This window comes from Pinus tabuliformis, chromosome J (assembly GCF_031772625.1).
Source record: "Pinus tabuliformis cultivar Carrire ecotype Pingquan chromosome J, CPIR1, whole genome shotgun sequence".
Taxonomy (NCBI): domain Eukaryota; kingdom Viridiplantae; phylum Streptophyta; class Pinopsida; order Pinales; family Pinaceae; genus Pinus; species Pinus tabuliformis.
The window spans coordinates 1,049,591,866-1,049,736,044 of NC_142295.1; the positions used below are offsets into that span (position 1 = coordinate 1,049,591,866).

The window sequence follows — 144,179 nt, forward strand, 5'->3', positions numbered from 1 at the left end:
TTCAGTTTCTCAAATTGACATCTGAAAGTATGGAGCTTGGCCTCCTTCACCTTTTTGTCTCCTCATATATAATTTGAAGCTTGTCCCAAACATCTTTTGCAGATGTGCAATGCATAACTTTTACATATATTGATTTTGTTACGCCATTCAAAATAGCATTTCTAGCTGTAGCATTATTGTCATAGAGTTTCTTACTTGCATCATTTTTTGGCAGAGTGGAGAGTTCTTTGCATCCAGTCATTACAAATTACCATACACCATATATTTTTGCTTTCACATATTCTTTCATCCTTCCACTCCAAAGTGCATAGTTTTGTCCATTAAATATTGGAACTCCGATCTTTGTGCACTCCATGATCTCCCTTCCATTGGTTAAATTGATTGTGAAGGAACCCGCTCTGATTCCAATTGTTGGAAATACTGAAAGGGGGGTGAACCAATATTTATCTTCAATTAGTTAATTTTAACTTCACAGAGCATTAAATTCACATTAACATTAAATGAGCATCACATCACATATGATTCCTCATAGGGGGAAGATGGCAGAGGTCTTTGCGGCCACATACGCGAAGCCTCTGTAATCACAACCATGTTTGCCTCTGACAAAGCCTGATAGGTTCATCGTTAGGATGATATGACATATGCATATCTCTTCCTCCGAAGGTTTCCTCGATATTAATGCCCTCTGTCACACAATACTTTCACCTCTTGGTTTTTACTTGGCATCTCTAGCTTAGTGCCTGTTTTTCCCAATTTTTTCTCTGCCAGCATTATGGAAGGAAGGTTTGGTATGTCGAAAGGGTTGGTCGATCTCAATCCCATCCCTCGGGATGTTCTTGCGGCGTGTGAGATAGAACCAACCAAGCACAACTTGGTAAAGGCGGGGAGTATAGTTGGAGGTCTGGAGGGTTTTTCGCGGTCCAAACCTATGTCAGTCGAGGTGGTTAGGGATGGAGTCCCTCATAATTTTCTTCATCCAGAACATTCCCTGAATCCTCAGTGAAACTCTCTAGGAGAAAGTAACCCTGTTGAGGTGCCATTTGATGGTTTCATCATTGGATTTCAAAAGTAATCACAAAACCCTAACTTGGATGTGGGCATTACCTCCATTTTCGAGCAATCCAATAATGTAACACAATGGTATGAATTATAGCCATCAAAAGGGGAAGATAGAGTCTTACAAGCTTTGGGCTTCTACTCTTAGCCCCTCCCTCTGGAGGTAATTCGAAACCCTTTGAACCCTTTTGCTTTCTATTAGGGAGATTTTCACTCAATTCCTTTGCGTTTCATTTCAAAGAATAGCCAGACTTTTGAAGCATCGTCGCTAGGGCAACAAGCTGCTACTGTTGAGGGGGGGCTGCATTCTCTGGTTAAGGCAACAATTGGTTTGCAAGGAACTTTCTTTATGGGGCAAGGGAATTATAGAGGTTCCATCATCTTCCCCCCTGAAGACTTCAGATATAGATCTAGGCAAGGATGCAATAAATACGTCAAGTGTTGTTGGCCAAGGGGAGCAGAGCAACTCCAACCCCTTTAAATGATATGCCTCAAGCCCCCACATGGTAGAAAAAGTGGTTGGCCCGAAGGAGGGCACAAAAAACAAATTAGTTTCAATAAAAAAGAAGCGGAAACGCCCTAGGCTCAGGGAGGACAATAACAAATTAATCCTTGATGAAGAAATTAGAATGGATTATGTTATGGAAGCATCATACCTCATTCTGGTAGGAAGGGCAACAGGGTGAAGGTTCAAGGTGGAGGAAATATTTACTTGGGTCTGAAATACTTGGGCAGATTCCCTAGTTATGGCAGTCGAGCAACAATCCTGGCACAGGGTTAGTTTACCCTAAAATTTGTGTCCATAGAATGGGGCAATTGGGCCTTAGTAAGGAACTAGAGTATTTACAGCACACCGATTATGCTTAAACGATGGAACCCCCTCTTTGATGCAAAAAAGGGAACTAATGGAGGAAGCCCCAGTCTGGGTCAGGTTTCCATTCCTTCCTCATCTCTTATGGTCTCAAGATGTTTTCCAAGCCATTGGGAATAATTTGGGATCCTTCTTGGTCGCAGATATATATTTTCTCAAGACCAGAACCCGGACCATAGCTTGAATCTTGGTAAATATGGAGCAAAAAGGATTGATTCCATAACTAACTCTTCATGACCGAGGATGCAAGCATATCCAACAGATAGATTATGAAGACCTCCCCTTCAGGTGTAGGGGATGCCATACTCTTGGACACTTGGTCAGTGAGTTCCCATTGGCATCCAATGGTCACAACTTGTCTAGCTTAGATTCAAACATTCAAGGGAAAGTCCCCACATAGGTTCTCTCACCAATGCAAGAGCCTAGCCTATTTCAAGAAATCATAATGAACGATTAGATTTGTCACCATGAGGTGAGAGGTAGCAATCGAGAGAGCTTGCATGATATTCAAGGTCAGGCTTTAGAAATGGCGAGTAGGTCTTCCCAGGCACCCACTGTTCTTTCCCTCTTGGGTACATCTATGACTCCTCCCTATGTTTCTTTATGTTCTTCTTATGATTTAAATGCAATGGAGTTAGAGCCTAGTCCTTCTAGGCTAGATCTGTCATCAATTATTTCCCCCATCCCCTTGTCAAATCCAATGTCGATCGAGGATAACCCCCTCTTTACACAAGCCCATGCCTCCCCCAATCCCTTATCTTCTTTAGCTGAATTCCCTCCCTCGGTACCTACTATTCCCTACAACCTCAAGTCTATACCATCCAGTATCCCTAGATCTTAATGCCTTGGGGGCTTAGGTCCTTCCCTCTCCCACTCACAAGCTCGTAAGCTAAAGGGAAAAAAGTATCTCATTTCGAAGGGACAACTTAATCTCATATCGACATAGAGTAAGGCATGAAACAATCTTTGGTTAGGGCCCTTAGAGCATTGAAATCCCCCATCCAAGTTTCCCCATGATCATTCTCTCTTTCAACTGTCAAGGGCTGCTTAGTGCCCAAAATAAACTAGCCTTAAGGATATTGTTGTCGACTGTTGAGCCAAATATCATTTTATTACAAGAAACCCTGGGGGATGAGTTATTTGTTGAGAATGCTATGTCTAAAATCTATCTAGGTTGGGCTTTTATTTCTGTAGATGCAAAAAGGAAGGGCTAGTGGTTTGGCTCTGGGGGTAAAGTCTAGGTTTATACAAGTTTTGAACAATCCGGGAGACATGAATTTATTAGGAGCTCAAATCTTCATGGTTGATCTCAATAAAACAATATCTATTATAATTGTGTATGATCCTTGTCATGAGATTAAGGCCTTTTGGGAGCGTTTTATGGCCAAATCCTTTATTCATCATCAAAGTCTCATTATTGGAGGTGATTTAAATTTCTCCATAGGAGCTGCAAAATCATGGGGTCCTAAAGCACACCCAGACTCCTTGTCAGATTTTTTAAGTCGTCTGCTTCATGACAAGGGATTAATTGATGTAAACCCTATTAAATTAAAGAACACCTAGAGGGATAAGAGAATAGGGCAGGAGAGGGTTGCAAAATGGTTGGAAAAATTTCTACTATCTGAAGATCTGGTAAATGCCCTTCCCCTTTACAAACAATGGGTTGCTTCAGAAGGCCTATCAAATCATCACCTAATAATCTTAGAAGTTATAGGGGGTTCTCATAAGTTGGGCAGTCCTTTTAAATTCAATCTCTTTTGGATGGAAGATGAGAGTCACACTTAGTTATTCAAGGATACTCGGACTTCCTTTCTACAAGAACTGAACTCCATATCTGCCCCACATTTTTTTAATAATATTAAAAAAGTCAAGCACGCCACACTGGAATGGGAAGAGGCAAAGAAGGAAAGGGAGTAAGAATATTTGAAACAAATTGAAGTAGAACTAGATATTTTGGAATCTCCTTAAGGGGATGGGTACATCACACAAGTGTACAAATCCAAGATCATACAACTAGAAATGAGGAAAAAAAAGGTCCAAATGATAGAGATGAAGCTTGGAGACTCAAAAGTAAAGCTATATGGCTGAAAAGCGTGGATGATAACACACAGATATTTGACAATTTCACCACAGGAAGGATCTCAAATACAATATGGGAAATGTAGACGTTGGATGGAAGGAGGGCCAAAGCATTTAAATACCTAGATGGACTAGGGATCTCTTTCTTCCAAGATCACTTTAAAGCCCCCAATGTAGTGACTCTCGCTGAGATCCTTCAAATTTCCCAGTATTTCCCAAGATTTGTAGAAGAGGATGACATTCATATGCTTATAGCACCTATCTCGAAGGAAGAATTATAAGCAACCCTCAAAAGTATGCAGAAAGATAAAAGTCAGGGTCTTGATGGTTGGCCTATGGAGTTTTATCTGGGTTTCTTTGACCCTTTAGGATATGAGCTACTGCAATTTGTAGAGGAATCCAAACAAATAGGTTTTATCCATGACCCTCTCATTGCCACTTTTCTTTCCCTCATCCCAAAAGTTGAAAACCATAAATCCTTTGATGAATTTAAACCCATATCCTTATGCAACTGCATGTACAAATCCATAGCAAAAATCATTGCAATGTGCATAATGCCTATCTTGTTGCGCCATATGTCTCGACAGCAATTTGGTTTCCTAGCTGGCAGACAAATCTATGAATCCATATGTGTAGCCCAAGAAGGACTACACAACATGAAAACCTAGAAGCTTAAAGGGGTAGCAGTTAAAATAGATTTGTCAAAATCTTATGACAGGGTAAGCTGGGTTTTCATCAAAATGATCCTCACCCATTTAGGCTTTCCCATCCCCTTCATAAATTGGATTATGGGGTGCATATCAAATGCCTCCTTTGTTGTTCTTATAAATGGAGCAACCTCTCCCTTATTTCACAGTTAGAGGGGTTTTAGGCAAGGCTACCCTCTGTCTTCCCTCTTGTTCCTTCTTGCAGCCAAGGGTTTGAGCTAGCTTCTAAGAGTGGAAAAATCTTGTGGGGATTTAAAGGGCATAGAAGTAGCTAAAAACTTATATATTACACATCTTTTGTTCGTGGGTGATGTGCTCATATTTTGAAATGTTTCTCGACATGATATATGAGTAGTAAAATTGTTAAACACACACATGGTAGCAACAACATAGGAAAGATAAATAGGAGAGTGCATTTATTATTAACAAATGATATACATTTATAGTACATGGTGTGACCCTTGGATTCATATTCCAATTGGTCTCTTGGACTCTTTTGGTTGTTCATCTTCCACACTAATCCTTAGAGGATTAGGTGTCCAACATTCCCCCCCTTAATCCGAAGGGTTATGTATGAGTCCAAGAAGAGAGTTGTAATACAAAATGTGCAAAAAATGCATGGAATCACTAGGTTGAATGTGCTCTCTGAAATGTTGGTATAAAGGGTGGTGGTTTAAGGATGACCACCAACACTGGAACGCTTAGTGCAGTTCCCGGAACTCTTCCAATTCTGACATGAAGCTTAAGTTTTCTGCTAGAGGAAGTGTTCCTGATGTTTTGAAGAGGGAAACCTTCAACCATGAAAGGGAGGTCTCACCCTGCATAAAAGGGAGAATCTCAACCTGAAAAGGGAGGTCTCAACCTGTGATGGTTTAAGGATTACCACCAACTCTAGAATGCTTAATGCAATTCCTGGAACTCTTCCAAAACTAGCAAGAAGATGAAGTCTTATGCTAGAGGAAGTGTCCCCAATTCTATTCCTGGAACTCTTCTGAAACTGGCAAGAAGTTGAAGTCTTCTGCTAGAGGAAGTGTCCCAAATTACCAACTGAAGGCATGCTTAGGGGCATCTTTGTCTCTGGCTACAACTCTGAATCTGGTATGGCAGGTTGTGGCTCAGGCTCGCTTGATGTGGCTTTGAAGCTTGTAGATGACCATCATTTCCCCCCCTGTCAGATACAAGGTGAGATGATGGAGAAAAATCAACTGCAAGATTGTTCAATACTCTAGAATAAGTTTGGACATATGACTGGAATATCTTCTTGGTTGTTGATTCCCATTGCCAAGAAGCAATCCATCCAAGATGAATCTTTTTCCTTGCAGGAGGTTTGGTTTTGAAGCATCTGTTTGAAGAATGACAGGTTTTATGACAGTGCTTACATGGATGAAGATCAAAACAGTGATCTTTCATATGGCCAACTCGGTCACAATGTTGGCATTTCATAATCTGTTGTGGCTGTTGTGGAAGAGAATAGAATCTGAAACAGCTGAAGGTGAACTGTCATGAGGAGTAGGTGAAGATGAACCATCCTGAAAACAATCCAGTACTTTGAAATTGAATGGTCTTTGAATAGTCTGGAATGTGAAAGGACACGTCCTTGTCATATCCAAGACCAGTGTTGTGCTTGTTGTGGACAAGCTCTTCCCAAGTTCTGATGACCGACTTGGGAAGTGCAGGCTGAATTTCTGCTTTTACATGCAAATCTGTTGTTGCATTAGGCACTGAATCTGAATTTGCAACATTATTGGCTTATTGTTTATGGGAGTTTGTTTCATTGTTCTGAACAGAAACAGGTTCAAAATGACGACCCCATTGTTGTAATTCTACTTGTTGAAGCTGAGATTCCAGCTCCAAAAATTCTACCTTTTCTTGTGTATACTGCAAATAGGTTTTAATATCACAAAGAGTATTCTTGTTGATTTTCACTGTATCATTATCAGTAGAATGCATCAAAGTTTTCAAGAATTCTATTACTTCAGTAATTTGAGCCATATTTCAACAAATTAACCTCAAAATTTAGTAAAACAATGAGGACCTCAAGGCACTCCAAAAATACGATGCCAAGACAAAGAAGCTCTCAATAGTCTCCAATCTCCAAATTAGTTCAAATGTCAAAAACCCCACATGCTATAACTTTTCTGCTAAACTAAACATGACGTCCATAAATAAGAATTTCACCACACAAGATATTGGCTGCACCAATCCTTTCCCCGTCTAGCCCAATCATAGGATTTTAAGACACAAATATCTTAATATATAAAACATAATAAAAAGAGAAAGGGAACAATGCTTCTCAACGCTATTTCTGGTTGATGCAGTTGAGGCCTCCTGATAATAAGTACATATCTTTGGTTAACCTTCTAAATGAGTATTGTGGTGTGAAGTTTCCTGAGAAGGAACTAGTGTGGACTCAATAAAAAGAAGATTGAAATATTTGGAAGCAGATACCCTTAGCACATCTGATGCAAAAGTCAGCTGCAGATGATGTTCGCTATCTCCTTTACATTTATAAAAAAATGTTTGGAAAATTGGAACCTCCTTCTCGATGGCGACTTGCTGTGAGAGGATCGTGAATTAAATAGCCGCGGACAGTGAACCTCGAAGGGCCAAATACGTGAATCGACGGTTGGGCTTCGTCTGACGTGTCAATAGGATGACCGTGGTATTGTTCTAAGTCTCTATCACGGATTGAATCCAAGGTGAGTTGTTGTTCTCTTCATCTTGTGCGAGTCCAAAAATATACTTTTGATGGACCTCAGCATCCAAGCTCTTGCTTTCCTTGTTATAACCAGCAAAACGCTTGTCGCTGTGAGGAATATCTAATCCTTCATCCAAAGCACCCTTCAGAGCTCCGAAAACTCTATTTCTAGTGGTGGTCCTCACAAGACCTACATCCAACAAAGCTCTAAATGGTAATGTTCACTTTTACATTGCAGAAGAAAATCAGTAGATATAATAGCATTCAACACACAGAGGCAATGTCACATTTGAATACAGGGATTTGACGAGTTTCTTATCTATCGGTGGGCATACAGTTAAGAGCTTCATTAACGGAACATAACAGCACTTAGGATGTTTCTGGCATCTCAGGTCCGTATCAGTGAAATTACAGTATCGAATTTATTTGCAGTGATTCCGTCACAACACATTTGGATGTATAAACAACACACATATCATCTTAGGCTTCCATCTAAGTCAAGATCAAGCCCTGTGAAGATGGTCTTTAGCTCTTCTATTCGTTCCTCTGAGAGGCTTTTCTCGCAGCCCGTGGGGATTGGGACAAACAATCTAAATAGATATGTGTTTTTGACATGAGATACACAGTTATGATCAATGACATTGCTGGCACAATTTCATATTCTATAGAAACTTGCATTTGAAAGAAACAAACATTTAGTATCAGAATACTCTGATGCCATCGAAACTCTACTAGACAGCAAAAGCACCTGTACAAGTTGTGGCTGGTGAAGCATCTTGTCGTTTATTAGCTGAAGCATATTTCTTGGTAATGAATCTGAAGAAGTCCCTCCATAAAAGCTCAAATGTCAACCAATTTAATCCACCTTTGTTGGCATTATGGCACAGGTTTGGAGCTATGGCACAGGTGTTGTCCTTGATGGCAACTCTCTTTGGTAACAGATCTCAGTTCAGGCTTTCAGAATGAAGGAAAAGACATATACGCAGGTTCATCTAGGCGAAGTCGCGTATACACGCGGGTTAGACGTTTCAAAGGTGCGTGTGTGTATACACGCACTTTCATGCAAGGAAAAGCGCGTATATGTTGGAGAACTTACCTTTGGTCCATGGTAGTTAGTCCTTGGTACTTGAACCTGTGATTTTGGACCATGATACCTCGTCAGACGTGTTGATCCTAGGTATTGGGTCCTTGGTATTGGCTTATTATGGTTTTGGACCGTGGTATTGTGGAAGGCCTAAACTATAAAAGGGGAAGGAGATCATGTGGCAAAGTATCATCTGATTTATTGAATATCTGATATTGTGCTAGATCTGGAATACTGGTGATTGGGTTTTGGTGCAGATCTAGATCTGAATGAAGGAGGAACCTGAGCGCAAGAAGGATAAGGTCTATTGATGGATCAAAATCTCAAGGCTTGAACATTGATATTTCTATATGATTTTGATCTGTTATATGTGGCGCACTCTTGATCTATAAATCTGATAATCTGGGTTAACTAATGACTGAATGTTTAAAATAATGAATTATCCTTTATAGATTTGTACGCAGGTTCAATGAAGTGCAGGTAGAAGCCTGTGTACTAGTATCTCAAGCTAGTACAAGAACTAAGGGGGTTGGAGCTCCCTTCCAGGAAAGCTGGAGAACGAGAGAGTTTTGTAGCTCTCTGCAGGTTACAGCCTGCATACTGGTAAAGACTGCAACAGTACAAAACATTGTAAAGAGAAGTTTCTAATTAAAAAGAATATAGAGACGAATTGCAGCAGGGGGTTTTCACCCACATTGGGTTTCCTCCTTATATCTTGTGTTCTTATGTGTGACTGTCTTCTGCTCTGTTTCACTGTTTATGGTACTGTTTATTTACTTCTGATTCACAGATTAATAACTGACATCTGAAAGATAAATCTAATTATAAGTATGCTCTATATACGCAGGTTTCTTTATCTATAGTTGCGTATATACGCGGTTTTTATTAACTAAAGTAGCGTATATTATCTGGAGTTGAAAAAGGAAATATTTGACTTGATAATATTGATTCACCCCCCCTCTCAGTATTATTTCCAACAACCTTGACTAGAATCAGCACCAAAATTTTTCCCCAGAGAAGATGAAATAGATATTTTCTCGCTTTTCTTCAGTTCTTCAAACATGTAACGTGGTGAAAGACAACCCATGGCCAACCAAGGTGATATCTTACATGAGAAGTTTGCACCATACATACTTTCTCCAGAACCATGCTTACCAAGCTTGTTAGGTTGCTCTCTACATTCTACAGCAAACTTTTTAAGCCTTTGCAATGCTTCTGATTCACCTCCAGCAAGAGATGCATTAGCAGTAGTCTTGTTATCCCCATTTTTCTATATCGCAGGGTTTCACACCAGGGTTCATCCATGCTCTGTGCATCATATCACAGTTGGGCCATTCCAATGCATCAACAATCAACAGACATCAACGCACATTCCAACGTTCACTTCATTATAGCGCTAGAGCAACGTACGCACACACCAAACTATTCGATGCAGAAAGCAGAGAATAATGACAGGAAAATAGGAGTATGGCAGAGGTGTCAGGATGAAGGGGAAACAAAGGGCGTTACTGTGCATAAGATAGAACACGTGTTCTTGAATAATTGTTTCCTTGGTCTCCGTTTCTAGAATGACTATAACCAGATTTGGAATACGCAGAAAATGAGATCCAATAGAAAATTTAAAACTGACAAGCAGCGAATAGCACTGAAAAGAACTGTCTGGTAACCGGCGGGAGGCTTTAGATACAATAATTGATGCTTTCAACTGTGCTATGGCACATACCATTCAACTGAACCACAGTTATATTAACGGAATGTCAGCCGGGCGTTATTTATGACAACAGTGCGAGGGTTTTTTTTATGATGGCTACACAGAGAAGAATGAAAGATAATTATTTGTGAGGAATTTTTATGATAGCTACACAGAGAGCAGCGTATTGGGGCGTTATGCTGCAGATTTCAGAGAGCAACGTATTGGGGCGTTATGTAAACTGTAGAATGGGAGAAACTGTTCAGTGGAGCCACGATGGGTGGTATGGTGGTTTGATGCCACGATGCCAGAACAATGATGTTCTGATGCCAAAACAATGACGGTTTGATGCCAAAACATGAGATTTTCCAAACCACAGTCACGCCGACAATGTGTAATCCGTGCTCGTAGGAGGAGCGATATTACCTTATTTTGAGCCTTCGACAATCACTCCTGAGTGCACCAACGTTCAATCCTCCACAACTTTCAAACTATTCCACGTTCACTACTTGGTCTCCACGCTCACAGCAGCAACATTGGAAAGAGAATAATGGCAGAAGCATTTTTGCATAGGAGAATATACAGAGCGCATGGCTGACAAGCACTCAAGGCAACCTAAATGATATATGAGTATTCACAGGAAAATAATGGCTCAAAATGGAGCAGGGCCAGTAATCGCCCGCTCTGATACCATGTTAAACACACACATGGTAGCAACAACATAGGAAAGATAAACAGGAGAGTGCATTTATTATTAACAAATGATATACATTTATAGTACATGGTGTGACCCTTGGATTCATATTCCAAGTGGTCTCTTGGACTCTTTTGGTTGTTCAGCTTCCACACTAACCCTTAGAGGATTAGGTGTCCAACAAAAACATGCCCTCATTCTTTTTCAAAAAGCAATTGGAAAGATTATTAATTCCCTGAAATAATATCTCCATATCTCAAGACTGTCTCGACTAGAAAGGGACATGGTTACATCCTTTTCCCCTTCCAGGTAATCCCCTAGGAAGATAATCTTAGATATATGGGTTTTCTTCTTAAAACATCCTCTTATAAGAAGAGGGATTGGTCTTGGTTGGTGGAAAAGATTGGAAACAAATTGCAACATTGGAGTTTCAGATGGCTCTCTAGAGCTGGAATATTGGTTCTGATAAAATCAATCTTGGAAGAAACCCTGGTTTATTGGGTAGCTCTGTCATGGGTTCCAAAGGGCATTATGTATTCAATTCATAAATTATGCTACAAATTTCTTTGGGTGAGATCAAAGGAGGATGTTGTGTTTCCTTGGGTGGCATGGGATAAGATCGCCCTCCCAAAAGACCGAGGAGGTTAGCGTCTTAAAGATCTTCAATTATTTATAAAAACATTGTCTGCAAAGGTTAATTGGCGAATTTTGACCTCAAACCATCTATGGACAACAGTGACTTTCAGAAAATATATCCACCCACTCTCTTTGGATGAATGGATCAGGAAAGAGGATAAAAGAGTTCATTCCTCATCCATTATTTGGAAAGTAGTGGCCAACTCTTTCATATTATTGGAAGCGGTCTAGCCTGGAGAATAGGAAACGTGGAAAGGGTGAGGATTGGAACTGATCCTTGGGTAGGATGTTCAAAAGCCTTCAGACTTCTGGAAGTTGTGATGGATCTTATAAATGAGAATGGTGTTGTGTTTTTAAGTCAAATTGTAGAAGGAAATAGATCCACTTTTTGGTCTCAAGGATGGAAGTCAACAGACAACTAAATCTCCCATGCGAGTTTCATGAAAACTAGTCAGATTACTTATCAGATCTGAATAGATCCAATGTCCGTATTCAGGACTAGGAGGATTCATTATGGTGGGTTTTTAGTCAATTAGGGCTCTACACTATGAAAAAGGGATACATTTCGCAGATTGATCAACGATAGAGGATATGACCAAAGTGGTGGTGGAAGCCTTTGTGAAAACTCTCTTGTCCAACAAAATCAAAACTGATGATGTGGTGCATCCTTAGGGACAATATTCTAACATGGTACAACCTACAAAAAAAAAGAGAAAAAAGGACCAGGCTGGTGTGTCTTGCATAAAATGCTTTGGAATCTACAATTCATTTATTCTTGCAATGTCTATTTTCTCAAAATGTTTGGCAAAAGTGTAAACATATTCTAAATTCCCCTTTGGATTGAAGAGGGAATAGTGTGACGGAAGCCTAACATCATTGGTGGGATGGTTCTAGGGATGAGAATTTGCGCAATCTTCCTCTAATCATATTTTGGGGCATCTAGTTAGCTAGGAATAAAGCCATCTTTAGAAACACACCTTCAGTTCTTGATATCATTTCCTCCAAATATGTGGTTACTTTCTCCCTAATCCCAAGAGATGATCATCCTTTAATTCCCCGAGTCGTCGGGGAAGAAGAAATAAATTATACACTATCATGGGCATACTTTGACGGAGCCTCAAATGAAGAGAACAAATGTGGGGGAGGCTTCACCTTTCTCAACATCAGTTTTTATCCTCCAAAGCAGGCCTTGGTAGAGGCTCCAATAATTATGTAGAGTTATGGTCCTTAAAACTTCTTCTTTGCTAGGCATTGGAGCTTCAATGCAAGTCATTACAAGTTTTTGGAGACTCCATGAATGTTGTTAATTGGATCAATAAGTCACAAAGATGCCATAACCACACACTATCACCTATACTTGAGGACATACTTTCTATTAAACAATATTTTGATTATATATTTGTTTGCCATATCTATAGGGAAAGGAATTCTACAACAGATTCTATTTCCAAAGAGGGTACTCGAAAAATTATGGGGCGGTGGCATTCAAAAAATCAATGAATGAGCAGGAAAAGCACTCCCTGCCCCTTCTTTCATCTTAGCATAATAACCATCGGTGGAACCTCTGATCATATCAGAGTCCCTTCTTTTTCTTTTATGCTACAGTATGAAGCACAAAGTCTTAAGCTGACAGACTTTCAGATAGATTTTTCATGTTTTGTTCTCTTTTTTATTAGTTATTTGATGATGTATAATATATTAGGTGACGATGATGGGTTGGCTTTCTCAAGCAACCAATTTTTCTCTTTTTGGCCTTCTTAAAGGCAGATTTTGGAATATGCAACGAATATATACAGATGCAATCTTTTCTTTTTAATAAAAGATTACGAATTTTTCTTTGGAATATAACAAAAAAAATCACATCACATGAACAATAAACAACACCATGCAACAATGCACAAACATCAAGAAGGTAGAAAATACATTTTTATGGGGAAACCCTTCTAGGAGAAAAACCACTGAACGCTTCTTAATATTTGTCTTCAATGAATTACATCAATAGGAAGCTTCAACTTCCAAATTTATTAGCTCCATCTAAAAGGATGCTCCAACACTCTGTTTACAATCTCTAACTATAAGGACGCTCTAACACCATGGTTTACAGGCTCCAACTTGAAGGATGCTCCAACACCTTGTTTACCAATATTAATTGGAAGGACGCTCTAATGCCATGATTTACAGGCTCCAACCTAAAGGACACTCCAACACCTTGATTTACCAACTCCAACAGGAAATATGCTCCAACATCCTTGCTTTATCAGCTCCCACTGAAAGGATGCTAGAGCACCTTGCGCAAGCTCCAACCTCCTAGCATCACCCTTCCACCCTAAATTTGTTCTTATGCTCCAAACTAAAGGAGAGTCCACGCTTCTGCCTTGCACCACCCTCCCACCCTGATCAACAAGCTACCACTTGACCTGAAGTCTCAACCTTCAACTCACCATGACTGACCATGTTTCATATATTTTCAGACTCGATCCACCTATGCTCAAAATCAATACAAAAAAAACTGCAATACAATCTCTGCTTGATCAAATTTGCTTCCGTTGAATCTGTACATCAAACCATAAATTTAACTATGTCTACTTCTATTCAACATCAACACATCATCATGTCACCAAACATCCAGCCATATAATCCTGCTTCAAGCAAGCACTAAAACCCTGTTTTCATCATCTACCAACACTACTATCAATATTGTTGTTCTACCTCTGCTCAAAGAATAATAATTTAGTCAGTTGCCCTATCATAATAGATCTACTATATACTGGTAGAAAACATGCACTCAGAAATTATACCAAACCATACTCTCTTTTTTTTCTCAAGTCATAGTTGCAACAACAAATCTGCTCAAACACATCTTGATGTGCATATAGCAACAATGTTTCCAATAGCAACATACAAACCCTGAACCTCCTAGAAACAACATACCAAAAAAATTTATCATTTTTATTCAATAAGCAACATCCTCATTCTTTTATCTCAATTTTTGAATGGAATAACACAATGATGCTTTGATGATGTTCTTAGTGTCAGTTTGTTTTACTAATGAAGAAAATGCCACTGAAACTAGGATGCTCTCAAATCCCCGACAACTTTAGAACTACTTTGTACAAAAGTTACATAATATTATAGATCCTTAGGTATTTCTTCATATCAAAATGTCTCCAATTGTTAATTTTAGATAACAATGGTATGTTCTATGTTTGCAACAATTACTTCAATGTACTCTTAGTAGTCCAATGTCAATTCTAATTTAGTTTCCAATAACAATCACATACCATTAATTCACATCAATCACTGTAGATAGAACATAAACAATAAAATGCAAAAGACAAGCCAAGACAAGAGAACACCAAAATTTTGGCTAATGGCAGGGATAAACCCCACAAGGGGGAAACCCTTAATCCTTCTTCTTATATATTATCAATTGTTCAACAAAGAGAGAATCCAATAATGTACAATGATGAAGTCAAAGTCAATGTTGACTTGACAAAAGATGATCCAAAAGAATGTCCAAAACAACTTTTTCAAAACAACATTATTATGCTTCCAGTCAACAATATTCAAGCAACACTAACCAGAAAGTCAACAATGGTCAATGCAACAACAAACAATCCACTTGGAGCTTGGTCAAACCCAGTCAAATTTAGCCTTCCTTGTTGGTCAAAGTAAACCCAGAACAATCAAAAAATCAATAGTCAAACTCAGTCAACCCGAAGTCAACCCTACAACCAAACAACCTTGTGGTCAATGCAGGTCAAAGTGCCCAAAAATCCTCAGTTCCTATGCCAGTCAATGTGTCTTGCCCAAAAATAATTATTCCTCCAAAAATTGTAGTCAAATATGGTCAAGAAAGCCTCGGTTAATGATGGTCAAACTTATCTTAAACAAAAAGTCAACGATCAATCAAAGATGCCTCCTGAAATTTGCATGTGTGAGAGAAAGAGGCTACCTACGACTTGTATGACCCAATCAGATGAGGAGAGAGAATATTTGATAAGTTGTGATGCTGCCAAATGAGGTTTGAGGTCACTCTTATTTATATGAGTAAATTAGGGTCAAAAGACATGTCTCTTAGGCTTCATGAGCCTACATAATGGTGAGGTCGACCTTGACAAATTGCACATGTGTGGGCTTCCTTCCAAAAACATATTTTTCGTTGTCCGATTTCAGTGAACATTAGGTCAATTTTGGTCCTCTCAAAAAGAGGAATTCAATGCAATAATTATCTTCTTCAAATGAGTTACCCAAAGTGGAATTTGTCCCTAGTTTCATAATTTAACACTGCCTCTCAACTAGGGAGAATTCCACCCAATATCTTGGTCATTGATCAGCCATCCTATCACGATGTACCATCTCTGCATCTCGTCTCATCTCTCCGGAAGATTGATATAGATAATAAGAAGGATTTCGAGAGTGAATCACAAGACCTTGCCACTCCGCACTGACAAAAGTCAGGCTACATAATCAAGGGTAGAACCCCAATCGAAATTGATCCTGAATGATCAAGTTGTTGAACATCATGCATCCTAGACATAGGGAGTATGACAGTACACGACATGTCCATCTGTAATGATATGGTCCCTGACCACTTTTCCCAACTCAATGGCCAAATGAGAGGAACTTCCTAAGAGTCCCAAGCTACAAGGATGATTTGTTGTTGAATTTTATTTTTGTTGGGCTAATTTCAACTTCAAAATTAAAAAAAATTGCTCAACATTTGCTTTATGTGCATAGGTTTCCTTTATGGTGTTTGTGAATGTAACAAGTAAATTTGTCAAGTTTTATGTCAAATTCATGAGAAAAATAACATGTATATAAAGTGCTGAACAATAGCAATCAAATATACAACAAAGCATCAAAATTAACACTTAACACAATGTTTTGGTGAAGGAGTTCACCCCTCCTAGGCTACATCTCCTTGGTCCAACTTTCATGGCTTCGGCCTCTGTATTAGCTAAAAAAGGAAAAAAGTGTTGTTTACAATGCTCTGCTACTCCTGAAACCTACTTCATTGTGCTCTGAACATCAAAATCATCTAGGAATTACTTTTTCTGAGCCAAAATTGGTCGAAATGTGCCAAAGTTATGGCCTCTTCAGTTTCTCCTAGGAAATCTCCACTAAAACTGGAGAAACATGTTGACACCTAATCATAGGGATTGGGTGAACAACTGTAATTAATGTAAATAAATAATAGAGAAAACAGAGAGTCATTGGGAGATGAACTGAACAGTTACTCCCTCTTGTATATAATAATGAACAACCTGAATGAATAATACAATTACATTTGAGGAGTTACCTCCCGGTCCGACATGGTATCAGAGCCAGCGCCATTTTTGGCTTCCCTCTTCGCTTTGTAACTCCTCTCTCACAATTGTTGCCCCTCTCTGGCAACTGCTGCAAACATTCGACTGGTTATGTGAGGCAACTGCTCCACAAGCGCAGTAGAGGTATCACTCTCTTGGTTTCTAAGTGTTAAACATGGGTGCAATGAATGAAATTCTCTTATGACTGTGTATCGGCGTTTTGGACCCTAATGAGGTATTTTTCTCTGTTCATACATTTTATTTATAAATCACAGTCAATTAGTGTTAAGCATTAATATTGAGTTTAAAGTGCTAAACCTTTTCTTAAGCGTCTTTATTAAAATATGAATTAAGCACGTGGGTAGTATTCGCAAATTATAAGCGGTATCTTGCGTGCCCTAAAGGCTGGAAGTGGTATTCCGAAATTTCACGCGATTAACCTTAGCAAGTGACACGTAGCACGAGAAAACCACTTTTCTCACGCGCTCTCGATTTGTTATGCATTGTGCAAGATTTCACGCGAGATTACGTGATAGCCATTGGATCAAGCGAGATTGATCGATGGTGGAGATTGGCCAAGCTAGTTGGCGAGCGGGTGACGCGATAGCCGTTCAATTAAATGGGTCAGATTTGACGGTGATTGCGTTGGAAGATGCATGTGAGTTAATTTAAATTTTGGACGCGATGTGGTTATTAAAAAGAGTTTAAGGTTCAGAGTGATCGGACCGTCCGTTTAATGGGTGAACGGACACATATCGCTTCTGAAAGTGCATGCAGGTTAATGTTAGAAATCAACACAATAAGGATATGAAATCGGGTTATAGTTCCTTTTGGTTTCGTTATGAGATTGCGCGATATCCTTTCAATTGGATGAGTCCCATCGACGGTGGAGATCGTTCGGGCTATTGGTGAGCGGACGACTCAATATTCGTTGGATCTGGACAAGTGAGATCAACGGCGCAGATTGAAGCGCTTGATAAAAGGATAAGTCAACGAGGGACTGACAGTGATTGGTCATATAAGCGGGACCCTAAGCGCAGCTGATTGGTTACAAATTTAACCAATAGTCGAATTACAGACTACCACCTGCGTCATTTTTTACCAGCAGAAGAGCGATTTTGTTTACACAGTACATTTTTAAAATGCACTCATTGATATCTATTGTGGGAGTGGTTCTCACCAGGAAGGAGAACTATCCAAAATGGTCGCAGAAAATCAAACACACTCTCATTTATAATGAGCTGTGGAAAGGAGTGTGTGTTGGAGACGGAGACAAAGAGCCAGAACAGCCTACCTCAGACAAGAAATTTGCCATTTGGGAAAATAAGAATAGCAAGGCTTATGCATTGATTGCAGCATCAGTAAATGAAGAGGTGAGTCACCATATTTTTCCATTTTCAAATGCTTTTGAAGCCTTACAAAAACTGAAGGAACTCTATGACTCACACTCTGCACTTGAAGTTGTTCAACTCATGATTAAATTGTTCACCCTTGAATTACAAAATGATGATCCTCTTGCTCTTGCATCAGAAGTAAAATCTATTATGCATGATATCAAAGTCACTAATGTTGAACTGGACATTCCTCTAATATCTTTTCTCAAGGCACTTTATCCCACTTACTCAAATTATCTTGAGTCATTGCAAGCAAATGGAAACCTCAAAGATATTACCTTTGACTCCCTTGTGAAAAAAATTGTTGAAAGAGAGAAAGCTTTTGGGAAGAAGACAACTCCTCAGTCTTCTGAAGAGGCTGTGTGCCTTGCACATAGAGAGAAGAATATTGCTCAAGATTCTTCAACAGGAAGAAGTGGTCGAAGAGGAAGAGGAAGAAATTTCAGAGGCAGGGGGGGCAGACACTCTCAAGGAGAAAAGTCAAATTTGCACTACATACACTGTGAAAGAGATGGATCACATGATGCATCCACATGCGAGTTGCCTTGGGACAGAATTGAGCATGAAAGAAACCAACCCAAAGGTAAAACTAATGACAAAGAGAAAGGTAAAGCACATGAATCCGCTCACTATGTTGTGGCACACTGTAATATTGGAGTAAATGAAGACCTATTTAATGCTTCACTTGCTTCTTGGAAAAATGATTTGTTGCTTAATTCAGGAGCAACTTGCCACGTGACTTTTAGAAGAGATTTTTTTGAAGAATTTACTGACAATGTTGATGGAGCAGTATACTTTGCAGAAAAATCAAAACTCAAGCCATCGGAGCTTGGTACAATCAGGCTTAAATTGCCTGGTCATCCAAACTTTCTTCTGCATCATGTTTTATATCTACCACAGCTGAGGAGAAACTTGTTGTCCTTGGTCCACATCCGCCAGCAAGGACACTCCATTCATATGCTTGATGGCAAGCTTGAGGTAAGAAAAGCATCATATCCTCACTTGTCATGACAGGGATAGAAGAAGAAAGCATTCTCAAGCTGCAGGGTACCTCTGCTCATGCACAAAATTTCTCATACAATTCTCATTATGAAGAAAGTACATTTCCATCAAGTTTATTATGGAATGCTAAATTTGGACACTTGAACTATGACAACCTCTGCTTGTTGAAGAAAAATGGTGTTACTGGTTTGCCTACAATTCCTAAGAAACTTAAGCAATGTGATGCTTGCATTCTAGGAAAGCATAGCAAACAGACTTTTCAAGATTCATATTCCAGAGCACATAGAAAACTTGAACTCATTCATTCAGATCTATGTGGTCCAATTCCTGTTCCTTCTGCAAACAAAAATAAATATATGATGACATTTATTGATGACTACACCAGAATGTGTTGGGTTTATTTATTGAATAACAAATCTAATGCTTTTCAAACATCCAAGAACTTTCATACATGGATTGAAAATGATGCACAATCTCATATTGGCTCTATTCACACTGATAATGGAAAAGAATACACTTCAAATGAATTTGAAACTATCTTCACTAACATGGGATCAAACATCAAACAACTATGCCTTATAATCCCCAATAGAACGGAGTAGCTGAAAGAATGAATAGGAAAATCTTAAATATGGTGCACTCCATGATGTTTTTCAAAAATGTAAGAATGATGTTTTGGGTTGATGCAGTTCTATGTGTTGTATATATAAAGAATAGATGTCCATCTATTGCTATTAGAAACAAGACTCCTTATGAAATGTGGTATGGGCACATTCCTTCGATAAATCATCTCAGGGTCTTTGGTTCCACATGTTATGCCTTGATACCAAAGGTACATAGAAACAAACTTGGTGCAAGAAGTCATAAGTGTATATTCCTGGGGTATTCAAACGCCTCCAAAGCAGACCGTCTCTATGATGAAGTCAATAAAAAGTTTGTTGTCTCTAGAGATGTAATATTTCTTGAATCATCCAAAACTGACAATGTTGTTGAGTGGCAACTTGATCGCTTGGACAGATTCAAAAATGCAAAACCATTTCAAGAATTTGATAATCAGATTCCACATCTTGAAGGGGGGGTTCCTATACTAGATCAACCTATGGAATCTTCCTCTGAAGCACTCTCTCCCCGGCATGAAACTCCAACAACGGATGATATTTTGAGTGATGTGATTGACAGAATTGGGAGACTCAATCTTGATTCAGCCCCAACCCAATCAACGAAGCAGCCTGGACCATCTCAGAAATGTCCCCCAAAGTGGTTGATAAAGACACTTGAAAGTGTTCATCCTGATTGTTAAGAAATTTACCCGAGAACACAAATTAATTACGAAGAATTACTGAGAAAAACAAATATAAAAATAACCAGTAACAACCATAAACACATAAACACAAATGTTTATCCGGGAAAACCCCAAATCCGAGGAAAAACCCAACTTAATAAGATCTCATTAGCATTGGCCAAAACCCTAGCCAATCTGACCAAGTGAGCCTTCACCGCTCACCTCTAGGTCTTGCATTACAATGAAGTCCTTCCAGCCTTTTATAAGCTCCATTACATATAATACCACCGGCAGAATACCATGGGTGCACAATACCATGTGCCCCAAAACCATCACTGTTTAACCTGGTCAACTTTGACTCTATCCTGAGTCAAGTTTACCTAATAATAGTCCCCCCTTAAACTTGACTTGGGGTTCCTTGACTAACTCCAGCCAAACCTGTTAAGTGAGACAATCCCGCTCACTCTAGCTCTTACCCCCCTTGGAGTTTTTACCCGGGGTATTGTTAACCCGACATCCCCTCTATCACTTAGGTCTAACCTAGACTTTACCGGTGATCACCAAGGGGTACACCTGCCTTACCAAGTCTTACAATAGTATGCCCATTTACATGCAATAATTTTGACTTCATTAACCTTTTTTTTTTTAAATTGTTGCTGCGATTCTAAACCATCCTCTCTCTATTTGATTTTCTCAAAAACTTCTATCAAACCGCTCCAACTGCAAGCCCGACGAGAACCTCGTAGATTCCAGCACCAGTGGCCTCACGTAGCAGAAAGCGAACAATTTTCGAAGCCGCATGAACAATTTTCTTCTGCTAACCTTCTTTAAATAGCCGCATGAATCCCGAACAATTCGTCAGCATGTTCCAAACCGGTAAATATCGCAAATGCACTGTGATCCCTAGCAGTTACGGCACTATCTTCCGCACATTCTCCTCGAGGTTCTTCCACGTACGATTGTTCCACCATTATTTTCCAGACCCAGATTTGTAAAAAAGGCTGCATTGATCTCATCAGGCACTATAAACCCCTGGCATCAAAGAATCCCTTTGAAACCAATATCTGGCTCTGATACCAGTTGTTAAGAAATTTACTGCATAACATAAATAATTACTGAGAGGAATAAATATAAAAAATACCAGCAACAACCATAAACACAAATTTTTATCCAGGAAAAACCCAACCTAATAAGATCTTATTAGCATTGGCCAAAACCCTGGCCAATCCGACCAAGTGAGCCTTCACCGCTCACCTCCAGGTCTTACATTACAATGAAGTCCTTCCATCCTTTTATAAGCTCCATTACATATAATACCACCGGCAGAATACCATGGGTGCACAATACCATGTGCCCCAAAACCATCATTGTTTAACCTGGTCAACTTTGACTCTATCCTGATTCAAGTTTACCTAACAATATTTTTTTTTATGTGGTTCAAACAAAACTCCTTATGAAATGTGGTATGGGCACATTCCTTCGGTAAATCATCTCAGGGTCTTTGGTTCCACATGTTATGCCTTGATACCAAAGGTACATAGAAACAAACTTGGTGCAAGAAGTCATAAGTGTATCTTCCTGGGGTATTCAAACACCTCCAAAGCATACCGTCACTATGATGAAGTCAATAAAAAGTTTGTTGTCTCTAGAGATGTAATCTTTCTTGAATCATCCAAAACTGACAATGTTGTTGAGTGGCAACTTGATCGCTTGGACAAATTCAAAAATGCAAAATCATTTCAAGAATTTGATAATCAAATTCCACATCTTGAAGGGAGGGTTCCTATACTAGATCAACCTGTGGAATCTTCTTCTGAAGCACTCTCTCCCCCACATGAAACTCCAACAACGGATGATACTTTGAGTGATGTGATTGATAGAATTGGGAGACTCAATCTTGATTCAGTCCCAACCCAATCAACGGAGCAGCCTGGACCATCTCAGAAATGTCCCCCAAAGTGGCTGATAAAGACACTTGAAAGTGTTCATCCTGATGAGGTTGGAAACACAGGAACTAGAAATACAACCTAGCAAAATGGAGGTGATGTAGATGACTCTAATTCACCTATTGATATGGATGTTTCTTATGATTGTGAATTGAATTTGTCTACAGATTTTGAACCAACTTCCTTCAAAGAAGTTGCTTCTCATGATGACTGCAAAGAAGCGATGCAAAAGGAGTATGATGCCTTGATAAAGAATGGCACTTGGAAGCTGGTTGATCCTCCATTGGGAACCAAACCAATTGGCTGCAAGTGGGTCTACAAGAACAAGTATAAATTTGATGGCTCACTTGACAAGCACAAAGCCAGGCTTGTGGCAAAAGGCTTTGCATAGAAGGAAGGGGTCGATTATGAGGAGACTTTTGCCCCCATAGCAAAATGGGCTACCATCCGGACACTCTTTGCCCTAGCAGCTCAGAACGGTTGGAAAGTCCATCAAATGGATGTAAAAACTACTTTCTTGAATGGAGATCTAAAAGAGAATGTTTTTATGTCCCAACCTGAAGGATTTGTTGTAAAAGGACATGAACATAAAGTATGCAAACTTGTGAAATCCTTGTATGGCCTCAAACAAGCACCGCGAGCCTGGTATGAAAAACTAACTAAGCATCTTCTGAAACTCAATTTCAAACATTATGATCTTGATGATGCAACTTTGTTTGTCAAGAAGGTTGGAAAAACAATTGTATATCTTGTGGTATATGTAGATGATCTTTTGATGACAGGGAACAATGAGAGCTACATTGCATCCATAAAGAAGGAATTGAGGAAAGGTTTTGAAATGACTAATTTGGGCTATGTTCATTACTATCTTGGTATTGAAGTAACTCAACATCCGAAGTCCATATTCCTTTCTCAAAAGAAGTACATTAGAGATTTTTTGAACAGGTTTGGCACAACTGAATACAATCCTCTGACTACTCCAATGGAACAAAACTTAAAGCTCACATCCATTGAAGGAAAATAATTTGAGGATGCAACAAAGTATAGACAACTTGTAGGAAGTCTCAACTACCTAACTACTACCAGACCAGAAATTTCGTTTGTTGTTGGAATCGTCTCCAGGTTTATGCAAAAGCCTTGTGAGGGACATTGGTCTGCTACAAAAAGAGTTCTAAAGTACTTGAAGGGAACTCAAGACTTTGGAATCAAGTATACACAGGTGGGCGACTTCAGCTTGATTGGATACTCTGATTCAAACTTCGATGGAGACAAAGAAACTAGGGTATCTACTTCGGGTTATGCTATGAGTCTTGGATCAGGAGCTGTCTCCTAGAGATCACGCAAACAATCAGTTCCAGCAGATTCCACAACAGAGGCAGAATATGTGGCAACAGCTGAGGCAACAAAAGAAATTGTGTGGCTCAGGAAAATTCTGGAAGATTTGCAGGTAAAACAAGTACAATCAACTCCACTCATGATTGACAATACCTCGGCAATAAAGTTGGCCAAGAACCCAAAGTTCCATGATCGAACGAAGCACATCAATACAAAATATCATCTGATTCGACATCATGTTGAGGCCAAAACAATCCATCTTCGCCATTGTTCCACTAATGAGAAGATTGCAGACATCTTCACCAAATCGCTTGGAAGAGAAAAACTTGAAAGATTCAAAACGATTCTTGGAATCACCAACATCCCTTCAGATTAAGGGGGGGAATGTTGACACCTAATCATAGGGATTGGGTGAACAATTGTAATTAGTGTAAATAAATAATAGAGAAAATGGAGAGTCATCGGGAGATGAACTGAACAGTCACTCTCTCTTGTATATAATAATGAACAACCTGAATGAATAATACAATTACATTTGAGGAGTTACCTCCTGGTCTGACAAAAGTCCAGTTAATCCTGCCAAATTTGGAGAAAATCCTGAATCTATCGGACTGCCAAAAATACCGCCAAGTTAACTACGGTTTAATTAATGGATAAACATGATTTAATTAAGGGTTAATCTGCAGTTAGCACTTTAATCGCATAGTTATGGTTTACCGATGGCCTCCAATTTGTGGTAGTGGTCACATGCTCGCAGTTATCGCTAACGGTTTACCTCCAAACTCCAACGGCTAAAACCTCAAATACAAAGTGTGCTCGTAGATGGTTAAGACACATGGTCGTGGTATAATGGTGGAGCGTTGGATTTGTGCGGGTGAGGTCGCGGGTTTGACTCCACCGAACTGCCAATTATTTTCCATTGCACGTCGATGTCCAAGCCTTTGGGGAGGGACACGTGGCGGCCTCTAGACTTGCCACATGTCTCCTTCTCATTGGTCCTCATCTGTCCAATGAAATCACACCAACTCACCAAACTATCCACCAACCGAAATGCACCACTTGGCGTGACCTCACTGGTTGTTGACCAAACCTTTGACCTACACAGTCACCTGCCACGTCAGCAGTACGGACTGTTGACTGTGCAGTGACTATATTTTTTTTTTCAAAATTCCTCTGTTTGGCAAAGCAGACAGAATGCAATATATTTCTCATACGATCTTTGTTTTGAGTGAAACGACTTGCATTGGGATCATATCTCCAAGACAGACGCGGTCATTCAGGTTTTGAGCGCTTCTAAGCACTTTGATTTTTGAGCTAATTACTGATCACCTGATCATTCCTCCCCACTAGAAGCCTTTTGCACCCCAAAAGATACTATCAATTGTTCAGCAAGTGAGGGTACAACTCCCTCACCTTCTCAATCTGCATCCATTTGGCCTTAGAAGGATTTTGTTTCTTGAGTCCCACTCAAAGGTATTCAACATTCCCTCTCTTTGAACTTCTAGTTCTTCTGTCAAGTATGAGATCTTGCTGAAGTTCATCAAGATATTCTAGCAAGAAATCATCTATTGATGGCAACTGAACATGCTCTCCTTGATCATCAATCAAAGGAGGCTCAAACAATCTCAAATTCTCAACATTAACAACAAAATATATTTTCATATAAGGAAGCAAATCTAGCTTAAATGCATTGTTACCAATCTTTTCCAGAATTTTAAAAGGACCATAATGGATTGGCTTCAGCTTTTTACCTTCCCCTTGAAGTTTCTCTTTGCTAATATATAACCAAACTTCATCTCCAACTTGAAATTTATGATCAACACGGTGTTTGTCATGCCTTGCCTTGTAGCTGCTTTGACTCTTTTCAAGCTATTCTTGCACTGTGTGATGTATCAACCGAATTTGCTGAATGAAATTCCTTTCCTTATCGATGTCTCTATGACCATCAATAGCGACATCTTTCTCAAAGATGAAGTCCAATGGCAATCTTGGCAAATACCCAAAACATGCCTCAAATGGTGATGTGTTTGTGGAAGATTTCCCTGTTGTATGCATGATGTATGTAATGCAACTGTTCATCCCACAACTTGGGATGTTTGCTGCAATATCCTCTAAGAAGATGAATGACTGTCTTGTTGACCACCTCGGTTTTTCCATCTGTTTGCGGATGAAAGGTTGTACTCTTCTTCAACTTATTGTCCATCATGTCCCACAAATTTGACCAAAAATTCCCAACAAATCAAGAATCTCGATCACTTACAATGGAAGTAGGAAGACCAAAATGAACCCAAATATTTTGAAAGAAAAGATGAGATGTTTGTTCAACTGTAATTTTCTTTTTACATGGTGTTAGAATACACATCTTGCAATGCATGACCAATAACAATACCTTTGGAGATTCGCTATTGTCTTGCCTACACCAAAATGTCCAACAATCAATGAAGTGTGCACCTTCCTTATGATACTGTTTCTTTCTCCCTGTGGAATACATAACTTTCCCAAGTGATATAACAAACTATTATGTACATGGTAATCTAACTCTTCAATTTGGTTTCCTTACCTCAAGCTTGCATACACATCTTGAAAGTCATTATCATATGCATACTTGTCAATGTAACTTTCATGTAAAACAGAATTGTGCTTGAGTATAATAGATGAATTTACAATAGGCTTAGAAAGCATATCAACTACCTTATTGTAGATTCCCTTTTTGTATTTGATAACCAAATGAAACTGTTGTAGAAAATTCATCCATCTGAAGTGTCGTGATTGTTGCAACTTTGACTGTGACTATAAGTACTGCAATGGTTGATGGTCGGTATGGATAATGGTCTCCTTCCCCATCAAGTAGTGTTTCCATTTTCTAACACTTCGTACCAATGTGTAAAGTTATTTGTCATAAGAGGGATAGTTAGTTACAACACCATTAAAAATTTCAGAATGAAATGAAATGGGCTTACCATGCTACATGAGAACTGCTCCCATGGCGTAATCACTAGCATCCGTTTGAATCTCAAATGGTTGTCTAAGATCTGGAAGAGCCAATACCGGTGTTGAACTGATCTTTTGTTTTAATTCATCAAATGCTTTTTTTTGTACATCTCCCCAATGGAAGACTTTCTTGACACTTGTCAATGCATGTAGTGGCGCTGCAATGGAAGAAAAATTAGCAATAAATTTCCTCCAATATTGTGTTGCCCCTAGAAAGCTTCTTACCTTTGTAACTGTATTGGGCTTGGGACAATTCACAATGACCTCAACCTTAGAGGGGTCTATCTTCAGCTCACCTCCTCCAACAATGTATCCCAAATACACTAAAGAAGTCTTGCCAAATTCACACTTTGACATCTTTAAAAATAACTATTCTTTTCTCAAGACATCAAGTACTTTGTTCACATGCATGACATGTTCATCTCTGGATTTGTTGAATATGAGAATATCATCTAAGTAAAAAATGAAAAAATAATCTAGAAATGGTCTCAATACATCATTCATGACTCTCATGAAAGTAGTTGGAGCATTTGTAAGACCGAAAGGCATAACAAGCCACTCAAACGATCATTGTTTAGTTTTAAATGTGGTTTTCCATATGTCCTCTTCAGTTATTCTAACTTTTTGATAACCACTTCGTAAGTCTAACTTAGTGAAATATTTTGCATACCTCAATTGATCAAGAAAATCATCAATTATCGGGAGTGGATAACGATTCTTTGCTGTTATCTTATTCAGTGCACAGAAATCCACACACATGTGCCAAGTCCTGTCCTTCTTTGGCACCAAAACAATCAGTGAACCACATGGCGAAGTAGATGGCCGTATGATACCTTTGTTCAGCAATTCTTGAATTTGCTTCTTGATTTCCATGCTCTCCATGATTGACATGCAATACATGTCAATGTTTGGAAGTGGAACATCCTGTTGCAGCTATATCTCATGTTGAATTCCCCTCTTGGGAAGTAACCCCTTTGGTTCCTAAAACATCTCGCCATGCTTTCTTACCACATAAAACAATTTAGATTTTAACTTATCATCACAACCTTCAAAAGGTTCGTAATTTATATCATTCTTTTTCTTGATCATGAGAAGCATAAAATTTTTACTTGCATTTACTAGTCTCTTCATCTACCCTACATTAACCAAGGAAATGTTTAAATTTTTGCGATGGGCTCTCACAATATACTCCACTCCATCCTTGACCAATAGATATTTGTTCTCATGGCACTAAAATACCGCTTTCCTATGATACAAATATGGGCTCCCCAAAATAATTCTTGAGATGTCAAGTGGAACTACATCTAACTCAACTTCATCAATGAATTTTTCAGTAATGGCAAACCTGAATAAGCATTTCCTTGTAACCTGTAAATTTGCATTATTGACTATCCAACCCAAGGGATATGGCTTATGATGAGGTACAGTTTCAAGGTTAATCTTTTTGACCAATTCTTCTAAAATTAAGTTCGATTATGACCCACAATCAAATAATGCATCAATCTTTGTATGATTTGATATTACCCTTACATGGAACAACTCTATCCTTGATTCTTCATTTGGAGTGTTGTTGTGACTATGCGAGGAACTAGTGCTTTCTATGACTTCTTCTCTCTTTGTAACCATGGCTGAAATCTTGGTCTCATCACCAAAATCAGATCCAAGATCATGTTGTGTGGTAGCAGTCGTCTTTTGTTTCCCCTTATTGTTTGGTTTCTTAGGCCTTAGTTCGGGATGTAGTTTCCAACAATGGGTTTCATCATGCCCCACTTTGGAACAATGTTTGCATATATTTTTCTCCCCTTCTTTCTTTACACTTGCATTCTTCTTTCCTTTCCATTTTCCACCCTTCTCTTTCTCCTTACCCTTGAATAGATTCTTCTTACTACCCTCTTCCTGAATGTTCTTTCCTCTTGCTTCAAGGTGCGTGGCTTGCACACATACCTCATCTAAATTGCTTGGATTGAACATAAGGATAATGTGTTTTAAGTAGGAATGTAAACCCCCAATATATTTCAAGAGAGTATCTTGGGAATTCAAGTTTACTCCTAACAACAAAGCCCTTTTCCTTATAGTCTTGAACTGTTTGGCCCTTGAGTTGCCTAAAGTTTTGCCAACTCATAATGGTTGTTTGCATGTAGGAAAAAGGATAAAATTGTCTTTTAACTGAAGAAACAAATTCAACCCAAGAAATGGATATCTTACCATGAATTCGCATTTCCTTTTGAGTCTTTGCTTCCCACCAAACTAGTGTTGCTCATTCTAGCCTTAATGAAGCCAACTCGATCTTTATGTCACCTTCTTGAAGGTTCTGAATTCTGCAATAAACCTCCAATTGTCGAATCCAATTGTCTAACTTCTCTGCATTTACCTCACCATTGTACATGGGAAGTCCAAACTTAATGTCCAGTTTGAGTAAGGGAAATTTTTCTTTTGGGGTTTTTGAATGAGTATGAATAGTTTTTTCGATGGAAGTGAAACATGATGTTGTTTGTGATGATGAGGATGATGAAGATGATGAGGAAGATGATGAAGATGGTGGAGATGGAGAAGGCTTTCCTCCATTACCCTTTGAATCCTTCTTTTCATCCTTTTTATCTTCTGAGCTTCCCTCTCCATGTGGGGACTTAGAACTATCTCCAACCATTCTAGTATTCCTCTCTTCATAAAGGACTCTAACCATGTCAGTTAATTCATAGAAATATTTCTTGTATGCTTCCTCTTCTGAAAGACCTTCAGTCTCTCTTGCTCCAGACATGATGGCTTTAGATTCAAGCTCAGCTTCTGGTACTGCTTGTACCTCCTCAATCTCAACTGAAGGTAAAACTTGAGGTGCTTCAAGTGTAGATGGGATTGAAACTATGGGTGGAGATTGTGGCCTTGTGGCTCTCCTTTTTCTGGGCATTACCTTAGGATTTGCAACCAATAGTTTCCCTTCTCCTCTCTCCAACTTTAACCTTGTAAGCATCACAAATTTGCAACCATTAAAACCCTACTTGCACAAAACTCAAGTAATCAAGCAAATAACCTTGCTATGATACCAACTTGATCTGTTGTTGAATGTTAGTTTTGTTGTGCTAATTTCAACTTCAGAATTAAAAACATATGCTCATCATTTGCTTTATGTGCATAGGTTTCCTTTATGGCGTTTGTGAATGTAGCAGGTAAATTTGTCAAGTTTGATGTCAAATTCATGAGAAAAATAGCATGTAAATAAAGTGTTGAACATCGGCAATCAAATATACATCAAACCATCAAAATGAACACTTAACACAATGTTTTGATGAAGGAGTTCACCCCTCCTAGGCTACATCTCCTTGGTCCAGCTTCCATGGCTTGGGCTTCTATATTAGTTCAAAATAGCAAAAAGTGTTGTTTACAGTGCTCTACTGCTCCTGAAACCTGCTTCAATATGCTCAGAACATCAAAATCATCTAGGAATGACTTTTTCTGAGCCAAAATTGGTTGAAATTTGCCAAAGTTATGGCCTCTTTAGTTTCTCCTAAGAAATCTCCACTAAAACTAAAGAAACTCCAGTTAATCTCGCCAAATTTGGAGAAAATCCCAAATTTATCGGACCGCCAAACATACCGCCAAGTTAATTGCGCTTTAATTAATGAATAAACATGATTTAATTAAGGGTTAATATGCAGCTAGTGCGTTTAATTGTGCGGTTATGGTTTACCGCTAGCCTCTGGTCTTGTGGTAGTGGTCACATGCTAACGGTTTACCTCCAAACTCCAACAGCTAAAACTTCAAATACAAATTGCACCCGTAGATGGTTAAGACATATGGTCGTGGTATAATGGTGGAGCATTGGATTTGTGCGGGCGAGGTCGCAGGTTCGACTCCGCCGACCTACCAATAATTTTTCCATTGCACCTCCGGGCTTGCCACACGTCTCCTTCTCATTGGCCCTCATCTGTCCAATGAAATCACACCAACTCACCAAATTGTCGACCAACCGAAATGCGCCACTTAGCGTGACCTCACTAGCTGCTGACCAAACCTTTGACATGCATAGTCACCTACCACGTTAGTAGTACGGACTGCTGATTGTGCAGTGAATGTACTTTTTTTTCAAAATTCCTCTGTTTGGCAAAGTGGACAGAACGCGATATCTTTCTCATACGAGCTCCGTTTTGAGTGAAACAAGTTGCGTTGGGATCATATCGCCGAGACAGACACGGTCATTTAGGTTTTGAGTGATTTTGAGTACTTTGATTTTTGAGCTAAATACTGATCACCTGATGAGTAGGATGTATGTTAGGGAATCCACAGGAGAAGGTGAACCACTCATCCTGCTCATATGCCATAGGAGAAGGTGAACCACTCATCCTATGCATATATCATCAGCCATAGGGGAAGGTGAACCACTCACCCTATGCTCACATATATCATCATGGGGTATCACAGGGGAAGGTGAACCACTCACCTTGTACACATCGTACCTATAGGGGAAGGTGAACCACTCACCTTATGGTCGCACATAGATCTGAGAAGTTCCCCAAGCCCACAAGAGCTCCCAGAGCTCAATGTCCAACTCAAGTGGGACCCTCATGGGAGGGTCCTTCCACGACTCCAAGTCTCATACTGTCGAAAGGTTAAGAACTTGACCTTATCAAAGGGCTTCATGAGGATGTCAATAACTTGCTCATGAGTCTTGATGTGTTGGATCCTTATTGCTACCCATTGTACCATATCTTGGATAAAGTGGTACTTGATATCAATATGCTTGGAGCGGTCGTGGAACACATGATTCTCTGAAAGGAGAATCCCACTTTGAATGTTGCAACAGATAATGGTGGTATCCATTCACATGCTCAAACAGCTCACTAAAGAGCTTTTTCAATCAAACTTCACAAGAAGTCATACTATCTACAATATATTCGGCCTCGACGGTGCTTAGAGCAACCGATTTATGCTTTTTGCTCATCCAAGAAATTGAAGCATATCCCAACTAGAAACATCCTGACGTGATCTTTCTATCCACCACACTGCCAGCCCAGTCAACATCATAATATCCATGTAGCCTCAAATTTTCGATAGTGTATCTTAGTCCATAGTTGATAGTGCCACAGAGATATCTTAAGAGATTCTTAGCAGCGACCCAATGTATGTGATGAGTCTCAACCATAAATTGACTCAAATTATTTACTATAAATCATATGCCCAGTCGAGAGTTTAATAAGAACATCAGGGCCCCCACAAGTTGCCTATAGGCAGAAGGGTTTACCAATTTGGTCCCAACAACACTTCCACATAGCTTCGTGAAGTTTAGTTCCATTGGAGTAGACACATACTTGCATTCCACCATCCCATATCTTTCTAACAACTTCATAATGTATTTTCCTTGAGAAAGGAAAATCTTGCCCGACTTTTGCTATACCTCCAAGCCTAGGAAGTAATGCATTAGTCCTAGGTCCTTCATTCAAATTCAAAAGTCAACTCCCTCTTACATTGATAAATGAGAGGGTCTACACTAGTCAGAAATAGATCATCAACATAAAGGACCAAAATAAGTGGCATGTCCTTTTCAAACTTTAAGTATAGGTTTGGATTAGCATAATTCCTTGTAAATCCCAACTTCATAAGATAGTTATAAATCCTCTCATACCAAGCCCTAGGGGCTTGCTTTAACCCATAGAGGGATTCCTTCAACCTGCATACATGAGTCCTTTGATCTTGTACTTTAAACCCCTATTGTTGTTCCAATTAGACTTCCTCCTTAAGTGAGCCATGTAAGAACGCAGTCTTTACGTCCATTTGATGTAGGCTTCATCCTTGATTTGCAGTGAGAGCAATTATAGATCGGATAGTGGTATATCGAGCAATTGGTGCAAATATTTCATCATAGTCCACTCCTTCCTTTTGAGCGAAGCCACGACCTTTGAACCTGGACTTATATTTTTCAATACTTCCATCACCTCCATGTTTAATTTTGTAAAGCCATTTGGAGGTGACCACAAACTTCTCCTTAGATCGAGGAACCACGCCCCAGACATCATTCTTCATGGTCGATTCATATTCCTCATTCATCACATCTTTCCATACTTGGTGCTTTACGACTTCTTTGAACGTGCAAGGTTCAACTTCAACAGTAGTACTCATGGCAACCAAGCACCCTTGATACGTGTTAGGCTTCTTACTTTCGCGAAATGTTCCTCTTGGAGCAAAATGTTTTTCAGCATATTCAAGAGTGTCCTTGAGGTATAAGAATCACCAGGAGGTAGATCAAGAGGATCCATTAGACCATCAACATCAGGCATGGCCTCATCCATCAGAGGTTCTTCTTATTTTCCAGTAGCATCATCATCATCCTTGCTTGAGATGGGGAGATCTTTGGCTTTCTCGAGGGCAGTGTCTCCATCAAAGGTAACATCTCTACTTACTTCCACATCTCTTTGACCAGCTACATAAATTCTATATGCCTTTGAATTTCCACTGTAGCCGACGAATATACCTTTCTTCACGGAAGCTTCCAACCTATTCCTTTTCTCTTTAAGCACATGAAATTATATTGGACAACCAAAGATTCTAAAATGAGAAACATCAGGTTTCTTACCAGTGAAAACTTCCTTGGGTGTCTTGAAATCCAAATCTTGATGAGGGCTCCTATTTTGAACATATATAGCAGTGTTGGTAGCTTCTCCCCATAGGAATTTTAGTAGACCTTGATCAGAGATCATGGCACGGGTGGCTTCCATAATCGTTCAATTCTTTCTTTCAGCAACATCATTCTGTTGAGAATTGTATGGAACAATTGTCTCCCTCTTAATGCTAGGCTCTTTGCAAAAGTCATTGAATTGATTGGATTCATATTTGGTTCCATTGTTAGTCCTTAACGTCTTGATCTTCTTCCATGTTTGATTCTCCACCAATGCTTTGAAAGAAAAAAACCACTTTAACCCTTCATTCTTCCTCTTCAAGAAATAGATCCATGTTTTGCATGAGAATTCATCCACAAATATTGCATAGTATAAGTATCCTCCTCATGAAGTTACGAGCAAGATACCATACAGGGCAGAATGGATCAATTGAAGAATATTAGTTGTCTTGCTTTCACTAGAAGGAAATGGTTCCTTTGTATGTTTCCCATTTGCACATCCATAACATATTTCTTGACGGTTCATGTTAAACTCAAGCATCCCTATGACCATCTTCCTTACCCCATGTAAGGCTTTACAATGTAAGTGGGTAAATCTCTAGTGCCATAGTTCACTTTGAACAAAAGTATCACTTACTAAAGCTCCCAAAGGACTTCCACCAACTTGATAGAAACTATCAACCCTAAATCCAAGAGTAAAAGCATGTTTAGGTTTTCTATGTCATATATGTACCTTTCCATCATTGAATGCTACCTTGAAGCCTTTGTCTTCCATCACAAAAATAAACACCACGTTCCTCAAATTGAGCACATACAATACTTCTTGTAGATGTATGGTTTGACTATAATTCAAATGAAGTGTGATAGATTCTATCCCTTTCACGAGGTAGGTGGCATTATCTCCCAGTATAATCTTTAGATTAGATTTCTTCTCAACCAAATTTGAGAGGGCCTCCTTGTATCCTATGAAGTGCCTTGAAGCTTCACTATCAATCAACTAATGATCCAAAGTATCCGGAGGAGAGGAAGTAGAAAGAACAAAAATAAGATAGAACTCATCTTGTTTCTCTACAACATTACTTTCATCATACCTGATATTTCTTGTCCTCTTGGAGGTCAATTATTTCCTTCCTGAGCAGTGGGAGCATTCCTCTTTCCTTTTTTGTTGTACCCATTGTTCCTTTGATTTCCATTTCCCTTGAAATTGTTGTTGTTGTTATTGTCATTCCTTGGAGGATTTTTCTTGTGATGATACTCTAGCATAGTGGCTGAACCTGTTGCAATTGTAGCATCTTCCTTTGAATCCCTTCTTAGATCCTTGACCCTCTCTCCTTAGACCAACATCATTCTTCTTTGCATGTGTAGAAAAAGCAATAGGTTCATTTCCATTGCTAGATTTATCTCTCGCCATCATTATTGTCTCTTCTTGAGTGCATCTAGCCAATAACTCATCAAAACCAGGTATCATATCATTGTTGAGAATGGTAGTGGTAAATATATGCCAAGGTCTCGAAAGACCTCCAAGAGCAATGAGAGTGAGTTCCTTGTCAGCAATAACTTCTCCAATAGATAACAGGTCATTCTTGATTTGAGTTATTCTCATGAAGTAGAATTGCATAGACTCCCCTTTATTCATCTTGATACCCTTCAACTTGTTTTTGAGAAAGAGAATTTGACTTGCATTGTTCACTTTGAACATTCCAACCAACTTATCATATATTTCCTTAGAAGTTCCCAAATCAAAAATACAGGTAATCAAATGCTTTTGAATGAAGTCAATCAAACTTTTCTTTGCTTTGACCTCACCTTTTCTATACTACATTTTCGCAGCAGCAGGTGAATTTTAAGGAGGCTCCACCACTTTTCCCTACACATAGTCCAATACTTCATGCTCCTCCAAAATCATCTTCCGTGCATGATAGTCAAATTTGTCATTGAGTTGGTCCTCAACCTTCAAGTAAGATGTAGAGGCCATGGAGACTTGCCCAATAGTCTTTGTCCAACAAATATCTTAGTGATTTATTTTCTCTATTGTTTGGGTTTGTCCTCGCCCGGGCTCTAATACCATGTTAATTTTAGATAACAATGGTATGTTCTATGCTTGCAACAATTACTTCATTGTACTCTTATTAGCCCAATGTCAATTCAATTTAATTTCCAATAGCAATCACATAAACCATTAATTCACGTTGACAATAATTGTAGATAGAACATAAATAGTAAAATGCAAAAGACAAGTCAAGACAAGAGAACACCAAAATTTTGGTTAATGCCAGGGACAAAACCCACAAGATGAAAACCCTTAATCCTTAATCCTTCCTCTTATCTATTATCATTTGTTCAGCACAATCCAATAATGTACAATGATGATGTCAAATTCAAAGTTGACTTGACAAAAGATGATCCAAAACATTGTCCAAAACAACCTTGTCAAAAAAATAGTATTTTGCATCTAATCAACAATAGTCAAGCATCCCTAACTAGAAAGTCAATAGTGGTCAACACAACAACAAACAGTGAACAAATCAACAATCAAACTCAATCAACTTGAAGTCAACCCTGCAGTCAACATAGGTCAAAGTGCCCAAAAATCCTTGATTTCTGTGCTAGTCAATGCAGCCTGCCCAAACAAAATTATTCCTCCAAAAATCACAATCAAATCTGGTCAAGAGAGCCTCAGTCAACATTGGTCAAACTTAGTTGAAACAAGTCAACGCCCAATCAAAGATGCCTCCTAAAATCCACACGTGTGAGAGAAAGAGGCTGCCTACAACGTGTACGACCCAATCAGATGAGGAGAGAGAAGACTTGATGAGTTATGATGATGCCAAATGAAGTTTGAGGTCACTCTTATTTATATGAATCAATGAGGGTCAAAAGACATGTTTCTTGGGCTTCATGAGCCTACATGATGGTGAGGCCGACCTTGACAAATTGCACTTGTGTGGGTTTCACTTCAAAAACATATTTCTCTTTGTCCAATTTCAGTGAACCTTAAGTCAATTTTGGTCCTCTCGAAAAGATGAAATCAATGCAATAATTATCTTCTTCAAATGAGCTGCCCAAAGTGGAATTTGGCCCTAGTTGCATAATTTAACACCAATACGACAGGAGCAGACCTCAATTATGATGTAAATTGTCCACGAGATATTCAAAGGAAAACTGAGGTGCTAAGAAGATCAAACTTGAAATAATGTCAACCCTTAGCATATTTCACTTATGCTTCATAACTATTACTTCAGAATAGCCTCAGGTCTAAATAGGTTACATGACTTCTAAATATCAGAGCAAGATGTATTCCTATGAAATCTGAGTTTGCCTCATCCACAGTGGAATAATGAATATATTTAGCATGCTTTTGAGCCTGAATCTTCTGGCTGCAATACTGACCTCTGCTTATCATTTTGCCTTGAAGATATAGCAATATTGTCTTCAAATCAAATCTAAGACCATCTTGTGATGAAATCTCCTCACAAAAACGTATCAGTAATGTACCAAGGTTATTCTACTGACTGCTACAAATCAACTCCAATTTCTAAGGATGACTTGGGCTACATTACTGAGGTTGCCTTGCTTCAGATCAGATTAATGAAACTCAATTAAGATAGATCAGATTTAGGGCTTATAGAATTGATTCATGAACTCTGCAAGTGTTACAGTGCAATGTAGTGTGAATATATTCTATATCTATCATAACAGACAGCTGCAAAAAACAAGTTACCTCAGTTTGAAGACAAAGGTACTGTGCTAAGTGTCTCAAGAATTTCTGAATGTTGAGAGATCTCCAACAACACAGGATCAAGTTTCGATCACAACCAGTGCTCTGTCATAAATGATCAAAGCAAACCTTGAGTTTGATACCTTGTCCTAAAAACTTTGACTGCGTGCCCTCTCAATATCAAGAATCATGCCACAAAACGTTTCAACAATGGTCTGCAAAGGGGGATGAAAACTATGTTCGTAGATCTTAAATCAACTCGTACTAGTTCATAGATAGGTCTGAGAGAAACAAGTCAATGATTAGCTTCTGAAGATGAGTCCTTCAATCACAAACATTCGTTGTGCCACAGAACCGTCCAGCAATAGGACTCTAAGCGACAAAATCAGTGTGTTCCAAAACAGCGATAAACTATACCCAAGAATTTGAAAAATAGGCCTTCCAAGATTCGACCTTCTACACCAGATTCAAAACGAATCACAAGGGAAATCTGTGACAGGTTTGTAGTGATGAATTAAAGTTTCTGCTCTTGTGCAAAATATGCCATAAATTCTTTCCCTAAGAAAGCCGAAATCTCCTCAGAAGAGGGCTGCACCTCTGGATAAGATTACCTTAAACCCTCAAACTGTTCCTTTGAAATGTCACAGATTGATGCCAAAAGGAGGGCCGAGTAGGCCTCAAGAATCCATGAACCAGTTTCAATGATCTGGAAGTGTAACATTGTGTTTGCCTGCTTGGATCAGCTTGAAGAAGACAACAGAATGATCCCAGTAATGCTCAGATCCCAGCAAAACCCTTTTCAAAGATAAACAAGAAAGAAAAACCCCAGAAAGACTTCAAAAATTTCAACTCCTGCTCCATATATGTTTGTCAAACACGTGGAAAATCTCAGAGAAAAGTTCTAAAAGATCTACGTGGTATTGTGTCTTGTGAAGAATCCCAGCCTTTCTTCTATAGAGGTTGAGGAGGGGTTCCATGCAGACAACCTAAGGAGGGAAAATTAAAAAATAAAAAATAATTGGAGTTCTCCTTATGGAGCCAGCCATTTCACGACCAAATTAATGATAAGATTTTAGACCATAAAAATCTTCATTATTTGAACAAATTTCTTAATCAATGAGGAGTTTCCACATCATCTCATTTTGGGGATTCTGACCACAAATAGGGGTTTCAACCTTTAATCAATCATATCTCACAAACGGTGAGGAGCCTCGTGGTGTGCCACATATTGTTAGAATCAACATGACAAGGAGCATCAAGTGATGATGGTTTCCAAAACAAATTCATTGATCTGCATCCTCAAACACTTCAACAAGTGCAGGGCTTTCTAGGGATTCTTGCCGTCTAGAGTTTCCAATTGATGCAAACTAGACAAATATTAAGACCGGTCAAAGATGGATGTTGGCATCAATGACAACACCATTCAAAAGTAGGTAGATAACAATCCTTATCCACGTGTCACTGCCTCATAGGGTTACGTCCTCAACCATACCAGTTTTGCTTCCATATTAGCACTATTGTGCACTATGATCCATGTCATCTTGCTATGCCATCATGCCACATCGACACACCACATTAGTACCACATCATCATGCCATGTCATCCAAGACCTACCTTCATGCCACATCAACATGCCACATCACCCAATAGTTTCCATTGTGCCACACCAACATTCCACATCAACATGGCATATCAACATCATGTCAGCTTGCCACATCAGTGGATTATTGGGTGCTATTAGTATCAAGAGGAAAACCTGATAGCAGAGGTCCCAACCTCTTGACACCTGATACCTTGAAAAGCAATAGTCGATACCCAAACAACTGATATCCCAATCTCCCGATAATGTAATTATTTAATGAGAATTTTCTCTATCTGTCGACATATATTATCGAGACTGTTAGTATTGAGGGTTAGCTTGACTTCGTGCACATATGTTCACCCGACACCCAATAACTGATAACTTGATTTTGGTGTCGTGATGCACTATAGTTAAATGATAGGAAATTCTTTATTATTTGATGGACATTTTCAAGTTTTATTTGCATCGAGTGTTTGCTCTTGGTGGATAAATAAGGATACCTAATACCTAGTAGCCCAATCCCTCGAAACTGACCTCCTGACATCGATAGTGGAAAGGTTGATACACCACCATAACTAACAGGGAACTGTGCATTAGTCAATGGACATTTTGGGATCCGTCAGTGTCAGGGTTTACACTGGTAGTAGTTGTAGTCTTCCTGACACCTGATAGTTGATGGCCCGATACGTGATTGCCAAAACCCTGATATTTGTACTTTGATACCTAATCATTCACAAAGTGTTCATTTATTAGCCAACTGCCATTAGGAATTGGGAGAGGAAAATCTTTGATGAGGCTTATGCTATTTTTCTATGTATGAGATAGACAAGCACTCAATAACCATTACACATATTGTTGTATAGCAAGCAACCATTTTAGGTGGACTAGAAAAGTCCTATCTCAAAACCTATGTTTTTGAACGATCCGTTACATAGATTGCATTTTTTATGTTCTAGGTTGATTAAGAAAGCCACCCCAAAAATCCCCTAGTTCACATTTTTAGAGTGGTGAGATAACATTTTTGGTTTGGTGAGATAACAACTACCAAAACCATAAATCTATGAAAAAATCATTGCAAATCATTCTAATTAATTTTTAGCGTCCAGTGATAACAATTTGGTATCTCGCGTCACATAAACACTTGATTTATATAAGATTTCAATTGATTAGATAATTTATCATGCTAATGTTCACTTAAACCAACTTAAAATGTAAAACATGCATTAAGTCTCTTCCTTGATGAAGAGAAATTAAGTATTTACTTCAAGCAGGAAAACACCTTCCTTCTTTCACACATACAAAAGCTCTACAAATATTCTACACCCAAAATTGAAAAGTATACATAATTATTATATGAAGTAGTTTGCTTTTGACGTTGCATTAGTTTGTGTCTTCACTGAATATTTTGCAAAACATTTCAAAATTTTACATTAATAAATTACATCATTTATTTTATTATTGTTTTCAAATTCATTTATCTATTTTATGATTGGTTGATTAATTGGAGGTTTTATTGCATTTTCTTGGCATTTTCTTGTGTTCTTTTTCTATTTCCAACTCGTATAAAAATCAAATTTTAATATTTTTGAGGGTTGAAAGAAACTTTGACAAGGCAATCAATTGCTCAAAAAACTTCTAAAGTTACATGAATCTTCACCGACCACAGAGGCACCCAAATTCCTCCATTTCACAACCCTTTACCAAGCCTTCTTCCAAGAAGCCAAAGAGGCCAATGCTCACAATTTGTCCCTATTTGAATAAAATACTTTAACCTTTCTATTCCAACCAGGAAAACCTTTCAACATGTCAATAATCAAACAAGGATACAACATATACAACCTAGTTGTTTAGTCCTTCAATTGGCCTAGTAAAGGCCAAACACAATCACTTAAGGCCACACAAGCCCACATCAAGCCCATCAACAAATTTTCCATCAATTCAAGCGTTATTTAGTGAAATCTATAACACTTTGCCTCCGAAATTCTGTGAAAACTCTTTTCTTTGAGTCTTCACTTTGACATCAAGGCTTTTACTCTCATATCTAAGTCCATATCATTAAAAGATATTTTGATTAGAGAAACTATCATGGTCAGGGCCCACAGTTAGCCCCTATTTTATTGTGAATCATTTTAGTTGATGAGTGGGGGAGGGAGTTTGAACCTAAAACATCTAAAACAGATCTAAGATATGAAAAAATTAAGGATACCTACAAAAATGATCACCACAACATAGTCATAGCTTGTCTGGCCTATTTGCAATAGACCAAGCTCTCTCATTAAGGCTCACTAAGAGTCTGTCACAACCAAAATAGCCCCAACAACTAATTTACTAACTCCCTCACCACTAACCAATTAACCAACACAATGTCTAATAATTGATTCACTAACTCACAACCCCCTTAACCATTGATCAACCAACCAATTAATTAAATCCCCAACTACTATAGTTAAATGTAGTCAAACATGGTAAACTATGGTCTAATATAGTTATTCATTTTTTTTATTGATGCGATTGATCCACTAACTTACATATCCTTTAAGCATTGTCCAACTAACCCCTTAAGAAGTAGGTTCAAAACAACTTTGCTACATTGCAATTCATTGAATATGTTAAACAAAACAAAACTGAGATACAAAGGGAATGTTGCTAAGAAGCCCACGCCCAATGAAGTTTTTGTTGCACATTTTTAACAAAGTAAACACAAGTACAAGATCACTAAAATGCTAGCATTTTTCTAATACAATTTCCTTGCAACATATAAATTACTTTAATATTAATATTTATCAGTGAAATTTGAAAGGTTTGGTACTCCTACCCTTAAAATGTCAATTATAAAGAAACAACAATTGTGACTATAATTAGTTTTTTGAGTGTTGGTTTTGTAGACATCACATGTTATATTTAAATACCATGTATATATCTATTTCATTTACATGTGTTTTTCTATTGTAATTGCATTCTATTTGATATAAAACCATAAAAGTTAATGTATTAACTGTTATAATATTTCCGCTCACAATAAAATATATAAATTGATAAAATAGATGATAAATTTAATAACAAAATAAAACAAACTAATTCATTAACTTATTGTCTCTAAAGTTTAAAAAAAATGTAATACATTTATTTTTGTTTTGATGTGATTTTGTAGTATCATATAAAGACATATGACTCAAGGCATATATCATATTTCAGTATGAATGATTGATATACCACTTGACATCTTATACATCTTAGTTTTATTTTCGTATTTATGCAACAATGTATTTGTTTGATGTTGTTGCTGCTGTAGATGATTAAAATTTTGAGAAAAAAAAATGATTTTGTATTTTTTTAATTTCTCGATAATTTCTGATAGCTGTAGTCTACCTGTTACACATTTTGGAGCTTTTCCGAGCATATTTTCAGGTTGAATTTGCCAAAAATCCAGTAGGGATTTGTTGGAATCATAAGTTTGAACTGTGAAATTTCCCCATTTTGAGTGTTCTAGGGACTTTTTAAGGTGCTGAATCCATATATGCAGTCAAAAATGCATTTTAAAATACAAAGATCATGATTTGACTAAAAATTGTTTGGTCAGATTCCAACCAAAAACTCCAAAACATATAATAATTGGACAACGTCATTTCTGATATCATCCTCTATGTGGTCTTTTTTCCAAACCCCAGTGATAAATTCCTAACGATAATCATGAATATAACATTGATATATAATCCATATTTTTGACACCCAATCTTCTAATTCCCATGTCTCCTATAATTTCCTATTCACCTAGATACATGTAGGCAATAATAATCTATTATTTAATCACCTATAATTTCCTATTCACTTACATACATGTACATCATAGTCATTTATTATTTAATGATTTTGTGAACTCACAAGTCAAACACTACTCTATACATTATTAACAAATGTGACCATTACTTTAATGACCTAACAAACACCCCTTCATGATCATATTGGCCTACATACCAAACATATAGAACTATGTCCATTCTTCATTGTGTCAATGGGGTGTCGCTGGAAATTGAGTTCTTCACCAAGCTGCATCAATCCTATAGAGCCATGGGAATCACATACCTGTGCCCCTATATTCTTAACCTATGCCCTGTACATGTGGCCCACGTTTGCCAAGCATTCCACAAGATACAAACTTTGTACATTTACAATTAGCAATTAGCCATTTTCAAATCCATGCAGGCAGCAGAACATCTAAATTTGTTTAAAAACGGAAACAATGGCTAACCACTGTCCTGCATTTATGCATATTTTCTAATCAAACTTCATATACAAGATATAAGCAGTTCACAAAACAATACTACATACGTGTAAGAATTCCTCAAAAGGCAAAAGGCAAACTATAAACATTGCTGCACGTTATGTCCTTTTGTTTCTAAAACTCAACACTTGATGAAAACTGCTCCAGGTCTATCAAAATATCAGACAAAGGAAGCTGGCAATCCAATATTCATATTACAATTAACAATAGCAGTATCTGCAATATAACATGTTTGTACTTTTAGTTGAGCTGAGATGGGGAATTCTCTAATCAATACTACCCTGGCCTTCTTGTAACTAAGTAGTCGCACAGATTTTTATTCTGTATCCAGAAAGCATTATGATGTTTCATGAACATGTCCCTGAAGTAATCCATCTCTGATCTGCCCAGCAACATCTCGAACTGCACCAGGTCCATGTGGGATGAATACTGATGATGACTTTGAAGATGCTCCTATCTCTTTCATTGTGTCAAAATATTGTGTGACCAAGACCATGTCCATCACATCTTTTGCAGTTGTCCCAGGCACATTGCCTGAGAAAGCAAGTACACTTTCCCGAAGGCCATCAACGATTGCTTGCCGTTGACGAGCAATACCCAATCCAGACAAATACTTTGATTCTGCTTCAGCTTCCGCCCGTTTAATTTGTAATATTTTCTCTGCCTCAGCTTTGTCTTGTGTAGCAACCCTCATTCTTGCAGCTGAAATCAAAGTTCAATTGACTTATTGCATAAATAAGATAGCCAATTTTGTAAAAGAAATGTGAAATATAAAAGGACAAACTAAACCAAAATATGCATAGACTAGAGTAAAAATGTAGGTTCATGTGTTGTATTTGTAAGGTTGTTTTTTGAGAAGATATTACATTTTAAAACCAAAGCTACATTATTGAGGTTGAATGGTGATTAGTCTGCAGTGCACACCATCAGGTTATCCATAAAATTCAAAGGTATAACAAAGAATCTCTCAAAATAAAACAGGCATAGTTCCAAAACGAGCATCTATTCCTTTATTTAAATTTTAGATATTGTGCCTGGCAGAAATTAGTTAGGGCAGAGAATGCTTGCCTGCATTTATTTCATTCATTGCTTTCTTCACAGTTTCAGCAGGTACTATATCAATAATGAGAGTTTGCACTATTTCAAATCCATAGTTTGTCATAGCCTGTATCCAAAAAGAAGACAACATTGTGAAGTATGTTCAGAATATTTCTTAGCAAAACCTGAACCATTCACAAATTTATGACAAACAATGCTGTGATGATCCTTCAATACACAAAGAATTAGAGATATTTACTCCATTGAATATGAAGCAATAAATATGCAAGTATTTTTGAGTTTGTAGTTATCCCTGAAATAAAAACATAAGACCAAACATGAAATGATTTTCACTCTTACCTTTTCGAGTTCCACTTCAACAGCTTTAGCAACATCATTTTTTTGCTCAAAAACTGCATCCAAGTTCAACTTTGGGACACATGCCCGAATGACTGCACTTAAAAACGTGGACATGAGCTCAAACAGCAGTGCACGAGTTATGTAAAGCAGAAAAGAACACCTTACAACAAAGGAGAATGCATACTGTATATAAATACAGGCATTACAAAATAACTGGTGATTTATAGCCTAAATCAATGGCTCAACTAACAAGTTTTCTTCTTTCAATCAAACCTTAGAAAGCACCATTTATGTTTTCCAGTTGTCTAGGATCTATATACGCACAATACATGAACCATAACGATTGACTTCAAATACGTTATTGTCAATCCTTCTTAAAGATGGGGTCATCCCATTCCATTTGCTTTAGCAAATTAGAAAATGGTAGCATTTGATTATTTCAACTAATTCAACACATAGTGTTTACGCTTCACCAACTATGGATGTTCAAAACACACTAATTAGTAGATACAAATTGTCAAAATTTCATCATTAATGTAATCCTAGTACGATGGTCAGACATATATTGTTTTTTATCGACTCCACAAACAAACTAAAGTTATAATGTCAACAAAAACAAGTATATATGGATGTGAAATTGAAGTAGATTACAATTCATGGAAGGGATATAGAAGGAAAATCCATGGCTAAAATGCAGGTACCTCTTACAGAGGTCCAAGTTACTAAAAGGAAACTAAATAAGGTTAGTGCATCAACTGTCAACCAAAATGTACTTTGTAATTGTATGGAGAATAGCTCCTTTACAGACCAGAACAGAATTGCCAATCTCCAACTGATCTTAACACATATATTTGGTTGCACCATCATATATACTTGACAACACCAATGATTCTATTTGGACCCTTGTAACTCTCCAATGAAAGCACTTTTGCATAAATTTATCAGTATGTAATATTCTTGGAACAGATCATACTGGCAGCAGCATAAGTTTGTGACTATGTTAGTAGGGGTGGTTATGAAATCTACCATCAAAGACATAAGCTTGGATCTGCTCCTTTGTATTGCTGAGCTTATAAAAAGCATCCACTGATTTTTCTAAAAGGGCACGGTATTGCACAGATGCAACAACAGTCACAAATACATTATCCTGCCACAACAAAAATTATTAGTGCAAGATCATTTAAATAAATAGATAGACATATCAAGCTCATTGCAGACACTCAGAATGTCTTCGATGCCTATGAAATTTGCATTTCACTTTAGACTAATTTCAATTGTAAATACTTTCCAAAATGAAAATAAGCTCATTAAATAACATTTTTATTAATACCAAATACACATAGACGGTAAACTTTTGTTTAAAACACATATACATAAATGTAGGCTTTTGTTTTAAACTATAATCATGCCATACAATAGCACTAGGCTGCATACCTTTGTTTTTGTCTCGCATCGCACATCCAGCTTTTGTACCCGTAAGGAAAGATAGCCTCCAATTTTACTCCCAAAAATCCATGGCATACAGTGGAGGCCTGGCTCAAGAACTTTATCAAAGCGTCCAAAAGTCTCTTTCATAGCCACTGTTGCTTGTTCCACTTGTACACAGCAGAATAACTGTCCCATTTTCTTTATGACTGTACCTGCTAGACAGGACAATTAGAGTTGAAGGCTGTCTAAAGTCTAGAGGCACTAAAACCACTTAACTCTATAAGAAAACAATAAACTTGCAAATGGAATCATCACTACAGTCATAAGACCTTTACTGATCAACTAAAATACCTACTTGAAGCTGTACATATGTTGTTAAGAGAAGCTACATACTGTTCAGTTTTCACATTCTTATGATGCATTTGTTGAATGGATATATTTCAAGATAAATTTATACAAACAAGCATATCAATAAAAATGATTAGGAAAGTAAAATTTTTTCCTTTTTGGGAAAACATCATGTGTTTTTCTTGAAAGGAACAGCCAAGCGGAAGGTTTTTTTTCAAAGTCATCCATACAACCTCAACTTTATCATGAAATGCAGCAATAAAATAGTTGTTACATAAATTCATCCAACTTTCACTTTACCTCCACAAACCAGACACTATGAGTCAACTATTTTTATTTTATTGGAAACTGAACATGACCACTAGGTTTGATGAAGTTTGAACACAATCCCATATTGTATAGAAGTAATTGCTATGCTTAAATGAAACAGACAACAGGCCTTTCATAATTTACCTTATATCTGAATCTGACCAACTTGATAATAGTGGAAGCTTGCACCCAACTCTTACAGGGCAAACCCAAAAGTTATTCGAAAGGACACAGCCGTGAATAAACCCTGCTGAATAAATTGAAATTTGCGTCAACATTTCTCCTTTCTTTCTCTTGAATGTTGCAACTTGCATCCACACCAATATATGCACCCATGGACCTCATTAATTATGATGTCCAAACAAGAATATGGATTTCCATGCATAGAACCACAGAGGATGCAAATAAACCATGTGAATGTCTATAGACAACCTTTTGATGGCAACTGAAAATTTTATCCACAAGGAAGCACATCTTCGCATTAAATTTTCAGATCATGATATGCAGATTCTGCACTCAGAAAAATTAACCTAACAGCTTGGAAACAGAAATACTAAACTTCAATTAAAACCGAGGATTCTGAGTTCACTAAACTACAAAAAAGTCACTCTAGAATAAGTACAAACAGCCAATACACACAGGTCTGACATTTGAACCGTCAATACTGCATCACTGTTTTATTAATTAAAAAAACATGAAATACAATGCAATTAGCTCATCTCGGAAAAATCAACCTAACAGCTATGAAACAGAAATGCTAAACTTCAATCAAAACTGCAGATTCTGAGTATGAAAAAGTACACAAAGGTCTGAACTTTCAATACTGCATCACTGTTTTATTAATTAAAGACTAAGAAATACAATGCAATTAGCTCAACTCCTAAGCACACACACTCACAAAATGTTTAACAACATCCACCCTTCCTTTCTTTCATAGAGGAATATTGGCTGGGATTTACAAAATAAAGCAATCCCATGCACAGCACCTAACTTAGGTTACATAACCCTAGTCCTAAATCTGCCTAGAATATATTGCCTAACTTGCATGAGAGAAGCAGCCTGGAATAAAGTGCCTCCTAGGAAAGTGCACTGTGCTTTAATTATTGAAACTGTCTCTACTATGCACTTTCCGAAAAATATAGATCTGTGCCAGGAACAGAACTGATAAAAGCAATTCTACTTTTATAGAAGCCACCATCTATCTTAAACTAGAAAACACTCTCAACATGGCTCACGAAACATGGCTCTATCTAAGTCAGGAAAACACTCTCAACTTAAGGCAATCATGAATATATACATCAACCATAACATGCCTATAACTGATGTGCCTCTTTTAATATTGCTGCACCCTCACACACAAACTGCAATCTGTTTATGGATCCATACATTGTATGGATCTTCTGAAGTGCTGGCTGTATGGATCCGCTGAACTGAAGCACTGTTGAAGGATAAACACCTTCATGACAACAGGTGAACTCTACCATCACTACTGCACCATGCTGATGTTGCTCTTGAGTCTTGACTGTGCCTTCAACCTGCCTGTACACAGACCAAGGCTGCTGCTGGGTATGCTTCTTTGCTCAGAGGAAACTCTTAACACATTTAGAGCAACATTGGTATAACTCTTAACACTGCCTCTTTGGTAGGAAAGGGTTCCCCACCAAGCCAAGATACTATCACAACATCTTGAAGCTTCCCTCTACTAGGGGCATCATCATCATCACCTTCAATGTATAAATCCCCTGTACAGAGAAAACTTTATCACTGACCAACCAACCTCGAACTTCCTTCATGTCAACTTCACTAATCAAAAATACTCTTACACTAAAACATGAGTTGTTTAGCACTTATTGCCATGACAAATTCAACTAAATACAGGGCCAAGATAAATGGATCAGATTTATCAAATAAAGAATTAAAATCTGCACTAAACTTGGGGAAGCCCAACTTGAGTAAAAACTTATCAATCCTAAAATACCAAACTCTTAGTGCATGTATTGGCCCAGGCAGGCCCATCTTCAATCTGAATCCATAGGTAACTTGCCCATTCACCTCAGAACCTTTGGCAACTGAAGCAAAAACTTTGACAAGATCAACTCCTTCTCTTTGAGAAAATCCCTTGGTAATTGGAGCAAGAGTCAACTCCCTCTTCCTAAGAGAATCCTTGACAAGAAACCTATCCAAGTATTCTTCAAAACTCTCATTAGTTGCAAAAATGAATCAATCATAAAGTCCAGGGTAAGTTTCGAAATTGTCTCCACAAAGCTAGAAGGGCACTCCTCCATCATGGCATCCTGCCATACCTGCTCTACTAGATCAACAAGTAACTAGTAAAGGTTGCCATTTCAACTCCTCTAAGCCAGAACTCAACCAAGTTCCTTCTAGTGATCACCTACAAACCATCAAACTCAGTAATACACTGTAGATCTGTCATGCAAGAAACTGAAAGAAGACTCTTCGTTGAACCAGAAACATACAAGGCATCATCTAACTCAAGAATTTCACCTAAAGGCGTGCAGAAAGAGATACAGCCCAATCTAATAATTGGACGAGTCGCATCATTGCCCAATTCCACCTGCATGATATGCCCATGTTTTGGAACTCTGTTGAATGCATTCTTATTCAATGTGACGTGTTTATATGCTCCACTGTCCACATGCCAACATACACTACAGATTGTGTTGGTGGAAAGGCACGATACCATGGGGACAATGGTCTCAAGTTTGGATGTTAAATCAGCCAAGACCAATTGAAGTTGTTGCACTCATTGCAAACATGTGTTTTTGTTGGTTGGGTTTCTCCCCCCGAAGACACTGAGATGCAATTGGGTGATCTTGTGAGACTTCACATGAATCAAGTCTTTCTTCCCCTAGTCCAAAGAACCCAAATCTTCCCCCTTGTCCTTCTAACCCCTCCCAAGTCCTCCTTACCTTTTCTCCTCATCTTTCTAATGAGGGCTGAATTCTAACTCTCCTTGACACTTGCTAACATAATCTCCAATGTAGTCTCCACTTGGATGAAATCATCCCAAAGTTTCTCCAAAAAGGAAAGTTTCTCACAAGCTATGTTGCATGGGTTCGTGAACCCGGGGGTGGGGTTCTCGAACCTGTCCCAAGTTCTCGTCCCCAAGAACCGGGTTCAAGTATAGGTGCTTCTGAAACGAACCTATAAGAACCAGGTTCGGTTAGTAAGAACCGGGTTCTCCATAACAGAAATTTGGATTTGTTTGTCCTTTACGGTGCACCGAACCCCGATAACGGGTGTGTGGAACCCCAAAATCGGGTGCTTCAGGGTTAGCGAGTAGGTTCATTTCAGCAGATGTGGGAGCATTTTTTTATTAAAAGTAAATGAATGGTAGTATAAAAGTGAAGAGCGTCACAAAGATTCAGGTGCACGAGGGCTGAAAAATGAAGTAGAAAACTTATCTATATCCAACTTTGGGGCAACTTGGTGAGGGATTTGGATAAATTCTTCAGTGGTTTGCTATAATATAGTTTACGAGACATTTGAAATTTTGTATTTTGTTCGAGATGTGTTGCCTTTAAATTTCCATAATGTCCCAAGGCTTTGCAAAATCTATGTATCTTTTGTTTTTTAACCAAAGATTTGTCTGAGCGTCGATTTGCCAAGATTCGTAGAGCAACTTTGTCTGAGTGTCAATTTGTCGTGGCATTAATAGGTTCATAAATTTTTTTACTAGAGCACCAAAATCATGGGTTATACATCACATGATTTCATCTTAATCATGTTTTTTGAAATGCATTTTACATTTCTAGCCATAAAACTGTTGTGTATTCCTTTATTTTCGTATAATTAATTATCTTTTTGCAATGGGTCTTTATTTGGGTATGGGCTTCCACTGCACCTTTGAGAATTAAATTCAAATTTTGATTGGACTGTTGATATTCAAAGTTAATATCAATGGCTCTGACTTTCACTGCAAATTGTTATTGCAAACTGCCATAGGCTATTTTGTGTTGGGTGTTGAATTCACATTAGAACTCTCTAAATAGCAAAAACGCTTCATAAGGCTCAATATGTCTGAAATCTTTGCCAATCCTAAAGCAGGCAATAAAGTGCAAGTTCAAAAATTTATGTCTTTGCACTATTCTTGTCTCCAACATTAACATGCTTGGATGATTTTGTTTGTTAAAGGCTTTAAAGAATCATCACTCATGAGGAAAGACAACAGAGGATCTATGTCACTTCTACCATTTGTTTCGAAAATATTTTATTTTTCTTGTTTAAAGTTGGAAAGTATACAAGTTCATATATATATATATACCTCTGACGAACCCATGTACCCTATTTCAAAAAGTGACGTACCCATCCTGGTCCTCGAACCCACGTTTCCTAACAACATAGCTCACAAGCATTGACTTCCCAAACAAATAGATCCCAAGATGGAGAGAATCTATTTAAAGCAATGGGCACCAACTCCTCATTCTCCACCTTCACCCAATAGCAACAAGTTGATCTTGAAGTTGTGAAATCTACATAAGATAACTAGTCACTAAATCTGATTGCTCATGCATGTGACAGTAAGCTTGTTCTTCAACACCATCTTGAGGTTAATATTCACACTTCAATACACACTAACTAGGAGATCATACATCTCCTTAGTTGTCTTTTCAGTAAAGTGAGCGACCAAGTGGTTCTTCACTAAATCAAGGATGATTTGCTTTGTCTTGGCCTACTTTTCCATTCTAGGATAATAGTGCAACTTTCGTAGGCATTGTTACCTTATCCACATAACTCCAAAGATCAACCTCGTCCAGTAGTGTCTCAATATCCATTTTCATGGTCTAAAGTTGGAAGCGCCCTCTAGATGGTCACATTCTCTAAAGAGCAAGATTGGTCATACCTACAACATCTATATCATGATAAAACTTATGTTGCAGGCGCCCCCTTACCTTGCATGTTGGTACACAAATGCATTAAAACAACGAAATGGGTATGAAATAACATGAAAACACTATCAATTCTACTATACAACATTTCCCAATTTGGAAACATCATACAATATGACTAATAGCAACAAAGTCAAAAAGCACTTTTAATCCATTGCAAAATGGGGAAGAGAGAGCAACAAATTGGAATGAGGAAGCAGAAACAAAAGACTATCATCACCCACTTCAAGCATAAGCATATGTATTATGAAAACACTACTCAACAAATAGCCCCATGATAAAAACCAATAAACAAAACCATACAATGATGTCGAAAGATAGAGACAGTAGACATAAGATTTTTAGGTGGAAACCCCCTTCCGGATCAAAAACCACCAAATGCTTCTTAGTAATTGTCTTCTTCTCTTTGAAAGAAATAATCACATCTAGTTTTCAGCTCCAACTGAAGAGGCTCCAACCCCTTGGTTTACAGGAACCAACCTAAAGGAGCACCAATGCCCTGGTTTACAGACACCAACCTAAAGGACGCACTAACGACTAGTGTTTTATCAACACCCACTAAAAGGATGCACCAAGGTCTTATTGCAGGCTCTAACCTACCCTAGCACCACCTTGCCGCTCTAAAGTGTTCTTAGGCACCAACCTGAAGGTGACTCCAATCACCTGCCTTGCACCACCCTACCACCCTGAACAGTTGGCGAACCTCGTTTCAAAATTTTCAGACTGGATCCCTCTATGCTCTCAATCAATATAACAAAGTTGTAAAGAAGATCCTGTTTCGTTGCACAAAACTGCTCAAACTTACCACTACCCAATAAAGCCACTGGACAAGTTGCACATCAAATCATGTCTATCAACATTGTGACATCAACTGACATAGCTCAATCCGATCACTGCATACACTGTCATTGCATTGCACTGCTCACGAATGAATAAGCATTCAAGAGCTCACGAGGCAGTCAACCCAAATCACTGTACCAAGCTACTTATGTTGCTTCTAATACTGGGCATTGATGTGTGATGATGGCTCAAATCGAGATGCCTCAAGTCATCCCTATGACCTGCTTGCAATGCTCTTAGACACTGCCCAAGTAGGGCTACTAGCATATGTCTTATTACTACTATTGTTCACTAGTCATACATTGTTGTCCTTGTCTCATGTCAATAAGCAACAAAGTCAAAAAATATCATTGATATTGTTACATAAACATTGTCATACCAATGCATCGCATCAACATGTGTTGTTATCACATCAATGAGTAATCAATGCCACTGATATAGAAAGTTCCTCGCCTTAATGACATGCTAAAACATACTCAACAAGACAATAGTCACTTTGGAGTCTATAAAAGAGTCACACTATTTGTCCAATAATCAAGTCAAATCTACTGACCATTATCAAGTTTATTACATGAATCAACACTGCTACAGTTGTTTATAGGTCATAATGCACTATATGGATAATAGGTCATTGTCTCATATTACAAGAAATATTTATGGTTTTTACATCACTATCATTCACTGATAATCTATGGTTAATGCTCTTTAGTTGTGTAATGATAAGTATTCACCATCACTATACATGAATTTGTCATAGGCTTATTGATATATGTGTGCATGCTCACACTAAGTATTTCAATAAAATCAGAAATCAATCATTGGATTAATGCATTTGATCCTACCAAGGTGTTGAACATGAAATCAATGATTGGCTTAGTGCATTTCGTTCTTGAAGTTGTTCATCGATACACAATGAGATTGCAGTGAGAATCACCATCATATATTGACATATGAGTTATTGACGTACTATCAACAACATCATGCAATCCTATAGCCTTAAGGAGGTATACAATGTCATTGTTGAGGTGATACAATCACAAATACATAAAGGACTCACTGCCACTAATTGACTGTTAACTAGGTCACATATCAAAGGCTCACACTCAGGTTGACTTGCTAAGTGTACAAATATTCAAGGCAATGGTCCTATATAGTAGCAGTCATAATAACCAATTCTCGCTCTAGAGTAGCCTTATCACAATCCTTAAGTTAGGTTTGTCTTACAACAAATAAGTCACTAATCTTTGTAAACAAGACCGCAGGTTTAGGAGTGTTATTCTTATTGAACCATGGACTCTTATCCTCAAAGGTCTTGTATGTAATGAGATACTTTTAAGAAGTCACAGTCTTTACACTTTAACCACAAGTCTGGTACACTGATGAAGTCATTTTGAAACAGTTAAGGCCGCAAACCTTGCAATGATATTTTATTATTTAGAGATCTAAAAGCCTAGGTCGCTTGCTAGAGATGATACCTTGGAGGACACAAATGGTAGGTCGAATGGGCTTGTGATAAGCTTAAAGTGTATCAAAGATGGACTTGTTAATGCACAAAAGGTGGTTATAATGAGGGCCGAAGTACCATAACGCAAAAGATTATGTCACAAAAATTTTGATCTTCCAAAAAATAAACACCCAAATGATGGAACTTTTGAGATAGCTCGAACCTGCAATAAAAGCTACCCAAACGAATTCAAAGATACCAAAGTAAAACAAGAACCTAACCCTTACCTGAGTTGTTTTGTTGTTCTGTATAGATGCCAAAGTTCTATGGAAACCCTAGGCCACTACAAGTTTCACTTCTAAAGTACTTGTTGTCTTTTACAGAGGTCTAATTTCAAAGCAAGGATAATCAAGACGAATGTTGAAGGTATGGAAATTTAATTTTAATTAGTTTGGAACCTTTCACAAATAGTTCGTTTGCCTTATTTGTCATAAAGTATATTATTTTAATATTAGGTGAGAAAGCTTACATTATGATCTTTGTGTATGTGTTTTCAATGATGGATTTGGGAAGGGCTCATTGAAGGTGACCGTTGGAGGATTTTTATTATTATTTAAATATTTATATTAGTACCCAAGCATTAGCCCTTATAGAGAGAAAATTGACATTTAATAAAGGTCAAAGTCCCTTGTAAGTTGAAGATATTACATAAGGTCTTTTATGAAATATTTTAATCACACCTACAATGGAGAAACACTTCTTCCTTGAGTAAAATATGTGTTGGCCTATGGTAAGGTGCCATGTCACCATGCATGGGGTTTTAGCCCACGAACTAGGGTCTTTGACTTCAAATGTGAATATCTTTCAAACCAGGTGGCCTCTCGGGGCATACCACATATCACCGGAAACATCTCAACGAGGAGAATCCAATGACGTGGATCTCCAAGCCAAACTCAATGATTTGCCACTTCAAAAACCCTCAACAAAGTTGCAGTATGTCCTTAGTCCAAGGAACCCAAACCCTAGGACTAAGGTTTTCAACCATCCAACAGTGGTGCTTCCAACTTGATGTAATCCAGAGAACTATAAGAAGTGTTCATTATCAATTTGACATCAATGACTGGTGTTTTAGTCAAAGTCAAACCCAATCAAACTCCAGGGGTTGACATCAATGATAACACCATCTAACAATATCCCTCTTTGTCATTGATGGCAACACACGTACTCCTTCTACGAGTACTACTCCTAACTTCATGCTTCCACCTCCTTCTCATGATGTCTCTCCCCCTTTGACATCAATGGCAAAGGGTGACTCCCCCTGACAATCTGCCCAATTCCTGTGGATCTGAAACTTGCTTGTGCTCCCCCTAATGAGTAGCCTTCCTTTGTCTTCTAGAAAAGTGCTTGTCTACTTTGAAATGCCTTCCTCAATGCTTGCTACAACAACCTGTTTTCCCCTATCATGCTATGCTTTATATAGATTTCCCCTATTGAATGTGGATCAACTTGTAATGAGGTTCTACAGTTTTGTACTGCTAACCTGCTATCAATGTTGATGACTCCTTGAGTTCTTCTAATGATTGATTGTTGTGGACCTGTATTCCTTTGACTGTTCTTTTTCCCTTGAACTTGCTTTGGACTTGACATATCTTTTCTTGACGTTTTTATTTTGCACATAATGCTGCATATTTGTCAATCGTAGACCTGTCAATAGATAGACTTCAAACGTGCCACATACTGTTGCATGAACTCCCCTTATTCAAAATTCAAGGAGTCAACAAGCTAGCTTCTTCAATATAATGTATCACCCAACACTTCAACTGGACCATCTTGACTCGTGTCATTGTCCAATGTATTTGTTGATTCATCATAACCTTTTGTCTTTATGAGTGTTGAGACCTTTTTATCTACTTAATCTTCTTGTACCTGTTTTCTTCTCCAAACTTTCTCGTACCTGCAATCTCGAGCTATGTGTCCATAGTTATGACATTTATAACATTCAGTGTTGGGGTTGTACCTGCAACTCTCGAGCTATGTGCCCATAATTATGACATTTGAAGCATTCAATGTTATCCATAGAAGATTCCATCTGGTATTTGCAATCGCGAGTTATATGGCCATAGTTATGGCATTTGAAATATTCAATGCTTGACCCATCTGGAATGTACTTTTTGCTAACAAAAACATCGTGGAACCTGTCTCGTGATCCTGCAAACCTGCTTCTAGGGTTTTGATAATGCCCTTCATAATTGTACCTGTCAAAAACTTTACAATCCTTGATCGCTTCATCGTCATTCTTTGGTGCTGCAACATCCTTAATATTCTTTGGTCCTTCACTTCGATCAGTCTTCTGCTCATTCTGTTTTTGTGAAGTCTTGGAGCTTGTGCCTTTGTACCATGGGGCTTCACCTGCTACTTCTACCTACATCTTCAATTTAGCCAATTCTTGATCTTTCCTGTCAATAACCTGCAAGTGTTCTTTTTGCCAATCCTTAAACTTCTTGACTTCATTAAGAGTTGCATCAAGTTCTTGCTTTTCAGCAAGGTCTTCCTGAATCCATCTTTTCAAGATTTGTCTTCTTCTTTTTGCTTCTTCTATTTGTAGCTTTAGAAGAGTGACCTTTTTTGCTTCTCTATTGAGAACTTGTATCTATTCCTTCTACCTTTTGTTTTCCTTCACGAGCCTATCTATTTCTGTAACAGTTGTATCCAATTCCTTTTGTTTTTTATCAACTTCAGAGACATACCTATTACCAAATTCTTTTTGTAGGCTTATCAGGTCTTTCTCTTTCTTTTTTGTTGCCTACACCTGTAGTTTCAACAGAGAAACTTCTTTTTTAAGTGTGTGATTTTCCTTCTCTGTGCTCTTCCATTCTTTACTTTCTTCAAATTATCTTCTAAGTGACTCTTCAACCTTTTTGGCTTCTTCCAATTGCACTTTAAGGCTGCTGATGATTTTCTCGGATTCTTCATTCTTCTTATTAAGGCTTTTGGCATGCCCTTTTGCTATCTTTAGTTCGTCTTTCAGAAATTTAACGTTTTCTTTTTCAAACTTAAGATCTTTTACAACTTTGATCATCTCAAATTGAAATGTGATTTCGTCCATCTCTTTATCTTCTTCCTCAAGAGCTTCCTTCCTGTTATCAAGGATAATAGAATCTGGAATTATTTCATTACATGGAACTTCCTTTGAATGCTTGGCTACTTTCTTCTTTGATTTTCCCATCTCTGTATTCTGAGATCAACCTTCTCGCTATTAAGTTGCTACTGAAAAAATCCGCTATGATTCCAATTGTTGGAAATACTGAGAGGGGGATGAACCAATATTTCATAGCAATTATTGTTGTGAAATCTATGGCATCATGTATTTAACTTGATTTCTCTTCTTTTATGAAATTATCTTATGATGTTTCACTTGTTATATCTTCTTTCAATTTGTTATGTTCTTATCATTAAGACTAATGCCATTCCATGAAGATCACAAACAAAAAGGGAACACAAGAGGTAGGCACACAGCCAGGGCAAAACCCCTAAGTAGGGGAAAACCTAGTCAAGAACTCTTCCTTCAATAGATTCATATCACAGTGAGACAACCAAGACTCTTGACACCTAGACCAAGAAACAACCTTCCATCCATCAAGTCAGCCTAACTCACATTTGTTGGTCTATTTCTTCATGTGTAGTTGATCTTGACTTTCTTATACTTCGGTCTCACAATAGTAGTCATCTAGGTTGCACGAAACGGGGAAACGGGTACGAGTTTCCGAAACGGGAACCAATACGAAACACGACCTCCCCAAATTTTGGAAACGGGGAAACGCGAATATATATATATATATATATATATATATATATATATATATATATATATATATATATATATATATATATCTATTAGGACATTTAAAAAATATGTGCAATCATAAAACATATATGATACATTCTAATTTATTACATTATGATAAAATTGTCAATTGGCAATGCATAAACTACAAGTCTCTAAATTTACATCACATTTACTCATGAATGATCACATAATGAAAATAGAAATATCCAAAATCAGCCACGAGAAATTTCTAATTTCTTGTCTCGTGCTTGATTGGGAGTCTCCTCCTACATAGTCGAACGACCTTAGTGCTCTTGATTAAGTACAAGTTTCATACCCTAGTACCCTACATGCTCTTCATTATTGAGAGTCTCCCCTGCATAGAGGGCTTGGTTCTCTTGATTAAATACAAGTTCCATACCCTAGTACATGATAAAATCCAATGGAAACATTGCAATCCCCCCAATCCTGAAATCCTGAAAAACAGATAAGTCTGCTGGATTTTGAGTGAGATCTAAAATTCCACTTTCTCTATATGAAATCTAATGAGGGCGAACCACTCTCAAACATCCTGAGTCATTTCATGGTAATGTTAAAAATTTAAGTAAAAGGATGAAAATGAAAAATAAAGGAGAATATCACTTTTACATATGGACTGCATATCAACACTAGGGCAAAAGTTCACTTTTATAACTTTAGACAAGCATCTAGAAGCAACTAGAAGTCACTAGGATAACCTAAAAATAAATTAGAAAATAAATTTATAAAAATAAATAAAATAAAATAAAATAAAAATTAAAACACAAATAAAAAGCTGAAACGTGAGTCGTACGGCCCTGAAACGCATTTCAGGCCATACTGGCCACGTTTCAGTTTCGTGAAACGTGGCAGTACGGCCTGAAACGCATTTCAGGGTCGTACCACACGCGTTTCAGCATTTCGTACTCGTTTCCATACGGAAACGCCCCTTGCCCTACATTTCCTGCAACATAGGTAGTCATCTTAAACTTCAGTCCTGTAGTTGTATGAAGTCTTTGACCTTAGTCTTTGAACTATATAAAAATTCGGTCCTTTGTAATATGTATAAACTTTGGCCCTCTGTCATATATACTATGGTCCTCTGTATTATATATAAACTTCAGTTCTCTGTCATATATACTTCGGTCCTCTGTCATATATAATTCAGTCCTCTGTATTATATATAAACTTCAGTTCTCTGTCATGTATACTTCGGTCCTCTGTCATATATACTTTGGTCCTCTATATTATATATAAACTTCAGTTCTCTGCCTTATATACTTCGGTCCTTTGTCATATATACTTCAGTCCTCTATATTATATATAAACTTCAGTTGTCATATATACTTCAGTCCTTCTGTCATATATACAAACTTTGGTCCTCTGTCATGTTTCGGTCTTGAGATAGCTTATTGTTTCAGCCCAATCTTTTATCCAATACTTCGACCTTGTGAACTAACATTCCTTCTTTGTCCTGTAATACGACTTGCTCTGAAGTATATACTTGAACTGTTTTATGCTTATAATTTGGGTCGAGTTCATATATGTATATATAGTTGTTCTTGTCTATAATATGGAGCTGGCATAAGTAGTTTGATGAGCCAACTTGCAAAGAACTATCTTGGAGGCTGACTTGCAAGGAACTGACTTGATGGAGGAGAGGTAGGACTTAAATATTTTTTCTATCATGTCCCACGAAGGGTTTCTTACATCAAATTTTCACTTTGACTCGACAGAAAAATCCTAGAAGCCTACTACAGAAGCTTAACCTATGACCATTGACCCAAGAATAAAATCCATGCTTTAATAAGTCAATTTAATAATAATAATAAAATTATTTTGACAAATATATTACATCTTGACTCAAGTACAATTATGAACACCGACACTAGTGACATTTTTCAACAATTAGCACTTTATTTATCTTTTTCAGAGCATGGGTTAATCTTCAACAATATTATTATTATTATGCAGTATCAAATAGCAAAATCAGTAAACAACACCATACAACAATGCAGAAAGATAGAGACAGTAGACACAAAGATTTTTAGGTGGAAAACCCCCTCTGGGTCAAAAACCACTGAATGATTCTTAGTAATTGTCTTCTTCTCTTTAAAAGAAATAATTACATCAAGTTTTCAGCTCCAACTGAAGAAGGCTCCAACCCCGTGGTTTACAAGCACCAACCTGAAAGATGCACCTACACCCTGGTTTACAAGCACCAACCTGGAGGACACACCAACGCCCTGTGTTTTATCAACACCCGCTCAAAGGATGCACCAATGCCCTGTTGCAGGCTCTGACTTGCCCTAACATCACCTTGCCACCTTGAAGTGTTCTCAAGCACAAACTTGAAGGTGACTCCTATCACCTTCCTTGCACCACCCTACCATCCTGAAGAGCCTACGGACCTTGTTTCACAATTTTCAGACTGAATTCCCTTGTGCTCTGAATCCATATAAGAAAGTTGTGAAGAAGATATTGTTACGTTGCACAAAACTGCTCAAACTGACCACTGCCCAATCAAGCCACTAGACAAGTTGCACATCAAATCTTATTTATCAATGTTGTCACATCAACTGACAATTGCTCAATCTAACCACTACACATCACTGCTCAAACTGATCACTGCATACATTGTCATTACACTACACTGCTCACGTATGAATAAGCATTCAAGAGCTATGAGGCAGTCAACCCAAACCACTGCACCAAGTTGCTTATGTTGCTTCTAACACTGGGCACTGATGTGTGATGATGGCTCAAACTGAGATGCCTTAGGTCATCCCATGACCTGCTTGCAATGCTCTCGGACATTGCCCGAGTAGGGCTATCAACATATGTCTTATTACTGTTGTTGTTCACTAGTCATACATTGTTGTGCTTGTCTCATGTCAATAAGCTATTACAAACCATTGTGATATTGTTACATAAATACTGTCATACCAACGCATAACATCATCATGTGTTGTTGTCACATCAATGAGTAATCAATGCCACTGATACAGAAAGTTCCTTACTGTAATGAGCATGCTAAAACATACTCAACAGAACAATAATCACTTTTGAGTCTATAAAACAGTCACACTATTTGTCCAATCATCAAGTGAAATCTATTGACCATTGTCAAGTCTATTACATGAATCAACACTGCTACAACTATTTATAGGTCAGTATGCACTATATGGATAATAGGTCATTGTCTCATATTACAAGAAATATTTATGTTTTTTACATCACTATCATTCACTGATATTCTATAGTTAATGCTCTTTAGTTGTGTAATGATAAGTATTCACCATCACTATACATGAATTTGTCATAGGCTTATTAATACATGTGTGCAAACTCACACTAAGTATTTCAATAAAATTAGAAATCAATCATTGGATTAATGCATTTGATCCTACCGAGGTGCTGAACATGAAATCAATGATTGGCTTAGTGCATTTGGTTCTTGAAGTTGTTCACTGATATACAATGAGATTGCAATGAGAATCACTATCATATATTGACATATGAATTATTGACTTACTGTCAACAACATCATGCAATCATATAGCCTTAAGGAGGTATAAAATGTCATTGTTGAGGTGATACAATCACAAATACATAAAGGACTCACTGCCACTAATTGACTGTTAACTAGGTAACATATCAAAAGCTCACACTCGAGTCTGTTGGGTTATGTTATATTCTTTCCACGACTAGCCCGGGGGTTTAGAGGGGAGGGGGAAGCCCCCCCTTCGTTGCGCCGACTGCGCAGTAGGGGGTCACAAGGAGGGCAACAACCCCCCCTGTACAGGGGTTTGAGCGGGACAGTTAGTGCCACGAAGAAATTTTTTTTTGGACCCTATATTAGGTAGGCGGACCTACCTATGGTTTTGTGCATGGTTTTCGCACATGGTTTTGGGTGTGATGATTTTCGGTCCATGGTATTGGATGCTTCAGCATGTATTGAAAGGAACATAATGAAAAATCAATCTAGTAGTCCCAGTTTTGGGATCCAGGGGAAATCTCTATGTATATTTGTTTTATGTGTTATGCTCTCGCTATTGTTTATTTTCTGTTTTTAGAATTCGTATGCAATTAATTTTTGTATGGGGTTAAAACCTAGATTTGGTATCGGAATTGTTTTGGCTTCAAAGGGATGCCTTTGTTGCTGAGGGGTTTCGCTCGGGTTTGTGGTAGACCCTGTTCAGTGGAAGATCTACGGGATCGATTCTGGTGGTGAAAGAAGATGGTAAGCAGTGGAAAGATAGAGATCGAGAAATTTAATGGTCATAGTTTTGAGTTATGGAAACTCAAGATGGAGAATCTGTTGGTAGATAAAGATCAGTGGATCGCAGTAGATCCAGGTACCAAACCAACGAGAGTGTCCAATGAAGAATGGAAGAAGTTGGATTGGAAGGCAAAGAGCACAATACGATTGTGTGTCTCAGATTCAATATTGTTGAATGTATCAGGGGAAGCGATGGCTAAGGCTTTGTGGGACAAGTTAGGGACTTTGTACCAATTTAAGTCTCTGGTGAAAAAACTGTTCCTACGGAAAAAGTTGTATAACCTAAGGATGAAAGAGGGAGACTCGGTGACAGAGCATCTGAACACATTTAATATTGTGGTAAGTCAGCTATTATCTATTGATATTAAAATTTCAGATGAAGATAAGTGCATCAATTTGTTGTGTTCTCTACCAGATTTGTGGGATAGTCTAGTTATTGCAATAGGTAGCAATGCAACTGCCTTGCAGTTTGATGAAATAGTCTCATCCTTACTAACGGAGAAGATGAGACAAAAAAATATGGATAATCAGAATGGTGATGCCTTGTCTGTAAGAGGAAGATCCCAGAACAGAAACAAAAATAAGTCATCGAGTGAAAGATCTAAATCTAGAGGGAGATCTAAATCTCCAGGAAAACCTGTAAAGGTGTGCTAGAAATGCAGAAAGGAAGGGCACTACAAAAGGCACTGTAAATCTAAAGCTCCTAACAAAGGAAAGGGATATGATGATGCTCCTTCTGCAGAGGTGAAAACCACCTCAGATGAAGGTGGGGATGTGTGCTTGGCTTCTTCAAGCACACATGTAGATCATGAGGCATGGTTGATTGACTCAGGTGCATCCTTTCACTTCACTCCCCATAGAGAGTGGTTCTATGAGTATGAGAAATATGATGGTGGTGATGTCTTTTTGGGGGATGACAGGAAGACTAAAATCATTGGTCGCAAAAAAGTTAAGTTGAATTTGCAAGGTAGAAGGATTAGAACACTTCCGAGCGTTCTTCATATTCCTGCATTAGCCAGAAATCTAATTTTTGTAACCAAGTTGGATGATGCAGGTGTAAAAACAATGTTCGAGAAAGATACCTGCAAGATGGTTCAGGGAGCACTGGTATTGATGCGAGGAGTTCGGATTGGAACTCTGTACAAGCTACAAGGTAGCACTGTTTTTTATGGGTGCAAAAATTTTGTGATTCCTGAAAGTGGAGTAGAAAATCTAATGGTCTCTGGAGAAAAGACCATGCTATGGCATCAAAGGCTTGGACATATTGGAGAGAAGGGCCTTCGAATACTTCATGGTAAAGGTATGGTAGAAGGTATGAGTAATAACTCTCTGGATTTTGATTTCTATCAAAATTGTGTATATGGGAAGCAAAATCGGGTAAATTTCCCCTTTGGTGGTAAGAGGGCAAAACAAATATCAGAGCTTGTGAACAGTGATGTGTTTGGCCTGTGAAGGTTCCATCACTGGGTAAGTCTGTGTACTATGTATCATTTATAGATGACTTCTCAAGGAATACATGGATATATTTCCTTAAGAAGAAATCTGAAGTCTTTGACAAGTTTAAAGAATTTAAGGCTTTGGTGGAAAACCAGACAGAGAAAAAGATAAAGGTGCTGAGGACAGATAATGGTGGATAGTTTTGCAAGAAGGAATTTGAAGAATTATGTAAGAAGTGTGGTATAGCATGGCAAAAGACTACTCCATACACACCTAAACAAAATGGAGTTGCAGAAAGAATGAACAAGACGATGGAAAGGGCAAGAAGCATGCTCAGTGGTGTCAGGTTAAGACAGAAATTCTGGGCAAAGGCGATGGAGACTGCATGTTACCTGGTCAACAGATCACCTTCATCAACGTTGGAGGATAAGACTCCACAAGAGGTATGCACTGGTAAGAAACCCTCTCTTTCACATCTGAGGGTACTTCGACGCAATGCATATGTACATGTTCCAAAGGAGAAAAGAACAAAGTTGGATAGTAAATCTGAAAAGTGCATCTTTATTGGGTATAAGGATGGTTTAAAGAGTTATAAACTTTGGAACCTAGTAACAAGAAAGGTTGTGTACAGCCGAGATGTGGTGTTCAGAGAGGTGAAAGATGTTATTAAACATGAAGTCCAACCAAAGGAACCTGAGAAGATAGAGTTTGAGCTAAAGGAGGAAAAATCAGACTCTATAGCAAAAGAGGAGTCAGAAGATGAACATACACAAACTGTGATTGTGAGAAGATCAGTTCGAGAAAGAATCCAGCCAGAAAGGTATAATCCATCTGCTTTCTGTTCAAATTTTTTTTTATCTATTTCTGATGATGATCCCAAAACTGTGAAGGAAGCAGTAGATTCAGAGGATGGCAAACTCTCGAAAGAGGCCATGGTTGATGAAATGGCATCTTTGCACAAAAATGAGGCTTGGGATCTAGTGCAGTTGCCGACTGGAAGGAAACGCATTGGTAGCAAATGGGTGTTCAAGAAGAAGAAAATGCAGAAGGAAAGGTGGAGAAATACAAAGCTCGGTTGGTAGCAAAAGGTTATTCCCAGGTGTTGAGAATTGATTTTGGTGATATTTTTTCTCCTATTGCCAACGTAGCTTCTATTAGATTATTTTTATTTGTTGTTGCTGCTTTTGATTTTGAGGTAGAACAGATGGATGTGAAGACAGCATTTCTTCACGAGGATCTGGAAGAGGAGATCTACATGAAGCAACCTGAAGGCTTTGCAGTGAAGGGTAAGAAAAAATTGGTCTGCAAGTTAAAAAAGTCTTTGTATGGATTAAAACAGTCACCAAGGATGTGGTATCAGAAATTTGATACATTTATACGGGGACTTGGCTTCACCAAAAGCAAAGTAGATCATTGTGCGTATTTTAAATTAATTGGTGACCGTGTTATTTATCTGGTCTTGTATGTGGATGATATGTTGTTGGTTGGAAATGACAAAGAAATTATCCAGGATTTGAAGACCCAATTGTCCTCCAAATTCGACATGAAAGATCTTGGTGCTGCAGAGGTTTAATATGCAAGATAGTAAACGGTGAAGATTCCTATTCCTGTAGGTATAAAGTTATCTATTGAACAGTGTCCCAAGACACAAGAAGAGGAAGAGGACATGTCCCGTGTTCCATATGCAAGTGCAGTCGGTAGCCTAATGTATGCGGTGGTCTGTACTAGACCAAACATTGCACATGCAGTGGGAGTATTGAGCAGGTTTATGTCAAAATTAGGGAAGGAGCATTGGACAACAGTGAAGCAGGTTTTCAGGTATTTGCATGGCACTAGTGATTATGGTTTGTGCTACTAAGGAAGACCAGGATTGGACAGAGTTTTGGATATTCGTGGCTTTGTTGATGCAGACTAGGCTGGAGATCTAGATCAAAGAAGATCTACAAGTGGGCATGTGTTTAACCTATTTGGAGGTGAAGTCAGTTGGATGAGTAAGAAACAATCTGTAGTGGCACTATCAACTACAAAGGCAAAATACATGGCAACCACTCATGCAAGCAAGGAAGCAATTTGGTTGCAGAGATTGTGTTCAAGTATGGTGTTAGTACAGGGAGCTATAAGGATAGAATGCGATAGCCAAAGTGCAATTTTCTTGGCAAAGAACCCTGCTTACCATTCAAAGACAAAGCACATTGATGTTCAATATCACTTTGTGAGGGATATGATAGAAGAAAAAAGGTGTTGTTGGTAAAGGTGGACACTTTGAAGAATACTGCAGATGCATTGACACAATCTGTGACCTCTGAGAAGTTCTCTTGGTGTAGAGAAACAATGGGCATTGCAGGGCTGGATAAATGACTAAGCTCTCCTGTGGCCCCCTGTGGAAAGAAAACAACAAATAGGAGAATGTTGGGTTGTGTTATATTCTTTCCACGAGTAGCTTTCCTAGTTAACCGGGCGGTTAGAGGGGGGGAGGAGCCCCCCCTTCGTTGTGTCGATTGCGCAGAGGGGGGGTCATAGGGAATGTGGCAACCCCCCCTGTATGGGGGGTTTGACGGGGGTGGTTAGCGCCCTAGGGAATTTTTTTTTTGGACCCTATATTAGGTGGGCGGACCTACCTATGGTTTTCGCACATGGTTTTGGGCGTGATGGTTTTCGGTCCATGGTATTGGATGCTTCGGCATGTATATATCTGTATTGTAACATTGAAAGGAACATAATGAAAAATCAATCTGGTAGTCCCGGTTTTGGGATCTAGGGGAAAATCTCTCTGTATATTTGTTTTATGTTTTATGCTCTTACTATTGTTTATTTTTTGTTTTTATAATTCGTATGCCATTAATTTTTGTACAGGATTAAAACCTACATTTGGTATCAGAGCTTATTAATACATGTGTGCAAGCTCACACTAAGTATTTCACTAAAAATCAGAAATCAATCATTGGATTAATGCATTTGATCCTACCAAGGTGCTGAACATGAAATCAATGATTGGCTTAGTGCATTTGGTTCTTGAAGTTGTTCACTGATATACAATAAGATTGCAGTGAGAATCACTATCATATATTGACATATGAATTATTGACTTACTGTCAACAACATCATGCAATCCTATAGCCTTAAGGAGGTATAAAATGTCATTGTTGAGGTGATACAATCACAAATACATAAAGGACTCACTGCCACTAATTGACTGTTAACTAGGTCACATATCAAAATCTCACACTTGAGTCAACTTACTAAGTGTACAAATATTCAAGGTTATGGCACCATATAATAATAGACATAATAACCAATTCTCGCTCTAGAGTAGCCTTATCACAGTCCTTAAGTTAGGTCTGTCTTAGAGAAAATAAGTCACTACTCTTTGTAAACAGGACCGCAGGGTTAGCAGTGTTATTTTTATTGAACCATGGACTCTTATCCTCGAAGGTCTTGTATGTAATGAGATACTTTTAAGCTATCATGGTCTTTACACTTTAACCACAAGTTTGGTACACAAATGAAGCCTTTTCGAAATTGTTAAGGTCGCAAACCTTGCAATGATATTCAGAGGTCTAAAAGCCTAGGCCGCTTGCTCGAGATGATACCTTGGAGGACACAGATGGTAGGCTGAATGGTCTTGTGATAAGATTAAAGCATATCAAAGATGGACTTGTTAATGCACAGAAGGTGGTTCTAATGAGGGTCAAAGTACCATAACACAAAAGATTGTCACAAAAATTTTGATCTTCTTCCAAAAACAAAAATGCCTAAATGATGGAACTTCTGAGATAGTTCGGAGCTTCAATAAAAGGTGCCCAAACGAATTCAAAGATACCAAAGTAAAACAAGAACCTAACCCTTATCTGAGTTGTTTTGTTGTTCTGTATAGATGTCAAAGTTATGTGGAAACCCTAGGCCGTTACAAGTTTCACTTCTGAAGTACTCGTTGTCTTTTACAGAGGTCTAGTTTCAGAGCCAGTATAATCATTTAGTTCGATTGCCTTTGGAGAAGGATATTAATCCTTTATATAGTTTTAAGGGGGCCTCAAGATGAACGTTGGAGATTTGGAATTTTTATTTTAATTAATTTGGAACCTTTCACAAATAGTTTGTTTGCCCTATTTGTCATAAAGTATATTATTTTAATATTAGGTGATGAACCTTACATTATGATCTTTGTGTATGTGTTTTGAATGATGGATTTGGGAAGGGCTCCTTGAAGGTGACAGTTGGAGGATTTTTATTATTATTTAAATATTTAGATTTTAGTTCCTTAGGACCCAACCATTTGCCCTTGTAGAGAGAAAATTGACATTTAACAAATGTCAAAGTCCCTTGCAAGTTCGAGATATTACTTGAGTTGTTTTTCTGAAATATTTTAATCACACCTACGATGGAGAAATCATTCTTCCTTGAGTTAAATAATTGTTGGCCTATGGTAGGGTGCCATGTCACCATGCATGAGGTGTTGGCCCATGAACTGGGGTCTTTGACTTCAAATGTGAATCTCTCTCAAACCAGGAGGCCTCTCGTGGCATACCACATATCACCGAAAACTCTCAACGAGGAGAATCTAGTGACATGGATCTCCAAGCAAAACTCAATGATTTGCCACTTTAAAAACCCTCGACAAAGTTGGGGTATGTCCTTAGTCCAGGGAACCCAAACCCTAGGACTAGGGTTTTCAACCATCCAACAGTGGTGCTTCCAACTTGATGTAATCCAGACAATTATAAGAAGCGTTCATTATCAATTTGACATCAATCACTGGTGTTTTAGTCAAAGTCAAACCCAATCAAACTCCAAGGGTTGACATCAATGACAACAACATCCAACATCACCTAGTAACATAGCCTAATAAAAAATTATGGAAATCAATTAAATGGATACTCTTATGTCAATGCATCCTTTCAATATCTCCTCTAACACCAATAGACTCAAAGACCTAATATATGGAAATTAAGGGCAACGTTGCAACCATATAAAAGAAAGTCATGTGAGTAGAACACATAGACCTAAACATTATTCAACATATTGATAAGGCCATAAAATCGACAAAGAGTTGATGGAATTGACAAGAGGTGATGCCAAGGGGCAGCATCAAATGATTCACGAAAATTTCACGTTTCTCAACTGATTGAAATGAGAAGGACCACCAATTGATAGATAGATATTTCCTTTGGTCAAAGCCTTTGGAAATGACATCTATAGCTGGCCAGCTCATCCCAAAGCCCAAATTAGCAGCAAGAACATTAGCAGTAAATGAATTAGAGCCGAACACAACGAAAGAACTACTCTCCAGAGAGGAATGGAAGCTTGAAAAATGTTTTTTAAGTCTAGATGACCTCTCAATGCTTATGATTGGGATGCTATTGTATTCAGTAATACTGCCACAATGTTCAACGATGTGACGACTATGATATACACCATACTAAGAACTTGTTCCTTCAGAAATGTGCTACAAATGAACATAAAAAAACGTTTGTCAAATGGTCAAAGGAATCATATTTAAGATGGACCGTTTGAAATTGTTGTCACAAGCATAGGCACATGCCAATGGCTAGAAATGGGAAATGCAGAAACAAATTGACTTCACAAGAAAGCTGGCTTTCTGTTGTATCAGATGCCTTCTTGTCTGGAATGAAATTGGACCAGGGGTTAGCCATAATGCTCTTTCTCTTCAAGCCGCAAATAGAATCAAGCAAAAAATTTCCAAGTCACAAACAAAATCGGGCTACCAACTTTATGTGGGACACCAAAAGCCATTGAATAAGAGCAAATAACATCTCCTCGGAAATGAAAAGACCGCCTTCGCTCTGCAAATGTACATTTATAATTAGCCATAGGTTGGTGGTTTAGATATAAATAAGCTCTTCAGCCTCACAAGGCTCTCTGCATTTTACACAATGAACACCTAGCTCATTGTCACCCTATTTTTTGGGGGCTTCTCCCTATAATTTTCTTCTCCTAGTAACATTTTAGCTTTGGAAGCCCTGTGTTTTATTTTAGGTCTCTAACAATGGGGGGCAACATTTCCTGTCAGATCTGACATATTCTTTGCAAGTCTGACCTTGCTGTCTAACGGATTTAGGTGCAACAATGGCAATGTTAGGGTGGCCCAAAAGTAGGGTTCAGAATGGTAGGAGATATTTTTGCAGGTAAAGCAAGGAATGGAAAACACAGAGCGAGAATAATGGAGTTAAGCGACCTTGCTCTAATACCATTGTTAGAACACACAAAAAAGCAAGATAAATTGATAATGGTGTGATGCACTATTGATTCACATGATAACATAAATACATCAGTTTATGACTGTTGGTTTCACCTTTTAAGAGGTCTATTGGACTCCTCATGACTATTCAAATTCACTTAAGCCTTGCCTTCCTCTCAAGTAAATAATATAGATTTACATAATCCTTAAGGATTACATTTCCATCAATATATATATTAGAGAAATTAGACGTATCCTCTGCATCTCGCAGGTTTAACCTGATCTTGATACGTGAGAAATTTGTTTCTCAATCTTTCAATCGAAATCTAGAGTCTGTAGATGCATCTTCTCAAGGTCGATCTACTCTTATGTAACAATGTTTGTAAATTTGGTATCGGAGCCAAAATATTGCAATCCAGTAATAAAATTCCACTCCACTTATTTTGCGTATATGTCATTTCCTCCAAATGATTCTTGGTTAGTTGATTGTGCATCTTGAGCCACACAAATTATCAGTATAGCAAGCAAGATGTGATTAGTAGTGCAGAGAAGTGATAAGGCAGACTGTGTTTCTGCAGCTTGTGTTGTCAAAGATAGGCGTTGTTATCTCTGAAGGTGTTCCATTCCTCAGGAGCTCTTTATTTTGCCTCTGCATATTGCTACTCTTACCTGTTTGTGTACCACTGAGAAATTAAGCGCAGTAGAGATGGCTTCATCTAGTTATGATTATTCTAGTGAAATGAAATCATCCAAGAAAACAAGTGGTTTGGTAGATTAATGAACAAGTCTCAATCTAATCCTTCATATGATACTAGATTGATAGTTCAAGAATATGAACCTGATCCAAACAAGGAGCTCCCTCAGATCTCTCCAAGCAAGATCTATGATCTCCCTACGTTTAAGTTTCAAGCAACCAAGCTTATCAGGTACACATATGTTAATAAATCCATCAATCTTACCCAGCCTATATATCAGATCCCTCTGATAAAAACTTCTAATCTTCAGTGGGGTCTCAAGTATGGTTATAAATCTGTTCATTGTGGTTTAATACAGTTTGGTATATCAATCCATTAATCCGACCTGGATTAAATGTCTCATATTTAGCATGTGTTATCGATTCAAGACATAACCAGTTAATTGATGTTTTAATTGGTGGATTTGAGGCTCCCTTGCATAATGGACCAATATGGTCATCAATTATTCCTCATTATCAACTCTCTCTAATAGGTCCACACATTAATGAACTCCTGCAAGCCTATATCCATCTTTTTGGTTTTGATATGTCTGTACATTCTGAAATAGCCCAGTTGCATTCTACTGTTTGCTTGCGTTTTGTTTCAACAACTCTCCTAGCTCTCAATCCTTAGCTTAAACAAAGAGTCACTGCAGAAGGTGTGGTGATTGGACCCTGTAATGTAACTCCCATTACTTCAGGATTTTCTCAATTAACAATTCCAAAAGAATGGAATGTTGAGTACCATCCATTAAGCCAGAAATATTTGCTACCTACAGAGCCAAGAAGATAATCAATCTCTGACACAAGTAAAGGCCCCGTTATTAGACTAAATTCTCTTAAACATTTGAATATGGTATCTTAATTGACTAGAAGGCAATCTCTTATAAGTGATGATTCATTAGAATTTACAAGGCATATTGCTCAACATAAGCATGAGTCGTCTTCACAATGTAAATTTTGTTTGGCTACTATTTGGCTACTAGATGTCCTATCTCTGAGAGAAATTTTCAAGTGTTCCATAGACCTCAAGTCTATGACAAAAGAACATTTAGGACAGCATGCAAGATGTCAAGAATGCCAATGAATTACTTCTTCGAGAGATTTAAACTCATCAGATATACTCTGCCAAGAGAAAAGGCAAGAGAAGATCCAAGAAAGCATATGCTTCAAGAAAGAAAATTAGCTCTTGATAATTTTGGTTCCAAGTTCAAATATGGTAGTGTAGTAGCTGACTTAGATTTTCTAAATTATAGGAAACCTTTGGATGAAAAACCATAACAAATAGTCAGACTACAGAACTACAATAATTACCAGTTGACTTGCGTAGCTTAGAACCTGGATGATCTAACACAAGACATGCTAAAAATACAATCTCATACATCACGACTACATTCAAGTCTCGATGATTTAAGATTTAAGACATCTGTTCATTTTGATAAAATGCAAAGCTTGATAAAATTCCGGAAGTGGTCATTGATGTGAAATTGAATCTAGAAAAATAAAACATGAAATAGATGAGGCTCTAAGTTCAGAAGATATTCATAGCCAAATATTTCATTTTGATGAAAAGAAAGATTCCAAAGATTCTCCACTTTTACACAAGCAGTTCTATGTACATAACCCTAGGATTTTACAATTTGAAAGGTTATCACATTTGCCAAATAAAAATTGTCTTTGGTCCAGTCTCAAATACTTGTCATAAATTTGCCACAGGATGAAGAGGAAGAAGGATCAAGCAATAAGAGACCAAGAAGTGCTGAAAGTGATAAGACAAATCAGCATGGGAAAAATCTGCAATGCTAAATATGGATCCCATGGTAAAGCTCCTTATGACCCTCTAATACTGATGTATTCCCTACACTTAGCAGAGCAAATACTGATTAAGTTCTCAATCAAAAAATGAAATTTTGATGGCAACCACACCTAGAGTGCATGGGCAAGCACCCACAAGTTAATACATCAAAAAGGGTCACTTGGTCTGAATTAGCCTTGAGGATCACTTGGGGATTCCAAGGTAATTTAGAACTATAATGGGCACATGTGGATGAAATAGATAATATTAACATTATGATTAGTGACAAGCTTGTTGTTGAGCTCACTAAGGTCGTATACCATGAATTCTATGGAGAAATCAAGGTAGATGGTCAACACTATGTTGACATGTATATGAGCCAAAGACTCTGTGACAAAAGATTTTCCATATTTTTTCTGTACTATACAAGACCTTTATAAAGCAAGAGATCCTCAAAATATAGCTTATCTGAGAAAATATTTATCAACTACATCTGGTAGAATACCAAACTTACTAAGAGTGAGATTTGAAGTTGAATCTATAGATGTAGAAAACTTAGCTTTTGCAGGGCTCCATGAACAAATCGTCTATACACTATAGAAGGAATGTCTAAGAAAAAGACAACAAAGTCTGTAAAGAAGAAACTTGGATTCAATCCAAGCATCTGTGATATATATGCTGAGACATACCATTTTGGTTGACGAAATAAGAAGAAAAATTCAAGGAGAAAACATTGTGGAAAAATATTGTCAATGTAATAAATGCACAAGGAAGTCACAACCCCAGAGATTTTATCCAAGACAACAAAGGTTCCAAAAGCCCAGAAAGAGTTATTTCAAAAGAAGAAATTCTAATGATCATAGGCCAGAAATAGGAACTTGTTTTATTTGCAAAAAAATAGGACCTTGGGCCAGCAATCATTGAAAGGTAAATCCCAGTTCCAAAACAAATTGTTTGATAGTTATCAAATATTTATGATGACACTGAATGGGAAACAGCTGATTTGCCCTGTCTAATGAAGAATATTTTTTTATTAACTGACATTAATCATTCTAATCCTCCATCCCCACCCTCTACAGAATCATCTTGTTTTAATACAAATTCTGATTTTGACTTTATCACTGATGTTAAAATGTTCCATTTAAAAAATCCCTCTGAACTCCATTCTGAAATTTCTTCCCTTCAAAATTGCATTTCTACACTTACTCCCAGTGACTTCGCCCTTCGTCATCATCTTTCTAAAAGAATTTCACTTCTTTGGCACCAACTTTCTAAACTCACATAGCCAAGTGTGGTGAATCTTGGTGCCTAATATCCATCTGACATACCAACCACCTCTGATAACTCTTACCAAGAAGAAAATGTTCCTCCTACCTCCTCATCCAAAATATCTTCAAGAAAACCTTTTCCTCGCTGCTCCACTATAGGTAGAGATGAGGCAAAATTCCTCCATCGAAGGAAATCCTATGGATTCAAAAAGACTACCCCAATCATTGAAAGCTTATCTAAAGAAGAAGAAATTGATCTAACTAGTGAACTACAGTCAAAGATACTGCACTTGGAGGCCACTACTGAAAAAAGAGCAAATTCGTCAAAGAAATTCTTACTAGTATAAGAACAGACCAGAAGACACTAGCTAATAAACAAAGAACTATCAGAATTGAAAAATTCATTAATGGTTGAAGAATTTGAGGATATACTCAAAGAAGCAGATGATCAAGAACGAGAATAGCAAGCTTTGTAGTGCATACCAAAAGAACAATAGCGAACAGAAGGTACATTTATCTTACAAGTGAAAGGGTTTGAAGACAGAATAGTCATGAAGATAGATGTAAAAGTTGGTTATAAACAGTATTCACCTGACGCCCAAATAGACACAAGAGCAATGACTTCATGTGCAAAGCATAATGCAATACCAAAGTATTATTGGTAGCCTACAAACTTGCAGTTTAGAGCAGTAAACAGGACCCTGATGTCTATCAGAAGCAATGGCTCCAAATTTCCTAATACTGTTAAATGGAGTAGCAACCTCAGTCAATTTGTACAGTTTTGTCATTCACAGTGATGTATTGTCAGGCCATGATTTTGTAAGAAGACATTTGCCTCTTGTTGTAGATTCCAAGCATATAAGTCTCGATATTCAAGGAAGTATTGTAAATATAGCAAGTAGATCTAACTACATCAATCGAGTAGCAAATCTTGCTCTAGATATAGTAGAGTGTTCTTTTGACAGATTAGCCAAGATTAATAAAGTAATTAGAAATGTCAAACTTCAAGGTCCTAAATATATCAAAGAAATTCTCCTAATTTCTGAATGTACTATAGATTGTAGCTGAATGTGTTAAATTATGCAACTAGGGTAAAATTCCACTTTGGACAACTCATTTGATGGAGATAATTATTGCATTAAATTCCTCTTTTCAAGAGGACCAAAATCGACCTAAAGATCACTCAAATCGTACAAGAAGTGTGTTTTTGAATTAAAACCCACTCATATGTAAATTATCAAGTTTGACTTCAACATCATGTAGGCTCATGAAGCCCAAACGACATGTCTTTTCACCCTCATCGATTCATATAAATACAAGAGACCTTCATCCTCATTTGGCACTTCATCACCTCACATCACATCTTCTCTCTCCTATTCCTATTGGTTCGTACAACTCAGATTCGAAGGATTTCTCTCTCTCATGCGAAGGACAAGTGGTTGTTTCTGATTGGGCCGAGTTGCAGGAAAATTGCAGGTCTGTTGCAAGGCATTGACCAAGGTGAAATTGACATCATTTGACTTTGGTTTTGGGTGGAAAAATTCGATTTTTGCAAGCCACATTGAAGGACACACAAATCGAGAAATTTTGAGCAGTTTGATCAACGTTGACTTTACAGTTTGACTGCAGAAAATTGCACACTGTGACAACAGACTTTCTCTCTCCATTGACCAAGTTTGACCAAAGTTTTGGGAGCTGTTTTGACTGATCCTTGACCAGCAAAAGAGGCCGCATTGACTAGGCATTGACCAAATTAAATTGGAGCAGATTTGACCTTGATTTGACTGTTGTTGACTTTACAGGTTCATGTAGTCAACTGTTGTTGACTCTTTGCAGTTGACCAGATTTGACTCTTCCTCATCATCTTTGACATTGGTATATTGATTTGATTGTTCGGATATTGGATATTGGCTAGTCAAAGTTTGAGTTTGACTCTTGGATGATGTACTCTCTCTACTGAACATTTAAAGACAATCTAATAGAAGAAGATTTGCAAGGGTTTTCCCCTAGTGGGGTTTTTCCCTGGTCATTGATCAAATTTGTGTCTCTTGTCTCTTGGTTGTCTTTCAACGTGCATTTGTCTAATTCATCTATCTACCATTGCTCTACTGTCATTGGATAATTGAAGAGGTAAATTGTTAAATTAGATATAATTGGATTTTGCTGGAGTGATAGTTGCAGCATAGAACAAATTGATGAAAAATATCACATGGTATCAGAGCTGAGGTGAAGACAAGCCCAAGAGACATAGATCAAGAGCATCCATTTTTCTAGCCACTGATCGAAAAAGGGAAAATCTTTTGGTAAAAATGTCTTCCTCTTTCTTCAAGGAGCATGAGAAGTTGGGTGACTCATCTAACTTTGCTGCATGGAAAGTCAGGTTGGAGATCATAGTTGACAACAATGATGTTTTGGACTTCATTCAAGGAAGAGTACCTGAGCCTTCGGAAAATGCTTCCGCTGCTGTCAAAAACAAGCATAAGAAAGGTGAGTTAAAAGCAAAGCAAATTATAGCTGATGGTTTACAAGATAATCTACTTGCGTATGTTGGAAATTTGAGAAGGTCTAAGGATATGTATGATAAGATAGTTGGCATGTATGAAGTCAACAATTTGAATGAAATCATCTCTTTGAAATATCAACTCAAAGACACAAAGATGAACAAAGGAGAATCTATACAATCATACATTATGAGGATATCTCGTCTTAGAGATCAATTGCAAAGAATTGGGGAAACCACACCTGACAGGGAATTGGTGATTGTAACTCTTAGAGGCCTCCCTCCCATTTGGGAAACCTTCATTACTACTATAAGCAACAACAATAGCTTCTCGTCATTTGATGAGCTTGTTGGAAAGCTCACTCAAGAAGAATCAAGGATGATATCTAGAGGAAGAATTCAAGGATCAAAGGAAGGAGAGCCCTCTGCCTACGTTGCTCAAGGAAAGAAAAAAAATGCAAAGAAAGGAAAGGGAAAGCCATCTAAATCAAGAAAACCTCCTCAATCTAATCGAGATTCCAGGGATTCAAGAAGGTGGGTAGAGATATTGAGTGCTACAATTGTCATTGAAAGGGTCATTATGCTCGAGATTATCCCGAAAATAGAGATGCTCCAAGAAGAAACTCTTCAAGGTCCTACAACAATAACCGTGGCTTCAAAAACAACAAGTCATATGAAAGAAGAGATGATAGAAGAAGGAATGAAAGAAGAAGAGACTCCCCCGATGATCGTGAAGATAGCTATCGTCCTCCAAAGAGGTCAAGGAACTCCAGGTATGAAGGCAATACTACTAATCAATCTGAATATATTCTTATTTTTGCATTATCTAGTTCATCTCCTTCGTATTATTGGGATAGTTGGTTAGTTGATAGTGGGGCCTCTCATCACTTCTTTGGATATAAGGAGGTTCTCTCTAATTTGGCAGAGAGAGAGGTTCATCGCATAAAGGGATTTGGGTCTGTCAAATTTCATTTGAACTCTAGGGAATCTGTCTTGCTTCATGATGTATTATATGTGCCGGGATTAAAGAAGAATTTGGTTTCGATATCTGCTTTGGAGGATAAAGGAATGAGGGTTGCATTCATTAAAGGAAAAGTACTTTCTTGGCCTATTGAATCCTATATGAGAAATGCCTTCACATTGGGATCTAGGTTTGAAGGACTCTATAGAGTCACAGGAAGACCTCTTCTAGCTATGGTCCATAATACAAATCTTCAAAGCGAGTTGTGGCACCAAAGGCTGGCCCATCTACATTATGATGCTCTTCCAAAATTGAAGAAGTTGGTCTCCAGGATCCCCAATGTTCAAGCTCAACATGATGGAGTATGCCCTGGGTGTGCTAGTGGAAAGAAGACAAGGGGACCATTCCCCTCTAGCGAAAACAAGACAGAAGACATCCTTCATCTTATTCATTCTGATATATGTGGTCCAATGCCCGTGCATTCACTTGGGGGTCATCTTTATTACATCACCTTCATCGATGATTTCTCAAGGAAGACATGGATATATTATTTGAAGCACAAGGATGAGGCATTCGAAATATTCAAGGAGTTCAAGGCTTTGGTTGAAAATCATACAGGGAAGAAAATAAAGATCTTCAGGTCCAACAACGGTGGGGAATACATCTCAAATGAATTTATAGACTTTTGCAAGAAGGAAGGAATTAAGAAGGAGACCATTGTGCCCTACACTCCCGAGCAAAATGGAGTAGCTAAGAGAAAGAACAGGTCCATTGTAGAAGTTGCCTAAGCCATGCTCCATGATCAAAAGTTGCCAAAGTTCCTTTGGGTTGAAGCAACAAACACAGTGGTATATGTTCAAAACAGGGTGCCTCATCAAGCTTTGGACAACAAGACTCCCGAGGAAGTATTCACAAGTGTCAAGCCTGATATTGGTCATCTCCGAATTTTTGGTTGCCCCGTGTATTTCCATGTGTCGAAGGACAAAAGAAACAAGCTAGAAGCTACAGGAAGGAAAGGTACGTTTGTTGGATATAGTGAAGATTCCAAAGCATTTAGAATATATATTTCTGGTCAAAGGAAGGTTGAAGTTAGCAGGGATGTAACATTTGATGAAGATGTTGCACTTAGAAAAGCAAGGGACCTCCCTCCGCCTCCTCCTCCTAAAGACAAGAATGATGATATGGATATTCTAGAAGGTCCTTCTGTGCCTGAATCTGAGAAGGGCATCATTGATGATCCCATGGAGCTTATGGACCCCTTGGATCCTACTACCAGGACAAGACCACTTTGGCTTAAAAACACACTATAAGATGCCGAGAAACATCCTGTTGCTCGTGGAACTTACAGGGAAAGCAAGAAACCATGCAGGTACCAAGCATATGTCATAGCTATGAGCAATGATCCAAGCTAAACCTAGTACCTTTGAAGAAGTCGTGAAGGAACAAGTCTGGAAGGATGCAATGGCCGAAGAATATGAGTCTATTATGAAAAATGATGTATGGGATATTATGCCGAGACCGAAGGGAAGATCTATGGTAACCTCCAAATGGCTCTATAATATCAAGCATGGGGTTGATGGAAGCATTGAAAAATACACGGCAAGGTTCATAGCCCGTGGTTTCTCTCAAAAAGAGGGAGAAGATTACGATGATATATTTTGCTCCTGTGGCCCGATATACAACCATTCGTTCAATCGTAGCCCTTCTAAGTAACCGGATTCGTTGAAACACCCCGACGAATCTGAATCCCGCGAATCGGATACGATTCGCTGGGAATTCGAATCCCAGAACAGGATTCGACGAGTCCGAATAGGATTCGTACGAATCCTGTACGAATCCCGTACAGGCTAGACGAATCCCGATTCTGGGATTCGTATCCCAAAAAACAGACTCCCGCGGGTTAAAAAAGACGCATTTCCTTTATTGCTTCACGTTGTTTGTCATTTCACTTTGCATTGTTTGAGTTGTGGGCAAGGAGATAAGGGTTTGGAGCAAGGAGCTAAGGGAGTAGAGCGTTCGACAAGGAGATTCAAGCACCAGGTAAGTGCAGTTCAGCTCCATTTTTTTGCATTCCTTATTCTATTACAGCAATTTGTATATGATTTTTTGTTTACAAATTTTGCATGTTTTGTTCATTTTTTTTACAGTATTCATGGCTCAATCAAAGGCAACAGTTAGGGAGAAAAGGAAGGGCAAGAATGTCTCCATTGGAGATGCCCCTCCTCCCCCAATATCATCAGAGTCTGCTACAAGTAATGTTGAGGGAAGAGGAGGACCTAAAGACAACATTGAAAAATATCCCTTGTCGAAATATGTTACAAGAGAGGATGGGACAAGCACCAAGGGGAAGGGAGGAGGCAATGTGCAATGGAGATGCAATTTTTGTCACATTGCTTTCAAAAGCACATATTTTCGTGTGAAAGGCCATTTGTTGGCTTTACCGGGTTGTGGGATTGGAGCCTGTAAAGTTGTCCCTTTACAAAAGAGGAAAGAAATGGAAAAGGAGTCCAATGTTGGCATGGAAAATGTGGCTTCAAAATCAAGAAAACCCAAGAATGAAGACCCCCTTCCATTTTTGAGGAAAGGCACCACCAAATTTCCATTTGAGAGCTCTACTTTGGTTGGGGGACAAGCAACAAAAAGAAGAGCAATTGCACTTGGTCCAATGGACAAGATTTTCCAAAAAGAGAGACGGGAAGAGCTTGATCTCACCATTGCCTCCTCGTTCTATCAAAACTTCATATCATTTAATGTTGCACGGTCACCTCTATTTATTGAGATGTGCCGAGCTCTAACTCAAGGGGCTCCATCAGGGTATGTGCCTCCTGGGTCAGAGACGCTGAGAACCACATTGTTGACGAAGGAAAAAAAGAGGTGCAAAAAATGCTTGAGCCTATTGTAGCACCATGGCCAACATCTGGGGTTAGCATTGTTTCTGATGGATGGACAGATCCAGCACTACACCCAATCTTCAACTTCATGGTGTCTTCCTTGAATGGTCTAGTTTTCTTGAAAGCAGTGGATATACTTGGAGAATACAAGGATGCACAATTTATTAGTGAGTTATTTATTAAAGTTATTGAAGATGTAGGTGTTGATTCTTGTGTGCAAATCATTACAGATAATGCACCTGTTTGCAAGGCTGCTGGCATGATTGTGGAAGCTAAATATCCACAAGTGTTTTGGACACCTTGCATTGTCCATTCATTGAACTTAGCACTGAAATCCATTGCTTCTGATATGCTTTGGATTGGTAACATTATTGAGAATGCACGACATATCCGTAACTTTGTGCAAAATCATACAAATGCCCTCACTATCTACAAGGAGTACACCAATCTATCATGGTTGAAGATTGTTGATACACGGTTTGCCTCTTCATTCATGATGTTGAAGAGGTTGAGGGAGGTCAAGACCACTCTTGGGTCCATGGTTATTTTTGAGTTTTGATCTTTTTGGAGAAAGACAAATCAGGTAGCCTCTAAAAGAGTGAAGGACACAGTGCTAGATGATGCTTGGTGGGAGAGGGTAGATCTAATTATTCGGATCATGGACCCTATCATTTCTTTGCTTCGATTTGCAGATACAGACAAACCCATCCTAGGAGAGGTTTATGAGAGATGGGATTCCATGATTGAGTCTGTGAGGAGCATTATTCTACAGAGTGAGTGCCCCGAGACATCACCAGAGGCCTTATGTGATACTATACAGGATATTCTTGTCAGCAGATGGGACAAGATTTGTACACCTTTACATTGTTTGGCTCATTCATTGAACCCTAAATACTACAGCCATGAGTGGCTGAATGGTGGACCTTCCCGCAGATTCCCTCCTCACATGGATGGTGAAATCTCACAGGGGAGGAAAGAGGCATTCAGGCGGGTTTTTCAGATAGCGCATTGCTTGATGAGGTGGAGGATGCCTTTGCAGAGTTTTCCACTGGCACTGGTCGATTTGCAAGATATGATGTGATTAGAGACAGGGGGCTAAGAAGCCTTATTCTTGGTGGGCAAATCATGGGGCAACAAGCCCTCCTCTTCAGCAGTTAGCCATGAAGCTCCTCTCTCAGGTGACTTCATCCTCTTGTTGCGAGAGGAATTGGAGCACATATGGGAATTTGTACAGTGTGAAGAAGAGCAGGCTTGAGCAGTCAAGGGCAGAGACAATAGTGTATGTGCACACCAACCTTTGTCTTATTTACAGGCAGAGGGAAGAGTGGTTGAGGGGAAAGACAAAGATGTGGGATGTCTTTTCTGATGATATGGGTCTGGATAGCAGTGTTGAGTTGGCATTGGCCAACATGGATCTCAATGATCCAGTGCTAGAGCCTGTTATATTTGATGACATAGAGGGGTCATCCTCCACACCAGCAGATGCAGAGACAACTACGGATACAGGGGAGGAGGAGGATGCAGAGGAGAGCAGTGGTGACCATTGATGATGAGGACAATGATGTTGATTCTGATGATGACTCTGAGGATTGATGACTACCTATTGCCTTGAGGCTTGTATACTTGTAGTTGTTTTATATTTTCTATTTCTATTTTCCATTGGCATTGCACCAGCACTACCTATGTAACACATTTTGATTTGATGACTTAATGAGAAAACTACAGTTTTCAGTGTCTTTATCTTACTATCTTGTAGTTGTAAGTTGTCTTTCATTTATGAATTATGAATCATGATTTATGTGACCACTGACAATGACATGTATTTGAATTTTCAATTTTGTATGTACTATGCATGCTATAAATGAAAATCTATGTTTGAAATCAATGAATTTGTATCATTAATTAGAATTTGTGTAAGAAATATTTAATTTTTAATATATATATATATATATATATAACGAATCCTACGTGTCCTATTCCGGGGGTCAACGTGTCCGAATCCGACACTCGAATCCCCGAATCCTACGAATCCCCATGTCAGGTGACTATGTAGCCCTTGCTGCAAGTCAGGGATGGACTCTCCATCAAATGGATGTGAAGACCGCTTTCTTACATGGTTTGCTTCAAGAAGAAGTGTACATTGAACAACCTCCAAGATTTGAAGTTCATGACAGGAAGACCCATGTATGTCGATTGAAGAAAGCTCTCTATGGGTTGAAGCAAGCCCCCCATGCTTGGTATGCTCGTATCAACAGTTACTTGATAAAGCTGGGATTCACAAGGAGCAATGTTGATCCAAACTTGTACTTCAAAACAATCCAAGGTATGCCTCTCATTTTGGTATTATATGTTGATGACTTATTCATGACAGGTGCAGACCCTCTCATTCTAGAATGTAAGAGGAAATTGGCTTCTGAATTCGAGATGAAAGACCTTGGTTTGATGCACTATTTCCTGGGACTAGAAGTATGGCAAAAGTCGAGATTTTCCTTTCACAAGGAAAATATGTTGTGAAACTTCTAGAGAGATTTGGCATGGTTGAGTGCAAGTCCTTGCCTACACCTATGGAGATGAATTTCAAGAAGTTGTGTGGAGAAGTTATTGGACCAGACCTAGCAAACCCTTCTGAGTATAGACAATTGGTTGGTGCTCTGATGTTTCTCATGAATACTCACCTCGACATATGTTTTGCAGTTAACACCTTGAGCCAGTTTATGACCAAGCCTCACCATGTACATTGGGTCGTTGCCAAGCATGTATTGAGATATCTACATGGGACTATTAACCTTGGACTGAGATATGTCGCTGGAGACGTTAGACTACATGGATATACAGATGCAGATTGGGCTAGCAATGTTGTCGACAGGAAGAGTACTTTCAGATGTTGTTTTAGTCTAGGATCTACCATGATATCATGGATGAGCAGGAAGCATAAATTTGTAGCCCTTAACATTGCTAAGGTCGAGTATATTGCAACTAGCCTTGCGAGTTGTGAAGCAGTTTGGTTGAGGAAGCTCTTTGGAGAGCTATTTGAGTAGGTTCTAGACACGACAGTTATCTATTGTGATAACAAGAGTGGGATTCGTTTGTCAAAGAATCTTGTTTTCCACGACAAGTCCAAGCATATAGAGATCATATATCATTTTATCTGAGATATGGTGCAGAGAGGAGCCGTGAGACTCCTCCACATTTTGACAGATGAGCAGATAGCCGATATCCTCACCAAGGCTTTGCTGAAAGGGAAGTTCTTGGTCTTCAGAGAGCAACTTGGACTGGTTGAGATGACCCTTTCAAATAAGAGTCCAAGCTGATCAAGAACACTGAGCAATGCTCTTCCCCCTTGGTTGAGCTCCCAAGGTGTGGAATGGAGCTATATGACTCCTGGGGATGAGAGACCTCTGACCTATAGGATGTTGAGACCCGGGATCTCCCCTAGTCAGAGTATGCCCCAATTAGCATCCTGCCCACTCAGTGGGATAACCTCTCCCATCTAGCCAATGGGTTGAGGGACTTGGGATAGAGTGTGATCCCTACCCCTTGGAGTAGGTGGATCTCACCCAAGTCGGTGGATGCATGTGTTCTACCATCTGACTCTTTAGGGTTAAGATGGACGATCAGGAACAGTAGGGTAGAGTGTCATCCTTACGTTGATCTCACCTATTGTCAGGGACTTTGGGATAGAGTGTGATCCTTACACTTGGGTTAGGTTGGTCTCGCCCATTGTCTTTAGTTTTGGGTCATAGCCATGGCTCCCCGACGACGATGATGATGATTTCAGGTGGTAGTTGAGTCTCCCCAATGGTGATAGAGACAGGGTGGTAGCTGGAGCTCCCCTGCAGCATTTCTTCTTCTTTATATTTGAGAATGTTCAGCATGAGATGAGCAGAGACAAGCAGAGGTGGTACATGATGACAGGTTGACATGATGTTCGACAGACAAATGTTGACAGGTGGAATTCTTCCTAGTTGAGAACGGGTGTTAAATTATGCAAATAGGGTTAAATTCCACTTTGGACAGCGCATTTAATGGAGATAATTATTGCATTAAATCCCTCTTTTCGAGAGGACCAAAATCGGCCTAAAGATCACTCAATTCGGACAAGGAGAAGTGTGTTTTTGAATTAAAACCCACTCGTATGTAAATTATCAAGGTCGGCTTCAACATCATGTAGGCTCATGAAGCCCAAACGACATGTCTTTTCACCCTCATTGATTCATATAAATACAAGAGACCTTCATCCTCATTTGGCACTTCATCACCTCACATCACATCTTCTCTCTCCTATTCCTATTGGTTTGTACAACTCAGATTGGAAGGATTTCTCTCTCTCATGCAAAGGACAGGTGGTTGTTTTTTATTGGGCCAAGTTGCAAGAAAATTGCAGGTCTAATGTAGGGTGTTGACCAGCGTTGACCATGGTGAAATTGACATCATTTGACTTCAGTTTTGGGTGGAAAATTTTGATTTTTGCAGGCCACATTGAAGGACACACAAATCGAGGAATTCTGAGCAGTTTGACTGACATTGACTTTCTGGTTTGACCGCAGAAAATTGCAGACTATGACAACAGACTTTCTCTCTCCATTGACCAAGTTTGACTGAAGTTTTGGGAGTTATTTTGACTGATCCTTGACCAGCAAAAGAGGTCGCATTGATTGGGCATTGACCGAATTAAATTGGAGCAGATTTGACCTTGATTTGACTGTTGTTGACTTGACTTGTTAGGGTAGTTAACTATTGTTAACTTTTTGTGGTTGACCAAACTTGACTCTTCCTCATCATCTTTGACATTGGTATATTGATTTGATTGTTTGGATATTAGATATTGGCTAGTCAAAGTTTGACTTTGACTCTTGGATGATGTACTCTCTCTGTTGAACATTTGAAGACAATCTAATAGAAGAAGATTTGCAAGGGTTTTTCCCCAGTGGGGTTTTTCCCTGGTCATTGACCAAATTTGTGTCTCTTGTCCCTCGGTTGTCTTTCATTGTGCATTTGTCTAATTGTTCTATCTACTATTGCTCTACTATCATTGGATAATTGAAGAAGTAAATTGTTAAATTGGATGCTATTGGATTTTGCTGAAGTGATAGTTGCAACACAAAACAAATTGATGAAAATTTAACAGAATGTACTACAGATTTATTAATGCCTTTTGGCAAAGGGAATAATACTTTGTTCATCTTCCATACAAATAAAACTACTTAGGTGCCCCCCAGATGTCCTCTACAAATCAGATGTCACCAACAAACTTGAGCTTTCTAAAGTAGAAATCGTTGAATTTCTAGCAAGAAAGTTGATTGATCCAAGTTGCAGTCCTTGGGCTTGCTTGACATTTTGTGTGAACAAGCATTCAAAACAAAAAAGAGGAAAGCCTCATACCGTTATCAATTACAGAGCACTCAATGGTGCTCTCTTACCAATCAGGTATCCTTTACGATCAAAAGAAGCATTGTTCGATAAGATCAACAACATTTTGGCAGATAGGAATCAAACCATTTGATAGGTATAAGACAAGGTTCATTATGCCGCATGGACAATTCTAATGGAGAGTTATGCCATTTGGATTGAAGAATGCTGCTTCAGAATTCCAGAAAAGAATGGAGGATATTTTTGGTAATTTCCATTTTGTAATTGTGTACATAGATGATTTGTTAATTTGTTAGTTTGATTTAAAGGAACATAAGAAACACCCGTAGTTAGTCCATCAAAGAATTTATAAGCATGGATTAGTCCTCAGCAAATCAAAACTTAAGTTTGTTAAGACCCAGATTGAATATTTAGGATTAATCTTGTTTCAAGGAAAGGTTGAATTGAAGGATCATGTGTTGAAGGCCTTATCAGAATTTCCAGATACAATTCACGATCGATGATAGTTAGGAAGGTTTTTAGGTAGTCTCAACTACATAAGACAGTTCTATGAGAATCAAGCTAAAGATGTAAAGATGTTATAGAAAAGGCTCAGAGGAGCTGAATGGACACTTGCTATGAGAGTAGCAATTCAATTCATTAAGCAAAAGGTCCAAAATTTACCTAGCCTGGTTCTCTCTTGACATGAGTTGTCATATGTACTAGAGACGGATGCCACAACTGATGTTTGGGCTAGTGTTTTGATGCAAGAACATTCTAAAAGAGAAGTATGTTCTTATGCTTCAAGGTGTTTCATTGACACTGAACTAAAATACCCATCTCATAAAGAAATTCTTGTTGTAAAAAATGGAATTAAAAGATTCAAATGGTTCATTAAACTAGTAAAAACAAATCTTAAACACATGGCATGAATGTTACAAAATAAAAGGTTGCTTGAGCAAGGCAACAATAGAATAATGAGATGGAACCTATGGCTAGATGGTTTTTGATTTTGAGATTGAATACAAAAAGGCAAAGATAATTGCGTAGCAGATTTACTCACAAGAGAAGCAGCACCAAAAGAGATCAATATGTTCAAATACTCTAATGCATCATCTTCAATAGCTATGCCAACACCACCTCCTGCTCCAGATGGATTTCATTAAGGCCTACTATGTAAATATTGTTATGCAAATTATTGCTTTGATTGTCAACTAGAAAAAGTCAAAGGAAGTTTTGCATATGAATGTATCCTTGAACATTGGATTAATAACAATCGTAGTAATATAAGTAATGTCCAGTATTTAAGTGATTCACCCAAAATGTATCAAGGGGCTATTAGGTTTGAACCATTTGCAAGGCAATGGTATATTTGTTTATATGAGTCATGGTTGTCTTATACAGACTAATGTAATATAATTATGTATTTCAAACATGCCAAGATAGTATGGTTGATGTTTGAATATAGTTCAATGTGTAATCCCTATAAGGATTGGTCACCCTAGTTCAGAATACCCTTACACAAATGGTGTCCAAAGGATGAATGCTTCAGTCACATCAGACATAATGACTTCATCAACTATCTTCAACAGGATATTTGAACAATATCCCAGTTTGAATCATGGTTTTGTTTCTAGCTAGAACCCCTGTTTAGTGTTCTCAAAGTATCAAGACTCATACCACCAAAGAAAACTGTATATAAAGAAATATCACAATTTTATGGATCAATATATAATCCAGTTGATGAGAGAGTGCCAAGTATATACGTGTTAAAATTGGCAACTAAGGCCAAACTCCATGTGGGTCTTCTTATTTATGGCAGCTGATATTTTTCTTGGATTCGTCTCATCAAGAGGTGTAGGATTGATCTAAAGATCATCCGATTCCAACATGTATTCATGGAGATATGAATTTATTTCTGTTACTTGACAATTTGTCAGTGTCGGCCAGCAACCAAATTACCCCAACTCAACCTCAACGTTGCACTATAAATAGAGGTGGCCTTCAAGTCATTTTCGCACACACTTCTCCTAAGATCTCTCTCCACTTGTTTGTGTTTAGTGGCTAGAGAGATCAAGAGGGAGAAGCCCTAGACGCAATGAAGAAAGGGTTTTATATGCAGCAAGTCAAGGAACACCTAGCCGCAGTTGAAGGGGATCTAGCCATGCCCTAGCCGCAGAAAAAGAAGGTCTAATGCAGCCCTATATTCACAGTTGAATGAGGCTCCTATACGTTGTATAGAGGAGGCCTATCCAAGATCTTAAGAAGACCTAGCTGCTGTCATATCTAGCCCTAGCTGCAGTCCTAAAGCTAGCCCTAGGCACAGATCAGATGAGATCTATTCGCTGTCATAAGGAGGCTGAAGAAGAGTTCTGGCCGCAGTTAAATAGAGGCTCATAATCTGCAATTAAGGAAGGCCTAAATCCGTAGACAGAAAGGCTCCTATACGCAGTCTCAAGAGACTTCTATCTAGCCCTAATCATTTGTAAGGTGTAGCCTTTATCCACAGCAAAAGCAAGGCCACCTAGCCACAGAAAAGAGAGTTTTAGATGCTGTCCAAAAGAGGCCTATCCACAGCAAAGGACATTCTAATCCGTAGCTAGAAGGAGGCCCTAATAACGCAGTCTAAAGAGAGGCCTCAAGACGCAGTTAAGAGAAACTCTAAGCCATAGCAAAAGAGCCCTAACGCAGCATGAATTGTTGTAGGTGACAACGTTGTCCTAAAGGTTATGACTAGGCATGAGTTAAGGATTTATTTGGACCTGTTGGAAGAATCTCAAGCTATAGCTAGCTGCTTTGCTAGGCTGCAAGCCATAGCAAGCAGCTAAGGTTGTTCTAAGGTGGCATTGCAGTGTACATTGATTTCAGGAGGCAGCATGGATTAGGAGAGACTCTCCTAGGTGGACTGCCATCCTTAAAGGGCTTAATTGTCTGACAGCATGGAGGTTACAAGGCTTCTTCTTGTGCCCTATCTAGAATTGCAGGAGCAGGCAATCAGAAGAATATTGCAGCTGCATTGATGATCAACTAAAAGGATATGATTCAGTACTCTTCGTGAATGTTTGAAGTCTGTCGGTGCTACATCCTAGAACAGTCATCATTATCAAAATGATGGACTTACTGCTGCTATCATACAATATCTGATTTGTATATTTGTACTATTTTCTCTCTCTGCTGAACTATTGAAGAATATAAGAAGAATTGATCAAGGGTTTCCCCACATTGGGGTTTGTCCATGGTTCGTGCCATATCTTGTGTCCTCTTGTATTGGCTTTTCTTCTATTGTTTATGTTTATGTTCTATCTGCACTTTACTAGCATGCTGATGTGATTGCTAATCTGAATATTGTCATTGGGCTAATATGAAAAATTGAAGTAAATTGCTCTAAGCATAGAACATACCAAAAATTAACATGGTATCAGAGGTGAGATGAAGACAAAGCCCAAGCAAGAGTGAAAGAGAAATCACCGAAGACAGTTGGAAAGGACAAAATGCTCAATGGTTTCCTTATCCCACTTCCCGGCTAAAGACAAGCTCCATGAAAATTTTGACTATCACGGATGGAAGATGTCCCTTGATCTAACATTGGAAAGACAAGAAGTGTTGGACTATGTGAAGGGTAAAATCCCTGAGCCTCCATCAAATGCATTGGCTTATACAAAAAACAAGTACACAAATGGTGACGTCAAAGCGAAGAAGATTATCAGAGATTCCACTGACAAGCCTCTGGTGGCCTACATCTCCGATCTAAACACCTGCAAGGAGATCTACGACAGATTGGTAAGCATGTTCAAGGTTAGTGATGCAAATCAAATTTTATTCCTCAAAAATAAGTTGAAGGATTTTAAGGGCAAGGACAAGGATATTCAATCCTACTTCTTAAGGATCACTGAGATCAAGAATGATCTTCTTTCGATTGGAGAAATCATATCTGACAAGGAACTTACTATCACTACCCTTGGAGAACTCCCACCCGAGTGGTATATATTTAGAGCCATTATTCTCAATAATGATGGAATTCCTGGGTTTGAAGAATTGATGTCGAGATGCATTCAAGAAGAAACCAGGATGGTGGAGCAAGAAATGCCATATAATAAAGGCAACCCTACTGCTTTCTTCACTCATGCCAAAAGGAGAAATAATGCAGGGTCTAAAGATCATTTCAATGGAAAGCTCGGATCTAAGGGTGGAAGGAAAGGCAGATGCTTTGCTTGCAATAACTTTGGCCACTATGCGAGGGAGTGTCCAAATAGAAGGGACACATCACATGATGATGATCACAATCATTCCAGGGGCAACTTCAATAACAATGATCGAAGGAATGACAAGTACAATGGCAAAGGAAAAAGGAATGCAGGACATCAAGGAAATGGTCAACCCTCCAAGAAAGTAAGGAACTCCAGGTATGAAGAATCAAATGTTGTTTCTGACAAGCAAAAGGAGTATTATCTTATTTCGGCACTCTCCACTACCTCTCCTCTGGACTCTTTGGGAAATTGGCTTATTGATAGTGGTGCTTCAAGGCACTTCACCGGATACAAGGAAGCGCTCTCTAATCTGATAGAGAAGGAAACAAACTTGAAGATTATTCTTGGAGACGATGCCACCTATCTCGTAAAGGGTGTAGGGAATGTTACTCTTCAATTGGATCAGGGTAACACGATTCATTTACAAGAAGTTCTTTATGTACCTGATCTCAAGAAGAACCTGGTGTCCATTTTGGCAATGGAAGACAAAGGTTACAAGGTGGCATTCATTGATGGAAAGGTACGTGTTTGGAAAAGGAATTTTAAAGATGCTTTTACTCTTAGGTTCAAGGTTGGCACTTTGTATCAAGTTGCAGGAAGTCCATTGGGAACCTTGTCGTGTGACACATCTCTTCAATGGCACTGGAGGTCTGCCCGTCTTCATTGTAAGGCCCTTCCTGATGTGAGACAGATGGTGACAGGGACGCCTGAATTCAAAGAAGAGCATGAAGGTACATGTTCGAGATGTACCGAAGGAAATCTTACAAGGGGACCATTCCCCTCATGTAAGAGCAAGACCACAGAAGTGGAACAACCCGAGGGGTTTGAGATTCATGATCGAGAATCTCATGTATGCAGGTTGAAGAAAGCTCTCCTTGATTTGAAGCAAGCATCCCGTGCTCGGTTTGAGAGAATTGATAGCTATTTGATGAAGCTGAGATTCACTAGGAGTGAAGCCGATCCAAACCATTGCTTTAAGGTTGTGGATGATAGACCTCTCATACTGGTACTTTATGTGGACGACCTCTTTCTGACAAGTACAAACCCCCTCATTTACAAAAGTAAGAGGGAGTTGGATTCTGAATCTGAAATGATGGACTGCAAGCCCGTGATTACCTCGATGGAGATTAACTTTAAGAAGTTATGCGGTAGTGTTGTCGGACCTGATTTGGGAAATGCCTCTAAGTTTCGTCAACTCATAGTAGCATTGATGTTCTTGGTGAACTCTTGTCCAGATATATGTTTTGCAGTTAGCATGTTGAGCCAACATATGGCTGAGCCTCATCACCCACATTGGATTGGTGCCAAGAATCTTCTAAGATATCTTAGAGGCACAATCACACATGGACTGAGATTCACTACCATAGCTATGAGGCTGCTTGGTTATTCTGATACTAATTGGGCAGGCAATATGGTGGATCGAAAAAGCACTTATGAGTGCTGGTTCTCTTTGGGTTCTGCTTCGATATCCTGGATGAGCAGGAAGCAGAAGTCGGTTGCTTTAAGCACCGTTGAGGCCGGATACATAGCTGCGAGTATGGTCTTGTGTGAAGCTATATAGTTGGGGAAGCTCTTCAGTGAGTTGTTTGGACACGTGCTGGATACCATCGTGATCCTCTGTGACAACCAGAGTGGGATCCGATTATCAGAGAATCTGTATTTCATGATCACTCTTAGCACACAGACATCAGGTACCAATTTATCTGGGATATGGTACAGCGAGCAACAATAAGGCTCTATCAGATTAGGCCTCATGTGCAAGTCACCGATATTCAGATGAAGCCCCTGGGAAAGGTCAAATTCTTGACTTTCCGAGAACGATTAGGAGTCGTGGAGAGACCCTCTCCTGAGGGTCCTGTATGATATATTGAGCTCTAGGAGCTCCGTGGGGCATGGGGTACTTCTTGGAGAGATGAGCAACAATAGGGTGAGTGGTTCAGCCTTCCCCTAGTGGCTTGCTATGTAGGCAAGATGAGTGGTTCATCCTTCTCCTACTAAGACGCAGTAATAGGGTGAGTGATTCAGCCTTCCCCTCGTGATCTGTTATGTACAGGGTGAGTGGTTCAGCCTTCCCCTGGGATACCCCATGGCGACATGTAGGCAGGATGAGTGGTTCATCCTTCTCTTGCTGAGACATCCTACCCATGCAATCTGGGACTCATGGGAAGTACCTCTCATCTGGCCAGTGAGCAAGGAAATGAGGATAGGGACCATAGTACTACTGATGGACGCATCGTGTACTACTGTACTCCCTATGCTAGGATGATATTGATCTAGGATCAATTGGAACTGACTTTGGGTCAGTAAGAGTGGTATGAGACACTCTCTTTATTTGGAACTGATTTCGGATCAGTAAGAGTGGTATGAGACACTCTTTATTTGGAACTGATTTCAGATCAGTAAGAGTGGTATGAGACACTCTTTATATGGGACTAACTTCGGGTCAGTAGAGAATGGTATGATACATTCTCGATCACTTCTTCTTCTTCATAGTTCAGCAGAGCAGAGTAGTGCAGGGCACTGCATTGATGGCAGAGATAGTACGAACTGGCAGATGGATTAGCAGATGGAGTTCTCCCTAGTTGAGAGGGAGTGTTAAAATTGGCAACTAGGGCCAAACTCCATGTGGGTCTTCTTATTTATGGCAGCTGATATTTTTCTTGGATTCCTCTCATCGAGAGGTGTAGGATTGATCTAAAGATCATCCGATTCCGACATGTATTCATGGAGATATGAATTTATTTGTGTTACTTGACAATTTGTCAAGGTCGGCCAGCAACCAAATTACCCCAACTCAACCTCAACATTGCACTATAAATAGAGGTGGCCTTCAAGTCATTTTCACACACACTTCTCCTACGATCTCTCTCCACTCGTTTGGGTTTGGTGGTTAGAGAGATCAAGAGGGAGAAGCCCTAGACGCAGTGAAGAAAGGGTTCTATATGTAGCAAGTCAAGGAACACCGAGCCGCAGTTGAAGGGAATCTAGCCATGCCCTAGCCGTAGCAAAAGAAGGTCTAGTGAAGGAGGCTCCTATACGTTGTATAGAGGAGGCCTATCCAAGATCTTAAGAAGACCTAGCCGCTATCATATCTAGCCCTAGCCGCAGATCAGATGAGATTTATTCGTTGTCATAAGGAGGTTGAAGAAGAGTTATGGCCAAAGTTAAATAGAGGCTCATCATCCGCAATTAAGGAAGGCCCAAATCCGTAGACAGAAAGGCTCCTATACGCAATCTCAAGAGGCGTCTATCTAGCCCTAATCCACTGTAAAGTGTAGCCCTTATCCAAAGGAAAAGCAAGGTCACCTAGCCGCAGACAAGAGAGTTTTAGATGCTATCTAGAAGAGGCCTATCCACAACAAAGGAGGTTTTAATCCGTAGCTAGAAGGAGGCCCTAATAACACGGTCTAAAGAGAGGCCTCAAGACACAGTTAAGAGAAACTCTAAGCCACAGCAAAAGAGCCTTAATGCAGCATGAATGTTGTAGGTGACAACATTGTAATAAAGGTTATTACTAGGCATGAGTTAAGGATTTATTTGGGTCTGTTGGCAGAATTTGAAGCCATAGCAAGCAGCTAAGGCTGTTCTGAGGTAGCATTGCAGTGTACATTTATTTCAGGAGGCAGCGTGGATTAGGAGAGACTCTCCTAGGTGGCCTGCCACCCTTAAAGGGATTAGTTGTCTAACAACGTGGAAGGTTACAAGGCTTCTTCTTGTGCCCTATCTAGAATTGCAGGAGTAGGCAATTAAAAGAATATTGCACCTGCATTGATGATCAACTAAAAGGATATGCTTCAGTACTCTTCATGAATGTTTGAAGTTTGTCAGTGTTGCATCCTAGAACAGTCATCATTATCAAAATGATGGACTTACTGTTGCTGTCATACATCTGATTTGTATATTTTTACTATTTTCTCTCTCTGTTGAACCATTGAAGAATATAAGAATAATTGATCAAGGATTTCCCCACATTGGGGTTTGTCCCTGGTTCGTGCCACATCTTGTGTCCTCTTGTCTTGGCTTGTCTTCTACTGTTTATGTTTATGTTCTATTTGCACTTTACTATCATGCTGATGTGATTGCTAATCTGAATATTGTCATTGGACTAATATGAAAAATTGAAGTAAATTGCTCTAAGCATAGAACATACCAAAAATTAACAATACGACTCTTCCTTCTTTTCTTGTTACAACTACACACCACCTCATGTTGAGGCTCACATCTCACTTGATAGTGATAGTGACCGGTACCATAGGAATCCAAGAAAATCTCCATTGTCTAATATTTTGTTGGTACTAGATGTTTTATACTAAATGCTAAGTGGGTCCTCATATGTCAGAAGACCATTAAGGGATGAGATAATATCAAATCTTACCCAATACCCCACTTTAAGGACTGTCTGAGCATCTTTTAGAAACTGGCATTTGTAAGTAATTTCGAATGGGTTTACCTATTGAGAAGTTATAAATAGATCCTCAAAGTCCTCGCTGGGGGAGTCAATTTTAGTCAAGAGGAGTCTGTAAGTGAAATTAGACATATCCTCTATATCTCGCAGATGTAACTTGATCTTGCTATATGAGAAATATTTTTCTCAATCTTTCAATCAAAGTCCATAATTTGTAGACGCATCTTCTCAAGGTCGATCTACTGTGATGTAATAATGTCTGCAAATTTGGTATCAAAGCCATCCATGGAAACATTAGTTATAGAATATATGAAAACATGCATAATTGTACATTAATGAAGATAGAACTGGCATCCATAGTGCATTAAAGATTAATCATTCAAGCATCAAACATGAAGAACCTAGATTCTATCAATTACAAACAAACATACAAATTTAAAGCATATAATAGAAAGTAGACCATTAACTTATGGAATGAAATAAGTTATCTAGCAACTGTCAACAATAACATGACCAAATAGTTATGTTTACAAAATAGGCCATCTACACACCAAAATATGAAGACTGAAAGGTCCAAACAATAAACTAAGCTAGTTGCTAAATACCTCTCTCCAGAAGAAGTGTTCACCTATTATGAAAGCACCCATGTTGCCAAATGTTGTAGTTGTGGGATAGCATTGCCATGCATGTTCCACCATCGCCTATATTGAGATCCCTATCATTAGTATCATCCTTCATTCTTTTCCTCTTGTCTAGCATTTGCTTCTACCTTGATTCTCTAGGGACATCAATTGACATCACCCATTTTTGGATCAACCTACCTAATCCAAGTCTTAAAATATGGTAGAAAAAGCTCAACATGCCTAATCAATGATTTTGGTTTGAGCAAAGAGTATATTTTTGCTAAGCCCATGACAGAGGAGTTTAACAATCAACACTAGGGTATATACAGGGCTTGATGTTCTTGATTAAATGCCAATCACATACCCTCATATGTGATAGAATCCAATGAAATGTCATTATCTCATTAATCTTGATATCATGAAAATGGCCAAGTTTAGTTAATTTTGAACGGGATATGAAATTTCATTTTCTCCATATGAAGTCTTATGAAGTTGGAACCACTCTCAAACATCTTAAAACAATTAATGGTAATGTTAAAAATTGAAATAAAAGGATACCATTAGGGAGTGCCCAAGGAGGATCCAGACCACTTTAGGGGGTGTTCAGGGAGCATGATGAGAGTGTGGCGTGTACAAGAGTTTGGTTTGGCACATGGGAGAATGTGCGAGAGTGTGGCAGTTCCAAATTTCTAGGGGGCACAAAAATTGATGTCGAAGCGCAGTTTTATTTTTTGGGAGCGTGCTCCTATAGTGCTCACGCTCGAAGCAAGGTTTCATGGTCCAGAGCAATGAGGCAATTCCTATAACATTGTGTGTCTACAACGTTTCCATTTTGGAGGCATAACATTGTGTGTCTACAACGTATCCATTTTGGAGGCATTGCAATTCCAAGCATTCCCATTTCGGAAAACTTTCGGACATTTCCATGTTTCATGCAACTTAGGCTAAAACCAAACAAATCCGATAAAAATGAAAATCAAATCAACAGTGTTACAACATTTCCATTTTGGAGGCATCACATTTCCAAGCATTCCCATTTCGGAAACTTGTGGACATTTCCATGTTTCATGCAACTTAGGCTAAAACCAAACAAATCAGCTAAAATGAAAATCAAATCAACAACCTATCTCGGATGTGGATCACCTATCATAGGCCAAAACAACCTTCCATTCAATAAAAGATATTAGGCATCTCATCCAAAAACCTATCACAGGTCCTAGTGCCTCTCACAGAGTCACACGCATAGATTAATTTCAATCACAAAAGAGATACCATCACTCCCACAAAAGTTGAAAACTACCTCTCGACTCTTAGAAACACTCACTCATTGAATTAACCAACTTCCTAGTGCCTTTCTTCTACAGAAGAAGATAATGTAATGATCTAGGGTAATTTTTGCCCTAGGGTTTCTTAAGATAAGAAGATTTCAACGGAATTTCCTTTTTCAATACAACAATTAATTTTATACAATTAATGTACTCTTCAATGAGTAGTGTTTACTTTTTTGTTGATGCGTTAGACTGAACAGAGCAATGTAGCATACAATGTTTTCAAACATCCAATCAACAATGTAATAACCCAACAACACAATGGGTTATTCACCAATTCCACAGAATAATATGGTACAATGTCACAGATTCACACATGATATGATCCACGCTTAATGACTGACCAAAACCAAATTTGACTGCGCAATGATGCCCTAACCAGAAATCCAAATTCTATCAACTACTGACCCTACACGACCCTTGTCTAATCAATTTACCCAAGTTTTTGCCCCAAGTCTGCACTCAGTTTTCTGCCTCAAACCACTCCAATGATCTCGTACCTATTTCCTTAGGCACTCGTCTACTCTGCTACTAGTTTCGTGTATACTTCAGGATCTTGGCCCTGTGGGATTGGCTTCAGAAAATGCATGTTATTTTAGGAGGGTCAATTCGTGTCTGTACATTGATCCGCAACAGGAATCCAAAACAATTTAGAGGACCAAACTCGATCTCCAATACGCTTGGATTACCATATGAAAACTGCTACAGAAACTTGACTTGCACAGACTGCTTCAGGAATTTTGGCTGCCACAAGGAGGTGATGGTCTACACAGAATGTACCTCGAACTTACAGAATTTGACCCTCGTATGACCTCAAGGTATTTAGGAGGGTTACAAGAGCCTTGATATAAACAAAATCATAGAATGCCTTGACTGATCTCAAAGGGTCTCGGCCTACTTCAATTAATTCGGACTACTCCAAAAACACAAAAAACCCTCGGCCTGTAACAACAAAGTAAGAGTCCTCCGCAATGGCACAAACACCCTTCAAATTGAGTTGGAATGACCTTCAGTTGGCCTCAGGAGGTTTGTTGGTCTCATGAATAAGAATTATGTCGAGCAACTCACGGAACCTCACTATTGTTTGCTTGACCTCAAAAATAGACTCAATTTATCTTGCTTCAGAGGCTGCCTTAGAGAGGGATTCGACTAGCTTGATAATCTTCCTTAGTCCATAAAACTTCCTCCAATAACCTTGTGCCAAAACAAAGAAATCAATAGAAAAATAAAGGAAAGTGACTAGGTAGGGTGGGATCACCTCCACCGAAACTAGTCCAAAAGAGAAGTTGACGTCTTAAAACCTAAGGGCCTCAGGCTCAACAAAACAAAGATTAAAATAATCCAATCCAAATCATGCCTCAAGTGCTTCTAAGCCTCTTCTATTAATATATTTCCATGAGGGGGTTTTCTCTTAAATTAATTCAGTAATTAATTGGGCTTTTTTGCCCTAGCTGCCCCAAAACTTGCCCAACATTGGGTATTTTTGGGGTTTTCCCCTTTATTGAGGACTATAGCCTACAGGGATCAATAGGCTACTCCATCCCTCGGGGACATTACAGATAGGCTAGGGTTTACAAAATAAAGACATTTCACGCATAATGCCTTATGTAGAGTAACCTTAGCAATAAATCTGCCTATGATAAAGCACATAACCTGCCTCTGAGAGACTGCCTAGAATAAAGCGCCTCCTACCAAGGAAAATGCACCCTAGTCTAAATCTGGAATGTATCTCTACTATGCATTCTTCCTAAAGATAGATCCGTTCCTAAAACAGAACTGAGAAAAACACTTCTAATTTAAAGCCAACATCTAAATTAAACTAGAAAAGCATGCTAATTACAGCTCTATCTAAGTCTGGAAAACACTTTCAAATTAGGACAAGGATGCATGCATACAACAGCCATAAGATACCTATAATGCTGATGTAGCCTCACACAAACTGCAATCTACTGCATGGACCTAGAGACTGTACAGATCTGCCGACAGTACAGGCTGTACAGATATGCTGAACTGAAGTACTGCTGAAGGATAAACACCTTCAGGAATCAGAACAACAGGTAAACTTTACAGTCTCCACTGTGTCATGCTGATGCTGCTCTTGACCGCACCTTCAACCCACCTGCACACACACCACGACTGCTGTGCTGCTAGTGCTGAATGATGAACACCTTCAGAAGAGCAGAGGTAAAACTCTAATACTTGGTTCAGCCAATGCATTATGTGTCTGTATCCATCTTCACAGCACTGGGTCCAAGCACTTTAATAGGTACTAAACATTCCACCACACTAGTAATGGCACTTCACCTCCAGCCCATCCTTTTAGGATTTCCATACCACTGCGGTTTCCAAATATAGAAAAAATATGTGAATTAAAGAAAAGCGTGAATCATGAATAAATAAACAAAATTCCTAGTCAAAATAATCTCCGCAAGCAACTCTATAGACCTTGTTACTTATATGCCTTTGAGCATCAAAATTAGCCACTGGTGTTGATAAGTTATACATGTTCTAAATTCTTCAAGAACTCAATGCTTAACCGTAGAGTATCTAACAATCAATCAATCTATTCATCACATGTAAGATGAATCCACAATGACACAGGATATTCGAGCAACTATCTACTGTTCGTAATTTTCCGAGCCACAACTTATTCAGCGGCCCCAGGGAATTGAGGGAGGAGCACAATTTCCCATCATCGTCGCTGGCATCCTAACACACTAAGCCTAGGAGATTCATAAGGTTGGTGTAAAATCCAGTTGATCATAAGAATGGTACGCTGAGCTTTAACAAGACCATGCCCATCATCTAAGAAAATAACCTCAGATGACAATGTTGAGTACATAATTTGGCAGTACATCTTAACGAACAGGGGAATAACTATCTTAGACAAATAGGGCATAGGAAAGACAAAGCCCTTTGCCAGTCACTAGTTTCATCTTACTTCTGAATTTCATTTAACATTTGAAATGAACCACAATCTTCCATTGTAATTCAAAACTGTCAATACTCAAAGAGGTTGAGAGCTCATCATACCTGATGCGTAACAAGCTGTTGAAATCGTTTGAAAAATGACTCACAAGACTGAGATGTCAAAAAACACGATGCACACTGCTAAGAGCCGATTCCCGACCTGAAATATGTGTAGGCCGGTCAATTACATATATCCACAAATGCGCACAATGAATTTGACGAGTAAAAATACTCAGATATCGGGTTTACCTTATGTCTGCGAGTTTTTCCAAGTGCAAACACTAAGAACACGTTGGGCAACAAAGAGCTTCCTGAAAAATTCCAGAAACTAGAAAGTTTTAGTCAAAGCTTCTCCGTGGAAGCGCATGGCAAGTGTTATGTATATCTCTCCGTATAAGGGAATGATAAAACTAAAAAACCAAGTCCAGATCTAACTATATTGTCCATTTCACTAACCAACGATTTCACCTATTTTAATGATAATTCAACGACAAATATACACACACAGATCATTCCAGCAAAAATTAAAGATAAACAGCGCCCTCGGACTCTTATGCCGTCGATTCACGAGAAACATATAACGAAAAGAAAAAGCAAACCTAAATAACAGTCCGCATCTGGAAAGTGCGTATTAGGTAGAACGGCCTGTTAATTCGAAGGAATACGGCGCAGTCAAGAAGTTCTACGTTTTTCACCTTTCTCGGTATGTATTCACCACAACCTATAACTGAAAAGAAAAGCAAACCTAAATACCAGTCCGTATATGGAAAGTGTTTATTAGGTGGAACGGCCAGTTAATTTGAATTAATAAGAGGGTAGACGAGACGTTCTACGTTTTCACCTTTCTCAGAATGTATTTTTGATGCCTTTGTTTGAAATCTGGTAAATCTTGTAGCAAATTTATTCAAATGCCATATTTTAACTGTTGAAATTGAGATTGTATAATTCAAGTATTCAGAAAGATCTGAGGGCATTGAATCAATTTATATATTAAACAGTATAAAATATATATATATATATATATATATATATTTACAAAAACGGTTATGGGATTTCATTAACTGATTGGCAAAGAGCCACAAATTCGGTTACAAAAAGAGTGACAGATTTCTGCATGTCTCTCCAGCAAGAGGAACATAGCGCCAACGCTTATCAGGCTCCTCTTTTTACATTTTATATAGTGAACTTTTGCTGCTGAAATCCCGAGCTTAAAAATGCAAACAAACTTTTTCAATAGTATGCAGTAAAACATGGCTCTTTAGGGGATTGGGTCCCAAAAGCTTTCATTATCTCTAAGAATAGTTCCGGCAACTAACTAGGCTGCCTTGTTTGCCTCAATGTCTGCTTCTTTGTTATTTGATCTCAAGACATGAAAGTATTTCAATTTCAGTGACTTTGCCATTCCTTTAATCCTTGTAATTATCCTTGCGAGCTGCAGGTCCACTGGATTAGAATTGGTCGCCACTGCTTTGATGATAACTTGGGAATCCCCAAAGACATTTGCCTCCTTGAGGCCCAGCTCTTTGAGAAGTTTAATTCCTTGAAAAAGGGCCATTGCTTCAGCTTGTATGCTTGAGGAATGGCCTAATCCCCAGGCAAATCTGTGTGAAGATGTTTCATCTGGATTTATGATGAGCCCTCCAGCTCCAGCAATGCCTAGATTTCCTTTGGCTGCCCCATCAAAGAAAAGAGAGGGAAGTTTTTGTTTGGACAGCCAAGATTGAAAGTCTTCTTCGTTTTTCCTGATTTGCCAGTCTTTGAGAGATGTAGGTGTGCTTTTCGATTTTTGAAATTTGAAAGTAAGGGCAGTTCCCAAATCAATGTCCTGCTGGCTTAGATTAGAATCATCTCCTTTGTCTCCCAGCCACTCAACTAGCTGACATTTCACTGAATTGGCAACTATTCTGAAGTCCTGTTCCTTATTTCGGAATATCCTTCTATTCCTTTCCAGCCAGACTTGCCAGCTGATGAATTTAGGCAGAGCACTCCAAGCTGCCCTGACTATTTTATTTTTTGGATTTGGGCCTGGATATCTGGCCATCCAGCCCGCAAACAGGTCCGGAACAGAGGAGGGGAAGATGAACTTATAATTCCATGAACCAAGAAGCTCCTGCCAGACGAAAACTGCGAATTTGCACTCTATCATGAGGTGAAGGGCAGATTCCGAGCTTTCCTTGCAAAGCGAGCATCTTGAAGGTCCAGCGATGCCCCTTTTCTGTAGCCTGTCTTCAGTTAGAATTTTTTGGTGGCAAAGAAGCCAGCAGAAGTGATCCACTTTTGGAATTGAAGGGAGTTTCCAAATGCCTACCCAGGGAGCTGGATTGGGAGGCACGTGAGGCCGCTCCAAACACTTAGCATAGCCCTGAGCCACCGTGTAACCTGCCAGTTTCGAGCCCCAACCTCTCACGTCCTGTCTGCGTGCATGTATAGGAGCCAGCCCGTGCATCCTCGTGAAGAACATTGCCAGTTCTGTTTGTAAGGCAGGTGGAACTGGGCGCTGGAACAGCGAGTCCAAACATCACCATTCCAATTTGAGAGGTCCCATAGCGTGCTGATGCTAGCCTCTGTCATCCATCATTTTAGCTCTGTCATGGATCCCGAGTCTGCCAGCGGGGGTCTATTTAGTATACTGTCATTCCACAGGTTAATGCGTTTCCCATTTCCTGGAATCCAAAAGGAATGGTTTCTTATCAGTGAGCCAATTTTGCTGCTGATCATGCTGAAGGGGGTTCTGAATTGATTTTTGGGTTGTTCCAGGCATCTAAGTCTCGATCCTCTGAAGTATTTCCTCCACAGTGCAAATTGGACCCAACCTGGATTTGGAGCAATGATTTTCCAAATCAATTTGGCTCCCATGGCTAAGTTTTGAACACTGAGGTCTTTGAAATTCAGTCCTCCCTCCTGAATCGGTCTGGTGACAATTTCCCAGTTGACTAGGGGTATCCTCTTCTCATTTTGTTTACCTCCTTTCCAAAAAAAAATTCTTATTAGCTCCTCCATCTTTTTGATGATTCCCACAGGCGCCAAAAAAACAGAGAATTTGAATAGCGGAAGGCTGCTAAGCACTAATTTTCCGGCAATGTTGAGCCAGGAGGATCCCCAGGCCTGCATTTTTGCTTTGAATTTGTCTATCTGGGGATACCAGTCTTTGCTCAAGGCCCTCTTGTGAAAGATGGGCAACCCAAGATATTTAAATGAGGACCAAGATGTAGAGGCTGCAAAGCCTAGACACCTGGCAATGGAGCTTGCAGTTGAAGCAGGGATATTCCAACAGTAGATATGGCATTTGCCATTATTTAATACGCTGCCCGAAGCCTTACAGTAGTCTTCCAGCACTTCTTTAAATTTTATTGCAGAATGAGGAGATGCAGCCCCCAGCAGCAAGGTATCATCAGCGAAGAGGGCGTGGTTGATGCTCTTTACCCCTCTTGCAATGCACAGGCCAGCGATGTCTTGATCTTGTTGTTTTTTCCCTAAATAGAAGCTGAGGACAGAAGCCTGTAGCACGAATAGGAGGGGTGAGAGGGGACACCCCTGCCTTAGCCCTCTAGATGCTTTGAAAAACTCAGCAGCCCTACCGTTCACCAGGGGGGCAATCCAAGGATTCGAAATACAGGCTCTAATCCACTTGATGAAACTTTGACCAAACCCCAGTTTGTGCAACACATCAAACAAAAAACTATGCCTAACACGATCAAAAGCATTTGCTAGATCTAGTTTAATAACCATACCTTTTTCCTTTCGATGGAGGCTGGAATGAATCGCCTCTTGGACCAGAACGAAGTTGTCCACAAGCTGCCTGCCATGAATAAATCCACCTTGGTTCTCCGAGATGATTTTGGGGAGAATTTTCTTCAACCTGTTAGCTATCACTTTGTACCCAATATTGCATAAGGAGATTGGGCGAAATCTACTGAAAGAGTTTGCACCTTTTTCTTTACGGATGAGGGTGAGAAACGCTGAATTTGTGCAACCTCCAATTTTCTAACATTCTTGGGACTTCTGGATCATTTTGTAGAACTCCTTCTCAACAATCTGCCAACAAGTCTGGAGAAATCTAAGAGTAAAACCGTCCAGTCCCGAGGCTTTATCAGGGTCCATTGCAAAGAGGGCCTCCCTGACTTCATTTTGGGAGATTTTATCTTCAAGTGCCTGGTTCATTCTGGAAGTGATAAGGCTGGGGACAGCATCCAGCAGATTATTATTTTGACCAGCCTCTATGTCTTCCGTATACAGCTTCTCAAAATGCTCTGATGCTGCCTTTTTAATGTTGGCAAAATCCTTCAAGGTGCAGTTATCTTCTTTTATTTCAGAGATGGAATTGCCGCCTTTTCTGGCTTGGGCTTGTTTATGGAAAAAGGAGGAGTTTCTGTCGCTAGATTTGAGCCAAAGACTACTGGACCTAAGCCTTTAGTATTCTTCTTCTGCCAAACAGGCCTTGTGGAAATTTCGCTGAAGTTGGGCCTCCTTTTCCAATTCAACTTTGGTAATTTCAGCTGCTTCTAGATGGAGATGTTGATTTTCTAGAGCACTTTGGATTTTTTTCCTTTTAGCAGCAGGGTTGGGCAAGGTCTTAGCTCAATTTTTCAGCATGGCTTTTACCTTCTAAGTTATTCCTCCCAAACAAAAAAAGTGGAGCCCTTGACTAGTTCTTTCCAGCAGTCTCTGACCTTTTCCATGAAGTCTGCCTCTTTGGTCCAGAGTGAGCTGAATCTGAAAGGTATAGGCCCCAAATCCTTGGGGGTCAGCAGCTCTAGGCTAATGGGCTTGTGATCTGAAACACTGCTGTGGAGAATGCGCATTCTAGCCTCTAATCCAAGAAGCAGGAAGGAACTTTGAACCATAAATCTGTCAAGTCTTGCCGCTATGTAACCCAGACCAACTCTCTTATTTGACCAAGTGAACTTACCAGCAATCGGCTTAATGTCTATCAGATCCCAATCCTGCATGAGGTCTTCCGCTAATTCTCTTGCCGGATCCCTGACGATACTACCTCCTCTTTTTTCTGACGAGAGGAGGGTGAGGTTGAGATCTCCAGCTATGATTATATTTTCCAGATTCTCTAGATCTGCCAAGCTTTTGATGGAGTCCCAACATATTTTTTTCTCACCTGCATTGTTAGGAGCATATACATTGAACAGGCAAATAATTTCCTTAGATTCTAAATGCTGCATTTTTTAAAAAATCCAATGAGTATTCAGGAACTCAGAGATTAATAAGAACTTATTAGGATTCCAGAGCGTCCCAAGTCCTCCCGAAGCTCCACGGGTAGAGGTTGCATGCGCTCCGTCTTTTTTCCAAAAAATTTTGCTTGCTTGGAGGAAAGCTGAGTCCTCCAATTTAGTCTCCTGGATGAGAAGGATGTCCGGGGCTTCCAGTCTTATTAAGTTGTTCATTGCTTCTTCCTTGGCTTTGGTGCCCATTCCCCTACAATTCCAGGAGACTATCTTCATCATTTATTTTTGTCGTGATGGGCTCCCTTGGAGCCCTGGGATTGAATCCTCGTCATCTTCGGGGTTTTTGCTAGGAGTTTCTCTAACGTTGGTTGGCTGCCTTGGAGCTTGTCCTTATAAGTTTCTTGTTCTCTTTTTTCCTTTGCAGACTTGCGTCCTCTTGTAGATCTTCTCGGAGAAGACTGTGATTCACCTATTTCCCCTTCTTCCTCCGATTCCTCGGACTCTTGGGTTTCCTCCTCCTCTTCTGATATCCTCCCCTTGGATCTCTCTGGTACACTTTTGGTGGAGGGGGAGGCTTTAGATGGAGAGGCCTCCTTTGGGATTTCTGTCTCCTGGGTGTTCATGATTTCAGATCCAAGGATCTCGAATTTATTTCCTTGGCTTTCCATGGATGGTTTTTGAGTAGGACCCTCTTGAGGAGCTTTAGCGTTAACATTTGCATTCTTCTTATGAAAATTTTTGGAGCGCTTTGCCTGGTTCCATCCATCTTCCTTCCCTTTTTCTTCCACCCCTTTGGACGGGCAGTCTCTGGCAAAGTGTCCGTAGACGTGGCACTTCCGGCATTTGAACGGCAGCTGCTCATAATCCAGTTTCTGTACATGAGTCCAGGGACCTACAACTATTTTGATGGCTTCCGGTAGTCCGACCTCCAGATCTACCTCCACACAGATTCTGGCACAGTCATACTGATCTTTGTTGTTGGCCTTGTCTATAAATTTTCCAAGGGTATTTCCTATGTGCTTCAGAGAATCCCAGTTCCAGCAGTGAACTGGAAGGTTGGGGAGTCTCACCCACACCGGGACCGTTGTTGGCACGTCCACCGCCAGATCGAAGTCTGGCGTCCATTTATTTAAATACAGACCTTGAGGGCCCATGAAGTACAGGCCATTCCTGAAAATGAGATCTTTGTCCTCTTTTGCAGAGAATTCAAACAAAAAATATCCTCTTCCGAAGAAGTAAGAGGTTACCTTGTTTTTTATCAAAAGTGCCCAGTACCTGGCGACCCAGTTCTCAATTGATTTTGGGGAATGCCAAAGCCCTGTAAACTGACCGACCAGAGCACGATCTGCGAGAGACAAGGCTACTTGAATCAATCCTTCTGGCGGGAGAGCGATCTCAGGGATATCTTCTAGTTTTTTCACAAACTTTGCAGCTTCCATGCATTTCTTCTTGCGCAGAGAGGCCAGCAAGGTTTTGAAGGCCTCAGTGGCAGAAGGCAGAGGAGGAGAGGGAGGCCCCTGTGGGGGAGTCAGATCCTCCCTAAAGAGCTAGCAGACCTAGCCAGGCCGGCCGCAGTTTGCAGCAAAGCCCTCGGCGGACGCGCTCGCAGGTTCAGAGCGTGCAAAAAGTGGACGCGCTCCCAGGCTTCAAATCGCGCAAAATGCGGATCTCGCAGGTTGCAGAGCTTTGAACTGTAATGTAACAACCATTGTTGTATAAAATTTATATATTAAACAATATAAACAGTGATTTAAAATGTAAAATAACAATTTCATTCAACAATTCAATCACTGTATTCCTATATAATTACCATAAAAAATATATATATAAAAACACGTTTAAACTCTTATAATGCATTAAAAAGTAATTTAACTATAAAATAATTTAAATATAAATTAGCGATTTCACCCATAATTGCATCGCGGTATTCCCATATGATTACCGGAAAAAGTTGATAAAAGAACGTTTAGACTCGTGACATCAAAATATTTAGACGCAACTAATATTGCAATAAAGTGTGTGCTTCGAAGATTCGCTTATATCGAATTTTGAGAAATTTCGAGGAAATCGATAGTGTAAACTTGAATGATTTTTTTAGCTGAACCGACTGAATTCCCCCTGAACTTTCTCCGCACGAATAATTCCCTAAATATTAAGAAAAGTTATGCAAACGCAATGACATAGAAACCAAATATTGTCAATATTTAGTCCGAATTGGGGAAATTAAAGCCGTTGAGAAGAAATTTCAAGATATGTTATTGGATTAGGTCAAAATTAGCACAGCGAGAAATTTTCCTAAATATTAAAGCGGGAGACCAGAATTACCTGTATTGATACGGCTAAACAGTGGAAATGTCAGAATTTAACCGAAGAATGCATTCCACGCTTTAAATTAAGGCGAATGGGAGTCTGGGGATCGTATACCATGCAGCCTCTGCTCTAACAGAGTCCTCTGGTTTCGAAACGCTGTGGGCTGTAGCGGTTTGGAAACAAGGTGGTTGCCGCGATGATATATATTCAATGTATATACTCTACAATTTTAAACGTGTATGGAAATTCTGCTGTACAACAAAGAAGTTCTGTCCAATACTAGTTTTCCGTATGGCGTACTCTAAACATTTAATTAAATATAAAAAAGAAAAAAGATCCCATCGCTAAATTTGATGTTAGGGAAAACGGGTAGTCTAACGAGGCGGAGGAGTTGCTTAGCGAAAATTCCGCAAGAATTTTTGTAAATCCAAGTTATAGTTATTAAACTTCAAAATTTTAGGTGTCTTAAAAGTTTTTGATGGTGGTGAATCCATTTCCACCATAAAAACACGATTCAAACACTGCCTATACAAGATTTTTTTGAAATTTTTTTACCCGAATTCTAGCCACTTTTCAACAAATTCTTCTGCTTGAGACCTAATTATTTTGGTCTAAAATCATTAATAATCACCAAATGCTCTAAATATTTTTTAGATAAAAAAGTAAATAAAAATAGAATGTTTAAATTCTAAAGTATTATAATTAAAAGTATAATTTTGATAATAATATATATACATATATATTTAATGAAAAATAATAATAAAAAAATCACAACTTTATTTAAAATTATATATTATTTTAATTAGATAGAAAAAACACTAAACCATCTATTAATTAAAAGTGGCCAAAACATATATTAATTGAGAAGTAATTTAATGGACCACTTTTTTCGCTTTATTTAATGTTATATAAAATGTCAAAAAAATTCGCCAAAATTAATTTAATAGAAAATGTTAAGAAAATTACCATCGATCCTTAAAAGTGGCCAAAACATATATTAATTGAAAAGTAATTTAACGGACCACTTTTTTTACTTTATTTAATGTTTTATAAAATGTCAAAAAAATTCGCCAAATTTAATTTAATAGAAAATGTTAAGAAAATTCCCATCGATCCTTTACCTTATAGGGACTTCCGTGACTATTAAAAATCCCATCGATCCTTTACCTTATAAGGACTTCTGTGGATATTAAAAATCCACATATTTTATTTTTAATTCTGAATCATTGACAGCTGACAGTCTGAATAACCTCTGAAAGAGACGTGTGTTTAGTCCTTTCCATATTTATCTGAAGGGTTAATTGTGGGAATAGATGTGTTTATTTTTATTTTTATTTTTGATATTTATTTGTTGGGATAATTATGGGAATAGATATCTTGGAATATGATAATAAGATTTTTTGTTTTTGAATTAAAATAAAATTATATGAATGGTTCTAATTTATTTAAGAAATTTTGAGGCAAGTAGGATAGTATTGATGAGGTCTTTGTTTATAGATTTTTTCAAAGGGAGTTATTAAAGTTGTATCATTATCAATTGTATTATATTATCATTTTAGTTCATTAGGTTAGGTGAACACACTTCTTAATTTTGGGGATGTGTTCATTATGCTAAACCAATTTTTTTCATATAATTGGAGAAATGGGGTAAAAAAAATATCTTTTTTCTTCTCTTCTAAATTCCTCAAAACTCAATTTGGATGTCATCATCATATTTGTTTCATCGAGACTGTTCTAGCAATGTAAATTTTGTCCAATTTGAACTCCAGGGTTGCAAATTATAGACCTTTAAAGTCTTAATAATTCAAAGAAATGGGGTAAAAAAAATATCTTTTTTTTCTCTTCTAAGTTCCTCAAAACTCAATTTGGATGTCATCATCATATTTCTCTCATTGAGACTTTTCTAGCAATGTAAATTTTGTCCAATTTGAACTCCACGGTTGCAAATTATGGACCTCTAAAGTCTTAATAATTCAAAAGTACCACTTCACTTATCCTGCCACATGGCACCCGCGTGGTACCCACATGGCATGTCCCAATACATTACTCCTTGTTTTACTCCCCACCATTACCTGTGGGTGTACCATCCATATAATTATAATTATATAATAAGTGGCGCCCCATGTAAAGCATTACACACGCACACACACGACCCTTCGCCGTCAACAACCCACATTAAACCATGCAATCGATGGCCATCATTCAATAGCACACCCCCCTCTACTTGTTGACATCACTAGGGGGGTCTGCTATCCTAGTTCCACCTCACGGTTATAGGGTAGCGATCCAATGGTTCCCACTCATTTGATGTATCATACAACTAGTGTGCAATAGCACACTCCCCGTCCCCTCACTGACGTCACTAGAGGGGTCTGTTATCCTAGTTCCACCTTCACAGTTCTAGTGTCACAATCTGATGACTCACAGTCAATCAGGCCATCTGACGGTTTGCATGGCCACACCCTCCCTTCGCTAACATCACAGGGGGGAGGCCCTGCCAATCTCCTAGTCGTCGATCTCCCACAGCGCATTCAACTGTCACGATCGAAACAGGACTCCCCCCTGCTAACGTCACAGGGGAGGGGGGTGTTGCGCTATTTGCCACACCCATCAATTACTCCAGCCAATCTCCACCATCCAATCAAGCCTAGGTTCTGCCCTTGGCCATGATGTGTGGTTATATGGGTCACAACTTGGCCCTTAGGGCTAAGGCCTTCAATACAGTGCATACGAGTCTCCACTTAGGGCTTAATGTTGGTTACTCCTGGACCATGCTTGCCCCTAAACCCCAATGCTCCATAACATTGATATGTATATATATACACGCATATTTGATAATACACTTGTGCACAAGCCTAAATTGCTCGGCGCAAGCCTATGACTAATTTAACGCTACAGGGCCATTTCAATTGTAGTGTTTGGCCCTTACACTATTAACGTATCAGACTCACTATACACAGTCATGGCTATGATTTGCAGACATATACACGCATATTTGATAATACACTTGTGCACAGGCCTAAATTGCTCGACGCGAGCCTATGACTAATTTAACGCTACAGGGCCATTTCAATTGTAGTGTTTGGCCCTTACACTACTAACGTATCAGACTCACTATACACAGTCATGGCTATGATTTGCAGACATTAAGCCCAAAACCTCAACACATAATTCAACAATGTTTATATATATATATATATATATATATATATAGTTATGTATTCTCCTTCTGGCATACAACTACTAGTATGAAAACTTCCATGCATGCTTACATTCATTTAAATGAGGTGTATGCACCTCATTATACCAATTGTACCAATGAATTTACTAGTGTTGTGAGGATGATACATGTTTCCCTATACATGCCCATTGTGATTTTGAGCCATCATTGTTTCAGCTCATTGGTCAAGCCAAAGGTTAGATTAGACTAACACAAAGTATTATACTTGCGCCCAATGTTTACCCACACTAACAACACAATTGTAACCATCTTGTACATACATTACTAAAATACTTTGGTTACAACTGTGTTGTTGGTTTGGGTAAACATTGGGCACATGTATAATACTTTGTGTTAACCTAATCTAACCTTTGGCTTGACCAATGAGTTGAAACAATGATGGCTCAAAACCATAATGGGCCTATACAGGGAAACCTATATCATCCTCACAACATTAATAATTCATTGGTACAATTGGTATAATATTTCCCTGCTTGAAGAACATTAGTGTAGAACCACAACCACAAGGAAACATTTATCAGAACCTCATTCCTTTAACATGGGAAAATCATGCACCTTTCATGCAAACAATACAAAATCAACTTAATAGTATAAACATAAATTTCATGTCACGTGTTACATATAAAGAAACTTATCTTGAATTAAAATTGGGCAACTGAGTCTGGGACAACAACTCTCCATCCAACCATAGACAAGCTGCAACTAGTCCTCACTTGCAGTTCTCACCCCCGAGCCAGATTCTAAAGGCTAGGTGGTTCTTGCTCAAGGGATTTACTCCAACTATTAAATGAAACAGGGACTCCAAAGGTTCTCCCACCTCCACCCATCAACTATTTAGCAATTAACAAAAGCACAAAGAGTCCAGAGGCCTATTGCCTTCACCCTTCAGTTGTTCAACAACTAGTAAATTCTAGGAAATCTAGAGATTTCTTCTCCACCCTAGAATGTCAAGGGAGTCCAAAGATATATATCTCCACCCTTCAAACTACAACATAGTGGTTTCACTGAGCTTGGGTATCCAGAAACCACTGTAGAAACAACCACAATAGGAAAAAACATTCAGAAATCCACCTTTCAGGACTTCAAGGAGCGATCCTCCACCCTAGCCATCAAGGGATTCTAGAGAAAGCCATCTCCACCCTCTAGCTAATAGGGAATTGATAGGCCATTGTTCCTCACTTGCGAGTTATTTCCTCGTGCCTTCTTGCCAACCAAAACTAATATCCATGAAGACTTGAGCAATTGTGGAAGCTTTAAAGGCATGTTGTAGAACACAAAAATGAGCATATTTAGAAAGGTTATCAACCACAACCATGATAACTTTATTTCCAAATTCAGATAACACCACAATGAAGTCCATAGAAGTATCAATCCATACAGATGGAAGAATGGGAAAAGGTTGTAGTTCACCTAGAGTTTTGACTATTTCATCCTTGTGGCATTGGCAGAGGTCGCATTCTGCAACAAAATTGTGGATGTCCTTCTACATGCCTTCCCAAAAAAAATGGAGCATTTGATCATTTATATATTTTATGAAAGCCAAAATGACTTGCTATTAGAGAAGCATGGAGTTCAGATAACGCTATTGATTTAAAAGCATCCCACTTGTTCAAATAGAGATGCCCTAAATAGTGAAGCTCTTCATTGTGCCAAGTGTATCCATAACATGCATGGGGGGTCGTTTAAAGTTGTTAAATTAGGCGAACAATCTTGGGATTTGTCAACCATTCTTTGGAGACATCATTCCACTAGCATACTACTATGGAGAGTGAAGAGAGGGACCCTTTCGCTTCATTTTTTCGATGGAGAGCATCTACAACCGCATTCTCCTTGCACTTCTTATAAATCATCTCATACTCATATCCCAATATTTTGGTGAGCTATTTATATTGTTTAAGGGATGAAATCCTTTTCTCCATGGAGTATTTTGGGATGCAATGGTATGTTTTAATTTGTAAACATTGCCCAAGTAGGGATTAGCACCATATATCCACAATATGCAATATGGCCATCAATTATTTTTGTAACTGGATTTTCTGAAGTGCCTCTCACATGGTTGTTTGTTGGTAAAGGCCAATGGTCTTTCCTCTTGCATGAGTACTACTCTGATGCCTTTAGCACAAGTGTCACATTCCAAAACAAAGGTCTTATCGAATTCTAGTAGAGCAAGTACTAGGGTGGTATACATAGCATTCTTCAAATATTGGAAGGCTTGATTTGCAATTTGTGACTGCACTCCAACTGAAAGCATTTTTTTAAGCGACACAGTGAGGGGAGTTGCAATTTTACAATAGTTCTTGATAAACTTTATGCAATAACCAGTGAGACCATGAAAACATCTTAAACTTTTAAGAGTTTTGGGACATGTCCAATCCTCCATTGCTTTAGTTTTCTTCCAGTCCACACGTACACCAACATGACTAACAATATGGCCCAAATATTCCACGATGGGGACACCAAAGGCACATTGGGACCTCTTTGAAAAGAGTTGATGATTAATAAGCAATGACAAGACCTAATCCACATGGGTGGCATGAGCATGCCAAGTTTTACTATAGATTAAGAAGTCATAAAAAAGGTGAGGACAAAATGACAGAGAAAGAGTTGAAAGATGTTGTTCATGAGATTCGAGAAGATGGAAGGTGCTTTGTGAAGGCCAAAGGGCATCACCAAGAACTCTTAATGGCCTTCATGATTGCGAAATGCAGTTTTGGGAATGTTTGCCTCCTTCATATGAATTTGGTGATAGCTTACCCAAAAGATCAAGCTTGCTAAAAAGCAACCAACTTTGAGCTCATCCAAGAGGTCCTTGATGATAGGAATGGGGAACTTATCCTTCATTGTGATTTTTTTGAGAGCTCAAAAGTTAGGACACACACACCAAGTACATTATTTTTTTAGGACCATAACAACTAGTGACAAATAAGGATTGGTACTAGGGTGGATGACACCAATGGCTAGAAACTCCTTAACCATCTTTTTAATTTCATTTTTTTGGGCAAATGGATGGTGATAAGAGTGTACAATTGGTGGGAGAATACTGGTATGAGAAAAACGGAATAATCACGCTTACCTTGAGAGAGAGTTAGTCCTTGGGGTGTTTCGAAGACAAATTGGTGTTTGGCCAAGGCTAACTACATGTCAAGATGGATGGGTTAAGAAGGTGTCTTAAAGGCTTGAATGGCATGGAATTGGACCACAACACCTAAATGCCATTTTTAAAGATTTTTTTCCATGTGATTTGAATTGATGATCACTAGCAAATTGGTTGTGATTCCTTTTAAAGTGTAGTGATGCCATACTTGTTGGAAACTTGTGTACAATTAATGGAAATCCATGGTGATGAGACCTAACGTTTGTAACCATTCAACACCCAAAACAATTTTACAAACAACCATTTCAATCTAAAACATGTGGGTTTTCAAAGAATAATCACCAATTTGAAACCAACATTTTCACATTTCATGGAACCATTATTAGAAATCATGATTTGGAAGTTATTCACAACATCAATATAACAGTGTGTTTTTTGGGCTACACATCAGTGAATTAAGTTATAGGGAATGCTACTATCAATTAAGATAATGACTTTGTGATGTTTGATGTGGTCAATCAACTTGAAGGTGGAGAGCCAAAATACCACTCAAGGTATGCAAGGAGATCTACGGTTCCACATCCTTTGAAGCATAGGGAGGGTTGTTGTGAACATGTGTAGGTAGAGACTTCTAAGGCATAACTTCAACTTCGTCATTTGAAATGTCCTATAAAATTGTCACAAAGAGTTTTTGCTCCTAACATTTATGTTTAGGAAAATATTCCTCATCACAATTGAAACAAAGACCTTTAAATTGGCACTCCACCATTTTAGCATGGGTTAACTTGAGTATCTTGAGTGGTGGAGCATATGGAGAGGGATTGGTAGGGGGAGAAATAACTAGATAGGAGTGCGGAATAAATGATGTATTTTTTATTTGGGCATTCCCCATCTTTTGGACTTCCTTGGCTCTTTGAGAAGCTTCCAACCAAGAGGTAGGACAAGCCATTAAGACTTGGGCATGTATATATTCCTTCAGACCATTGATAAAGCATTCCTAAAAGAAGGTACCTGGCATGCCTTTGGTGCAAATAGAGAGTTGGTCGAACGTTGAGATGAAATCTTAAATTGTACCAGATTGTTTAAACTTCAATAGTCAACCCAAATAATCAATGTTTGTTTCAAAGCATCCATAAAGATCGAAGACAAATTGTTTCCAAGCAATATAACCATGGTGGGAGTTCTTATACCATTACCACCATTGCCAGACTTCAAGATCTACATATAAGGCACCCACACAAAGTTTCATTAATTCATCGACGTTTCCATATAGGGAAAATAGTGCTCCATTTGAATGACCCAATTTGTGGGGTTACAACCATCATTTTTTTTAGATAAATTTTAGGGGGTCTATGTCGTATTTGAGTCATAGGTTCACAAACAAATAGGTTAGAGTGAAGCCCAATGGGATTGGATGATTTAGCTCATTGTTGTGACGATTAGTCATGACGCTAATAACCCTTGTGCATCACCATGAGTTGGGATAGTTGATTTGGAACTAAGTCCAATTTGGTGAGCTTTTCATTGATAAAATTAACGTTTTACTAGGCAAAGGACTAGTTGATTCAATTTTGTGTTGTAACTCATCACACTACGTTTCCAAAGAGGAGACTTTGGTGGCTAGCTCATTGCCTCAAATAGCCATAGAGATAGGGTTCCACAAGAGAAAGGTTACTAAATAGCGGTACCCAAGCGATCAACACTACATTTTGGGGCTATTGAGATAGTTGCCTAGTATTGGGACTAGAAAGTCCACTAGAAAGGCTTACTAGAGAGCGATACCATGGCGATCAACTTGACACAATGATTATATTGAGATAGATTTGAAATAAGGGTGTAGTTATTATTACTACTTATTATATACTCTTCAATAATATTGTGTTGACAAAATGCTCAAATTTTCAATATTGCAATTTCTGTGGGTAATTGTGTCGACTAGTAGAAGGAAGTAAGGTTTCCAATGACCAAATGCACAATTTCTGAGTACAATCTTGTATGTAGTAATTTTGTGGACTAACAACAAGGAGTAGGGCTTCAAAGGTCCTGAGAGCAAGGGGGTGCCAAGGGTTATATCTCTTTGATATACGTGTAGGGTCCATTAGTAGTACTCAACCCGATTCAAGGCACTAACTAAGAAGACTCGACCATCCCCTCAATCATACTACTACTACCCAATTATCAAGGTTCTAGAGAGTAACCTTCTAGAGTGTCATTCTTAGTGTCACTATAGTGGCAAGACAATCAATCGATTTTTCTAAAGCTAGTTTCAAGTGACCTAAGGGACTTCCAACATACCCTAGGGTATGTGGAAGTGAAATACCATATAAAAGTGTTGTTTGATGTGGTACTATCTGAAGGGGTACCAATAAGGTAACATGGGTGTCCAACTAGGTGAAACTCTCAGATTTCCTACATTTATGCGTCTCCTACCCACTAAATGACAAATCATTGTGTTACTTATAGATGTTGAAACACATCTCTAGCGTAAAAAAAATGCTCTAAAATATGCATTTTAAAAAGTGTTTTGATACCACTAGTGGTCTTCTCTATTGGTAAATTTAAAGATGCAGAGTAGAAATAATAAATTTACCCAAATTTACTATAGAGATGACAAATTGCAATCCCAATAGCCAAATAAAGAACCGAAATACCACACAATGTTATACCTTTATTGATGAAAACAATGCTCATTTGCCTCTTCAAGGGAGAAACCTCCAATTGAGTAGAGCTCCAATTACAATAAACTTTATAAGGCATCTCATTACATAGCTTATACTTCTTCTTTATATGGTTTTATCTACCTCCTAGGAAAATTATAGAGAAGGGACTTTCTAGTAGGCGAAACCTATAATCATGCCATAGAATAGTACTAAGCTACATATTTTTGTCTTTGTTTCACATCACACATCTAGCTTTTGTACCCATAAGGAAAGATAGTCTCCAATTTGACTCCCAAAAACCCATGGCAAACAGTGGAGGCCTGGCTCAAGGGCAACCAATATTTACAGTGCTATTGACCATTAATGCGCGGCGGTTGTATATGCCCACCGCTGGATAATGTACTTGCTTAAATCCAATAATGGGCATATACAACCCCGCGCATTAATGGGTCAATAGCACAGTAAATATTGGTTGCCTGGCTCAAGAACTTTATCAAAACATCCAAATCTCTCTCTCATATCCACTGTTGATCGTTCCACTTTTGCACAACAGAATGACTGTTCTATTTTCTTTATTGTTGTACCTACTTGACAGGACAAATAGGGTTGAAGGCTGTCTAAAGCCTAAAGGCATTTAAAAAAAACTTAATTCTATTAGAAAACAGTAAATTTACAAATGAATCCGGAAAATGGCAATTTAATAAGCACTACATTCTAGCACCTCGACTGGTCAACTAAAATACCTACTTGAAACTGTACATCTGCTGTTAATAGAAGCCACATCCTGTTCAGTTTTTATGTTCTTATAATGCATTTGTTGAATGGATGTATTTCAATTTATTTTTATATAATCAAGTATATCACTAGAGATGATTAGGAAACCTTTTTTCCTTTTTGGGAAAACATCATGTGTTTTGCTTCAAAGGAATGGACAACATGAAGGTTTTTTAGAAGGCCAAGCCATCCATACGACCCAACCTTATCAAGAAATGCAGCAATAAAAAATATTATTTCATAAATTCAGCCAACTTCCACTTCATCTCCACAAGCCAGACACTTTGAGTCAACGATTTTTATTTTATTGGATATTGAACATGCCCACTAGGTTTGAACACAATCCCATATTGTATAGGAGTCATTGTTATGCTTAAAAAAAACCTGAGTCACACGGTTTGGGTTCAGTGATGTTTAGGTTAGATTTGAGTTCAAACTTTTTGATAAGTTGATGTATACATTTTCTATTTTCTATTTCTATATATATATAGTAATTTTAAAATGAAACATAGAATAAAATAATAAGAAATCAACATCAATAAACATTAAAAAAAAAGAATGTTATTATAGACTTGGAAACTTTAAGGATTGATTACAAACTTGAGTTGTGACAAGAGGTTATGAGTTTTGAGATGTAGACTTGGTCAATGACTATGAGATTTGCAGAGCCTCAATTTTTTTTTAGGTTTGCCAAATTTCAAATCTCAATCTTGAAGTTTGGCAAACCTTGTGACATAAAACCAAAAAGACTAAAAATGTTTAATAATCTATCTTACATCTGGCCAACTTAATAGTGTGGTGTGGAAGCTTGCACCCAACTCTTACAGAGAACTAGTACAAACCCAAAGGTAATTTTAAAGGACACAACCAAAAATTATCATTGCTGAATCGATTGAAATCTGTGTCAACTTTTCTCCTTTCTTTCTTTTGAACGTTGCAGCCACACCAATATGTGCACCCATGGACCCTAGTAATTATGATGTCCAAACATGCATATGGATTGTCAAGCATATAACCAAGAGTATGTAAGTTAGGATGCAAACAAACCATGTGAATATCAATGGCCAACCTCTGATGGCAACTGAAAATTTTATCCATAAAGATACACATCTTAGCATTATAGTTTCAGATAATGGTCTCCAGATTCTGCTCACAAAAATCCTAGGAAACAGAAATACTAAACTTCAATCAAAACTGCAGATTCTGAGTACATTGAACTATAAACACATCACTCTAGAACAAGTACGAACAGCCAGTACACAAGTTTGAACTCACAATACTGCATCACTGTTTTATTAATTAAAAAATAGGAAATACAATGCAATTAGTTCAACACAGAAAAATCAACCTAACAGCTAGGAAACAGATTTACTAGATTTCCATCAAAACTGCAGATTCTGAGTACATTAAACTACAAAGACATGCCTCTGGAAAAAGTATGAACAACAAGTACACACAGATCTAAACTCTCAATACTGCATCACTATTTTATTAATTTAAAAATAGGAAATACAATGCGATTAGCTCAACTCCTAAACACACTCACTCACTAAATGATTAACCATCTCTACCCTTTCTTTCTTCATGGAAGACGAATGGCTAGGCTTTACAAAAATAAAGACATCCCATGCACAAAGACTAACTTAGAGTACATAACCCCAACACTAAATCTGCTTAGGATAAAGTGCCTAACTTGCATGAGAGAGGCTGCCTAGAATAAAGCACCTTCTACCTAGGAAAGTGCACTGTGCTCTAAATCTGGAACCTGTCTGTACTATGTGCTTTTCCTATAAAGATAGATCTGTGCCTAAAACAGAACTGATAAAAGCACTTCTAATTTTATAAAAGCTACCATCCAAGTTTATTTCTAAATCTGGAAAACACTATTAATTTAAAACAAGCATGAATACATACAACGACCATAAGATGCCTATTAACTGATCTGCCTCTTTAAATGTTGCTGCACCTTCACACAAACTGCAATCTGTTTATGGACCCAAACATTGTATGGATATGTTGAAGGTGCAGGATATATGGATCTGTTGAACTGAGGTACTGTGCATTGTTGTTTTATTTATTGAACAAAAAAAGAAATACAATGCAACTAAACTTCTAAATGCGCTCACTGAATGATTAACCACCAACACCCTGCCTTTTTTTTATAGAAGCAAATAGGCTGGGGTTTACAAAATAATGATATCCCATGCACAATGCCTAACTTAAAGTAACCCTAACAATAAATCTGCCTATGATAAAGCAAATAACCCGTCTGAGATAGTCTGTCTAGAATAGAGTGCACCCTACTCTAAATCTGGGACGGATCTCGACCATGTGCTCTTCTTAAAGATAAATCTGTGCCTAAAACAGAACTGATAAAAGCACTTCTAATTTATGAAAAGCCAGTATCCAAGTTAACCTAGAAATGCATCCTAATTATGGCTCTCTCCAGTCTGGAAAACGCTTTTAGCGTTAGACAAGCATGCATGCATACAACAGCCATAAAATACCTAGCACTGATGCGCCTCATTTAATGTTACTGCACCCTCACACACAAACTGCAATCTACTGCATGGATCCAGTGACTGTACGGATATGTTGAAGGTTCAGGCTGTACAGATCTGCTGAACTGAGGAATTGTTGAGGGAGAAATACCTTCATAACAACAGGTAAATTCTCCCATGACCACTGCACCATGCTGATGCTGCTCTTGACTTCACCTTCAACCCACCTGCACACACACCAAAACTACTGTGCTGCTGAAAGATGACAGAGCTACACAGGTAACACTCTAATACTTGGTTCAGCCAAAGGGTCATGTGTACGCATCCATCTTCACAGCATAGAGTCCAAGCATCTAAGTGCATATTATATATTCTACCACACTAGGAAGGCACTTTGCCTCCCGCTCATCATTTTAGGATTTCCATACCACTATGGTTTCCAAATTTCTGAACAAAAAAATCTTTAAAAAAAGGTGAATTAAATAAAGAAAAGCTTGATCAATGAATAAATAAACAAAATTAATAGCTAACATAATTTAAGCAGGCAACTCTATACACGTTGTTAATTACATGGATTTCAGCATCAAAAGTAGCCACTGGTGTTCATAACTTATGCATGTTTTAAACTCTTCAAAGAACTCAATCTCTAACTGTAGAGAATGAAGCATCGATCCATCTATTCATCACATGTAAGAGGAATCCACAATGACACAGGATATACGAGCAACTATCTACTATTCATAATTTTCAGAGCTGCAACTTGTTCAGTGCCCAGAGGGAATTGAGAGAGGAACAGAACTTCCCATCACCGTCACTCGCATCCTCACAGACACTAAGCTTAAGAGATGCATAATTTTGGTGTAAAATCCAGTTGCTCATAAGAATGGTATAGCGAGCTTTTACAAGACCATGCCCATCGCCTAAGAAAATAAGCGAGGACGGCAATTTTAAGTTCATAAATTTTGGCAGTACAACATCTTAACGAACAGGGCAAGGGCTACCATAGACAAATAGGCCATAATAAAATCAAAGCCCTTCGCCAGTCACCAGTTTCGCCCTACTTAAGAATTTCATGTAAATTTTGAAATAAACCACAATCTTCCATCATAATTCAAGACTGTCAATACTCAACGAGGCTGAGAGATCATCATACCTGATGCATAACACGGCTCTTGAAATCGTGTGAAGAATTATTCAGAAGGCTGAGATGCGGAGAAACTGGATGCAAACTGTTAAAAGCCAATGCCCAAACTGAAAATGTGTTGGCCAGTCAGTCACATTTATTAGCAAACACGCACAATGTATTGATCTCGTCACAGACTTCAATACAATCAGATGAATTTGAAGAGTCAATAATGGTCAAATATCGGGTCTATTTCCAGGGTAAGTACATGGCGGACAACAATGAGTTCCCTCGAAAATACCAGCATCTGAAACTTCACCGTGGAAGAACCAGGCAAGCTTTCCGTGTATCTTTCCGTAGATGGGAATCATCTGTCCTTTCGGGGTCCATTTCTTTAGCCCCTAGTTTTCTGTAAAATAATGGAAATTTTGGCAGTGTTAATCCATTTCTTTAGCCCCTAGTTTTCTGTAAAATAATGGAAATTTTGGCAGTGTTAATCCAATTTCACTAGTGAACATTAGGCGATTTAAAGCAAATTTGACGCTTGGTAGACGCCTTTCTTTAACCAACTTTAATGATGATTGAAAGAGAAATCGACAGAGACCATTCTGTATTCAAAAAAAATTATTAGGCTATTTAAAGCAAATTTGACGCTTGGTAGACGCCTTTCTTTAACCAACTTTAATGATGATGGAAAGAGAAATCGACAGAGACCATTCCAATACAGGAGTCTTTAATGAGGCGAGGAATTGCCGGGAGGGCCAAAAGTAGTTGGAATCCGGGCAAAAAAATTTCAAAAAATCTTGTAGACACGGTGTTTGAATTGTGTTTTTGATGGTGGAAATGGATTCAGCACCATCCAAAACTTCGAAGACACCTAAAATTTTGAAGTTTAACAACTATAAGTTGGATTTACAAAAATTATTGCCGGATTTTCTCTAAATATGACCAGAATTTCCGTAACTTTTTGGGCAACTCCGCCGCCTCATTAGACTACGCATTCCAATAAAGGAGTCATCTAACGAGGCAGAGCAATTGCCCGAACGGCTAAAAGTGGCCGGAATCAGGGAAAAATTTCAAAAAAACTTGTAGAGACAGTGTTTGAATCGTGTTTTTGATGGTGGAAATGGATTCAGCACCATTAAAAACGTCTAGTACACCTAAAATTTTCAAGTTTAACAACTATAAGTTGGATTTACAAAAATTATGCCAGATTTTCTCAAAATATGACCAGAATTTCCGTAACTTTCTGGACAACTCCTCCGCCTCGTTAGACTACGCATTCCAATAAAGGAGTCATCTAACAAGGCGGAGGAATTGCTCGGACAGCCAAAAGTGGCCGGAATCCAAGCAAAAAAAATTCAAAAAATCTTGTAGAGACAGTGTTTGAATCATGTTTTTGATGGTGGAAATGGATTCAACACCATCAAAAACGTCTAGGACACCTAAAATTTTGAAGTTTAACAACTATAAGTTGGATTTACAAAAATTATTGCCGGATTTTCTCTAAATATGACCGGAATTTCCGTAACTTTCTGGGCAACTCCGCCGTCTCGTTAGACTACGTGTTCCAATAAAGGAGTCGTCTAATGAGGTGGAGGAATTCCCGGACGGCCAAAAGTGGCCGGAATCCGGCAAAAAAATTTCAAAAAATCTTGTAGAGGTAGTGTTTGAATCGTGTTTTTGATGGTGGAAATGGATTCAGCACCATTGAAAACCTCTAGGACACCTAAAATTTTGAATTTTAACAACTATAAGTTGGATTTACAAAAATTATTGCCGAATTTTCTCTAAATATGACCGAAATTTTTGTCGCTGTCCATGCAACTCCTCCGCCTCATTAGACTACGCGTTCCAATAAAGGAGTCGTCTAACGAGGCGGAGGAATTGCCCGAACGACCAAAAGTGGTCAGAATCCGGGCAAAAAAATTTCAAATAATCTTGTAGAGGCAGAGTTTGAATCGTGTTTTTGATGGGCGTAGTGTTACGAGGCAACTTCTTTTGGACGGCTTTATCCGTATATGCGATTTTTGTTTTGTGTTGTGAAATAATTACGTTTTGTTATTAAAAAAAAATGGTATTTAAGTTGGCCAAGTTTTTTAAAAGGTCAAGTGTAGAATTATGTGGGATTATCTAGGGGATAATCTAAACCCTAATTGCATTTATTAATTAGTGTTAGATAGTGAAAAATAAACATTTAAAATAATGATTTTTTAATTTTTGATTAAATTTCAGATAAAATTATTTAAAAAAATTACTTAAAAGAGCTAAAATTGTATAACTAAATAACTGCATTCTTATTAAGTAAACATCAAAAAAAAACTAAAATAAAAACTCTTATATGACTAGTTAATTCAAACAATATATTTTAATTTTAATAAAATGATTGTTTAATTTTTAATCAAAATTTAATAACAAAGATTATTGAAGAGACTAGCTTCATTGTAAAGATTGATCATTTTCATCACTGTAAGTTTAGGAAAGCTTTGGAAATTGAAAAGAAGACTATCAATATGAATAGAGAGTATGGTTGAAGTATTAGCAAGAATTTGATCTCTACTTTGTATTCCTATATAATATTTATTTATTTTAATTAGAATTTTTGGTATTCCTTTATTTCTTATTTATTTACTATTCATTTCATTTTCTTTTGACCATATTATTTTATTTTTTTTATTTAAATAATAAAATTGAATTAATTCATTATTTTGATTTATATTTTTTTTTCATTTTCTTATTATTATTTTTAATTTTATTTTTTAGAATAGTTAAATTTGACCTTATTATCTGAATAGAGACAATGTTTAGAATATATTTCATATTTATTTACTATGCATTTCATTTTCTTTTGACCATATTATTTTATGTTTTTTTATTCAAATAATAAAATTGAATTAATTCATTATTTTGATTTATATATATTTTTTCATTTTCTTATTACTATTTTTATTTTTATTCTTTAAAATAGTTAAATTGACCTTATTATCTGAATAGAGACAATGTTTAGAATACTAGTAGGAATTTGAACCCTACCTTGTATTCCTAAGTTTTTATAATATTTATTTATTTATTTTAATCACAATTTCTGGTATTCCTTTATTTCTTATTTATTTACTATTCATTTTTTTTACCATATTATTTTATTTTTTGGATTTAAATAACAAAATTGAAAATTCATTATTGATTTTTTTCATCTTCTTATTACTATTTTTAATTTTATTGTTTAGAATACTTAAATTTAACCTTATTATTTTTATTTTGTTTATTCATTTTATTTTTATTTTTTCCATTTTCTTATTACTATTTTTCCATTTTATTGTTTAGAATAATTAAATTTGACCTTCTTGTCACTGATTTTGTTTCGATTAAAATAATAATATAATAAAATTAATTTAATTTTTTATTTACAACTAATTTCCATCTATTACTTTATTGGAAATTTAAAAAAATATTTATTAATTAATGATAATTTTTTATTCAAAACTAGTTATTATTTTAATTAATAAAAAAAAAATGTTTATTAACCTTTGTTTTGATTAAAATAATAATATAATAAAGTTAATTTAATTTTTTTATTTACAACTAATTTCCATCTATTACTTTATTTTAAATATATAATAATGATAATTTTTTAGTCAAAACTAATTGTTATATTTTAACGGCTAGAAAACATCTCTCTTCATCCATTTAATCTAATACTATGATCTAGATCTTCATCTCACTGGAAAATGTACCAAATTAATTCAAAATACATAGATTTATAATTTTTTATATAAATTTCACTATCTAAAATTTTGAACCAACAAAACCTAAAACTCTTTAAAAAAGAAAAGGATTAAGAGGAATCCAAAAAAATTTGAACCAATAAAACCTAAAATTCTTTAAAAAAGAAAAAGATTAAGATTTAAGTAAAATCGGAAGGAATTCCAAAAAAAAATTCCAGATGCAAGCGACTTTAGCAATAATAAAGTGCGTCCTTATCGAATTTGCAGAAATTTTGACGAAATCGAAAGTGTAAACTTTGATAAATTTTTCGGTTGGACCGAGTCACCGACGATTTCCGTAACAAAAGCCCGGCATGGTCAATATTTAGTACAATTTGGGGAAATTAAAGCTGTGGGAGGAAATTTCGAGGTAAACTATTAAACTCGTCAAAAAAAAATTGACACAGCGCGAACATTTTCCTAAATATTGAAGCGGAAGGCCAGAAAATGAAATTACTTGTATTGATACGGCCTAATAGGTGGAATTGTCAGAATTGAACCGAGGAATGCATTCCACGCTTTCCATTGCGGCGAGGGAAGTGTGGGGTCTGAGTACAATGCTCCGGTTTCCAAAACCTTTAGCGCTTCGGAAACCAGGTTGTTACCATGATGATATTTAATGTGCATACTCTGAACTCGACCAAGGTACTTAGTAGGTCGAACTCCACCAATTGAGCTATTTTATTTTGAGAGTTATTTTTATTTTTGTAATTTTTATTTTATTTTGAACAAATTAAAATATTTACATTATATTAATTAATTTTCTATTTTTATTTTAAAATTTTGAAGAATAAATACGTGTGATTGTGGATAAGTTGGAAGGGACTTAAAAATTATCCTTAATCATAATTATTCATGATCAAGTATGGTCATTATGGTTTAATATGATTGAACACAGAGTATCATACTTGACTTGAAAGTGGTTGACAAGGTAAACTATGGTCAACTTTTGTGAATCAAGGATAATTTTAATCAATCATGATCAATGTTTTATCAATCATTATCACTAGAGTTAATTTTGGTCAACTTGATCATCATGGTTGACTATGATTACTTGTGGTAGCCCATGATTAACCAAGGTCGACCATAATTGACTATGGTTACCATGGTCAATCATAGTCAACTATGGTCACCCTTAGTCAACCGTAGTCAATTATGGTCGACCTTAGCCAACCATGGTCATCTTTGGTCAACAATCATAGTTTATTGTCAAGTATGGTCACCATAGTCAACCATAATTAACCATGCTTAAATTTAGTCAACCATAGACTCTGATGATCAACCATAGTCAACCATGATCAATTATAGTCAACCACGGTCAATAATAGTCAACTATAGTTATTGTTGGTCCACCATAATCGCCATAGCTGCCATGGTAAAACCACACTCAACCATACTCAACCCACACTCAACCATGATCAACATGTCCAACCGCAGTTACCATGGTACCATGACCATCCACACCTAGCCAACATTACCAAACCCTAGTCAACACACCTAACTATGATTTACATGGTCAAATATAAACAACCATGGTTGATCATAACCTATCATATTCAACTATAATTAAATTATGACATTTTTTACTTTTAATATGTCATTCTAGACATAAACCTCCAATATTAATAATCAGTTCAAAGGAGGGTCCTAATGGAGCATTATGTCACAATGAAACTTGAATCTAGGGAGGTGTTATCATTAAACCCTCAGGACCACTTGGGATACACTCAATTGACAAGTTTCTTCCTACTTATTTGAGTGTTTAGTTCATAAGATTGATTGGAAGGCAAGTGACAAAGTTGTGAGAATTTGTAATATATATATATATATATATATATATATAAAGTCAAATGTCTCCTCCCAGAGCAGGTGCTTAGCAACTGGGTGAGGTTGGGTGAGGTTTGAACACAAGCTTCTTTCCTAACGAAACCCTTTCTCAACTGGTTGCACTACTGTTAATTATAATTTTAAAGTGCATTTTAGAATTTCATTTTTTATTTTTAAGTATATTATTATTTGAACACAAACCACCTTGCTAACGGGTTGTGCCACTGTTAATTATAATTTTAAAGTACATTTTAGAATTTCATTTTTTTTTAAGTATATTATGATGATAACCGTGATTAATATCCATTAAGATACAATATGATTTATCTAATTTTAATATTGTTTGAGATTATTCAAATTATTTAAAATTTTATTTTAATACTCAAGAAACATTTATAAAAGTGATTGTATCATACTTTTGTTTAGTTAAAAAAGTTAAAAAAAGTAGCATGACAAATATTTCGAAATTTAAAATTAATGTGAATATATGCTAAATAATATAAAAGAAAATGTTTTCATTTTCAACTCTCAAGTGTATTTGGTGACAAAGTTTTTTTTTTTATGATTTATGATGTTTTACAAATGGATGGAAACCAATTTCACTATGAAGCTCGAATTTGTTTTTATTTTAACAATAATTATTTTTCTTTTTACATTAGTCAAAATTGAAAATTATTTTTTATTTTTGAAATTTAAATGAATCATCCTCTCATAATATTTAACTTTTTAAATATAATATTTTTATTATCTAAAAATAATAATAAACTAATTTATAATATCACTCAAACCAAAACCACCTATTACAACTCATTAAACATTTTAAAATGAATATATAACTTTTCTTTTTTTAATAGGAACGGATAGTGGATATATTAGAAAGTTGGCCTTAATGCCAAAGAGCGAATTACAAAAGGTGAGTCTAAAACGATAAATGTCGAACAGTCTTGCTAGACCGTGACAAATAAGTTTAGCTCACATCTCTTCTTAGCTGCAACTATGTGATCAATTTAAGAGATTTTCCCAAGCTTGTGGGTACAAACAAACTGATTTAACAAAAAGCAATAAAACATGACAATGTTCTAAATTAAGGAATTGGTTCCCATATTTCTTGTCCGCCTTTGAGCAGAGCACCAACCGTAAGAAGGGTTGTTTTGTTAGCTTCAGTGTCTGCCTCATTATTGTCTCTCAACACATGATAGAAATTTAAGTTCTAGAAAGAGTCACCAAGGTCTGCAATTCTGTGAATCAACCTTGCTAGCCTTAGGTCCATTGGCTTAGAATGAGTCACCATAGTGTGAATGATAACCTGAGAGTCCCCAATAACGTTAACCTCCCTTGTCCAGCACTTTCAAAATCCTGAGTCCTTGAAAAAGAGCCAAAGCCTCTGCTTGGATGCTGGAAGCGATGCCCAAACCCCAGGTGAAACTGTGAATCCTAGTACCAGCTAGGTTTAATATAACTCCTCTAGAACCAGCTCTTCCAGGATTGCCCTTAACAGCCCCATCAAAAAATAGAGAGTGCCTTTGATGTTTTGCAATCCATCCCTGGAGCTCTTTTACTGTAGCCCTTATTTGCCAAGCTTTTGGGAGGGAGATACTCTTTACCAATTTTTGGAACTGCAAGTCGAGAGAAGAGCTCCAATTTTATCTTGCTGGGTAAGATTTAAATCATCTTTGTGGTCTCTCAGGCACTCTTTTAACTGGCATTTAATTTTAACTGTCATTAGCTTGACATCCTGCTCGCAGTTTCTGAAAATCCTTTTGTTTCGCTCAAGCTAGATATGCCAACAGGTAATTTTAGGGAGAATAATCCAAGCAGCTCTAATAATTTTGTTTTTTGGAGGAGGGCCAGGATACCTTTGTAGCCATTTGACAAAAAAATCAGCAGTGGAGGAAGGCAACTCGAAGCTGGAACTCAAAGTTTCCAGCAGCGCGAACCAGATCTACAAAGTAAAGGAGCATTCTAGCATCAAATGTGAGACGCTTTCCTGATTTACCTTGCAAAGTCTACACCTTGAAGGGCCGTGGAAGCCACGCTTCTGCAGATTATCATCAGTCAAGATTTTGGAATGGCATAACAGCCAACTGAAGAAGTCGATTTTTGGCAGAGAGGGGTAATGCCATATCCCTTTCCATGGCTCTAGATTCGTGGCCACATGGGGGTGCTCGCATAGCTTGGTGTAACCCTGAGCAACGGAATAACCACCAACCTGCACGCCCCAACCTCTAGAATTCCTGCTTCGCATCCGCGATGGAGCCAAACCGTGAAGTTTGGAGAGAAATTCCTCGCGTTCTATAGACAAATCTGGGGGCGTTTCCAATTTCCAGCCAGCCCAGGGTGAATCCTGCCAGGCTGATATATCCCACAGAGAACGCATTCCAGCATCGTTCATCCAACTGCGCACCGCTTGGAGAGAGGGGCAGTCTCCTAGCGGCTCATTGTTCATGATTCTGTTTGTCCAAAGGTTGATCCTTTTTCCATTGCCGGGGACCCAGTAGGCCTGAGAATTTATAAGCAGACAAGCATTTGAGCAGAGCTTCTAGAAGGGCATATTCAGGGGCGGCTGAGGATGGTCTATACAGCGGGAGCACTTGCCCTTAAAGTATTTTTTCCAAAGAGCTAGATGAGCCCAGCCAGGGTTAGGAGCAATAATTCTCCAAATGAGCTTAGCTCCCATGGCGATATTTTGAAATTCAATCCTCCTTCCAAGAGCGGTTTGGAGATGGAATCCTAACTGAATAGCGGAATCTTTTTCTCACTTTGCTTGCCCCCTTTCCAAAAAAAATTTCGAATAATCTCCTCCATTTTTCTAAGAATCCTAGAGGGAGCAAGAAGAACAAAAAACTGAAATAATGGAAGATTGTTAAGGATTGATTTAATAAGAATAGACTTACTAGCTATGTTGAGCCAAGAAAAGCCCCAGGCAAGCAGCTTGTTCTTGAATTTCTCCAGTTGGGGAAGCTAATCTCTGTTGAAGGCTCTTTTAATAAATACAGAAAGGCCCAGATACTTGAAGGAAGTCCAGTTTGAGGAGGTTGCGAAACCAAAGGTTCTGGAAATGGAATTGAGCATGCTGAAAGTGGTGTTCCAACAATAGATATGACATTTGCCATTGTTTAAACTGCTTCCCGAAATCAGACAAAACTCGTTCAGGACACCTTTAAATCTAGAGGCTATAAGCACAGAGGCAGCTCCCAGTAACAAAGTGTCATCCGTGAAGAGGGCATGATTGATGTTTTTAACACCTCTTGCTATACAAAGCCCAACAATTTCCTATTCCATCGTTTTTTTTTGTCTAAATAGAAGCTGAGACAAGAAGCTTGAAGAACGAAAAGAAGGGGTGAAAGAGGGCACCCCTGCTTGAGCCCTCTCGTGGCTTTGAAAAAGTTAGTAGCTCTGCCGTTTACTAATGGGGCGATCTAAGGCTTCGAAATGCAGGCCAGGATCCAATTTATAAACTTCTCCCCAAATCCAAGTTTGTGTAATACTTTCAGCAGAAAACTATGCTTGACTCTATCAAAAGCATTTGCTAAATCGAGCTTGACAACCATACCTTTTTCCTTGCGACTCATACTTGAGTGGATAGCCTCTTGAACTAGCATGTAGTTGTCCACTATTTGTCTCCCTTGAATGAATCCTCCTTGGTTTTCCGGAATGACTTTGGGGAGGATGAGCTTAAGTCTATTAGCAATGACTTTAGTAATCAATTTGTAACTAATATTACATAACGATATCGGTCAAAACCTGTTGAATGTGTTGGCTCCTTTCTCTTTGGGGATGAGAGCAAGAAAAGAAGAGTTCGTGCTGCCTCCGATTTTCTGGCAAGCTTGGGACTTAATAACCATTTTGTATAGATCTTTTTCCACAATCTGCCAGTAAGATTGGAGGAATCTGGATGTAAATCCATCCAGTCCAGGAGCTTTGTCTAGATCCATGGCGAAGAGGGCATCCTTGCCTTCATTCTTAGTGACTTTAACTTCAAGAAGGTGATTCATTTCAACAGTAATCAAGGTGGTAACCACGTCAATCATATCAGAGCTTTGGTCCGGATTATTATCTTCACTATACATGCTTTTAAAATGAAGGGACACTACTTTTTTGATGCTTGCATAGTCTTTATGAGTAATAGTGCCATATTTGATTTGGGAAATGGAATTGGTACATTTCCTTGTCTGAGCTTGTTTATGGAAGAAGGAAGAGTTCCTGTCCCCTGCTTTAAGCCAAAGATTGTGTGACTTAAGTCTCAAATATTCTTCTTCTGCTAGACAAGCCTTGTGGTAGTTTTGCTGTAGCTGGGCTTCTTTGTCTAGAAACTCTTTAGTTATGTCAGTTGTTTCAGCTTGGAGATGATGATTTTCCAGTCTGCGGTGAAGATTTTTGCTTTCATTTGCTGGATTGGGTAGAGATTTTGCCCAGCTTTTTAAAGCCCTTTTCACTCTTCTGAGCTTCTCCTCCCAGACAAAAAAGGGGGAGCCTTTGACCAGCTGCATTCAGATGCCCTTAACTAACTGCATGAAGTCTGATTCCTTAGCCTAGAGCGGACTAAATCTGAAGGGAATTGGACCTAGGTCAAGCTGAAACACCAGTTCCAGCTTGATGGGTTTATGATCCGAAGTGCTGCATGGGAGGATATGAACTCTAGCCTCTAATCCAAGCAAAAGAAAAGAGCTTTGAATTAAGAATCTATCCAATCTAGTAGCAATGTGACTAGGACCAATTCTTTTATTAGTCCAAGTGAACTTACCAGAGATTGGCTTGATGTCCAGCAGGTCCCAGTCCTGCATAAGGTCCTCTGCCCATTCCCTAGCCAGATCTCGAACAATGCTGCCTCCTCTCTTGTCTACTGATAAGAGAGTGAGATTGAGATCTCCTGCTATGATGATATTCTCAAGATTAACTAGATCTGCTTGGATTCTTATGGAGTCCCAGCAAGCCTTTTTTTCCACAGCATTCACGGGGATGTACACGTTGAAGAGACTGATAATCTTTTTTGAGTCTAAGTGCTGCAATTTAAGAGCAACCAGTGAGTATTGAGGGTCTCAGAGACGAATGAAAAATTGCTAGCGTTCCAAAGAGTACCCAACAATTCGGAAGCCCCTCGGGCTGAGATAGCTTTCGCCTCATTCCAGAGTTTCTTGCTTGTCTGTAGGAAGACGGAGTCTTCCAGTTTGGTCTCCTGGATGAGAAGAATGACAGGAGTTTTTGTTCTTATTAAACTTCTAATGGCTTCTTCTTTGGTTCTGCTCCCCATACCTCTATAGTTCTAGGAGACTATCTTCATCATTTATATTTCTCGTTGGCTCCCTTGGAGCCTTGGGGTTGGTTTCTCGCTATCTTTGCTTTTGATGCTAGTAGCTTCTCAAGGGTTGGCTGGCCGCCTTGAAATTTATCCTTGAAAGTTCCCTACTCTCTATTTTCCTGGTCTGATTTGCAGCCTCTTGTGGATCTCCTTATCGAAGCTTGGGATTCTCCTATTTCCCCTTCTTTCTCCGAACTCTCCGATTCATGCTTCTCTTCCTCTGCTTCGACAATATTTCCTTTGGAGCTCTCAGCCGTTGCCATATATATTGTTGGAACACCACTTCCAGCTTGCTCAACTCCATTTCCAGAACCTTTGGGGGTACCTTTAGAGGGTGGGGTTGATTTTTGGTTTTTTGGTTCCTGAGTTTCCTCTATTTGCGAGCTTAGAGGGGCGAATTTATTTTCTTGATCCATTCTAGGGTGGGGTTGCGGAGGGGGGGCCTAAGGACCTCTTCCATTTGGACCAACCTGCTTTTGGATTTTCCTGGTGCAATTGACCTGATTCCAACCTTCTTCTTTACCCTTATCTGTTTCCACATTGGTTGGGTAACCTCTGGCGAAGTGGCCGTAGACATGGCATTTTTAGCATTTGAAAGGCAGCTGCTCGTAGTCCAGCTTCTGCAAATGGGTCCAGTTTCCTACTTTGATTTTGATGGCTTCCGGGAGGCCCACCTCTAGATCTACTTCAACACAGATATGAGCACAGTCATATTGATCTTTGTTGTTAGCCCTATCAATGAATTTCCCAAGGGCATTTCCGATGTGTTTCAACGAGTCCTAGTTCCAACAATGGACTAGGAGGTTAGGAAGTCTGACCCATACAGGAACCGTCGAGGGGACATCGACTGTAGGGTCTAAATCCGATGTCCATCTGTTAAGGTACAAGCCCTGGGGGCCCATGAAATAGGGGCCATTCTGAAAGATCAGATCCTTGTCATCCTTTGAGGTGAATTCGAAGAGGAAAAACCCTCGTCCTAAGAAGTAAGAGGTGACACTGCCCTTGATCAGGGGAGCCCAGTTCCTGTTGACCCAGGACTCAGTGGTCTTAGGAGAAGGCCATAGACTAGTGAACTGACCAACAAGAGCCCGCTCAGCTAAGGAGAGGGCGACTTGAATCGGGGTCTCTGGCGGCAGGGAGATTTTGGGAATGTCTTCCAGCCTCTTGACAAACTTGGATGCTTCAATTTTCTTCTTTTGTGGCAAGCCGGCCAAGAGCCGAGAGAAAGCTTCGGCAGATGAAGGCTGGCCTGCCTGGGGCGAGCCCGGGACCTCCATGAGGGCGAGCCCGGCTTAGACGTCCCTCTCAGCAGAAGTCGTGCGTTCTGAACCGCAGAAACTCAAAAAGGAACGCGAAGAAGGAGGGCAAAGGGCCCAAAGCCACGGGCCGCAGAGCAACAAGGGTGCAGAGGCGCCAAGGCGTAGCTAGGGTTTCATGGCTGCTCCAAAGCTCAAACGCAGTCTCTCGTTCCAATGCACAGGTAAAGTTACATCCAAGCCATAAACTAATTCGCTCTAGGTACAGTATTAGGACTATGTAAATCAAGATTAAAACTTGATGTGAGTATGTTTATGTGACTCTAGAATTCTTGTGTGGGTATGTTGAAGCTCTAAAAAAAAAATATAGCTTAAGAATGCACTTAACTCCATTTATAATAGAAACACCTAGTAAAGACTAGGACTATAATTTAATTATGTGATAATTTTATATAAGTGAATAGATATTAAATTATTGCATTGGCTTCATGTATAGGTGGTCTCTTGGTTATGTTTTAAACGTCTACAATCGAAGTAGATTTTTATTAACTTAGATTTATTGAGCAAAATTTTATAGGTATAACATTTTTAATTTATAATAGATTATGTTTGTTATAATCTTATTCAAATTTATAAAATTATAATTCAAAATCTTTACACATATATATAACATTTCGACTTTATTAAAGTATTTATATTTAAAATATTTAAAGAGGCACAAATTTCGATGCTTGATGTGATAGTGGGTACAGAGGGTTCATGTATAAAAAGTTTAGATTCAGACAAAGAGCGTCTATGTATAAAAAGTTCAGATTCAGACAAAGAACACCCAACATTGGTGACTATGAGTGAATTGGTAATGGTACCTATTGACCCCTTTCAGGGGACGGTAGAAGGTTAAGATAAAGAAAGAAAAGAAAAAAAAGTAAAGTGATTTTTATAACAGTTAACTTCTCTTGTGTACTTTATTATTTTTATGTTTTTTTACTCTTCAGCAAAAATGCTACTCATATTAAATGCTCTTAGCATTTGTAAATTGTAATTTTGTTTCTTTGTTAAAATTTACAATAAATTTACGATTTTTTTCAAGACAAAAATTGTTAATCTTTTATATATATATATATATATATATTTCCAAGGAAAAAAAATTGTTATATATATATATATATATATATATATATATATATATAATCTCTCTTTTATATAATATATCTCTCACTATATTCATATGTTTATATTCCCTTTACTTCCATTATGAATTTATACCTCCTATTATATTTATATGAAAGAATATTTATATATGTCTTAAATCTTTAATTTGTTTTAATGTATATTATCTTCTATTATATTCATATGTTTTTATTCCCTTTACTATTTACATTTATTTATTTTTATAATAATAATATTATTTTTATTATTATTAATGCGGGCGGAAAGGGAGTTTTGTTGGAAGAAGTATAGAATGGGTAACAAGTGTCATAATTTGGGGGAGACGTGGCCGTCGCCAACTGATGGATTTGGGTTTTCACAATGTCAGTCTTGTCGTTTTAAATGCATGTCTATGATGTTGGGTGATCAAGGTATGTGAAGCATGAGACCATAGGTGAGGAGTTACCCTTGACCTCCTTCCTCTAGATTCATTTGCAGTTGTTGTGTTTTGTTTCATATTTGGCGGATGCAAAGTCTGGATCCCACTTCGATTTGAGTCTAGGCCTCTAGAAGCGAGTTTGGAGGTACATACTTTCTCTTTTCTAGTTTTGAATTGTGTAAATGGTCGCTCTTTTATTTTGCGAGAGCTTAATCTCTCTATGTGGGTCTTGGTTTGGTCAATTAGGGTATGTCTTCTCCAAGTCATTTCCTTTGGTTGCATATGTATCACTCTATTGTGGTTCTTCGACTCTGTGAAGTGGAGTTTCTATATGATAGTGTTTGGTTTCTCCTTTTCTTTTAATCCATATTTCTCCTTGCTAGTGTTGTTAAGTATTTTGAGCGTTGGTTTCACACCCTTTCCCTCGGTATGAGTGATGGGTTTGTCCTTATCTTATGTTTACGTAATTATCTTTGGCTAGTATGGTATTAGGGTTTTTATTGCATTATGCCTCTGTGTTGTGGGGAATTTGATAATTTATTGGGGTTTGGGCCTCTAGTGTGGCAAGTGGGTGGCGACCTGTTGGTGTAGTTCAGGGTTTCAAGGACCAGTGCATCATTTTTCGTCTTGCTTTCCATTGTCACTGTACTCATGTCTCCTTGCCAAACAATGATGAGCAAAAGGGTTGGCTTTGGTAATGTTGGGCATAAACATATTCGTCCTTTTGCATATAATTCAATTGGGACCTTTTTCGATGTGGTTCCCTTAGAAGTGAGGAAGGAAATCCTCTTGTTGGGGTCTAAGGAGTCTAGTGAACATTTGTATCACTTAGATTCATATATTGTTGGAGAAGATATGGTTAGGGACCCTGATCCTAGTATATTCAGGAAAGGAAGGCTTCATTTCCTAAATTCCTTGGCTCTTCACCAATAGATGGATACCTTGTTGTGTTTAATTTTTAAGGATAAGAAGGTTGAAAATTATAATGTGTTTTCTTCACTTGAATATATCAAACGTATGCTCAGGAATTAAAGGTTTTGTTTAGACAATGTGGATTCATGATTGGACAAAATTGAAAGTTTTATAGTGTCATATTTAGCTTCAGTTGACCTCATTGACCCTCTTGGTGATCCCACTGACCCATTGGTGGAAAGTTCCGAGGATTTGACAACAATTTCCTTTGATTAGGACTAGCATTCGCTAATCTTCTACTTTTTGCTTCTATTTTGGTAATCCTTCTCCAGGTATGGCTTCATTATGGCAGTTTCAACTTGTTTCAGATCATAAGCTCAGTGTGAAGGTTACTGGTATGTGTTTTGGGATTGCACTATCATGGAGAAATTTAATTTATGTTTCTATAAATTTATGGTATCTTCCATGCTATTCATTTTTGTTCAATCATGACTTTGGCAAACGTGAGATGGTCTTGTGGTCTCTCAAGACTATCTGTAGGATTGAGACGCTCAATATTTTCATTCTTATGTCTTCCCATGGCTTCATATTTTCACTATCGTGTCCATGTCATTCATGAAATTTGTTGTGTTAGTTTGGGTATTGGTTTTGGTCTCTATGGTGCCCTGGACAGGTATTTGAATGTGTTGACGATCATCCGATTACAACGCTTATGGCAGGTGAGGCCCGAACTTGTGGTTTCTATGCGAAGCATTTCCTATTTATTTTTCTCGTGTGACAATAAATGCACTTATGGTTATTTGTGTATTCTTGGTTCGTTCCTTTGTGGTGTCTGGTTTATGGAAACATATGGAGTTTTTGTCACTTTGGAAATATGTAGTATGTTGTCTTATTGAGTGTTTATTAGATTGGGTCTTAGTTTTTTGTATCTTACCATCTTGTTGAGTTGATTTACTACTCATTCTCCCTATTTGTTGATGTATGGAATGCAAGGTTCTTTGTAAATATGAGATTGATAGATGTGTAATTTTGCTATATTAATGAATTTCAAGTACTGCAATTAACAAAAAAAATTGTTTAAATTATTATGTATTTTATATTACATAAAATAATAAATTTATTAAATCTCTCTCTTCTATATATATTATATTTTATTATATTTATATGTTTTTATTCCCTTTTCTATTTATATTTAATTATTATATAGTATTAGATATTGAAAGACCTCTTAGGTCAAGATTTTGTGGTGGAACACTCTACAAATATCCCTATGTTAGAGGTGAATAATGTTACCTCCAAGACAATGGCGGCATAATATAAATGACGGGAAATTATATGTCATTTTAATGGATTCTGGCCCTCGACATCAACCCTTCGGGAGTGGGTTCACCAGAATTGGTTCCAAAACATAGATTTAATATGTTGCTTGAAAGGATATTTTGTGGTTTTCTTCAAAAACATAAAGATCGACATAAGGTTTTTTGCCCAGGTCCATAATTTTGTGGTCGAGTTAGTCTTTTAATTCAACTATGGTTCCCAGATTTCAATATGCTTACCATGAAATCTCTCGCTACTCTTGTATGGGTAAGACTCCACAACGTACCTCTAAAATGGATTCAGCTAGAGATCCTATAAGATATCGGAGATTCAAGAAGTCGCTTCATTATAATAGACAATGAAAGATTGTCCAAAGATATCATCACTTTTTTACACATATGCATTGAATTGGACCTTAGTGAAGGATTGTTAGATAAAATCATTCTCAAGTGGGAGGGTAAGGATTATATTCAACCACTAGATTGCTAAAATATTGTGTTCAAGTGTAGAATTTTCCAACAGCTTGGACACATGTAGAATGCATGTCCTTCAAAATGGGCTTTCAACACCTAGATGCCGGAGAAAACTAGTCATGGATGGTGGGACCTGAAGGCAACAATAGGTACCAAGTACTCTACAGGTCAAAAGAAGGACAACCCTCAACAACAAAATACTTCTTTTGGCAACTTGGCCTCTCCAGATCCAGTGCAACACCAAGTGGCATCGATGCATCCCTTAGCTGAGGAGAATCAACAGATAAAAAAGAATGAAAACATTATTTATAATTGTGCCTACAATTAGAGGGCAAAAGCACACCCATGAGTTTGACCACTCGGACAACAAGAAAGATATAGAGAATACAATTGATCCTACAGTTATGGAGCCTCCTCAAAATAATGAGGTTTCAACTCTATTTGCAGTTGTTATTGATAGCTTTGTAAGATGGACAAATGTTTGTAGGAGAAGGCGAGAAAAGAAAAACCCATGCTTCATCCTAGTATGTGACACTAGGGCTATAGAGAATGTATATAGATAGTTAGACTTTCTAATGTAAAATGCTTTTTTAAATTAATAGAATTTAATTTAAAAAATAAATAAATTATTATATAATATTAATAATAATAATTATTATTAAAATTATATCTACATATTAAATTTCTTTTCATATGTTTATATTCTCTTTATCTCTCTTATAAATGTATGTCTCCTTTTATAGTTATACTAGTACAACCATATTAAAAATATTAATGTGGTAGATATAGCCAAAGGCTTTATAAATATAATAAAAAAAACTATTGCAACATATACCATTAACCATGTATTAAAAAAGGTTATGGATCAACTTTAACTTGAGAAAAAAAATAATTACACATCTTATTGTAAAATACTATTGCTAAATAAAATTTGCTTATATATATTCATTTCCCCGTCTAATTAGAATATGAACTTATTAGAATTGGAATAATCTCAAATCCCTAGGAAATTAGTGGGTGGTGAGCCACATGCCATAAATCTAATTTAATTTGAAAAAAAAAAGAATTACACATCTTATTGTAAAATGAACCATTTTCCTAAATAAAATTTGCTTATATATTAATTTCCTTATCAGTATAATGCCATCAACTCGACTTTTATCGCTCTCATTCCTAAATCGGACTCCCCAACCTCTTTCAATGATTACAGACCCATTTCTCTGTGCAATTGTCTCTATAAGATCATCTCCAAGATCATTGCAAATCGCCTCCGCCCTATCCTGTCCCGTCACATTGCCCCTCAACAATTTGCCTTTCTAGAACACCGTCAGATTCATGAAGCTATTGGCTCGGCCCAGGAAGCCTTACATACTATCTGGACCAGACACCAAAAGGCCATCACCCTAAAGATCGATTTGGCAAAGGCTTTTGATCGTGTCAGTTGGCTTTACATTAAGATGCTCCTTATCCATCTGGGCTTCCCCCACAATTTCATCACCTGGATCATGGCCTGTATCACCACCCCTACTTTCAGTGTTCTTATCAATGGGTCTGCATCTCATTTTTTCCACTCTGAAAGAGGTCTCAGACAGGGATGCCCCCTATCTCCTCTTCTATTTTTGATTGTCATGGATGGTCTCAGTCGATTGATTGCATCAGCTAAGAGAGATGGTGATCTTTGTGGTCTCAAGATATCTGATGACTGTTTTCTTACCCATCTACTATTTGTGGATGATGTCATTATTTTTCTTGATGGTAGTATCAGGGATTCCCGCTCCTTCTCAAAGATCCTCTCCCTTTTCTCATCTGCCACTGGGATGTTAGCAAACCACTCAAAATCTACCATCACCTTCACTCGAACCTCCATCCATGAGTCTCAATTTGCTCTCCGTCTGTTTCCATACTGTATCAATCCACTAGATCGGGGTCTAAAATACCTGGGGTTCTGGATCAAACCTGTCAGCCAGAAAATAGCTGATTGGATTTGGCTCGTCACAAAATTGGAGAAAAGGCTTAACTTATGGAGTCACCGATATTTGTCCAGAGCTGGTAGACTTGTATTGGTAAAATCTGTACTTGAGGCTACGCCTGTCTATTGGATGGCTCTCGCTTGGATTCCCAGAAGCATCTTGGCCAGGCTACACCAAATCTGTAACAGATATCTATGGAATGGGAACCAGGACAAGCAGATATTTGCATGGGTGGGTTGGAACAAGATAGCGCTGCCCAAAAAATGGGGAGGCTGGGGTCTAAAAGACTTGCCCATATTTGCACAAGCTCTAGCTGCCAAAATGGGATGGACTTTGCTCACAGGATAGAACCTTTGGACTAGAATCTCCTATTACAAATACATTTGGCCTCTGAATATCATGGAATGGATTCGACTTCCTAATTGGCCCAAAACTGGCATTTCATCTGTCTGGAAGGCGCTGCTACACTCGCTGACTCTCAGTAGGGAAAATTTGGTTTGGAGAATAAATGATGGTACTTTGGCTTGAATCGGATTAGACCCATGGATTGGGAGCGGTGGCAGACATCTATTATCCAAGAACCTCATACAACATCTAAACTCTCATGAGATTAAGGTCCTAGCTAACATTGCGGATCCTCACAATTCTACCATATTTGCTCAACGATGGAAATCCGCACAACAGATCAATCTGCCACAATACTGGCACCAAGAATGGAATGATTATATTACTGCGCTTTCAGAATCGCACATTAGGATCAAAGAGGGACCGGATGAACTCATATGGCACCAATCTGACAGCGGTTTGTACACTCCAAAATCGGGCTATCTAGCGCTGATTTCACACAAAGTTCCGGATTTGATTACTTTTTGGTGGAAGGCAATTTGGAAACTCACAGCGCCTCCTCGGATCAAACTATTCTTTTGGTGCATATTAAAAGACAAAGTCCCCACTGGTGAAAATCTCATGCACCGAGCTATCCACGGGCCTACCTGGTGTACACTATGTAAAAGTGCAGCAGAATCGACTTCACACCTGTTTCTGAAGTGTACAGCCCTGATGGACCTGTGGCAAAACATCTCCATTACTATTCGCTTCACGGGCTCATGGGATGGCGAGGATTTAAACAGAGCTTGGGAAAGTTGGTATAACCAGCATAAAGGATCAAAATTACAGAGCCTCCCTTTAATCATCAGTTGGTATCTCTGGTTGGCACGGAACCGGAACATTTTTGATGGCAAACCTGTGAGCTGGCCGCATACTACAACACTAATTATATCAGCTTATAACGAGATGCCTGAGCCTCCCCAACCTCGAAACCGAAGGCCTCACGACCCTCCGCATATCGATAAAAATACCCCTTGGGCATATTTTGATGGCGCTGCCCAACAGCAGGGATGCGGAGGTGGTTTCATCCTATTCATTAATGAACAACATTACTATAAAGTCCGGATGGGTTTGGGGATTGGCTCAAACAATTTTGTTGAACTCATTACTCTTCGTCATCTCATGCATTTTTCATTGGGACATAACTGCATGAGCATTCATATATATGGAGATTCGAAGATCATTATAGACTGGTTCAATAATATTACTGCTTGCCACACTCACACACTCAGTAATATTTTGGATGAAATAAATATTTTTAAGGCTCAATTTAATGATATCACTTGCAATCATATCTACAGGGAACATAACAGCAGTGCTGACGAACTATCCAAGGCAGCCACGTCACTTCCCCGAGGAGAGTGGTTGATCCAGGAGCAGCGTGGGTCAAATGTATACCAATACTACCATCGACCTTACATAGACCCACATTACCACAAGATGGATAGCCCTTGATCTGAATATCTGACAATTTTTGAAATTTTGTACAGCTTTATGTTTATATTGGACAGAAAATATTTACATGGCCCTGCATGGCATATATGTACATAAAATAGAAGGACTGAATGAACATCCTGCGTGATGTTTCTGGTATTATAAGTTGTTATTTTTACTTTGATCCTCTACCGAGCCCTCAGAGGCTGACAGATACATAGCATATGCAATCGTGCATCTACAATATGTAATTTTTCAAGTTTAATGAAAGATTACAATTTTTCGAGGGGAAAAAAAATATTTCTTTATCTAATTAGAATATGAACTTGTTAGAATTAGAATAGTCTCAAATCCTTAGGAAATTGGTGGGGAGGGAGCCCTGTCTAATTTTTAAATTCATTAAAAATCAATGCAACCTAACAAACTCTGTAACACACTATAATCATTGATAAGCATTCAGACTAAGCATATGCTGAGTATATTCCCTTGAGAATCGATCTAAACAGTCAATTAAGAAAAAAGCCAATAAATCCTCATCCACCTTAACTTAAAATAAAAAACTTTTGACAATAAAACAATTTTTATATTAAATATACATATTAAATCTCTATTATACATATATATATATATATATAATTTTATTCCCTTTATTATTTACATTTATTTGTTTTATAATATTAATAATATATACTTATTAAAATTATTATGATTTTCATATTACATAAGCAAATATAAACATTTATCAATTTAATAATATTTTTATTTTTTCATATTAAAGCAAAATTATATTTAAAAATATTTTTATAATAATACATCAAAATTACTTTATAATTAAATATTGTTTAATTAACTTTATATTATTCCTCCGTATAAAAAAGGTTAAAGTCTTGTAGCTTTAAGTTATTCGAAACAATAACTTAATAATAATTTCAATGTTTAAAAAATATTGGAATAAAAACCTTTCCTTAACTAAATATATTAAAGAGTAAATCCAAAGTACTGCCCTCTTCATTCGAAATTCACGTTGGTAAAGTAATCTGAATTATGATACCTAATTCTATATCCTCGAGTACCTCCTTGGCTTTTTGGACGTGATAGGCCTTACAGTGATTTTTAAAATTGGGTTTCTGGGCTTATCATCATAGTGTATTGATGTGACGGAATTAATTCTTCTAGATTTATGATTGTTTAATTGTTTAAAGTAGATTTTTTTTATTGTGAAGAATTTGTAGTTCACGGACACTTTGGTTATTGGGTGGCCGTTACATTCATGTAAAAAGGGAATCAAGCCCCGCGGCTAATAACTAGGCCTAACCCCAAGGGCTTCAGGGCGGCCACTAACTAGGCCTAACCCCAAGGGCTTCGGGACACCAAGGGCTTCGGGCTAGCCAATAACTAGGCCTAATCCCAAGGGCTTCGGGGAGAATGGACCCTGTGACCTCCATATCGAGAAGGCACTGATTTGACCAATTGAACTAACCCTTTTTTTTTTTACAAATTCAGTTGCTTTTATAAATCTGAAAAAATGAGGGAGACTGAGCTCCTGAAAAACATGCTGAGGTGCCAAGAAGAGCTGGGGAAGAAGGAGTTACAGCTTAAACAAAATTCCTCCTTAATCCTGCCTTTTGGGCTTCTAAAAACCAAAGACCAAAGGTAAATCCTAACAAATTGCAGTAATAAATAATAGCATTTACAAAGCATATCAATCTATATTATTATGGCTAATGTGTCGAGCAGTGGACTCTTCAGGTTTGTCGTCGGCGCCGACTTGCTTCAAGCTTGACGAACTTGTTGGCGCTGCGTTTTTCTTTTCTGTTGTTCATTTTCTGTTGTTCCGTTTTCTGTTGTTCCTTTTCTGCTGTTTCGTTTTTTCTGCTGTTCCTTTTCTGTTGTTCCTTCGGGAAAAAGGAACAGCAGAAACCAAAGGTGTTGTTCCTTTAGATCTATGCAGATCTTAGTCACAGGTGGAATGAGGACAATCTTTGACTAGGCTATCATATCGGATGAGCTGAGATGTTCGGATCCAGGAGGTCTCTTCATTATGGTATATGCTGAAATGATTCCACGCCATTGCAGATAAGGCAGCCTAGTGATCTGGCACAAGCTTTGTTGGCTTGATTGTCGGTAATTTTATTAAGCGATTGCAAAACATGATAGTAGCACACATCTTTCATGGTGTGTCCTAAGATTTGGCACCCTCTGGTAATCTGCTGAAGGAGAGCATTGGGAAGATCCCTGTTCTGAACCATTGCACTGACGACTATCACCGAGTCTCCCAATATCGTGACTGTGTCTATACCAAGCTTCGCAAGTTGGATAAGACCTTGGTAAAGGGCCAGGGTTTCTACTCTGTTATTGGAAGTGTGGCCAAGACCCCACTCGTATGAGAGTATGTTATCCCCATTAGCATTAAAAATAACTCCTCCAGCCCCTGTTGCCCTGGGATTCGACTTTGAGGCCCCATCTAAACAGAGATAATGCCTATTGCTATTTTTAAGCCAACCTCCAAATTCTTCCTCTTTTAGCCTGATCTTCCAGTTAGCGGAAACATTATTGTTTCTGTTGCTAGCAGCGTTGCCCTTCTGATTGCTGGTGTTTTGGTCTAACAGGTGTCCAATGAAAATGCGTTCTTCTATGCTGAGTTCACTAACATTTATACTTCTCGGATTCTTAACTGAGATGATCTCAAGGGCAAGACTCCTTGCCTTGGTGCAAAGGCTTCTAACAGTCGAGTCCTTATCCTTAAAAACCTTCCAATTTTGTGCCAGCCAAATATTCCATAACATATTGTGGGGAAGAATATCCCAGACTCTCTTCATTGTGTTATTTTTCCTGTGCTGCCAGGGGTAGTTTTTTTTCCATTTGTAAAGAATTTCTCCTATGGTGTTTTGGGTGTTCCATGGGATTTGATTGTTATGAGACAAGTTCCTCCAGCAGTTGATGGCAAAAGGGCATTCAATAAAGAGATGATGCATTGATTCTTCAGCAGCTAAGCAGTTAGGACAACGAGAGGGGCCATTAATTCCCCTCTTTTGCAAATTTTCGGCCGTGAGGACTTTCCCTTTGAGGAGGGTCCAGAGAAAAAACTTGATTTTTGGAATTGCCTCGGATTTCCAAACCACCTTCCAGTGGTGCCAACTTGGCATGGGGTAGCTAATGTTGCAAATATAATGGTGAGCAGCTTGGATGGTGTAAGAGGATCCAGATGGGTCCCAACGAAACGCATCAAGATCATTCTATTTGACAGGGGCTATATTGTGCAAATGGGATTGAAGGACAGAAAGACTTACGTTAAGACTATTGGGTATGGCTAGGAAGGCCCAACCTGACCAAAGAAGGGTGTGAGGATCCCATTGGGAGATCTGGTCCAGGTAATGAATTCTCGTTCTTTCAAAAAAAGAAAGGACAGGGTGGACTCCCCCATGTCTGTTTATTGGCTGCTGACCCATGATTCTATATGCTCCAATATTGATGCTTGCACCTCCCTTGGGGATTTTTGAAGTATTTTGAGCAATTAGTGGAATTGTTGTCTTGCATAGTTGCCAAATTTTGGAGGATTCTCTATTGGGAATATCTCGATCAAGAAGCTGTTATCTAGGAAAATTGAGGTATTTAATTTCCAGAACTTTTTTCCACCATGCTGGGAGTCCAGTAATGAGTCTCCAGACAATTTTGCCTCCAAAGGCTAAATTGAGAAATTTAGGAGATCTAATTCCAAGACCTCCTCGGTCTTGGGGTTGGATCACCTGCTCCCAATTATTCAAGTTGAATTTATTTTTATCGTTCCCCCCCTGCCATAGGAATTGGCAAAGGACGATTTCCATTTTGTCGTGGAAGGAGGCTGGAGCTTGAAGAATAGAAAAATGATATAGGGGGAGAGAAGATATACTTGACTTAATAAGAGTGAGGCGACCAGCTGGGTTGAGCCAATAGATCCCCACTGCTGCACTTTTCTTTTCCTTTTGTCGATTACTATGTCCCAGACTTCTGCTCTCAAAGGTCCAGCACTTATAGGCTTGCCCAAGTAAGAGAAGTGAGTCCAATCATACTTGCATGTGACTCCAAAGATGTTGGCGATATTGTGAAGCACCTGTACTGTTGTGTTCCAGCCATATATGCAGCTTTTCAAATTATTTACCATTCCGCCACAGTAGCTCATGTATTGGTCAAGGAGAGATTTGAAGCGCTTGGCTGTTGTGGTGGAGGCCCCTCCAATCAGCAAAGTGTCATCGACAAATTGTGAATGATTTATGTTCTTGACCCTGTCCCCAAATTTTATTCCTGTGATTAAGCTAACCCTCTTGCTGAAGTCCAACGCCCTGTTGAAGGATTCAGCCATTAGAATGAAGAGATAAGGTGAGAGGGGACAACCTTGTCGGAGACCTCTGGAGGATTGGAAAGCTTCTCCAGGTCTGCCATTTACAAGAGGGAAGATCCAAGGCCTCAAAATGCAGGCTTGAATGAGGTTGAAAAAGTGGCCATCAAATCCCATCTTCTTTAAAGCTACCAAGAGGAAGGAGTGTCTCACTCTGTCAAATGCATTGGCCAGATCAAGCTCGAGGATAAACCCTTTCTCATTTCTGGTTTGACTCGAATGGATGGC

The 144,179-nt window shown here is 38.2% G+C and overlaps 1 protein-coding gene across 16 annotated transcripts; it reads right to left on the minus strand.

Annotated features, from left to right (window-relative positions):
• Window positions 1-42,901: 42,901 nt before the first annotated feature.
• LOC149230523 (hypersensitive-induced response protein 1-like) lies at window positions 42,902-119,837 on the minus strand. Of its 16 annotated transcripts, none has more exons than XM_089378987.1 (10): window positions 119,380-119,836; window positions 98,719-98,780; window positions 98,533-98,629; window positions 85,960-86,039; window positions 46,591-46,693; window positions 45,796-46,001; window positions 45,388-45,508; window positions 44,362-44,453; window positions 44,032-44,128; window positions 42,902-43,665 (listed from the first exon to the last, which is right to left on the minus strand). In XM_089378987.1, the coding sequence occupies exons 6-10, from the start codon at window positions 45,982-45,984 to the stop codon at window positions 43,301-43,303; spliced, it is 864 nt and encodes a 287-aa protein (XP_089235113.1). In that variant the 5' UTR covers window positions 45,985-46,001; window positions 46,591-46,693; window positions 85,960-86,039; window positions 98,533-98,629; window positions 98,719-98,780; window positions 119,380-119,836; the 3' UTR covers window positions 42,902-43,300. The 16 variants fall into 16 exon arrangements, with proteins under 16 accessions (XP_089235113.1, XP_089235111.1, XP_089235121.1 ...); XM_089378985.1 differs by having other exon boundaries at window positions 46,591-46,696; XM_089378995.1 differs by lacking the exon at window positions 85,960-86,039 and adding an exon at window positions 118,378-118,453 and having other exon boundaries at window positions 119,380-119,835.
• Window positions 119,838-144,179: the final 24,342 nt, after the last annotated feature.

Coding starts and splice junctions, on each gene's coding strand:
- LOC149230523 (XM_089378998.1), bottom strand. CDS start 45,984: ATGGGACAGTTATTCTGCTGTGTACAAGTGGAACAAGCAACAGTGGCT. Junction 45,509..45,795: donor GATGCGAGACAAAAACAAAG/GTATGCAGCCTA, acceptor TTGTTGTGGCAG/GATAATGTATTTGTGACTGT. Junction 44,129..44,361: donor TTGAAGTGGAACTCGAAAAG/GTAAGAGTGAAA, acceptor TTTTGGATACAG/GCTATGACAAACTATGGATT.